Below are 144179 nucleotides of genomic sequence, written 5' to 3'. Positions count from 1 at the left end.
CACTCCTCTTGCTAATGGTTATTTTACACAGCATACCTCTGTTTTTGAACTCCTTGTTGGCTCCATGCATTTGGACCAGTGCTCTGTACTGTTGATGCAGGGATTATCGTCCGATTTGGTTTTAGGCCTTCCCTGGTTGCAGTTGCATAATCCCACGTTTGACTGGAATACTGGGGATCTTACCAAATGGGGTAATGAGTGCTTGACGTCATGTTTTTCTGTTAATTCTATTTCTCCCCCTGGGACACGCTACCTGAGTTTGTTCAGGACTTCGCTGATGTTTTCTCTAAGGAGGCCTCCGAAGTGTTACCTCCTCATAGAGAATACGATTGCGCTATCGATTTGGTACCAGGAGCTAAGCTCCCTAAGGGTAGGATATTTAATCTCTCTTGTCCCGAACGTGAAGCCATGAGAGAGTATATCCAGGAATGCCTGGCCAAGGGTTACATTCGCCCCTCTACTTCTCCGGTAGGTGCTGGAAGAAGGATGGTGGTCTTAGGCCATGCATTGACTACCGTAACTTGAATAAGGTCACTGTAAGGAACCAGTATCCCCTTCCTTTGATTCCTGATCTCTTTAATCAGGTTCATTGGGCCCAATGGTTCTATAAGTTTGATCTACGGGGGGCGTATAACCTTATCCGCATCAAAGAGGGGGATGAGTGGAAGACTGCGTTTAACACGCCCGAAGGTCATTTCGAATACCTCGTCATGCCCTTTGGGTTGTGTAATGCTCCCGCGGTCTTCCAGAATTTCATAAATGAGATTTTAAGAGATTACCTGGGGGTATTTCTTGTAGTGTACCTTGATGATATACTTGTGTTTTCCAAGGACTGGTCCTCCCATATTGAGCATGTCAGGAAGGTGCTCCAGGTCCTTTGGGAAAACAAACTGTTTGCGAAGACCGAAAAATGTGTGTTTGGGGTGCAGGAGATACCATTTTTGGGTCAAATCCTCACTCCTCTTGAATTCCGCATGGACCCCGCCAAGGTCCAGGCTGTGGCGGAATAGGTCCAACCTGCCTCCCTGAAGGCGTTACAGTGCTTCTTGGGGTTCGCTAATTATTACAGGAGATTTATTGCTAACTTCTCGGTCATCGCTAAGCCTCTTACGGACCTCACTCGCAAGGGTGCTGATCTCCTCCGCTGGCCTCCTGAGGCTGTCCAGGCTTTTGAGGTCCTTAAGAAGTGCTTTATCTCGGCCCCGGCGTTGGTTCAGCCCAACCAAATGGAGCCATTTATCGTGGAGGTTGACGCGTCCGAGGTGGGAGTGGGGGCTGTCTTGTCCCAGGGTACCAGGTCCCTCACCCATCTCCGTCCCTGTGTCTACTTCTCCAGGAAGTTTTCGCCCACTGAGAGTAACTATGATATTGGCAACCGCAAACTCTTAGCCATTAAATGGGCATTTGAAGAGTGGCGCCACTTCCTGGAGGGGGCTAGGCACCATGTAACGGTCCTTACCGACCACAAGAATCTGGTTTTCCTAGAATCTGCCCGGAGGCTAAACCCGAGACAAGCTCGATGGGCGTTATTTTTTACCAGATTCAATTTTTTGGTTACCTATAGGGCTGGGTCTAAAAATATTAAGGCTGATGCACTGTCGTGTAGCTTCATGGCCAGCCCTCCTTCGGAGGAAGATCCTGCTTGTATTTTGCCTCCAGGTATAATCATTTCCTCTATTGATTCTGATTAAGTCTCCGAAATTGCGGCTGATCAAGGTTCAGCCCCCGGGAACCTTCCTGAGAACAAGCTGTTTGTTCCCCTGCAATTCCGGCTAAGGGTACTTAGGGAAAATCATGACTCCGCACTATCTGGTCATCCAGGCATCCTGGGTACCAAGCACCTCATTGCCAGAAACTATTGGTGGCCTGGGTTGCCTAAAGACGTTAAGGCCTACGTAGCCGCTTGTGAGGTTTGTGCTAGGTCCAAGACTCCCAGGTCCCGACCAGCGGGCTTACTACGTTCTTTGCCCATTCCCCAGAGACCTTGGACCCATATCTCCATGGATTTTATTACCGATTTGCCTCCATCTCAAGGCAAGTCAGTGGTGTGGGTTGTAGTAGACCGCTTCAGTAAGATGTGCCACTTTGTGCCCCTTAAGAAACTACCCAATGCTAAGATGTTAGCTACCTTGTTTGTCAAACACATCCTGCGTCTCCATGGGGTCCCTGACAATATTTTTTCTGACAGAGGGGTACAATTTGTTTCATTGTTTTGGAGAGCCTTCTGTAAAAAGTTGGAGATTGATCTGTCCTTCTCCTCTGCCTTCCATCCTGAAACTAATGGCCAAACTGAGAGGACTAATCAGTCTCTAGAACAATATTTAAGGTGTTTTATCTCTGACTGTCAATATGATTGGGTCTCATTCATTCCCCTCGCCGAATTTTCCCTTAATAACCGGGTCAGTAACTCGACAGGGGTCTCCTCCTTTTTCTGTAATTTTGGGTTTAATCCACGGTTCTCCTCCGTTTCACCTGGTAGTTCCAACAATCCAGTCTGGGCCCAGGTTCAGAAGAACCTAGAGGCGTCCCAGAGCATACAAAAAACTCAGGCAGATAGAAGACGTTCTGCTAACCCCTTGTTTATGGTCGGGGATCTGGTGTGGCTATCGTCAAAAAATGTGCGCCTTAAAGTCCTGTCTAGAGATGAGCGAACTTTTCAAAAGTTCGGTTCGGCTAGTTCGCCGAATTTCACAAAAAAGTTTGATTCGGACCGAACCTGTCACTTCCGTGCGCCGAGCATGCTACTGTCCAGGGTGCTGATAGAGTTAATGGGCTGCACTAACTCTTTCAGCAACCTTGACAGTACATGCTCGGAGCGCGGAAAATACAATTTAAATGTAATAAAAAAATAAAAATTATACGTTCGTACTTACTTTCCTCCTGTCCGGCCTCCAGCGATGACGTTTCGCCGCTGCAGCCAATCACAGGCTGTAGTGGCGGTCACGCACGTCAGGATGTCGCTTCATCCCACGTGACCGCCTCTGCAGCCAATCACAGGCTGCAGCGGCGACATGGATGAAACGTCATCGCTGGAGGCCGGACAGGAGGAAAGTAAGTATGAACGTATTATTTTTTTTTTTTGCCATGTATGTATGTTGTCATGTATGTATGTATGTATGTATGTATGTATGTATGTATGTATGTATGTATGTATGTTTGCATGTATGTATGTATGTTGTCATGTACGTATGTATATATGTGCATGTATGTTGGCATGTATGTATATATGTGCATGTGTGTATGTATATTTGCATGTATATATTTGCATGTATGTATGTATGTTTGCATGTATGTATGTTTGCATGAATGTATGTTTGCATGTATGTATGTTTGCATGTATGTATGTTGTCATGTATGTATGTTGTCATGTATGTATGTATGTATGTATATATGTGCATGTATGTTTGCATGTATGTATATATGTGCATGTTTGTATGTATATTTGCATGTATATATTTGCATGTATGTATGTATGTTGGCATGTATGTATATATGTGCATGTATATTTGCATGTATATATTTGCATGTATGTATGTATGTTTGCATGAATGTATGTATGTATGTTTGCATTTTATGTATGTTTGCATGTATGTATGTATGTTGTTATGTATGTATGTATATATGTGCATGTATGTTTGCATGTATGTATGTATGTATGTTGTCTTGTATGTATGTATATATGTGCATGTTTGTATGTATATTTGCATGTATATATTTGCATGTATGTATGTTTGCATTTATGTATGTTTGCATGAATGTATATTTGCATGAATGTATATTTGCATGTATGTATGTATGTATGTATGTATGTTGTCATGTATGTATGTTGTCATGTATGTATATATGTGCATGTATGTTGGCATGTATGTATATATGTGCATGTTTGTATGTATATTTGCATGTATATATTTGCATGTATGTTTGCATGTTTTTATTTTTGCATGTATGTTTGCATGTATGTTTATATATATGTGCATGTATGTAATTATGTTTGCATGTATTTATGTTTGCATGTATATTTGTGCATGCTTGTATATATGTATGTATCTTTGCATGTATGTATGTATGTTTTCATGTGTGTGTGTGTGTGTGTGTGTATGCATGTATGTATGTATATATGTGTGTATGTTTGCATGTATATATGTGCATGCTTGTATATATGTATGTTTGTATATATGTATGTATGTTTGCATGTATGTTTGTATATATGTCTGTATGGCCATGTATGATACTGTCTGCTGGCGCCCTGTATCTAAGTCAACTCGCGGCAGGCTTCTATACATGGTATAACAGTCAGTATCACACATTAAACTGAATCTAAGCCTACAACATGTTTTATTTCATTTTTTTTTTTTTTTTACAGGTTTGGTGTTTGGACTACGTCGGTTTCGAGGACTACTTCGATGACGGGTTTTTTTTCTACAATAAAATGGTTAATGAGGGTTGTGTTGGGGGTGCTTTATTTCAATAAAATATTTTATCTATATCTTTGTCTTTTTCTTTTCAAATTTTATTACTACCACTTTAGTAATGGCCGCTGTCTGAGTGACAACATCCATTACTAAGGCGAGGCTTAGTGTTAGCCGGTGCAGAGGCTAACACTAACCACCATTATTACCCCGGTACCCACCACCACCAGGGGTGCCGGGAAGAGCCAGGTACGATCCAGTACCCGACCATCTGTTGTGATGGTCGGGCTCTGGGGCGGCCGCAGGCTGGTATTATGAGGCTGGGAAGGGCCAAAACCAGTGGACCTTCCCACCCTTGTAATGCTAGGCTGCTGCTGCTGTGTTGTATCTGGCTGGTTATAAAAGTGGGGGGGACCCCACGTCATTTTTTTTAATTATTATTATTATTATTTTTTTAAAAAGACATGGGGTTCCACCCAATTTATCATAACCAGCCACGTACAACACAGTTTTATTAGCCTGGGAATGGACAAAACCAGTGGCCCTTCCCACCCATGTAATGCCAGACTGCTGCGGCCTTGTATATGGCTGGTTATTAAAAATGTGGGGGACCCGTCTATTGTTAAATTTGTTAAATTCAAAAAAAAAAACGACGTGGGGTCCCCCCCACTTTTATAACCAGCCCGATACAACACAGCAGCAGCAGCCTAGCATTACAAGGGTGGGAAGGTCCACTGTTTTTGGCCCTTCCCAGCCTCATAATAGCAGCCTACGGCCGCCCCAGTACCCGACCATCACAACAGATGGTCGGGTACTGGATCGTACCAAGCTCTTCCCGGCACCACTGGTGGTGGTGGGTACCGGGGTAATAATGGGTGGTTAGTGCTAGCCACTGCACCGGCTAACACTAAGTACCGCCTTAATAATGGACGCTGTCAATCAGCCAACTGCCATTATCTAGGCACTAATAAAGTTTAAAAAAAAACACAAAGACAATTATTTTTTATTGAAATAAGAAATCCCCAACAAAACCCTCGTTAACCATTTTATTAAAATTTGAAAAAACGTAGTCCAACGAATCGAAGGCGTAGTCCAATCGGTACATCAAAATCTGCAACAACATAAAAAAACAGTTATCAATGTGAACAATAACAATACTTCTACTCACCTACACACATATATACACACGCACACACACACACAAACAACCATACACAAACACACAAACACACATATAAACAAACACAACCATATACACAAACACACACATACAAAAACACACACACACACACAAACATCTACACACAAACATATATACAAATACACCCATATATACACACACATATACACAAACACATATACACAAACACACCCATATATACACAAACACACACATAAACACACACCCATATACACACATATACACAAACACACATATACAAAAACACACACACAAACATATACACATACACCCATATATACACACACATATACACAAACACATATACACAAACACACCCATATATACACAAACACACATATAAAAACAAAAACAGACAAAGACACATACCCAAACCCACACACACTGTTTCTTTTAAATGCTGCTGGGGAACCCGCTCGATCCACTATATAAGGCTGCGCTATAGTGCAGCATTTAAAAGAAACAGGATCCTGACCTGTCCATAGAGTTTAAGGCAGCACAGAGTATTTCAGGAGATGAGCGCGCAGATTCAGTGCTGCTGTGAACTCTGCTCTTACCATTACGTAGCTCTCAGTCTGTTACCTCTCCTCCACTCCTGTCCTCAAGAACACCTTCACATGATTGGCAAGTCACCACGTAATGGTAAGAGCAGAGTTCACAGCAGCACAGAGTATTTCAGGAGATGAGCGTGCGGCTCTTGTGCGGGGTGGTGACTTGCCAATCATGTGAAGGTGTTATTGAGGACAGGAGTGGAGGAGAGGTAACAGACTGAGCTACGTAATGGTAAGAGCTGAGTTCACAACAGCACAGAATCTGCATGCTCCTCTCCTGAAATATTCTGTGCTGCTGTGAACTCTGCTCTTACCATTACGTGCACCCGTCATTACGGCAGCGTTGCTAGGCGACGTCAGTAAATAGTCACTCTTCAGGGTACTGAAAGAGTTAACTGATCGGCAGTAACTGTTTCAGCACCCTGGACAGTGACTACCGATCACAATATAGAGTACCTGTAAAAAAAAAAAAGACGTTCATACTTACCGGGAACTCCCTGCTTCCTCCAGTCCGGTCTCCTGGCCGTTGCCTTGGTGACGCGTCCCTCGCGACATCCGGCCCGACATTCCTTGATGACGATGCAGCCCATGTGAGCGCTGCAGCCAATCTCGGGCTGCAGAGGCCTCTGCAGCCAATCACAGGCTGCAGAGGCCTCTGCAGCCAATCACAGGCTGCCGCGTCAGAAGAGAAGGTCGGACTGGAGGAAGAAGAGGGACTCGTCCACAAGACAACGACCAGGTACGTATGAAATGCTTTTTATTTTATTTTTAATCAGCAGCCTCTTTTCTCTATCAGTGATTGATAGAGATAAGTGGCTGCCGATTTGTATAATATTTTTGACCGGGTTTGGTCAAAACGGGTTCGGCCGAACCCGGTGAAGTTCGGATTCGCTGCGAACCGAACTTTTCCGGAAGTTCGGACCGAAACCGGGTTCGGTTGTCCCGGTTCGCTCATCTCTAGTCCTGTCCAAAAAGTTTGCTCCCCGGTTTATAGGGCCGTACAAGGTCATTTAAGTCCTCAATCCTGTCTCCTTCCGACTGGAGTTGCCCCCATCTTTTCGAGTACACGACGTGTTTCATGCCTCCCTCCTTAAACGCTGCTCCCCGTCCTTGGCTCCATCGAGGAAACCTCCGGTCCCTGTTCTCACCCCTGAGGGGGTAGAATTCGAGGTGGCCAAGATTGTGGACAGCAAGATGGTCCAAGGCTCCCTCCAGTACCTGGTCCATTGGAGAGGGTACGGGCCTGAGGAGAGGACTTGGGTACACGCCCGGGATGTTCACGCTGGGGTATTGGTCAGGAGGTTCCACCTTCGTTTCCCCAATAAACCAGGTCCACCTAGAAAGGGTCCGGTGGCCCCTCATAAAAGGGGGGGGGTACTGTAAAGGATCTGCCAGGCACAGCTTCTGTATCTACGCCCATAGGTAATCAGTCTGCACCTGCTTCTATGTCTGTGAGACTGACTCCATCTTCCACCACTCAGGATGGCAGGCTTAGGAGTGGGAGAGCCTATCGCAGCCTGGCCAGACGGAGCTAGCTCCTGCCCTCGGTCTATTTATACCTGCCTTTCCTGTTCCTCCTTGCTTGTGATTCTTCTCTGTTTGTTTCCTGGCCCTGCTGCAGCTTCTTGAACTATTTGTCCCTGCTTCATATTGACCCTGGCTTACTGACTACTCTCCTGCTCTGCGTTTTGTACCTCGTACTCTCCTGGTTTGACTCGGCTTGTTCACTACTCTCCTGCTCTGCGTTTGGTACCTCGTACTCTCCTGGTTTGACTCGGCTCGTTCACTACTCTCGTTGCTCACGGTGTTGCCGTGGGCAACTGCCCCATTTCCCTAGCTTTTGTGTACTCTTGTCTGTTTGTCTGTCGTGCACTTATTGAGCGTAGGGACCATCGCCCAGTTGTGCCCCGTAGCCTAGGGCGGGTCGTTGCAAGTAGGCAGGGACTGAGTGGCGGGTAGATTAGGGCTCACTTGTCTGTTTCCCTACCCCCATCATTACACCTATGTTTATGAGTACGTTTACAGCAGGCCTGCGAGCTGACATGTACAAATCGCCTGACTTGTTTATATTTCTCAATAAAAATATATTGAATATAAATTTGACTATTGCGATCTCCCTATCCTGGTTCTCCACTGTACCAGATCCTGATAAACCCACAACTCATCTGACAACTCTCAAATCTGTCCCACGATACCACACACCAGTTCCTGCCTGACCTCTGTTTAAATCCACTGGTCTGTTTGACTACACTCCAATATCCCCATCTCTCTCTATCCTACCGGGTAATTTCTTGTGACTTTTCCCTGTTGTCTGTGCCCATATCAACCATACCTCTATAAATATTCCCATTGTGTTCGGTTACACTCTCACTACACGTTATCCAGGAAATCAAGCACAGGACCAGCAAGGACCACCTAAGTACTAAGGCCTTCCGAGTACCTTGACCCTATCCAAAATCATGGAAATCGTGCTATAGGTGAGTTTTGCCGTCTGGTTAATTATTTTCCAGGATATCGCAGTGACCAGACCATTACAATGCCATGTAATACCTATTTTTTCTAAATGCTCAAAGAGCATTTCCACCCAAAATTTAAAAATAGCAATATTAGCAACTGCTAGTAAAACTCTAACTTTGTTAGGCTCCATGCACACGACCATTTATTTCTATGGCCGATGGACACCTTCCTGTACATTTACGGTAAGGTGTCCGTGCCATAGAAAGGCTCCGTAAAAGATAAGACTTGTCCTATGTTTTGCTTTTTACAGACCGTGCTTCCATAATTTATATGGGAGCACGGCCCGCAAATGTGGGTGGCTGTCCGCGTTATTACGGGCTCGGTCGTGTGCATGGGGCCTTATTCATCAAATATGCTGATGAAATAACAGGGGTTCGTCAGTTCCAGAGAAGTTAATTCGAAATTACATCCAACATGGCTACACTTTGTCACTTGCATAAATGGCCACTGCAACAAAACAGAACTGGACAATATCTTTATAAGTATCAACATAATTACCAAACTTTATATATAAACATTTTTAACTTTTTGCTGGAAATCCTCTTTAAGGAGTTTTTCCTGAAACAACGCCGTGCCTGTCCATGGATGTCTGGTATTGCAGTCCAGCTCCGTTCACTTAATAGGGATGAGCTGCAATACCAGACAACCCATAGTCAGATGTGGTGCTATTTCTAAAAAAAAAGCTGAGTTTTTTTTCTAATCCTAGAAAACTGCTTTCATTCCAATCTTTCACTTCCCCTTAAACATACCCACAGGTAGCTGAGATTTAGAATGTTGGTTATTCACTCAACTCACACAATGAAGTTGCGTCTATCCCTGGGTTGAAATCCCCAGAGTACTCTCTTATTAGTGTCAGCTACAAGAACACATTCAGATAATCCATACCTCCCAACCATCCCGGATTCCGCGGGACAGTCACGGATTTCGGGGCAGGGTCCCTCTGTCCCGGGCGGCTGGTAGTATGTCCCGGACTCCCGGTGTCAACTGTATGAACTCAATGCTGAAGCAGGGAATCGTCGGCTCCCTGCTTCAGCATTAATACAGAGGACTCCCCGGGCACATCACTCCTTTAAGCGTTGAGCCCAGGAATCCCTTGACATTACTGTCCATATATGGGCACTGGCACTTTATATGTGGGCACTGACACCAGGGGCAGCTAATGGGGCGTTATACTGTATGGGGCAGCTATGGAGGCATTATACTGTATCGGGGCAGCTATGGGGGCATTATACTGTATGGGGGAAGCTATAGGTGCATTACACTGTATGGGCAGCTGTGGAGGCATTATAGTGTATGGGGGAAGCTATGGGGCATTATACTGTATGGCGGAATCTGTTTGGGCATTATACTTCATGGAGGCATTTGTCCGGGCATTATACTGCATGGGGCAGCTGTGTGGGGATTATACTGCATGTGGTCACCTGTATGGGCATTATACTGTATGGGTGCATCTATGTTGGCATTATACTTTATGGTGGCAGCAATAAGGGCATTACATTGTATGGGGCATTATATTGTATGTAAGGGCATTATACTGTATGAGGGCAGCTATGGGGCATTATACTGTGTGGGGCAGCTATTTGGCATTATACTGTGTGGGAGGCACTATGGGAGCATGAAACTGTGTGGGCTGAACCAGTTGTGTATGGGCGTGGATTGGGCGGGATTAGAGGCATGTTATCCACCAAAAATGTATTCAAAGCTTTCAATAATTAGTCAAGACATCAAAAACATCAGAAAAGACCTGAAAGACTGAAATAGCGGCCACGTATTTCAAATTTCAAAAATACCAATCTTTATTGTCCCATTACGGGAATACCCCCCTATTTACCCACAATACATACAATGGTTAAAAAAACATATATTTAAAAGACAACCTCGGACAAGAGACTCCACCATACCATGAAAAAGTATATAATCGTCAGTAAATAAGACCAATAATACAGTAGAAGTATCTGCAGGAGACCAAGTATCTAGAATATGGTCTCTCAAATTGTACCATAGGATCATCAGAAATTATATATCATGATAAAGACAAAAACAATATTAAGACGTTTTACCTATGGTGGACATACTGATGGATGACAGTCTCCGATCCAAGGAAACACACCGACGCGCGTTTCGCTACCTTCGTCAGGAGAGGAATATGCTAGTCCCTATGCACATTTAAATACTATACCTGAAGATGTGATGTCCAATGGCGCATATCCCGCCACGCCCATCTCCACACGTCAGACCTTTCGCGTCACGTTGCTTGCGTGTCAAGACTCACTATGAGTCTTCATTTGACAACTTCCGGTCTGAAGTTGGAGGGTCACATGAACGATATGCGCACTCATCACAACCACGGTAATTTGATATAGCATCAAATATCCATTGTTTATTCTGAAAATACAGCAATCGGAGACTCATCTATCGTATTTTACAAAAGAAAATAGTATCATAGTAAGCAATCAATTTAATTACATACCGTATTATGGATCAAATCTATAAATACATCAACACAAACGCATACTAGTAAATAAGATATCCACACATTTTATATTCCCATAAGATATATATAAATAAATAAATATTAATGTGAAGTGTAACTCGTATAAAAAAAATTAATATATATATATACATACATACATACATATATTTTATTAAAAGAAATTAGAGGCATGGCTTGAAACAAAAAAACTTGCCATCGGTTGTCCCTTTTTGCGTTAGTTGAAAGTTGGGAGGTATGGATAATCAGATATTTGGGTGGTACAGTTGTGTACCTTACTCACGGCATGTGGCTGAGGTTGTAACTGTAGGTAATCGCAGAAGTGCCAGAGAGTTAGAGACAGAGATGTTGTGAAGAAAAGGCCATAAACAGAAACTAGAAAGTTAACAGATCAAACTAACCAGCGACAAAAAACAGAATTGGAACCAAGGAAACATCAAAATGCAGGATGGTGAGAGAAAATTCCTCCTGCAAAAACTGCTCCAGTAGGTTTTTGCACAGTGGTTTGACAAAAACTCATCAAAACACTCGTCAAGGTTTTTTTTTCCTCTTTCTGACTGATTGAAATGGGGTTTTGGAGGCAGAAACCGCCTCAAGATGGGTCATGACGCTTCTTTTTACCGTGATGCATTTTTTTTTACTCGCGGTAAAAAAACTCGTCCAACTCCCATTGAAATCAATGGGAGGCATTTTCGGGAGGTTTTTGAGGAGTTTTTTGGCGCGGTTTCCGCGTCAAAAAACTCGTCAAAATACTCTGTGTGAACAGGGCCTTAAGGTACACTCAGGCTACGTTCAGATGAGCAAGTACGATATGCGTACGAAAAACCCATGTAAACTGGTACCAGGACAGAAAGGACCCGTCCTCATGACACAACAACTGTCCCCTCAGTACCGGCGAAACCTCTCTGTACCCCACAAAGCACGCGACCGGGCACATCCTGGCCACCCCCAACACCACTCGCTTACCACAACCCCCCTGATCCATCTTAGAACGCCGGATCCAGAATTCCACACTCCGATCCGTCAACACATCTTCCATCCTCAACCCCCCAGGCCTCCTTGTGCTGGGCGCCACCAGCTCCCCGACCCTCAGGGCCCTAAAAAACGCCCACGAGAACGCCAATCTATACAGAGTCACCTCGAAACTAGAAAAACAAATGTCACCCAACACACCCCACAACTGTTCCAACAACATAAAAGACACTGGGCGCCGACGGTCCAGCAGCATCCTCCCCTTCCTATACCCCCTAAGGGCCTGTCCGACCAAAAAACACTTTGTAACGTCCCTGTACCCCCGGAGCTTAAAACCAAAAGCCAGGGCTACCACAAAATGATTAACCTTGGATACTGACCAGCCCGCAATAGAGACCTGTCCCAGAAAAACCAACAACGCCACAACCCGATCGTCATCCGTCCTTACCCCATCCAGAACTGCCAGCCAACATTCCCACTCCCGCCACGCAGAATCATAAGCAGCCCAAGTAAACAGAGCAATCGAGGCCCGAATCCATCCTCCTGCGGCTCGTAACCCAGCCCCCACAGCCACTCCGGTCAAGATATCCCGTCCGCCTCCGCGTCCGGAGCCACCATCTGGAAATGGTCCCACTGCAAGCGAGGAAGAGAATCTGCGATGTCATTCTTTATCCCCGGCACATGAACCGCCACGACCCAAACGTTCAACGACAAGCAACGTAAAACCAAGTGTCTCAACAGCCGAACGACCGGGGGGGATGAAGTCGACACATTATTAATAGCCCCCACCACCCCCAAGTTGTCACAATGGAACCGGACCTTGGTGTTCCGAAACCTCTCACATCCAAATTTCCACCGCCACTACTATGGGAAACAGCTCAAGGAAGGCAAGGTTCTTCACCAAACCCAACTCTGCCCACTTCTCCGGCCACCGAGCAGCGCACCGCTGTCCCTTACAGTAAGCCCCAAATCCCACGCCCCCCGCAGCATCTGTAAACAATTCCCAATCCACGCTGTCAACCACCGGGGACATGATCAAGGACTTCCCATTATAATAATGCAAAAACTCAAACCAAACTGCCAAATCCGCCCTCAGCTCTCTAGTCAGACGAATAAAATAATGCGGGGCCGACACCCCAGCCGTCGCTCCTGACAGCCGCCTGCTAAAAATCCGGCCCATGGCATAATCCTACAAGCAAAATTGAGCTTACCCAACAAGGACTGCAATGCGCGCAAAGAGATCTTACGCAAGTGCCTAGCCCGATCCACCTCCGCCCGCAAAGCCACCAATTTATCCTCCGGGAGCCGACACTCCATCCTCACAGAATCAATGGTGATTCCCAAAAAGACCAGACAAGAGCTAGGCCCCTCCGTTTTGTCCTGGGCCAGAGGCACCCCGAACCACTTTTGCCACCCATTCCATCGTGCTCAACAAAGTAGAACAAACCGAAGCACCGGCCGGACGAACACACAGGAAATCGTCCAAGTAATGTATCACCGACGAGACCCCCGCCCCATCGCTAACCACCCACTCGAGGAAGGAACTAAAAGCCTCAAAATAGGCACAGGAAATCGAACACCCCATAGGGAGGCAGCGATCCACAAAATAAGCCCCGTCCCAATAACACCCTAACAGCCGTATGCTCTCAGGATGCACGGGGAGGAGGCAAAAAGCCGACAATATCCGTTTTCGCCATTAAAGCCCCCACCCCATAACGGCGCACCCACGCAACCGCCGCATCAAACGATGTGTAAACCACCGAGCAAAGTTCCGGAGAAATCCCATCATTAACCGATCGCCCCCGCGGGTAAGATAAATGATGTATGAGCCTAAACTTATTCGGCTCCTTCTTGGGCACCACCCCCAGCGGTGACACCACTAGATCTGTTAATGGGCAACACTCAAACGGACCTGCCATACGCCCCAACTCCACCTCCTTCCGCAACTTATCCCCAACTACCCCCGGATACTGCAATGCTGAACGCAAATTACGCAAGGTAAACGGCACCTTGTGTGCAGGGGCAGGGATATGGAAACCAACCCGAAAACCATCCAATAACAAACTTGCCCTGGACCTATCAGGGAATCTATTTAGAAAGGGCTCCATTTCTTCCCACCTCACTGGCGTCCGGTCCTTGACTAGCGCCCCCGGTCCCCTGTCCTTTGCCTTTACGAAAACATTTAACCGCTCCGTGAGAGATCCCCCCGCAGGAGGAGCAGCTATGTTTAAACTTGCAACCCAGTCCGAACTTACACTGGCCCTCATTAAACTGCCAGCAGAACCCGGATTTTCCTCATGCCACCTCTCAACCCCCCCTGAAGGCAAAGACTGACCCGGCCCCACCCCCAGGAAAGGACTGGCCAAAGCGCACCGGAGCCATGACCCGCAACCATAACCCAATATACCTTTGTTATCCCATCTAATGTCAGGCCGCACTGCCTTCCGCTGTGGGAACTGCTCATCATAGCGCAGCCACGTCTGCCCGCCGTAAACTCGATGAGCCTCCCCGATAGCATCCATCTAACAGAAGAGGCCGAAACAAAGTTCCGGCGTCTTCTGTCCAATTACGCTTGCCAAAATCGCAAACGCCTGCAACCAATTGACAAAAGTTTGAGGAATCAACCGATACCGACTTTTTCCTCCTTCTCTTTTTTGCTTTCCAACCATTTCCCTTTATCTAAATTAAACTTCTCCAACGGCAACAACGAAAAAATGTCAACATATTCGTCCCTCCATATTTTCTCCCTTACTTCAGGTTTCAGATGCGCCCCCAATGGGCCCTCAAAACAAACATAGACCTCGCCCTTCGCTTTATCATTTAACCGCACCTCATCCACCGTCCCATCCTTTTCCGTCTGCACCGACACTGCCACACCCGATTCCCTAGACACCCCCCCAGCTCCACATGGCGTGCTATCCACCACTGCAGGCCCCACCGACGACCCCACCCACGCTGAAACCGGGGACGGGGACCCCAACGCCCCCCCTCCGCATCGCGCCAAAAGTTCACACAACACAACAATTCCCTATTCTCGCCCCCCTCACTAACCCGCACTCGCTGGACTCCCCCAGCTACACACCGGAAACCCCGTAGGCGCAAGTGAACCCCCACCACCCACCCCTGGGGACCGAAATATAGCAGGCAACGAAAAAGTAGGAGACATCAACTCACCGGGCTGCGCAGGTGCTGTGTCCCCACCAGCCGGCGCGAAGGATACATCCAGACGTCCCTCTTGGTCACCGAACTCCCAGTCGTCAACTTCAACCTGACCAGCCGGCCCAGGACAAGCGCCGCACGCCTGACATCCACGACCCTCCAAGGGAGCGCTCTGGACCAGCGCCGATGAACTGGGCCTCTCCGCCCATCTGTCGGGGGCCTCGTGCGGCCTGCAGGTAGCCGCCCACCATGTCACGACCAACCGTGGTACACGCCTGGAACCCGTGACATCATCCTGGGGACAGGTGGGCCGCCCGACTGGATAATCGCCTGCACGGCCCACCGCAAGTCCTGGATCCCGTCGTCTGGAGGCAGAGTGCGGTCCCAGCTGCAAGGGCGCCTGCCCCCCCACCTCCGCTGAGCCAGGCCGGCTTCCAGGATTCCTCTCAGACCGGGCCGTCCTGCTCCCAGCAGCCGAGCGAGGGGGGCTCCTTACCCTGCGCCTGGCTCGCGGCATTATTTCCGGGCTCAACCTCTCCGGAGGCCTCGTGCGACGCGACCGCCGCCGGGCAGGAGATGACGGCACCGCCTGCGCCCCGGATCCAAGCACCGATACTTCCTCCGCTCCAGCCCCTGAAACAGAGGGCTCCACTCGCTCCTCCGCTCACCGCCGAGCTCAAAGCCACCGCCAGCGGGCCGGAAAGCCCCAGCCAAGCCATGCCTCGTTTTGCCACTACCTTCCGGAGCTGAGTGAGCAGTGCATCCATGCTTTAAAGCAATAATGGACAAGCTTTCCTGTGCTGCTAGGTGTAATGGCGTCGTCGTTCCTGTCTGCCACATTTAAAGAGGCTCTGTCACTAGATTTTGCAACCCCTATCTGCTATTGCAGCAGATAGGCGCTGCAATGTAGATTAAAGTAACGTTTTTATTTTTTAAAAACGAGCACTTTTGGCCAAGTTATGACCATTTTTGTAGTTATGCAAATGAGGCTTGCAAAAGTCCAAGTGGGTGTGTTTAAAAGTCCAAGTGGGCGTGTATTATGTGCGTACATCGGGCGTTTTTAATACTTTTACTAGCTGGGCGCTCTGACGAGAAGTATCATCCACTTCTCTTCAGAACTCCCAGCTTCTGCCAGATCACGCTGTGACGTCACTCACAGGTCCTGCATCATGTCAGACGAGCGAGGACACATCGGCACCAGAGGCTTCAGTTGATTCTGCAGCAGCATCGGCGTTAGCAGGTAAGTCGATGTAGCTACTTACCTGCAAACGCTGATGCTGCAGAATCAACTGTAGCCTCTGGTGCCGATGTGTCCGACACGATGCAGGACCTGTGAGTGACGTCACAGATCTGCACTGCCAGAAGCTGGGCGTTGTGAAGAGAAGTGGATGATACTTCTCATCAGAACGCCCAGCTAGTAAAAGTATTAAAAACGCCCCTATGTACGCACATAATACACGCCCACTTGGACTTTTACTTTTAAACACACCCACTTGGACTTTTGCAAGCCTCATTTGCATAACTACAAAAATGGTCATAACTTGGCCAAAAATGCTTGTTTTTTAAAAATAAAAACGTTACTGTAATCTACATTGCAGCGCCTATCTGCTGCAATAGCAGATAGGGGTTGCAAAATCTGGTGACAGAGCCTCTTTAAGTAACCTAGCCTCGCCCCACTAACCTCCGCCCCCTAACCACCCCTCCTAACTCCTTAACTCCTTCCCTGCTTACATCCCTGATCATGGTGGCCACCCCCTAGGGCATTCTGCCGGGTCCAGCCTGTACTGGATGGTGAGAGTTAAGGTACACTCTCAGGCTATATTCAGATGAGCAAGTACGATATGCGTGCGTAAAAAACGCTGCGTTTTTCTTACATTTCATGTGCGTGTGTGTTGCATATTGGCATTAGTCTGCTTTGCGTGTGGCATGTGTTTTTATATGTCCGTGCAAGCACTTTTTTTCTATATCTCTGCTTTTCTATGTAACTGATGCATGAAACACGGACAGCACAAGGATGTCGTCGTGTGCTGTCCGTGGTTTTCACGCACCCATAGACTTCAATGGTCGTCTAGGTGCGCAAAAACGCACCAATTATAGGACATGCAGTGAGTTTCACGCAACAGACACTCGCTGCGTGAAAACTCACGCATGTCTGAATAGCGCCATTGAAATGACTGGGTCTGTGTGCTGTGAGTTATTTCAACGCACAGTACACGGACGAGTATTATGTTCGTCTAAATGAACCCTAAGGCCTTATTCACACGAGCGTGTCCATTTTGCGTGCGTAAAAAATGCTAAGTTTTGCACGCGTTGCAGTTCCGTGTAACATCCGTGTACAGTGTGTCTCCTTTTTTTTACGCGTGTATGTCATCCGTATGTCTCGCGTTTTTTACGTCAGCAAAAAAAACTGAAGGAGGTGTTTTTCTTTTTCTCATAATTTCTTTAGCAACTCTTGCGTGAATCACGGACAGCACACGGATGATGTCTTCATGACTTCAATGTGTGCGTGATGCGCAAAAAACGCACAAGTATAGGACATGCAGTGAGTTTCACGCAGTGGACACAAGCTGCATGAAAAACACTGAATGTCTGAATGGCCCCATTGAATTTCATTGGTCCGTGTGACGTCCGTTGTTTCAACGTGCGTAACACGGACGTGAAATACGCTCATGTGAATAAGGCCTAAGGGTAGGAACACACTGGGCGTAAACACTGCAGAATTCCTGCAACGGATTTCATTCCGGAAAATCCGCAGCGTAGTACAGTAGCAGCAGTGTGAATGAGATTTGAACAAATCTCATCCACACGCAGCGGAAAAAATCAGCCGAAACAATTTTCATAAGCTGACCTATGGAATAGTTTCTCTTCTGTTGCGGCTTTTCCCCATTGAATTTAATGAGGTAAAACCCACAACAAAGAGGCATGTGCTGCGACTTTTGCAGAGGAAAAGCTGCGATTCTGCCGCAAAAATCGCAAAAGAAAAAACAAAACGTTTTTTAGTTAAAATGAATAAAAAGACTTATATTTACATTGGCGTTGTCCTAGCGACACGATCCTCTGATCTGGGCGCAGCCTGGCCTCCTGGGATGACGTTTCATACCATGTGACTGCTGCAGCCAATCAAAGGCTGCAGAGGTCACATGGACTACAGCGTCATCCCAGGAGGCCGGGCTGCGCTCAAATCAGAGGGACGCGTCGCCGAGACAATGCGTAGGTGGTTAGTCTAACTTTTTTTTTTTTTTTTTGGCAGATGACATACCGCCCCGAAAACACAATTTGATTCGGTTTTTCAGATGGAATTCCCTTCGGCTTTCAGGACGGATACATTTTTTTCTTTTTCTGTGTTGCAATTTTTGCGGTGGAATCACTTCGATTCCGCAGCAAAAGTCACAAGCTTTCTGTTCCGGGTTTTGCATCCCCATTAAATTCAATAGGGAAAACCCACAACAGAAAAGCAACAAAAATGCAGCATAAATTGACATGCTTCGTATTTAAAGTTTTTTTTGCAAAATTTCATCCACTTTGATGCTACTGTAAATGCTGCGGATTTTCCACACAGAATTCAATTGTGGAAATTCTGCAGTGTTTACGTTACGTGGGAACCCGGCCTAAGGTCGGATTAACATGAGCGTGTGCGTTTTATGCGCACAAAAAACGCTGCATTTTGCGTGCGCAAAAGGTCCGTGTGTCATCAGCATATGGTGCGTGGCTGCGTGATTTTCGCGCAGCCGGCTTCATTATGACACTCTTGTTTTATGTTTACAAACAGAAAAGCACGTCTGTTTTCATTCATTCATTTTACTACTGTAGCGCGAATCATGCGCAGCACCCGGAAGTGCTTCCGTGTGCCGAGCACGATTTGCACGCACCCATTGACTTCAATGGGTGCGTGCAGCGCGAAACACGGCCAAATATAGGACATGTCGTGAGTTTTACGCAGCGCTCATACACTGCGTGAAATTCACTGACAGTCTGAACGGCCCCATTCAGTAACGATCCGTGCGACGCGCGTGAATTCCACGTGCGTAGCACGGACGTATTATACGTTCGTGTGTTTCCAGGGGTCGGATATTCTGCGCAAACGACGCAGCATACCTGAACTAGTACCCGCAGCGAATCGTGGCCAAAAAAACCGCACCAAATTATGGTGCCATTTTTTGGGCGAAATCTCCGCTGCGGAAACCAGAACTTAACCCGTTAGTGACCGCCAATACGCCTTTTACGGTGGCCACTAACGGGCTTTATTCTGATACATACGCCTTTTCACGGCGCTGCATCAGGATAAATAAGCGGCGCTGTGAAAAGGAACAACTCCATGCTCTCATCTACCTCCGGTATCTGAGGGCTTGGAGCAGCGCAGCTCGAGCGGGCGGATCGAAATCCACCCGTTTAACCCCTTCAATGCGGCGTTCAATAGCGAGCGCCGAATCTAAGTGGTTTTGGTCTCACCCCACCGGCACCCAGCATGCGATCGCAGGGTGTCGGTGCTTTCTATGACAGCCAGGGGTCCCCAGGTCTGCCTCTAGTTAATTCCTGCTAGGCCATGACAGAGGCATGACCTAGCAGGTACCTGTCAGTTTTAGGGTATGTTCACACGGCTTCGCAACCTACGTCTGAAAATACAGAGCTGTTTTCAGGCGAAAACAGCTCCTGATTTTCAGACGTTTTTGAAGCAACTCGCGTTTTTCACGGCGTATTTTGCAGACGTTATTGGAGCAGTTTTTCAAAGGAGTCAATGAAAAACGGCTATAAAAACTTCCCAAGAAATGACCTGCACTTCTTTTTCACGGGCGTCTTTTTGCGCGCCGTATTTTGACAGCGACACGTAAAATAACACCTCGTGAAAATAGAACACTGTAAAACCCATTGAAAGCAATGGGCAGATGTTTGTAGGCGCAATGGAGCTGTTTTTTCAGGCGTAATTTGAGGCGTAAACCGCCGGAGTTACGTCTGAAAACACTGCGTGTGAACATACCCTTACACTGACAGGCAATAATACGCCGCAATACAAAAGTATTGCAGTATATTATAAAAGAGATCAAAAAGTGATCACATAGTAAAGTCCCCTAGTGGGACTAATAAAAAAAAAGTTAAAAAAGTTTAATAAATAAATAAATAAAGAACCCAAAGAAAAAAAAATTAAAAACCCACTTTTTCCCTCACAAAAGTAGTAAAACATAAAAAATCTATATAAATTTGGTATCGGCACAATTGTAACGTCCCGCTGAATAAAGTTATTATGTTATTTATACCACACGGTAAACGGCGTAAATTTAGGATGCAAAAAAATAGTGGCGAAATCTGTATTTTTTTTTCTATTGCCCCCAAAAAAAGTTAATGAAAGTTAATCAATAAATTATATGTACCCCAAAATGGTGCTATATCCCGTAAAAAACGAGTCCTTATACAGCTATGTTGACGCAAAAGTAAAAAAATTATAGCTCTTGGAATGCGACGATGGAAAAACGTAACAAATGGCTTGGTCATTAAGGTTTAAAATAGGCTGGTCATTAAGGGGTTAAAGAAAAAAGTCTATACTTTCCCCGGGCCGTTGTGTCCCTCCTTTGTCCGTGTAGTCTGGCTTCCTTGGATGACGCTGCAGCCTGACAGATTTATTTAAGTTTTTTTAGATTTTGCTTCAGAGTTTCTTTTGCACAAAATCTGCAGGATTTCCCGTGTGTGGGAACATACCTTAACGCCTCTTGCCACTCAGGCCGTTTTTTATCCGAGCGCCATCCGATAGTCTTCATGGACCCATTCACTTTAGCGGGTGAATCGGGTCCGTGAAAAATGGTCCTATCTTTCCTCGGATCACTGACGGGACTCGGACGGCGCACTCGGTCATGTGCATGAGGCGTAATACAGGTTGTTACTCAAGAAAAGTATATTGGACAGATATATAATAATGTCCACTAATATATGGAACCTCTCACGAAAATATTTTCAAAAATGATGAAAAGTCTATGAAAGACTCTTTATAGTGGGACGTTGAATGTGTGCAAAAATGTTTGCAACTGTCAGGTGGTATCCACTACAATCAGCCAGTCAGTTTTGCCACATTAATTCTTTTTAGGTGCGCTGACTTTCATAACTTAAATGTACTGAGTTCTTAGAACAATAAGCTATAGGCATGATAAAGTTGCAGCAGAATAATATTTATCTTGAATGATGGAATAAGGTTTTTGTAAATGTTATCACCAAAGAAATATATTGTGTCGCCTCAAACTTTACCTATATATATTTAATTACTGGCTATTAGTCCTTTCCAAAGACATAGACTGTTAGGCTGGATTCACACGAGCATGTTCGGTCCGTCATGGATAGAACGTATTTCGGCCGCAAGTCCCAGACCGAACATACTGCAGGGAGCCGGGGTCCTAGTATCATAGTTATGTACGACGCTAGGAGTCCCTGCCTCGCTGCGGGACAACTGTCCCGTACTGTAATCATGTTTTCAGTACGGGACAGTAGTTCCACGGAGAGGCAGGGACTCCTAGCATCGTACATAACTATGATGCTAGGAGCCCGGCTCCCTGCAGTGTGTTCGGTCCGGGACTTGTGGCCGAAATACGTGCCGTCCTTAAGGGACCGAACATGCTCGTGTGAATCCAGCCTTAGGCACATTCAGAGCAAAATCTTGGCAAGGCAGGGAGGATCTAGAAAATCGAAAGAAACAGAGATTCTCAGGTAACAGAATAAAAAAAGATTAATCTTACAAATAAAATACCAAATGTGAGAAGATCGAACTGTAAGAAAGTTCTCTGATTGAAAAATAAACATATGCATAGAACGACTGTAATGTTTTCTGCCTTAAGAAAACACAACCTTAAGAGGAGAAGTATGTATTGCTACCAGTGGCGGATTAAGTAGACCATAGGCCCTGGGCTGTTCCCCAAACTTGGGTCCCCTTCTACATCGATGCCCTGCGACGCCGTGTCTATAGTCTACGCCAGCGGCGTAACTAGGAAACACTGGGCCCTATAGAAAAGTTTTGACTGGGCCCCCCTTTCCTGGGTGCCACACACAGCCAGCCCTTGTAGATAGTGCCCCCCCTGTAAATAGTGCCATACAGCCCCCCTGTAGACAGTGCTATACAGCCCTCCTGTAGACAGTGCTATACAGCCAACCTGTAGACAGTACTATACAAACCCCACTGTGAACAGTACTATACAGCTCCCCCCTGTAGAGAGTGCTATACAGCCTCCCCTGTAGACAATGGTTTTAAGCCACACCTCTAATCCTACCCAATCGCCGCCCATACACACCCGTTTCAGCCCACACAGTATCATGCTCCCATAGTGCCCCCCACAGAGTATCATGCACCCATAGTGCCCCCACACAGTATAATGCACCCATAGCTACCACCATGCAGTATAATGCCCCATACAGTATAATGCCCACACAGATGCCCCATACAGTATAATGCCCACACAGATGCCCTATACAGTATAATGGCCACACATTTCTCTCATACAGTATAATGCCCACACATTTCTCCCATACAGTATAATGCCCACACATTTCTCCCATACAGTATAATGCCCACACAGCTGCCCAATACAGTATAATGCCCCCACAGATGCCCCCATACAGTATAATACCCACACAGATGCCCCATACAGTATAATGCCCACACAAATGCCCCATACAGTATAATGCCCACACAGATGCCCCCATACAGTATAACGCCCACACAGATGCCCCCATGCTGTACAATGCCCAAACAAATTCCCCCATAGCTGCCCCACACAGTATAATGCCCCATAGATTCCACTATACAGTATAATGGCCCCATACAGTATAATGTCCACACAGATGCCACATACAATATAATGCCCCCACAGATGCCCCCATACAGTATAATGCCCACACAGTGTAATGCCCACACTGATGCCCCATGCAGTATAATGCCCCCACAGATGTCCCCATAAAGCATAATGCCCATACAGATGCCCCCATACAGTATAATGCCCACAGATGCCCCATACAGTACAATGCCCACACAGATGCCCCCATACAGTATAATGCCCACACAGATGCCCCTATGCTGTACAATGCCCAAACAAATTCCGCAAAGTGTCGGAAGTTGTCAAACTACTGCGGACATTGTTTGTGTGTATGGATACACACAGCGATGGGCGGCAGTGACGCAGATGATGTGATGTAGGGTGTGAATGCAATGCGACATTGGATATCGCTCCACAGTACTTTGTATTTAAAGCTAGAACTAGCATCAGTACATTCACTTCCTGATGAAGGTTGAGAAACGAGCGTCGAGGTATTCTCTTCAAGTGCATGGTCCTACTGCCACCATGTCGTCCATTGGTAATCGATTTATAATATTGTATAATACTGACTGGACCTATTTGGGCTCATAGCATACTATTGTGTACTTTCATCTGGGGGTTGGATTCTAGATTCCCGACCCTGACCATGACATTATTGATATAATAGTGGATCACTATTCGATCAGGTCTGTGATCACTTTTACACCTGGCTGTTTTTAAATAAGTGTTTTTTAGACATTGTTTGTATGGATTTGTAGGGGGAGGGTTCGGTCCAAGATTATTGCATTTTGATTTCCTTGTGTGTTAGATTTTATATTATATGATTTTTTTCTGAGACATTCTATTGGTTATCTGTATATAATTATTATGTCTTGCTAAATGGATATATGCTCAGGAGTTATATATAGGTTATAATTAATGATGCCGTGTCTATAGTCCACACCACTTTTCTGTGAGAGCATTGACAAATGGGTGCTACCATTCCTTATATCAAAGGGCTGTGTCCCTACATACTGACAGACTGCAACCATCGCTGACAGTATCACACTGTAGACATCCTCCTGACAATGGGAATAGTAACACTCATTTGTCTTTTAGTCCTGGGCTACTCAGAGACTTTTTGTGGAATACAAGCATTTCCGATAACAGATATGTCAGGAGAGGTGGCAGATACTCTATAAATTCAATGACTCACAGGTGATGTCTTCTTAGATTCTAGTCGTCCTCTTTCTCTTTTCTTCTCCATCTGACACAGACCGTTATGGCGACTTCTCCTGATGACTGCAGAGTTTCCTGCTAAGACCTCTTTGCCCCTCACTTCTGCAGCCATTTCCAGCCTCTATAGCAGCACAAATATTCAGGCACCAAACCCCCTAAATTGGTTCATACCCAAGACCGATCCCTAAATTATTTCAGACCCCAGAGCAGATCCCTAAATTATCCCACACCAGATCCCTAAATTATTCCAGACCACAGACCAGATCCCTAAATTATTCTAGACACCAGTCCAGATCCCTAAATTATTCCAGACCCCAGACCAAATCCCTAAATTATTCCTGTCCGCATGCCAGACCCCTAAACAAATTCAGACCTCATACCCATACATTAACTCAGACGAATAAATTCAGACCCCAGACCAGGCTCTATAATACATACAGACTCCAGACCAGACCCCCCTAAATAAAGATCCCCGACCAGTCCCTGAAATACAGACCTTTAAACCTGACCCCCTTAACTAATACACATCCCAGACCTGTCCCCCTAAATACAGACCCTAACCTAATACATACCCCAGGCCTGACCGCCTTTATTAATACAGACCCCAGACTAGACCCCCTAAACTAATACAGACACCAGACCAGAACCCCTAAATACAGAACTCAGGCCAGACCCCTGAACTAATACAGACTGCAGATCAGACCCCCTAAACTAATAAAGACCCCCAGACCAGACCCCTAAACAAATACAGACGCTAGACCCTCTAGATCCAGACCACAGACCAGACCCTTAAACTAATACAAACCCCAGACCAGACTCCTCAACTAATACAGACCCCAGACCCCTAAATTAACCAGACCCCTAAACGAAGACAGACCCCAGACCAGACCCTTAAACTAATAAACCCTTAAACTAATACAGAACCCAGACCAAGCACCTAACACAGACTGCAGGCTAGAACCCGGAAAAACTAATAAAGACCCCAGACCAGACCCCTAAATTAATACAGACCCCCAGACCAGACGCCCTAAACTAATACAGACCCCAGACCAGACTCCTAAACTAATACTGACCCAGAACCCCTAAACTAATACATACCCCAGACTAGACACCCTAAACTAATACATACCCCAGACCTGACCCCTAAACTAATACAGACCCCAGACTGGACCCCTAAACTAATACAGACCCCAAACCAGACCCTCTAAATCCAGACCAAAAACTTACACAGCAGCTCACACTCTTTTCTATGGAGTCTTGCTGCTCTAGTCTCTTGATTCAGGAGCTGCCCACATGGTCATCTGATCCTATGTCTACTGGTCTTTTTGCAGGTCGAACACAAAGCAGTTCTGCCACGGTTTTTGCCACGATTCATGGCAAAAAAACGCGACAAAACTGTAATGTGCTTTTACTCTTTGGACAGCCATGTGCCCCTCGTGAGCTTTGGGCTCCGGGCGGCCGCCCTAAATGCCCCTATGGTGATGTTCTTGGGTTTTCCTGTGGGTATTCATTTCTCAAGCTGGCCATACATGATAATGTCGTTCAAACCCGTGTATGGGCTCAGCCCAACAGAAAACTAAACTGGATTTTAACTTGTCCGATTTTTTGTTCCTTGGGGACAAGGCAGCTACCAAAGTAGTCTGGCAGCGGCTTATTTCCCTGTCCCCATCGACATAAAGAGGCACTTTTGGTCAAGCGGATTTACATATTTAATGGGGGAGTGGATTGGGAGAGATAGCAGTCCGATTAATGTGTTCGGCCAACAGCTATCTAATGTGCCTTGTCAGCCAAAGTTTATGTGTGCCTGACAGACATGGAGAGTGGAAGAGGGAAAAGGGAAGTGTCCATTTATATTTGTATGTAGATTGTGCCACACCCCTTGTAGCTAGTGCCACCCCCTGTAAATAGTGCCACTCTCCCCACTGTAGATAGTGCCACCGCCTGTAGATAGTGACACACCCCCTAAAGATAGTGCTACGCACGCCCCCTGTAGATAGTGTCACGCACCCCCTGTAGACAGTGCTACACTCCCCTGTAGATAGTGCCACACCCCCTGTAGATAGTGCTACAAGCAACCCCTGTAGATAGTTCCACCACCTGTAGACCGTGCCACATACCTCCCTGCACAAAATGCCACCCCCTGTAGGTAGCAACACACACCTACCTGTACGCTACCCTCCCTGTAGATAAGGCCACCCCTCTTCCTGTAGATAGTGCCACACCCCCTGTACATAGTGCCACCCCCTCTAGATAGTGTCATACCCCCTTTGTAGATAGTGCCCATACTTCCATAGACATAGTGCTCCACAAGCAAATTAAAAAACTTGTACTTTCCTAGCCTCGTTCCCGCGACGAACGGAGCTGCACAGTCTGCTGCCTAAGGGATGCTGAGATGAGATGAGACTCTTGCGTAGGCTGGCGTGATGCTGTGATGTCATGGCGCCGGCCTGTGCAGGAATTCTGTCCCAGTGTCTTATAGGCTGCAGGCCTGTAACCTACTGAATGATGGAGCAGGGAACTGATAGCTCCGCTATAGCATTCAATTGTATATGCATCCTAAAGATGCAGATACAATTGAATGTGGCAGTCGCATGAGGATCCGTCCGGCGACAACACTGGTTCCGACACCTACTGTCCACAGTCCGGGTTGGTACCGCAGATTGTTAGTTGAGCATCCCTGCTATGAAGTATTATTTACTCATCAATGAATGGGAGTGTTAAAAACAAAAGGTAGCAAGGCAGCCAAGAGAAATGAAAGTGTACCTGTTTTTCAAAAAAAAAGCAAAACAAAAAACAACACTTTCTAATGTTTCATAGAGACATGTCGGAAGTTTTGATTGGTGGGAGTCTAGTTGCTGAGACCCCCATCGATTGCAAGAACAAATAGGAAGTAGCTGTGTCCCTTCTGCCTACCATCCTGTACATGGCTAATACATCTGGAGCCGATGTGCCTAGAGCTCTGCTGAGTCCTTTTGCCCTGCCATTGAACCTATCAAGGGAGTCTCGGCACCCAAAAGCCGACTAATCAAACCTTATTACAAATCTCTATGATATGACAGAAATATTTTAAAATGGCAGGTGCGCTTTAAAGGCTATGTACACCTTTGAAGAGATTTTTTTACAAATGAATCAAAGTTTTATTGAATTTTAAACAAGTTTTGAATTGGGTCTTTTCAAAAAAAGTTTTTACTTTTTGAGATACAGCTTTTATGTATTCTGGATACATAGAAGCTGTATCTTGCGGTCAAAGCTGAATATGTCAGATCAGCGGGACTGACAGCTTCGGTGAGCGCTGGTCTTGCGTGTCTCTGACATGCAGGATCCAGCTATTATCGATCATTCTAAGTTCTTGCAGTCACAGCCTAATCCGTCAGATAAGCGGATTTGACGGCTTCGGTGAGCAATAGTCAGGATCCAGATATTATCAGTCACATCTAAGTTCATGAACTTAGATGTGATCGACAATCAGGGCCGGTGTCAGCACCCGGGCAAGTGCCGGGGCCCACTACCCTTGAACTTAGTGTCGTGGCCCACTCCAGGAGTGGAATCCCCAGCCAGGGCGTTGTCGACGCTCTTACCGGGAATTCCGCTCCTAGAGGGAGCCCCTGTCTAGGAATGGAATCCCCCCAGAGTGCTTCCGACGCTCTGGCCTAGGGATTCTGCTCCTGGAAAAGGTCAATCCATATTTGGACAGTAACGTCAGGAACTCCTCCTGGAGCGGAATCCCTGGCCAGAGCGTTGCCATCCATATATAGACAGTGACGTCAGGGGCTCCACCTGGAGCGGAATCTCTGGCCAGAGCATTGACGACCCTGTGGCCTGGGATTTCGCTCCTGGAGAAGCCCCTGACGTCACTACCCATATATAGACAGTGACTCCTCCAGGAGAGGAATCCCCAGCCAGAGCGTCGGCAACACTCTGCTGGGGATTCCACTCCTAGATGGAGCCCCAATGGCGCTACCTACAGAGAGGGGGGCTGTGGGGCATTACCTACGAGGCGGCTGAGGCTGTGCGACACTATCTAAGAGGGGGGCTATGTGGCAAAACCTACAGGGTGCACTGTGGCACTATCTACAGAGGGCACTAAATATATGGGGGCACAAACTGCCTTATTCCTGCGTCCGTAAGTTTCCCCGCAAAGGGGCCCACTAAGTCTGCATCGCCCAAGGGCCCACATAAACCTGGAGCCGGCCCTGTCGACAATAGCTGGATCCTACGTGTCAGAAACACGCAATATACAGCTTTTATGTATACAGGAAACATAGAAGCTGTATCTCAAAAGTAATTTTTTTTTTTAATAAAGCCTAATTCAAAACTTGTTTAAAATACAATAAAAGATTAACTTATAAAAAAAAAAAAAAATCTCTTCAAAGGTTTACACAGCCTTTACGTTTCCAGCGTCCTTCCTGTTAGCCCAATAGAAAGCTACAGAAAACCGTTCATAAATTGAACTGTGCGGCGGTTCTTTAATCCGCAGCATGTCAAATTATGCTGTGGAATCGCTGCTTTTCTGTTGTGGGTAAAACCTGCCAAAAAGAGCCATGTGTTGCGATTTTTGCGGCAGAAAAGGTGCGATTCCGTCGCAAAAATTACGAATCAGAAAAAAAAAGTTTATATTTTCCCCGTTCTTCGTAGTCATGGCAACACATCCCACTGCTGGCCGTGCAGCCCAGCCTCCTGGGATGACGTCTCATCCCATGTGACCGCAGCAGCCAATCACAGACTGAAACGTCACCCCAGGAAGCGGGGCAGCACAGACAACAGAGGGACACGTCTCTTTGTTGCGGTTTTTACCTCCCCATCGATTTCATAAGGGAAAAACCACAACAGAAGAGCTGAGATTTTTTTTAAACGCTGTTTTCCACAGCGGACATTCCGCCCAAAAAGCTGCACCACAATTTGGTGCGGTTTTTAAGCCAGAATTCCCTGTGGATTCCAGGGAGGATACGCTGTGTACTTTTACACAGTGTATCCGCCCTCTGTGAACATGGTCTTCCTGTCGTCTATAGCCTTCACATGGGATTAAAGGGTTTTCCCATAATCATTATTTATCACCTATCCACAGGATAGATAATAAATATCTGATCACTGGGACCCCCACAATCATGAGAACGGGCTTGCCTTGCCGTTCCTGGGAGCCCCATATGAATGGAGCCGTAGTGCGCATGCTTGGCCATCTCCTCATTTATTTCCGTGGGGCTGCCGAAGATAGCGCTTGGCAGCCCCATAAAAATGAATGGAGCAGTAGTCGAGCATGCGCACTACGGCTCCAATCATATGGGGCTCCCAAGAACAGCAAGATGATCGGTGGGGGTCGCAGCGGTTGGACCCCCACCGATCAGATCTTTATCACTTATCCTGTGGATAGGTGATAAATACTGATTATGGGAAAACCCCTTTAATGCCATATTGTTGTAAAACAGGCCACATGATGAAAGTCCACGTGATGACAGAGGAGCTGTGAGGAACTTATATTATCTGAACTAGCCTCCTATATTATTGTTAGGGTATGTTCACACGCCCTATTTACGAATGTAATTCAGGCGTTTTTCGCCCGGAATTATGACCGAAAAATCGGCTCCAAAGCGTCGGCAAACATCTGGCCATTGAATTCAATGGGTCTTACGATGTTCTGTGCAGACTGGCTTTTTTTTACGCGTCGCTGTCAAAAGACGGCGCGTAAAAAGACGGCCGCCTCAAAGAAGTGCATGTCACTTCGTGGGACGTAATTGGAGCCGTTTTTCAATGACTCCATTGAAAAACAGCTCCAATTACGTCCGTATTGGACGCCGCGAAAAACGCAAGTACGAGCAATTACACCTGAAAAACAGCTCCGTAATTACAGACGTAATTGACGTTGCCGTGTGAACATGCCCTTACACTCCAACAGCTAATGCGAGTAATTCTGTTCACAACAATATATTAAGGAATTGCTGCTCATGCAATTGCCTGTTGTCTTATGCAAACTAAATCCAAGCCAGAGTTTCATTTAACCCCTTCCCGCACCTTGGCGTAACTGTACGTCCAGGTGATCAGTAACTTCGCGCACCTGGGCATGCAGTTACGTCCGTGCTTTAACAGTTAACCGTCGCGCGGCGCTACACCGCAGCGGCGGTTAACTGTGCAGGGTGTCAGCCCTGCTCTCCCCGTTGCCGATCAGCGGCCTGTCGCCGCTGAAATCGGCAATTAACCCCTTCGATGCGGTGGTCGATTGCGATCACCACATCGAAGAGGTTTACAGCGGATCGGCAGCCCCCCACATGTATTTGCGGGGGCTGGCGATCCTTATCATGGCAACCAGAGGCCAGACAATGACCTCCGGGTTGCCATGTACGGAAGCCTCGGAGGATCAGCCTCCGGCCGGTCCTCCGATGCTTCCTGTCAGTGTGACTGTCACGTCACAATGACAGTTAGAACACATTACACTACGGGTGTAGTGTAATGTGTTCCAGCAGCGATCAGAGCTGCAAGTCTAAGTGTCCCCTAGTGGGACAAGTAAAAAAAGATAATAAAAATGTTTTTAAAAAGTGTCAAAATAAAAGTTATAAGTGATATAAACAAAGAATGCTTTTTTTCCTATAATAAGTCTTTTATTATAGGAAAAAAATTAACACGTTAAAAAAAGTACACATATTTGGCATCGCCGCGTTCGTAACGACCCCAACTATAAAACTGTAATATTATTTTTCCCGCACGGTGAACACCGCGAAAAAAATAAACGAAAAACTGTGCCCGAATCACAATTTTTTGGTTACCAACCCTCCCAAAATATATAATAAAAAGTGATCAAAAAGTCGCATGTACGCCAAAATGGTACCAATACAAACTACATCCTGTCCCGCAAAAAACAAGCCCTTACAGCGCTTTTTTGACTGAAAAATAAAAACGTTATGGCTCTCAGAATATGGTGACACAAAAATGTATTTATTTTATAAATAAGTGATTTTATTGCACAAACGCTGCAAAACATAAAAAAATTATATACATATGGTATCGCTGTAATCGTATCGACCCGCAGAATAAAGTAAAATGGTCATTTATAGCCCAGGGTGAAGGCCATAAAAAAACGAATAAAAAACTTTGTCAGAATTGATGGTTTTTGGTCACCTTGCTTGCCAAAAAATGGAATAAAACGTGATCCAAAAAATTTCTGGTACCCCAAAATGCTACCAATGAAAACTACAGATTGTCCCGCAAAGAATAAGCCCTCACACAGCTCCGGTGGAGAAAAAATAAAACCGTTCTGGCTCTCAGAATATGGCGATGCAAAATGTGCAGAGTGTTCCAAAAGCAGATAAGATCGGGCACCATTTATCAGTGCGACATCGGCCACATATCTGCGGATTATTTATTTACTGCATTATTATACCCTCTTATTATACCCTGATGTACCCCGCACAGATAACATATGCCCCCACATTATAAACTGAAACACCAGCAAAACCCCAAACAGAACAACTACCAAGCTACATCTGCGCCCCAAAAGCCAAATGGCGTCCCTCCCTTCTGAGCCTTGCAGCGTGCCCAAACACCAGTTTACGTCCACAGATATGGCATCGCCATACCCGGGAGAACCCGGTTAATATTTTATGAGGTATTTGTCTTCAGTGGCACAAACTGGGCATAACATATAGTGCACTAAAATGGCATATCAGTGGAAAATTGTAATTTTCACTCCGCACCATGCGCTGCGCATTAACCCCTGCGCGCACCATGACATAGCATGTCGTAGTGTGGGGGTGATGTATGGAGCGTCTCACGTGAAAAATAAAGAATTTAAAACTGCAAAATCGCTGTTTTTTTGGTCACCTTCGCTCTACCTAAAAATGTAATAAAAAGTGCTCAAAAAGTTGTATGTACCACAAAATGGTACCAATAAAAACGAACGCTCGTCCCTCAATAAATAAGCCCTCATACCGCTCTATTGACTGAAAAATAAAAAAGTTGTGGCTCTTGGAACGCGGGGAGGAAAAAACTAAAAAGGAAAAGAAAAAAAATGGATTAGTCCAGAAAGGGTTAATTACTTTCTAATGAAAAACCATTTATGACCACACGTGGGGTACAGCCGTACTCGGGAGAAATTGCTTTACAAATGTTGGGCAGCTTTTTCCCCCTTTATCCTTTGTGAAATTGAAAAAAATGAAACATTTTAGTGGAAGAAATGTTGATATTCATTTTCATGGCCTAATTCTAATAAATCCTGCAATAGACTTGTGGGGTCTAAATGCCCACTATATCCCTAGATAGATTCTTTAAGTGGTGTAATATCCACTTTTGGGGGGTTTCCACTGTTTTGGCCTCTCAGGGGCTTTGCAAATGCGACATGGCACCCAAAAACCTTCTAAGCCTTGCTGTGGGTCCAAACAGTAGTTTATTACCACATATGGCATATTTCCGTAATCAGGAGAAATTGTTTTACAAATGTTGGGGTGCTTTTTCTCCTTTATTCCTTGTAAAAATTAAAAAGATTTTTACCTTTACAGAATAATTCCAATGAATTCAGCAAAACAACCGTGGGGTCAAAATGCTAACTTTACCCCTAGAAAAATTCCTTGAGGGATGTAGTTTCCAAAATGGGGTCACTTTCCGGGGGTTTCCACTATTTTGTTCCCTCCAGTGCAATTCAAACGCGACATGGCACTGAAAACTATGCCAGCAAAATCAGAATTTCAAAATCCAAATGGTGCTCCTTCCCTTCTGAGTCCTGCTGTGGGTCCAAACTGCAGTTTATTACCACATATGGGGTATTGCTATAATCAGGAGAAATTTCTTTACATATGTTGGGGTGTTTTTTCTCTTTTATTCCTTGAAAAAATTAAAAATGTCTACGTTTTTCCAGAAAAAAAGTAGATTTTCATCTTCACAAACTAATTCAAATAAATTTAGCAAAAAAACTGTGGGTTCAAAATGCTAATTACACCCCTAGATAAATTCCCTGAGGGGTGTAGTTTCCAAAATGAGGTCACTTTTGGGGGTCTTTATTGTTTTGGCCCCACAAGACCTCTTCCAACCTGACATGGTACCTAAAATATATGCTAAAAAAAAGGAGGCCCCAAAATCCACTAGGTGCTCCCTTGCTTCGGAGGCCTGTGTTTCAGTCCATTACCGCACTAGGGCCACATGTGGGGTATTTCTAAAAACTGCAGAATCTGGGCAATAAATAATAAGTTACATTTCTCGGGTAAAACTTCCTGTGGTACAGAAGAAAATGTATTACAAATGAATTTTGTAAAAAAAAAAAATGAAATTTGTAACCTTCACCTCTACTTTGCTTTAATTCCTGTGAAACGCCTAAAGGGTTAATACACTTTCTGAATGCTGTTTTGAATACTTTGAGGGATGCAGTTTTCAAAATGGGGTGATTTATGTGGACTTTCTAATATATAAGGCCCTCAAAGCCACTTCAGAACTGAATTGGTCCTTGTAAAAATCGCCTTTTGAAATTTTCTTGAAAATATGAGAAATTGCTGCTAAAGTTCTAAGCCTTGTAACGTCCAAGAAAAATAAAAGAATGTTCAAAAAACGATGCCAACATAAAGTAGACATATGGGTGATGTTAACTAGTAACTATTTTGTGTGGTATTACTATCTGTTTTACAAGCAGATACATTTAAATTGAGAAAAATGATAATTTTTGCAAATTTTCTCCAAATCATGGTGTTTTTTACAAATAAATATTGAATTTATCAACCAAATTTTTTCACTAACATAAAGTACAATATGTCACGAGAAAACAATCTCAGAATCGCTTGGATAGGTAAAAGCATTCCGGAGTTATTACCACATAAAGTGACACATGTCAGATTTGAAAAATCGGCTTCGTCCTGAAGGCCAAAACAGGCTCAGTCCTGAAGGGGTTAAAAGGCTCCCTGCATTTCTGCTCTACTAGTCATTTGTATTGTGGAGAAGGCGATAACATTGAGATGCTGGCCCGTGTTACATTCATGTCCTCTTGAGACTGGGTTTGAATACAGTTCTGGTCTCAGATCTATTTGCTGATGGTATCTGAGGCCCCACGCACACGACCCCAGAATTCGTCCGTAATTACGTACCCATTCATTTCTATGGCTGATGGAAGGTGCAAAAGATAGAACATGTCCTATTTTTAGCTTTTACGGACCGTGCTCCCATACTTTATTTCGGAGCTTGGCCCACAAATGCGGGTGGTTGTCCCGGCCGGTCGTAATCATGGACAGTGATTACGGGCACGGTCGAGTGCAGGGGGCCTGACACTGTAGACATGCTGTTCATTATACTGATACCCTTGTAAAATACCTAAATACAAACTGATAGAGCAGAATAAATAACCCGCCGAAGCCTGAACTTCCTGAATAATGGGCCGCTCAGAAAGAGCGAGGTGATAAACCTGGATAAGACAATGTTTTACATGTCACATCTTCTGATGGTTTTTATTCTTGACATACAATAAATATACCAGATGTTTTCCGTTAAAGGGGTTGTCCGGGCATGGGGCGATCTTTCATACTGATGACCTATCCACAGTTAATCAGTACATGGTCGGTGGAGATCTTGCACCGATCAGCTGTTTCGGCTGTCTGTCTATTGCAGTGGCCGGTGTCAGAAGCAGATGGCTTGAATAGGAGCAGCGCTGCAGTACGGCTGCTATTCTGTGACCGGAGCCGCCTGCTTCTATCACTGAATACTGCATAACATCCGGTGACCGGAGGCAGCAAGAACCGCTGATCGTTGCAGGGTTCCAGGTGTCGGACAGCCCCTTGCCTGGACAACTGCTTTAAATGTTCAAGGGAAGAAGACATTTCTGTTACAGTGACGTGTCGCTCGCAGGGAAGGGTTTCCAGTTGCATAGAAACCCCCTGGCACGTCCGGTCCTTTTTTGTCGCAATCACCCAGCAGGAGCGCGGCGGCGAGCAGTGAGTGCGGGGAGCATATTTTCAGATTTCGCTGTGCTTTTGCCATATACCGGAATATCAGGCATCCTTTTAGTCCACGGTGTCCTCAAGGCCCGCCCGATTTATTCGTTTTTCCACCTCAATGGCTGACCCATTTACCCCTTATTTAGCCTCAATGCCCGTGGGCCATGCCGATCAGACAGTGCCTGCCCCAATGATATATACACGGATCATAGAGGTTATATACAGGGTTGATGGGGTACTATACAGGGATGATGGGGGTTATATACAGGGATGATGGGAGGCTGGTATATACACGGATGATACCCCATCATCCCTGTATATAACCCCATCATTCCTGTATATAACTACCATCATCCCAGTATATAACTACCATCATCCCAGTATATAAGCCCCATCATGCCTGTATATTAGCCCCATCAACCCTATATACAGGGATGATGGGAGTTATATACAGGAATGATGGTTGGTAAAAACAGGGATGATGGGGGTAATATGAAGGGATCCTCATCATCCCTGTATGTAACCCCCATCATCCCTGTATAAACCAGACAGCTATCAATAATCTCTATATATAACCCACGTCATTCCTGTATATTACCCCAATAACCCTGTATATAATCCCCATCATCCGTTTATATTACATTGGAGCAGGCATTGAGGCTAAACGCCGGCACAAGGCAGAAGTCGGCGGAGTCTGAAACTATGCGAGAGGGGAACAGAGAGGCAGTGAGGAGCGTCCCCGCTGTCATGGCAACGACGCCGAGAAAGACGACAGCGGCGCTCCACACGTGGGAGACTATGCGAGCGAGCGGGGAACAGAGAGGCAGTGAGGAGCGTCCCTGCTGTCATGGCAACAACGCCGAGAATGACGACAGCGGCGCTCCACACGTGGGAGACTATGCGAGCGAGCGGGGAACAGAGAGGCAGTGAGGAGCGTCCCCGCTGTCATGGCAACAACGCCGAGAATGACGACAGCGGCGCTCCACACGTGGGAGACTATGCGAGCGAGCGGGGAACAGAGAGGCAGTGAGGAGCGTCCCCGCTGTCATGGCAACAACGCCGAGAATGACGACAGCGGCGCTCTACACGTGGGAGACTGTGCGAGCGAGCGGGGAACAGAGAGGCAGTGAGGAGCGTCCCCGCTGTCATGGCAACAACGCCGAGAATGACGACAGCGGCGCTCCACACGTGGGAGACTATGCGAGCGAGCGGGGAACAGAGAGGCAGTGAGGAGCGTCCCCGCTGTCATGGCAACAACGCCGAGAATGACGACAGCGGCGTTCCACACGGGGGGCGGGGGAGGAGGAGTGAACACGCACAGAACGGCGCTTGACAGCGTCACTACGTTAAAGAGGACGCAGGGGAGGCGGGGAAAATTAGGGATAGTGACGGGGTTGTTTTATATCGGCGCCATTATCTGTGAAGGCGCTCAGGAGAGAGCAGCAGACATTTTATTACTCATACGTGGGATACACGAGGACAGTTGTAGGGACAGGTTCCTGTGCGGGGCCGCTCTTTTTAGGGCGAATACCCTGCTTTCTTTCAGGGACAGTCTAGGGAGATAATTTTTTTACATCAATGTTCAGTACTGGTCCCACAAAAAGAACGCTATCATTAACCCCTTCCAGCCACAGCCCTTTTTCGTTTTCTCTAAAGTGCGCACCATTTTCTGCAGTAAAAATCGCAGGAAATGGTGCGTTTTTTCCGCAGCGGAATGTCCGCTAGTTTCAACGGAAATTCTTTCTGCAGCAATTCTGTTACGTGTGGACAAGCCCAAAGGCCTATCAAAGAAATGCCTGAAATAATTTCCTTTGCAAGGTTTTGACCAGTGACTCTGCTGCATTCTACAAACCTCAGAAACTGCCCTCATGTGCTCTGTTCACACCTCGGTTGTGCTGTTCCAATGTTCTGCTCAGTCAGAGTGCAACCCCTTCCCGCCGCAGCCATTTTTCAGGTTTTCATTTTAGTTTTTTCCTCCCCACTTTCCAAAAGCCACAACCGTCGATACAGTCCTATGAGGGCTTGATTTTTGCAGGACGAGTTGTAGTTTTTTGTAGCACCATTTATTTTTCCGTATAATGTACTAGGAGATGGGAAAACAATTATTTGTGGGGTAGAAAATGAAACAAAAATAGCGATTCCTCCATGGTTTTTTGCGCGTCGTTTTTATGGAATTCCCTGTGCAATTAGAACAACATGTTAACTTTATTCTGCGGGTCAATACGATTACGGCGATACCAAATATATATCGTTTTTTCTATATTTTACTACTTTTACAAGTAAAAACCGAAGTGTAAAAAAGAGAATTTATTTTGTGTCGCCAAATTCTGAGAGCCGTAACTTTTTTATTTTCCTGTCGATTTAGGCCTCATGCACACGACCGTAGTGTTTTTCTGGTCCGCAAATTCCAGGACCGTGTTCCGTGAAATGTCATCCGCAGTTCATCCGTATGTAATCCGCAAAATGCGGATGAAAAAAAAAAAGCCTAGGTAAAACAGGATGACGACAAAACTCATTCCCGGTTGTCGCCTAGCAACACTTCCGCAAATCCGCAAACTGCGGATGACACACGGAGGTGTATCCGCAATTTCCACGGGCCCATTGACTTCTATTGGCATGTCCGCATCGAATTTGCGGCCCGTAATAAGACATGTCCTGAGTTTCTGCGGCACGGATTTGCGGAGATCCGTGAAAACACGGATAGTGTGTATGGGCCCATAGAAATGAATGGGTCCGCAATTAACCCGTGGAATTGCGGACGCAAAAACACGGTCGTGTGCATGGGGCCTAAGCGGTATGAGGGCTTATTTTTTGCGGGATAAGCTGTAGTTTTCAATAATACCATTTTAGGGCACATGCGACGTTTTGATCATTTTTTATTTCATTTTGTGTAGGAGATGAGGTGACCAAGAAATAGAGATTCTGTTTACAAATTTTTTTTATGTGCGGGTTAAATAATGATATATTGTAATAGTTCAGACTTTTACGGACGCGGCGATACCATTATTTTACATAAAAAAACTGTCACTAATTTTAACTTTTTTTTATTAGTCCCCCTACTAATGTATTGCAGTATATCGTGATTCTGACGGAGGCAGCGCTTAATAGGAATACAAAGATGGCGGACACTTAGTTATTGTAAAAGTAGTAAAATATAGGAAAAACGATCTATTTGGTATCGCTGTAATCGTATTGAGCCGCAGAATAAAGTTAACATGTTGCAGTGAATTCCATAAAAATGAAGCACAAAAAACAATGGTTTTTTTCATTTTCTACCCCACAAATTATTATTTTTTCCCGTTTCCTAGTACATTATATGGCACAATAAATGGTGCTACGAAAAACTGCAACTCGTCCTGCAAAAATCAAGCCCTCATAGGACTATATCGACGGAAAAATAGAGCTGTTATAGCTTTAGGAAGGTGGGGAGGAAAAAACGAAAATGAAAACCTGAAAAATGGCAGCGGCGGGAAGGGGTCGCACTCTGACTGAGCAGAACATTGGAACAGCACAACCGAGGTGTGAACAGAGCACATATGAGGGCAGTTTCTGAGGTTTGTAGAATGCAGCGGAGTCACTGGTCAAAACCTTGCAAAGGAAATTATTTCAGGCATTTCTTTGATAGGCCTTTGGGCTTGTCCACACGTAACAGAATTGCTTTTCCTTTGAAACTAGCGGACATTCCGCTGCGGAAAAAACGCACCATTTCCTGCGGTTTTCACTGCAGAAAATGGTGCGCACTTTGCTGAGTTTTTCACAATGCAAACCATCTCTGAAAAACGCAGCAATTCAGTCCACTTTCTGCAGCAGGAATTCACGTGCTGCGTTCCGAAAAAAACACTCCAGGTCAATTTCTGCTCAGAATTTCTACGCAGCGTGTGGATGAGATTGTTAAATTCCACCCACTTTGCTGCTACTGTATTCTGCTGAATATTTTCCGTCCGCAATTCCGCTACGTGTGGAAAGGCTCAAGGTTTGGAAAGCAATTTAGGTCAGTGATACGGTGGAGCAGGATCAATGGCAGGGAAGGTGAAACGGTGCTACAGCTGCTATTTCAGGAATACCCTAAAGTGGTGTATAAGCATCGCTACTCCCATTACGCAGCTTCCCAGATTCTCACTGTAAAAAGTACAATTGCTGCTGTTTACAAAGTATTTACATTTTTTCACTCCCACTCAAAATGACAGACCGCTCTTGAGGGAAAAATCACAGTTGAGTGTCCTGAAGCTCAAAGAAAAAGACTCAAGTCCTTTGTGCAGGACCTGTTGACTAGACATTTCTTGACTTGTATCCTTCAGTAATCAAATGTTTTATTCACATTTAAGATCAATCATCTGAAAATCTGACATTCTGGAACAGAGAGTGTAGTTGATGCCAAAGCTCTTTGTCTTTGCTTGACTACTTTTGACTACATCATTACTTTGGTAGTGGTACAACAGTCAGTCCTTTCTGAAAGGCCTTATTGTTCTATTAGGGTATGTTCACACACAAACGCAAAAACGTCTGAAAATACGGAGCTGTTGTCAAGGGAAAACCTCCTGATTTTCAGAAGTTTTTTAAGCCACTCGTGATTTTTGCTGCGTTTTTTACAGCTGTTTTTGGAGCTGTTTTCAATAGAGACTATGAAAAACGGCTCCAAAAAACGTCCCAAGAAGTTACCTGCACTTCTTTTTCGCGGCCGTTTTTTTACGTGGCCGTTTTTCAAAACGGCCGCGTAAAAAAACGGCCCTTTTGGCACAACGCCGTTTTTCCCGTTGCAATCAATGGGCAGATGTTTGGAGGCGTTCTGCTTCCGATTTTTCGGCTTTTTTTGGGCGTTTATGGGCCGTGTGAACATACCCTCACAAGCTCAAGCAATTGACATTGTGCAGGCCTGTTCTGCTATTGAGGATGAAAAAATATCAGATGTTGAAAATCAGCATACATTGATTTTTAATAATGCTACTGATGTAGCATTGAAGTTTGATGTTATACCTAGCATCCCACGGAGCAGTGGTCGGGAGACCACTAGAACCAATTTTTCAGCTGAATCTCCAGAAAATGTATTACAGGCGTGTTGTTACTGTACCTTTTGTTTGATCACCTGATTTCAGAGCTTGACATTCGTTTCCAAAATCATAAAAAAAATAAATATGATGACACTCGCTATAATTTCATTTGTACGTGTTACAGACAGCGATAATCGAATCCAAATTCTAAATGATTTCACTGAAATGGATGAGGACGATCTGCCTTCACCCAGAACGTCTCATGCGGAGATAATTATGTGGGAAAATCATTGGAAGTCTCAGGACAGAACACCTCTACCCTCAATACCTCCTGAAGCTTTATCCCATGCTATTAATCTAGCATATCCTACTATTAAAGGGAATGTGTTGCCAGCAAAACATGTTTTTTTTTTTTTTTTAATTAAACAGTTAGTGTATAGGTGATTAAACATTGTTCTAATTTTTTATTTTTTTTTCACGAGTCAGGAAATATTATAAATTGGATTCAATTTATAATATTTCCCAGCACTGGTCACTAGATGGAGCCATTCCCAAAATTGCTGCATTGCATGTGGTAAAGCAACCACATTGCTTTATGCTGCAAAATTGGAGTTAAAATCCCTCGCTCTAGTGAGCTCTCAGAATCCCCCCCTCCTTTATCCTGGCTAATGCCGGGATAAACTAGGGGTTTGAACAGTCTAACCTCCTACACTGTGTGTCGCCATTTTTTGAGCTAACATACAGTGTAGAACAGACATGGGCAAACTACGGCCCGCGGGCCACATACGGCCCGTTAGGCTTTTTAATCCGGCCCGCCGAACTTGTCCAAATTATAGTAAAAACCTCCTTTTTTTCCCCTTTCCCTGCAATGCCCACGTTTTCCCAATAGATGGCGCACTCAAAACACATTGACCGTTGTTAATGTGGCGCGTATTTCTCTTTATTTCACTTTAATTTTCACTTCGTTTCACGTCACCATTAAGCCCTTCTGTGAAAATGAGCGGACCAAAGAGAAGGAAAGTGGACAGCAAATTTATTAACTGATAAGGGCTATTTTTCACATTTGAAAGACAGTTAATAAATTGGGTTGTAGTGTTCTTACTGTGCTATGAGGTTTGCACACACTACATTTAATGCTTTAGTATATCCGGCCCAAACACTCCCTCCAAATGCTCCTGGCCCGGCCCCTCTGTCAAATTTTAGAACCCATTGTGGCCCGCGAGTCAAAAAGTTTGCCCACCCCTGGTGTAGAAGGTTAACATACAGTAGTAAACACACACTGAAACACGAACATACATAGAAATCACTTACCTACTCCAGTCGCCGCCGCTCCCTCCGGTCCATCCGCTCCGTCTGCTGCCGCTGCTCCATGTGCACAAGTCCGGAAGCCGCGACCGGAAGTAGTAATCTTACTGTCCGGCCGCGACTTCCGGTCCACAGGAAAATGGCGCCGGACGGCGCGCATTTCAAATTGAACTGTGTGGAATAGTGGATGGAACGGGCCCCGTTCGCAGTCCCTATGGGACTGGAGCTGCCGTATTCCATGTCTGTATGTGTCGTTAATCGACACATACAGAAATGGACAAAAAAATGGCAGCCCCCATAGGGAAGAAAAAGTGTAAAAATAAAAAAAAGTAACACACAAACACACAAATTAATCCAAACGTTTTTAATAAAGCACTAACATCTTTAACATATTAAAAAAAAAATTGTGGTGACACTGTTCCTTTAACACCCTGCTGAAGATATTTGTGTCCTTCCTGTTACAACCTGTGAGGCTGAGCCCAGCTTTACTTCTCTAATATTCCTAAAAACACATTTGCACAGCACCATAGAGCAAAATTGCCTGAATGGTTTGGCCTCATTTCATATACATAATAAAACCCCTCCTGATGTGGATAAAAGTGTTAGCAGAGGTCACTGGACGAGTTCATTGGACTCCATAAGCATAGAATGAAATTGGGTCACATTGAATCTTAACCGATTCCCGACCGCCGGCTCTATATAAACGGTGTGTTCGGGGTCTTTAAAACCTGCGCCGTAGTGTATTTACAACGCGGGTTTTAGCTGACTGCCCAAGCGATGCAGTAGCTGAGTGTCGGGTGCCCGGCAGTCAGTCACTGCCGGAGACCCTGAGGAGAAGATAGAAGCGCCGTGTACAGAATAGAGGCAGCGACTGTGCAGACACAGTAATAGTGGAAAAACAAGGTATAAAAGAAGAAAAAATAAAGTCCCCCAAAGGTCTTTTCTAACCTTTTGAGGGACAGACCATAATAATAAAAAAAGAAAAGTAAAATAATGTGCAAAAAAACGTAATACTAAAAAACATAAAATACGCACCCAAAAAAACGCTCCTCCCTCGGCCAATCATTGTCGTAATGCTAGCCATGACCCAATTACCCTAAAATAGACATTTAATAAATACAAATTTATGGTAGACAATGACGATCACAAATAAAAGGGTCTATTTTAGGGTAAAACCATATTATTACCCAAAACAATTAGCCGAATTATAAAAAGGCATAATTTTTTACTATTTTCAAACTTTAAGCCTAGAAATTCTGAAATAGCTAAAAGGATGTGTATAAAAACTATACAAAAAGATACCTGCATTATCTCCGAAAAAAACATTGCAAAAAACACGTTGCTAGCCGAAAAAAATAAAAAAAGTTATAGCCGTTTAACTAATGTGTTCTAACAATGGCTAAACAGTGTCTGGTCCTGAAGGCTCAAAACAGCCCGGTCCTGAACTGGTTACAGGGAGAATTTACGTGACAACCCCTTTCTGAAATTCCGTGTTTGAATATGATTTAATGCATTTAGAGGGAATAATTGATAAAAGATAATTGATTAAAAAAATAATATATCTATCTATCTATATATATATACACACACACATACATACATATGAGGTGCATCCCAAAAGTAATGAGAATGATTTTTTACGCTCTCCCCGCGAGGGCGTCGTGAGCAAAGTGGGGATGATGGTTGTTGCTGGAGTATCTCAAGTATACGTCCGGACTATCCTCAGTTGAGCCCGAGCCTTGTCCGATGAGCAGGAGAATCGTCAGTGTGACAATCGTCAACATTGGATCGTTTGACAACTAAGCTCGATTTGTTGCGTTGAGTGATAACGGGAGATGAAACATGGGTTTTTGAGATGGATCCTGAAACAAAAAGGGAGAGTTCTGAATGGCACACTCCCAATTCACCGTGACCGAAGCCTGCATGATCAAATTGAGAGTCATATCAATTCTCATAGATTTTTTTTGACTGTCAAGGAGTAGTTTACAAAAAATTAGTACCACCAGGACAAGCAGTCAATCAGACTTTACCTACAGGTCCTGGAACGTTTGAGGAGAAGGGTTTTGCGAGTTCGCCCTGACATTGCCAAAACGTGGATCCTCCACCATGACAATGTGCAAAAAACCATCCCTACCCTTCCTCACCCACCCTAGAGCCCTGACTTGGCACCGTGTGACTTTTTTTGTTCCCAAAAATCGAACATTATTCTGCCGCTGATGAGGGCTCTGAACAACCTCTCAAGTGTCACTGGAATCGTTGTGTTCAGTCCCAGGGGATTTATTTTGAAGGTGATCGAGCCTAATTGTATGTTTTTTGAATAAAAGGATTTTTTTGGGAAATCATTCTTATTACATCAAACTGTTTTTTTTATTACTATACATGCTAACAATCCTCTCTTTGTCACAAGTCAAACATCTTCTACAATGAGGGTTCAGGACTTTAGAACAAAGAGCAGCGGCAAAACTTCCTGACTTAGAACAAAGAGCAGCGGCAAAACTTCCTGATTAAATGTAACAGATGAGCTTTTTACATAGACAGAGCAAGTATTTTTGTCATGACTGTGGGGCATGTGGACCCACTTGGCCGCTACGCAGTGGTGAAGTAGCAGCTGGCCAAACGAGTCATTTAAAATCTTTAGGACTAGAGTACCTGGAGTGGTAGACACATGGTGTAGATGACACTTGGCATAGATGACGTGTAGATGCCGGGGGCCCGCAGGCCGGCACGTGCTCTGATGGTGAACAAACACAATTACAGGATACGGGAACAAAGGGTACAGGATAGAACTAAGGGGCCATTTACTAAACTAACATGGGTAAACACAACAACGCTCCAGCACAAGAAGGAGAGCAGGACAGATTTAATTAGGACGGGGGCACAGGGTTAGGGAAGGTTATAGTGGTGCTCGCTGGCCCTTTAAGTGGTCACCAGGGCGCAAGCACACTATGAGAGCAAGCAGCGGGCGGGAGCAGTACATGCCGGTGTCCTCGGGGAGGAGGAGTGGAAAGCCGGAACAGAGGTAATAGATGCTGGTGGCTGCGAAAGGAGGCCGGATATCGGCGATTGGCGGCCGCCAGCGTTACAACTATATTCCCTTTCTTCTCAAGGCATGAAAGTTACTAAGCTGTGCATAAAGCATTGATGACAGACAAAATTGGGTTAATCAACAATCTGTTTCTCATACAAATAGGAGGTCCGTAGGGGTAGCCACAGTGATGTGTTAATCATGAAATAAGATGTATAAAGAAATAAAATTCATGTTTTATTTGGATGAACGGAATCAATTTTAAAATTCATTATAATTTAGATGAGGTCTACAAATCCCAATCAAATACTCAGATCCCTCCAGAAGTAACAAATAAATACCAGTTCCCTACTGGTATTTCCTGCTTCACTGTCTGAGACATGAATGGAGGTTTTTTATAATTCTACAAAAGAGAGGAGGGGCCCCATAGCAAAGATCAATACGGTTCCCCCATTATGGTTCTGAAAAGAAAAGGGCCTGGTGTTTGTTTCCCTCTCCACACACTTTACTCAACACTTGGGCCCATTCCCTACGACCATGTGGTCCTGCACATGTTTTTGCCATCCAGTAGCAAAGGGGATGAGACTAATAAAAACTAGGCCCTCCCCTCCCTCCAGGGGCCCTATAGAAGTCACATGGCCTGTCTTTCTCATATGTATGCCTTTGCTCCGCAACTTTTCTAGTTTAATAACAAAAGTTAAAATAAGAAATAATGATAAGTCATGTGGATCAATGAATGTAATGATTGCTTCTACTTATAACGTTTATCCACGCTATCTTCTCTGAAATAAAAGTTGCATTTGGCATAGTTAAAATTATGAGGAAATTTTGATGGCCCTTTTCATAATATTTCTTATAAATGCTTAAATTTACCCCACTTTTTAATAAAGCACCGCAAGGACACTAAGTTTGGTGTCCGGATGTCGGAAACGCACCGATCATATACTGATGACCTATCCGGTGGATAGGTCATCAGTTTTCAGAAAGTGGACAACCCCTTTAAGCATATATATATAATCTTTTTTTTTTTAAATCCCAAAATTTTATAAAATATATCAAAATAAACCTAAATAAAATTACTTATTGAAAGTAGATGGAAGGGCCTGATCTTGTAACTCTGCAGCAGAGCTGATACTGAGTTAGTTGCTCATCTTTTACCACCAGCCTAAAACCTTCCAGGTTGTTGCCTCTTCCTTTTTGCCTTCAATATGTAAAGTATAAATCTCCTTCTAATTTGACCTGTGAAGTTAAAAAGATGAAATTATATTTCTGAAGCATTTTTGTTTTATAAGGATCACTTTATTAAGACCTCATATTAAAACAATGGTACAAGTACAAAAATATATTAACCTGAGTGGTATGTAGAATAGACAATACATCAGTACCAAATACATTAGGTCAATTATGAACAAAGAACACACAGATACATTTTCCCACATAACGGGTAAATCAGTTGAGAAAAAGAAAAACCCCAAAACAAAACAGAGAAACAAAACTAAAACACTAATTAACAGCCTTTCTTTATAAGCAGTAGATATAGAATACATTCTGAATAGGATCAGTCAAAGGGAAATTTCCAGCGGAGGAACGGGGGAGCAAACAGAGATGTCAGAAATCTCATGCCCAATTAGCCCAGTCCATGTCAGGTCTATAAACTAGTATGAGAATTGGCTATCCATGAGCTCCATATTTGACAAATTTATCAGGACATGCACGCGCTTCATAGGTGAGCTTAAAATGTGGCGTGTAGAGTTTACTAACGTAAGCCATGCTGATAATGTAGGAACCTTAGGATGTTTCCAATTCAGGAGTTTTTAGTTTTTTTTGCATTAAACAAGAGGAGCATCATAAGAGACCTAACTGTCACAGTGGGTACAAGTTCTTCCACCAGCAATAAAAGACACACCCGTGGTTCAAGTATATAAGGGAGTCCGACTTAAAGTTTAAGAAATTACAATACTTTAATCCAGAAATTATTAATAATTGGACACTCCCAAAACATATGCAAGAATGAGCTGGCAACGTGGACAGACAGGAGCAGGTATGCGTCCCATCCTAAACAATTTGGAAGGTGTGTAATAGATTTGGTGAACATTTTTTAATTGAATTATAGACAATATCTTGCAGATATTAAGGTGCCTGTTAGAGCGGATAGCATTTCCTTATGACCGTTAGTAGATACAGAGGGGAGAGTCTGAGACCATGGGTCCAGGGCTCCATCAAGTTTATTGGAAGATACCTTCAACAACTGTCTATGAAGAACAGATAATGGTTTAGCCAACGTCTCCTGTGTCACACAATCCTCCACCGGTGATGTACATAATCTAACGTTATATCCAGCAAATTGTGACCAAAGAGCGTGTTTAAGTTGGAAATACCGGAACCTGAGATGGGTTGGGAACTGGTGCTTAGTCTTAAGTTGTATAAAAGTAGCTACCTTATCTTCCACCACCACATCCTCCAAAGTCAATATACCCAGATTTGCCCACTAACCAGGATTAGGAAGTGTTCGTAGCTGTGGTAGAATCGGGTTATACCAGAGCGGTGTTCTAGACGACCAGGACTGGAGTTGTAAATGAATGCCCGGGGGGGCCTTTCTATAGATAGAATTTTCCAGGGCTTTATAGGAAACAAGAAGGGAGGCTTCCAGTTCAGTACAGGGATTAAAGGGAATGTGACGCTAGAAAAAAATGTATTTTTTTTTTTAGTTAAACAATTAGTGTATAGGTGATTAAACATTGTTCTCATTTTTTAAATTTTTTTCACGAGTCAGGAAATATTATAAATTAGATTCTAATTTATAATATTTCCCAGTGCTGGTCACTAGATGGAGCAATTCCCAAAATTGCAGCATTGCATGTGGTAAAGCAACCACATTGCTTTATGCTGCAAAATTTGGGAAAACACACTAGCTCTAGTGAGCTCTCAGAATCCCCCCCTCCTTTATCCTGGCTAGTGCCGGGAGAAACGAGGGGATTGAACGGTCAAACCTCCTACACTGTGTGTCGCCATTTTTTGAGCTAACACACAGTGTAGTAGGTTTACATACACTAGTAAACACACAGTAAAACACTTACACTCCGCTCTGTCTGCTACCGCCGCTCCAAGTGCACAAGTCCGGAAGCCGCGACCGGAAGTAGTAATCTTACTGTCTGGCCGCGACTTCCGGTCTACAGGAAAATGGCGCCGGACGGCGCACAGTTCAACTTGGACTGTATGGGAGCGGCGCATGCGCCGTTCCCACACAGACGGCGTACAGCATAGTGGATGGAACGGGCCCCGTTCGCATTCACTATGGGACTGTAGCTGCCGTATTCCATGTCTATATGTGTCGTTAATCGACACATACAGAAATGGAAAAAAAAATGGCAGCCCCCATAGGGAAGAAAAAGTTCAAAAATAAAAAAAAAGTAAAACACAAACACACAAATAAATATAAAAGTTTTTCATAAAACACTAAAATCAAACTGATGTAAAAATATTTTTTTTCGTGACACTGTTCCTTTAAGATGTTAATGGGTAAACCATTACTAAACATATACCAGTTGGCTAGCAAGGAAGTTAAGATAGAGATTCAGGAGGGCCAGACCACCCTGCTCAGTAGCTAGTTGGAGTGTATCCAAAGCAATTCTAGGAGTACCACCCGCCCAAATAAAAGATCTGAGATCCTTATCAATATCGGACTACAATGATAAAGGCAGCCATACTGGAGAATTGTGGAAGAGATATAAAAATCTAGGTAGGGCCTTCATGTTTAACAGATTAATCGTGACTGTGAGAGGGAGGTGTTCCCATCTATCAAAGTCCACCCTAAGTTGCTTCACCAGTGGAGTAACATTGTCCGGTATAAAATTATCAATATTAGAGCTGATCACTATAACCAGAGTAATTTTGTCTGCCCACTGTATCAGGGAAGGAAGTACGACACTATTAGCCGCATCATCTATCGCCATTACCAAAGATTTCGACCAATTGACATGGAGCCCAGAGAAGGAGGAAAATAAATTGAACAATGACAATAGTACCTGCAGAGATAGACCCGGATCGTTGAGGAATAAGTGTGTATCATCTGCATAGAGGGAGACACGCTCCTCCCTCTCCCCCATCCTAAAACCCTTTATAGCAGGATAGGCTCTTATATCAAGAGCTAGTGGCACAATGGCCAGTGCAAAAAGGGAAGGAGATATATAAGGCTGACATCCGGAACTTCATTTCCTTCTCCTCCTTGCGACTCGGGATGTGGGACAATATAAAAAGGTGGACAGGATAGAGCCTAGATTATACCCCCTGAGGAAGCTGATACAGCGAAACGCGCGTTGGGGTGGTTATTTTGTCTGCACGTGGATCACGAACTTCACTTTTTCAACCATGGGTGAGTGGACTCTTCCCTGGCTGCATCTGGTGATCCCAGATGAATAGCCTTGCACACTCTGCACATCCTGCTTATAGATCGCAGTTATACTTGATGGTACTCCTCTCTGTTCTTGGGGACTTGTGTACAGTACATTCGGACAATATTGAGAATTGATGTCTTTTCCTCCTGAGAAACTTTTTGATTTCTCTGATGCTGTTTCAACTGTAGGATGTGTATTTGAGTAAGGGGCTTCCTGACTTGGATTCCCCCCCCCTCCTTTTTGGAGTGATACAGTTACAGCAGTGTGAGATTTAAAATTAGCAGCTGGCAGATGCTTTTGCATTTACCTACTAGTTACCATCACTTTACATACCTGTATCCTTCTGTGCTATCTATTGTTATGCTCATGTCCCCATGGTCGTATATATTACCTGTTATTATATATTACTTGCTAGTGACCCACATGCAACTTCTTCTTTTTTAGAAACCTCGCCATGTTTTTTATTAAGTGTTCGATATGTAAATTATATGTAATAAAACTTATTTTTTGTACTTTACATATAGCGTTAAAGACTCTTTTTTCTCAATTTATGCTATGAATCAGCGAGTCTGCTATTTTGCGACATTTTGGGGGTGCCTTACACCAATGTTGGCTGCACCTAACCAGTTACCCGTCCCTGTGAGACATTTGTTTATAATTGTATTTTCTGTGTTCTTCACAGCCTCTGGCTCCAGGCCTAACATGGACTTCCGTCTGCGAGACCAGTCTTGGATCTCGCAATTAAACGAAGTTTTCAAAGAAGATTTTAATACGCTTTTAGATAGTGGTGGGAGAGATAAGAGGGAACTTACCAACAAATTAAAAGAATTGCTCAAACAAAGGACCAGGATCTGGTGGAATAAGGCCTTTCTTGACAGATACCTAAGCAAGGGCCTTATTCCGAGAGGTCTCAGAATACAAGTGTTTCCATCTTTTCCCACAGATGAAGGAAATTTTAAGGATAAATGGGAATCACTATCCACAACAAGTTCACGTGGGTTTATGGATCTTCTGATCCAATCAAACACAACAACCCTGGTGGGGATTGAAAAAGAAATTGAAGAAATACAGACTTCCCTTAAAAAAGACCTTTCTAGTGAAGCACTAGATCAACTTAACTTAGATCTAGACAAAGATTTCCAGAAATGGGAACAAGAGATTTGTTCAATTAAAACCAAGAAGTTCCAGAGGGACATCACTGATTTTCAACAGGGTAGAGTATACAAATGGCGACGAGGAAATCCTCGCACCGTGCCCCGTTCTAGATCAGGGTCAATGTCCTCTCAGACCTCGGATGAACAAACAGGAAATAGGTGGACTGGGGAGTCAGCATTGAATAGGCAAGACCCCATTTTCCCGAGAAGGAATAGAGAGAGACAGGCTGCCAAACGCAAGACCCCTTCCCCTTATGAACGGGGAAAAAAGTCCAAAAACCTGGAGGTAATTAATCTATCTAAGTATACCCTCTCTGACACACAATGTGATATCCTTAATAAAGGACTATCTTTTTCACCAAGCAATTCGTTTGATTATTTCACAGCTCTTCACTTATTCTCGCGGAAGCTGGTCCTAAGAAAACTATATAGCAGGGGAGATATAGATATGGGTCAGAATACCACGTTGGAGAAGGAAACCCTACTAGCCCTTGAGGAATTATTACAAGAACAAACCTCCCCGCAGCAAGGTGGGTTCCCAACGTCCATAGTTCCTAGGTCAACGAAGTTCCCCCCCATGTCCCTTTGTCCTCAAGTGGAAATTTTCACTAAATTAGTGATGGAAGATTTCCAACAAATATCTATCAACAAACGATATGATAATTTAACAGCGACTCAAAGATCCGCACTTAAACAACTACAATCTTATAAAGACATGGTTTATAAACCAGCGGACAAGGGGGGGGAACATTGTTATTTGGCCTACGAACCTCTATGAAAGAGAGGCGTTCCGCCAACTAAAAGACCGAAAGACATATGAGAAACTCACATACAATCCTATCGGCACTTTCTCTTGTGAACTGAGAAGAATTCTGGATAGAGCCTTGGAGAAGGGGATAATCCCAAAAAAAGTATTTGATGGCCTTATGGTTCAATACCCTAGAATTCCGACTCTCTACCTATTGCCAAAGGTGCATAAAAACCCATTGGAACCACCGGGGAGGCCCATTGTCTCAGGGATTGGAGGCTTATGTGACCCAACCTGTAAATTTATTGATTTTTACTTGAAACCTCTGGTTGAAACTTTACCCTCGTATATAAAAGATACAACTGATATGCTCACGGAGTCATTATACACAAGTATCAGACACCATGATGGGGTGAATGCGGTCCGCTTCTTCTTGAGGATGAGCAACTGGGACAGCGAGACACAAAATTTGATTATTGAATTGTTAGAGTACATCCTTACTCACAATCTGTTTGTTTTTAAGGATACCTTCTATGTGCAAAAGCAAGGCACTGCGATGGGCGCGGCATGCGTTCCGTCATATGCGAACCTGTTCCTCGGATTTTGGGAGAGACAGGTTCTGCAGGGTGGCGGCACCCATGCCGCCGACCATGTGCAGTGCTGGCTACGTTACATAGATGATGTACTTATCATCTGGCAGGGTACAGAGAAAGCATTGATCAACTTTATGCTAATGCTGAATGTTAACACATTCAACATTAAATTAACATATACCCTGGATAGTCATAGGGTAGATTTTTTGGATGTGACCATTGAGACAGCTATGGGGGGATCTTCGCAGACAGATGTATATAGGAAGGAGACATCAGTTAACTCCCTCCTACACGCTACGTCAGCGCACCCATATTCTACTACAACGGCTGTCCCAGTTGGTCAGTTCTTGAGAATGAAGCGGATCTGCTCCTCGGAGGAAAAATTTGAGAAACAATCACAAGACCTCAAAGAAAGATTCCAAGCCAGGGGATATAGTCAAAGGAGTATAAAACAGGGATACAACCGGGCCAAAAAAACAGAACGAAAGAACCTTTTACACCCGATAGGTAGAAAAAAGAAAGATCAGACGGATAACAACATTAGATTTATTTCCACTTTTAACAACCAGTGGCAAACAATGAGATCAATCTTAGAGAAACATTGGCCGATCTTACATACAGATCCTGTTTTTTCTAAAGCCCTACAAACTAATCCTCAGATGACGGCCAGGAGAAATAAAAATTTGAAAGATATACTAGTTAAAAGCCATTATGTACCTCTACAACTTAACCCTTTCTCCTCACGAGGTCCAATTCAGGGATGCTACCCCTGCGGTGAGTGTGTGGCAGGTGCCAACATAATAAGGACAACCTCGTTTACCTCTGTAAAAAACGGACGCCAGTTTAATATCCTACACTACATATCATGCAGTACGACCCATGTTGTGTATTACGCAACATGTGGATGTTCAAAAGTATATGTTGGCCTTACCTCCAGACAACTTAGGATTCGCGTCCGTGAGCATGTGAGGGACATCCGGGCTGCAGAAAGAATTAACGATTTGTCATTACTAAAAACGATACCCAAGCACTTCAAATTACATCATAGATGTGACCCTAAAACTTTTTTAGTGCGAGGCATAGACATGGTACATTGTGGTGTCAGAGGGGGTAATGCGATTAAAATTCTAGCACAAAAAGAGTGCCGATGGATTATTACCCTTGGTACTCTGACCCCTTTTGGTCTAAATGAAAATTTGAGCTTTTCTCCCTTCCTATAGATCATATCCTTCCACTGCAATCTCTTGCGGTTTTTAGGCGATTTTATATTATATTTTAATATACATCTGTCCTACCTGTAAAATGTTACTAACTTTTTGTTCCCACGTCTACGTTTAGATCTGGTCGTATTTTGTGTATGAGGACTGTTCTCTGTTGGACGACCGTGACTGTACTAAGAACAAACGGCAACACGATCATTCGATTGACTAACAGCAGACATCCGAATGTGAAATGAATATTGTGTACTAATACTACCCATTATGGTGCAAAGTAAGACGGTGGGATGATGTCCCTCTCTTCCTCTGTGTTTGAGACCCCGAAAAACTGCCTCTCTATATCTATACTCATATTTGTAAGCACATGTTTTTTGTAGTGTTCTGTATGTATTTTGTGTGTATTTTACTTACTGCACTCATCAGTATTTTCATTGTACTGTCATATTAATTATCACTATTAGCTAATTTTTAAAAGTATGTAAATTTCATCTATTGGTGTGCACTTTGTACCTTTCCCCCAACCCCCTCCCCCAACCCCCCCTCCTGTACCTTTCCCCCAATCCCCTTCACCCTTATGTCCGAGCTGTTTGGTCCCGGTCCTAACGAATTTATTATCTTATCACTACCTTATATATATATATTTTTTTTTTTATATACTCACATATTATTATGTCTCACATATATTTATGGAAACATGTATTTGTACTAACTCCCCTCCTTTTGTATTTTATGTTCAAGGTTTTTTAAGAGTAAACTTAAATATTTGAGGCAGACACTATTGCTGGTATAGGAATTATCCTTTGAATGTGCTGTTTAGAAGTACCTGGGGTCTTTCTGAGAGGAGCACCATCTAATTAAAGATAAAACTTTGTGATAAAACACAGACCGCATCTCGGGTTGCGCATGAGCAGAGATGTCGGACGCGTGTCTCGGCCCCCTCTCGTCTATACGCCCGCTGTGCGCTTGCGCGATCTCCATTGAGACGCGTCTTTGGAGACGCGCGTGCGCAGTTTGGGCGTGACGACCGGTGACCGAGATCCCGCGATTTCCGACGCAATCTCGCGCATGCGCCATGGGCCACTGATGAGGGCTGACATCCGGAACTTCATTTCCTTCTCCTCCTTGCGACTCGGGATGTGGGACAATATAAAAAGGTGGACAGGATAGAGCCTAGATTATACCCCCTGAGGAAGCTGATACAGCGAAACGCGCGTTGGGGTGGTTATTTTGTCTGCACGTGGATCACGAACTTCACTTTTTCAACCATGGGTGAGTGGACTCTTCCCTGGCTGCATCTGGTGATCCCAGATGAATAGCCTTGCACACTCTGCACATCCTGCTTATAGATCGCAGTTATACTTGATGGTACTCCTTTCTGTTCTTGGGGACTTGTGTACAGTACATTCGGACAATATTGAGAATTGATGTCTTTTCCTCCTGAGCAGCTTTTTGATTTCTCTGATGCTGTTTCAACTGTAGGATGTGTATTTGAGTAAGGGGCTTCCTGACTTGGATTCCCCCCCCCTCCTTTTTGGAGTGATACAGTTACAGCAGTGTGAGATTTAAAATTAGCAGCTGGCAGATGCTTTTGCATTTACCTACTAGTTACCATCACTTTACATACCTGTATCCTTCTATGCTATCTATTGTTATGCTCATGTCCCCATGGTCGTATATATTACCTGTTATTATATATTACTTGCTAGTGACCCACATGCAACTTCTTCTTCTTTTTTAGAAACCTCGCCATGTTTTTTATTAAGTGTTCGATATGTAAATTATATGTAATAAAACTTATTTTTTGTACTTTACATATAGCGTTAAAGACTCTTTTTTCTCAATTTATTCTAGGGAAGGAGATAGCGGGCAGCCTTGCCGAGTTCCTCAGGCTAGCGTAAATGAAGGGGAAATGTGACATTTAGTTTTAATACTTGCTGTAGGTTGGGAGTATAGCAACTGTACCCACCGGATAAATCTGGGGCCAAATCCAAATTTGCCTAGCACAGACCAAAGATAGGACCACTCCACTTAGTCAAAAGCTTTTTCAAGATCCAAGGAGTCAATAACTTGGGTACTGCCTGACTCCATATTAGATGTTATATTAGTGAAGAGTCTCCAAAGATTAACATCAGTGGCCTTCCCTGGCATAAAGCCAGATTGGTCCGGATGAATAACATGATATATAATCTTCTGCATATGCATCGCCAACATTTTGGCTAATACTTTAATATCACTATTAAGGAGTGAGATATGAGCCACAATCTCGAGGATCCTTATGGGGCTTGGGCATCAGCACTATGAGAGCCTAACTCACAGAAGGGGGGAGAGTAGTACCACCACTAATGGATTGAAAAAGAGAAAACAGATGAGGGGCAATCAGGTCAACATGCAATTTATAACCATTCTATTTGGCAGCCGGCCAGACCCGGGGTTTTCCTGTTTGGGAAGGAACTAATAGCCTCTGTAACTTCCTCTATGGTCAGATCAGCTTGCAAAAAATCTACATCTTCACTGTCTAGGGTGGGGAATACAATGTTATCAAGGTATGTTTCCAGCTCAGAGGGGTCACTTAAAACCTTGGATGAGTACAAATTACAGTAGAACTTAGCACAAATTTCATTAATAGCTAAGGGGTCACTGACAGGCATCCCAGTAGACGAGATGATTTCTAATATAGGATTCAGTGTGGTGTCCTCTTAAGCGAAGTGAGCCAACAAGAGACCATTCTTATCCCCTTGCTCAAAGACCCTCTTTTGGGAATACAAGGTTTTCTTCCTGGTAAACTCAGTAAGTAGAAGGGTATATTCACGTTGCTCCGCCGTAAATATATTAAAGGCCGAGGCGTCTCTAGAACTAAGATATTCCTCCGCCACCACAGCCAGTTCAGCCTCCAACCTTATACGTTGTTTAGCTAGACCTTGTCTATGTGAAGATATTACTTGCACAACTACCCCCTGATATACGCTTTGAAGGTATCCCACAACAGATTGCTATCAGTAGACCCCAGGTTAGTATTCCAGAAACCAGTAGTTCCTTGTTCTACAGAAGTCGCAACTTCTGTACAGGAGAGCTATAAGGGACTCAGTCTCCATATTTGCAATTTCGGGCAATCCCAAAATTAACATAAGGGAAGAGTGGTCTGAGATACGGTGTTTTGCGTCTAACACATATACCAGAAAGACATTCTTACCAAATGCCAGGTCAATTCCAGAAAAGGACCTATGAGCGGGGGAATGACATGAATAGGCTAAAGAATGAGGGTTACGAGTCCGCCAGATATCCCGCAGACGATAAGCTGCAGCCCAATTAGTCAAAAGGGAACTAGATCCCTGGACTCATCCCTGTTTATGCAATACAGAACACAGCAAAACTTGAAATCCCTGAGGATTAAGAGAGGAGCTGCGCCTAACTCAGCCACCAGCAACATTATGTCAGTGAGCAATTGAATTATAGACATTAATGATAAAGAACGTAAAGTGAATCTGACATAGTAACACAATTAATTTTCCCCCAGGATCCGTCTTAAGAGATGTAACCTCACATTGTAAAGACTTGTGGAACAGCATCAAGACCCCACAGGAGTAACTTTGGTAAGAGGCATGATAGCCATACCTAACCATTGGCCCTGTAAGAGCTCGTATTCTGGAAACAATTAAATTAGTCTCTTGTAAAAGTATAATTTGCGGGTTATACGTAGAGAGAAAATTAAAGACTAAGGACCTCTCAAATTTGTCATTAAGTCCCTGCACATTCCAGGAGATAGTTTTAAAGTTTCGTATAGTCTCAATAAGAGATATTAAATACAGAATACATCCGGAGGACATCCTTATAGAAGATTTGAACACAGAGGTCGTTCTCCCTTTGGGAACTATCAACTCCAGCACTTCCAGAGACTAGATCCCCAGTCCACACGGTCAGACATATAGAAATTAGCAGATATCTACAAAAGGCATAAACAATTAAACCCAACCCCACCCTACCCATCCACCCGAACTCGCGACAGTTTTCAATCCCAAATGCAGCATATAGCAAACAACAAAAACAGAATTTTAGGGTATGCTTAAATGGTTAGTGAAAAGGGGGCATCCCCTTTTTCCCTGGAATGCAATAAGGATACTCAAGTAGAAATAAGAGGCTCAATATAGCGACAACAAGGAATGCGGCCAGGAACACACCTCAGCCAAGATGTGACTCCTAATATCGTTCACTGTTTAGAACATATTCGAGGAAAATTCAAGTCCCCACCGAAGGGCAAAGCCAGGAACATGTCCCATGACAAGTAGTCAGTGCCCTTGGATAGAGTCACCTACCATAACTGGAGACATCAGTAAGGAAAGTCAAAATCCGTAAAGAAGTGCAAAGCATGTGCCATGGTGTAGAGTGACTCCTGTCGGCTATAATCCCTTACAGCATAGGAAGACATGATACCTCAGGAGTAGAAAACTCAGTCCATGACGTTCCAACCAGGCAAAGACTTCATCCGACTTGTCGAGGATTATAGTAGAGCCGTTGTGCACCAATCTGAGTCTTGCAGGGTATAACATAGAATAAATGATTTGTGTCTCTCTCAGACATTTCAAGGCCTCCGTAAATCGCTGCCTCTGTTTTTTCACCTCCAATGAATAGTCGTGAAATACTCTCACATCTTGGTTAGTATGTTTTAGAGGCCCCTGTTTCCTTGCTAGCTCCAGCAATTTTTTTCTCGGTCTTAGAAGTTTAGAAACTTGGCAATAAAAGCGCGTGGCGGTGCCCCAGGTAGTGAAGCTCTAGTCGGGATCCGATGTGCACGTTCCACACAGAACGTAGGAGAAAAAGCAGTATCTCCAAATGATAACTTAAGACAATTTTCTAAGCATGCAGCAGGGTCAGGTTTTTCCACACCTTCAGGCAGGCTGATAAAGCGGACATTACATCTTCGCAAGCGGTTCTCCATGTCATACAGTTTTGCCATCCATGTGGATCGTTGTATCTCCAAAGTCGACCCTTGTTCTCAGGGGAGTCACCACGTCTTCCAAGTCAGAAATACGCCTCTCAGACTCAGTAGCTCTTTCACGTAACATGTGCACATCAGCTCTGAAAAGGCCAACGTCTGCTTGTAGGGCATCAATTTTCTCAGTGAGAACTATACGAGACTCCGTAATAGCCTTTAAGACGTCTAACATGCACAGTTCAGGAGGTGAGTCAGCAAGAGTAGAAGGAGAGGCGGAGGCCTCAGAAGGCCGCAAAGCACAGGGCCCAGCAGCAGTACCAGCGGATTTATCCATTTTGTCTGTAATTTTAGACTGCTTGGAGGGAGCCATGATAGGAGAACCCCAGATAGAAGAATGGTGTAAGAACAGAAAGTTACCCCAGATCAGTGCACCGTCAAATATATCTGTCAGAGGATTATAGAGATGGGGAAGAGGGAAGATCCTCCATGTGTCTCACATTATCCAGCTCACATCCATGTTATGTAGGGAGGTTACAACATACCCACAATGTCAGCGGCAACAAGCTGCTAAAGACACACCACTCCCATGTGGAAGATGGCGGTCGCGTCTTCAGGAGCCGCTTCGCAGATTATATCCACTTCTCTTTGTCCCTCCTGTGTAGCAGGGTGTCAAGGCAGACAGTGCAGGACTAGAAGAAGGTCCCTGGCCGCAAGACAGTGGCGTTCTGTAGCTCCGGTCCGAACGGAAGTGGCTGGCTTCCTGTCAAAATTTAGGCCGGGGATCCAACCCCACCACTAGGCCAAAATCTTTTCTGTAATGGAAACAGCTGTGGTACAGTAGGATATCCCTCAAAACGTCAGGGAGTCGCAGAAGAGAGGATGGAGCAGGATGGGTAATTCTGCCGACGGAGGTCCTGAGAACACGTCTGCTGCCGTCGGAGTCCAGGCCACGCCCCCCTGAGGGACATTTATTATTTTATAATATAGAACACCTATATTAAGAAAATGTTGAAAAATTAGCATTTTATGAATTTAAATGTATCTGCTTGTAAGACGGATAGAAATACCACACAAAATAGTGACTAGTTCACACTTCCCATACGTGTACTTTATGTCGGCATCATTTTTTGAACATTCTTTTATTTTTATAAATAAATAAAGAAGCAAAAAGCACGGCGCCACATAGTGCAGGTCAGTCGGACTAAAAGGGAATGGAGAACGTAGTTAGTATGCTCACCACGTGGAGGTTGGTAAAGGCAATAGGTAAATCCACTAATGCTGCTGCCAGGATCTAAAGCCGGTGAAACCGAATGGTCACTGCTAATTGAAGCACATGAAGGTAGTGAAAAAAAGGAGAAGGAGGATCCTATAGGGCGCTGCTGCGTGGCTGTAGTAGAGAGTCCATGATAATAGGAAATATATAACAATTTTTTATTGAACATTTAATGGCTACGCATTTCAACACTGAACTAGTGTCTTCCTCAGGCCGTTAAAAGCATATACAGAGGGGTTACTTATATACCTATAGATATTAGACAAACAGGAAGGAAATAAGGGTCAGAGGTGGGAGAGGTCAAGAAGTTAATTAGAATGTCATGAATAACAGCTGTATCAAAAGGCTATCTTAGAAGAAATCGTTAACACATAAATTAATACCTGCACAGGGGAATGGAAAAAACGGGAACCACACCCGTATTGATTTCATAGAAAAAATGAATGAATAAATGAATACATAAATACTGAGTCCATCAAACACAACACTAGAATAGTGTATAAACAAATATACATATAAAAATATCATTAAAAACAAGGAATACATTACATTAAATTTATAATAAATTGTCAAAAAATAAATATATATATATATATATGCATGTATATTAATACAGTAAATGTTTTTTTGTCCCTGATATTAAAACATTATTGTTAGATGATATAAAAAGTAAAAGAAATAGAATGTATAAAAATATATAAATATATATTAAAACCATCAGATGTATAAAACGGGTGTACAAAAGCGCAAAGTGTCACTGGTAGCCAAATCAGCTTGACATACGATTTTACAATCGGAAAAAAACACAATAATGGTTATCTATTACTATGTGGCAAACGAAAAAGTAGAAACTATAGATATGAAAAGAATTTAATATGTGTATATAAAAGAAAAATTGATATTTAAAGAAAAACTAAAAATTAAAAAGCCGCAGTGGTTTGATAATGAAGACAGTTCACATTACTAACCCTATTGATAGCATGCAAACCGACCTTCAGTGTAAATCATTGGTCATTAAATGTTTGAAATACTGACAAATCAACGCTGGTACTGACCCATATGGTTCCACAGATGTAGTGACTCCCAGGTGTGGAGAGACCCCAACGCGCGTTTCGCGTAGATGGCTTTCTCAAGGGGCATTTGTCTGCAACCTTAAATACCTGTAATACGACTTAGCGTATCTATCGATACACCTAGTGTTTGCACTTAAGATAGGCTCAGTTTAAATACTCTATGTCGACTTAGATAACAGGCTTGATTTTACGGAGACTCTTTCTGTTTACCACTGTGTTCACTCCTCATTGCCTGCTATTAGACATATTGCTTTTGGTTATATGTAGCAATACTGTGCATGTTTGCAGCCAATCTTCTCTTTGTATCTATTATACCGCAACTACTCAGAATTACTGATAGAATTGTCTGTAGTGTTATTTGTCTTACTATTGTGACCTGAGTTCCCCTCCTATACTATTGGAGATATACAGTTTTCTCTGATTTGTAGTCTAATTTTAATCATGTTATTTGTACTGTCCAATAAAATTTGTATTTTTCTATGCCATTGGCAATTTATATTATTTAATAGTTTCTGACTCCGTTTTCTCTTGTGTTCTATAAAATGAAATATGTCAGATTTGAAAAATGGGCTCTGAGCCTTAAGGCCAAAACAAGGCTGCGTCCTTAAGGGGTTAAAAAGCACTTCCTGGTTTGTGCCTGTTCCTACAAGTTTTCTTACTGATTTACATGTCATTTACAACTGTTGCGTGACCAATGTATGTAACACGGATGTGCGTCCGTGTGGCGTGCTTGATTTTCACGCACCTATTGATTCCAATGGGTGCGTGATGCGCAATAAACGGCCAAGTATAGGACATATCTTGAGTTTTACGCAGCGGACGTACGCTGCGTGAAAATCACGGACTGTCTGAACGGCCCCATTCACTAACATAGGTCCATGCGACGCGCGTAATCCACGTTCGTGTGAATAAGGCCTAATGTAGATTTTGCTGGATTGGTTTCTGGGCACAATGTCGCATTTGCAGAGCTTCTGAGGTACCAGTACAGGGGAAACACCTTAAAAGCCCCATTTTGGAAACTAGACCCTTGAGGAATTCATTGCAGTTTTCATGGGGTGAATGCGACTATTTGATACGTTTTTATTCCATTTTTAAAGAGGCGTGGTGACTAAAAAACACCAATTCTACAATTGTTTTTTATTTCTTTTTTTTTTTGTTTTTACAGCGTTCACCGTGCGCTATAAATTACATATTCACTTTTTTCTGCGGGTTGATACGATTACGGCGAGACCATAGGTATATCGTTTTCTGATTTTTTAATACTTTTTTAAAAAATAATTTACTTTGTGTTGCCTTATTCTAAGAGCCATAACTTTTTTATGTTTCCATCAGGAAAGCGGTGTGAGGGCTTCTTCTTTGAGTAACAAACCAGTTTCGATCAGTACACATCTTGGGTACATGCAACTTTTTAATCTTTTTTTATTCAATTTTTTGCGAGGTGAAGTGACCAAATATTTTTAATTCTTGTATGGTTTATTATTATTTTCTTTTACGGTGTTCACCAGGAGGGATAAATAATGAAATATTTTTGTTGGTCAGGCCGTTACGGACGCGGCGATACCAATTGGGTATAGTTTTTTTTTTTTAATAATAAAGGACTGATAAGGGAAAAAAATTGATTTTTACTTTTATTTCGTTTATAAGTTTTTTAGTTTATAACTTTTTTATTTTTACACTGCTTTTTTTGTACTTTTTTTTTGTCCCACTAGGGGACTTGAAGGCAGGAGGCCCTGATCGCAATTCTTATACGCTGCACTACATGTATTAGAGCTGTCAGTTACGCACTGACAGCAAACATAGTGGGTCCTGACATTGTCAGGACCTACTTGGTTTCCTTAGTTGGCATAGCCGGAGGCCATTATTATTGCCATAGCAACCATCGGCACCCGCGATCAAGTCGCGTGACGTCAATGGTGTTTTAAACCCTAAGCCGTGATCACTACTGGTCTAAGGGGTTAATCGGCGGGGACATAGCGATCGGTCCCTGGTGAAGGAGCAGCGGCAACTGCAATACGAGACAGCAGATATCACAGCTCCTGTGTGCACCAGGCAGGGCAGGAATGGCTTTTCCTCCCGTGACGTCCTGTTCCGTGACTGAGAGCGAACGATGCGCTCATCATGACGGAATAGTACGTCATGGAGCGGGAAGGGGTTAAACAGCTGTGCAGTGAGCTCCCATAGAGGCACCTGTAGGCGGTTAGAATGTTTTCATGTAACTGGCTATGTGAAATGTAGAAGGTGAATTGAAGATCTGTATAAAAAAAAATATTCCGACCAGATATGGTACATAGCTTTAGGGGGTTCATGGACTCATCTGGGCCCTGTTGCCTTAGGGTGCCCAAAGGCCCCTTTGTCACATAAGAGGACGCCAGTATTATAAATGATGCCTGTTACAGATTTTGCATTGGGGCCCAGGGGCTTCAAATTTCGGCTTTAGTTCTAACCCCTAAATATGTTATAACATTAATGTAACGAGAATACTGTATTTTATTTTTTTTGGTACACATAGATTTGTATGTACCATATAAATCAAAGAAAATAGAAGAACTTCTGACTTTATTTTCAGGTGGGGGTGTGCATGCTCCAGCACAACACTTGTGAGTTTAGGGATGAAGTTGTTTTGACATTTAGATATTTGAATGAGAATAAAATGATCAGGGAGATAAATCACATACCTTGTATCCAGAGATACTACATCATCAAGATCAAACTGTGAAAGAAATAATAATGACATTGATTTCCATTTGCCGACTGCTGACTACAAGAAACCCTCCAATCCTGCATCTGTAGATTATCGCTCTCCTATTGGATCATTGTCCGTAGATGGGTTTTGGGTGACATTTCCCTAACATTTGAACATTGACATTAATGACATATCTAGCGGATAGCTCATAAATGTCCCTCATGTGAAAACATGTCATTATGCTTAATCCACTCTATTTAGGGTTCCTTCAGATCTGCGTTGGAGTCCCGTTCTTACATTCCATGGGAGTTTTCCGTCAGAACAGGATCCTGAGCAGACACAAAGTGACACCGTCGGAAAACAGAGGTTTCCGTCTCCATCACTATTGAATTAAATGGCGACGGAGCCAATGCATGTGGTTTACGTTTGCCTCTTTTGTGCACTACATCAGTCATTCGGTGCACAAAAGAGTCAAATGTAAACCACGGGCACCGGCTCCGTCACATTTAAATCAATGTTGATGGAGACGGAAATCTCTGTTTTTGAACTCGTTTTATTGAAAACATATAGTACAAATGCAACAAGTAGAAATATCGAGGCACTCACCTGATATTCAACAAACTTCTTTATTTCTGGATCTCGGTCAGGATGTGGATATTATTACCAATAATATCTTTCCGTAGATGCAAAAATTTGAAGGACATATTAGTTAGAGGTCGTTTTTCCCAAAAAGAGAAGGGAAATGATAATTGGTTATCAGCCATAGGACCGAAAAGTAATCATAAATGTGGACCGTGCATTTATTGCAACTCCATCATTCACACTAGGAACCTTAATTTAGGGGCTGTGCGTTTGAAATTAATGAGCTGATAACATGCAGAACTCAATATGTTGTATATGCTATTGTCTGTAACTGTGGCAGATTTTATGTAGGTAAAACTATCCGACCTATGTATATTAGATTTCGTGAACACATTAGATCACTAGTCACAAGTGAGGGTTGTCCTAGATTGATACAGCATATGCAGGAAGAACATAAAGGTAATGCTAGATGCATGCGTTTTGTGGGCATCGTTCACATTAAACCGTTAGTGTCTGGAGGAGACAGGCACCGAGTTTTATTGCAAAAAGAGGCAGAAATCATCTCACAGACAGGGGCACTAGGACCTCTCGGCCTTAATGACCGGAACGACCTTAGTGCCTTTATAACATAAAAGAACCTTGTTGTTTTTAAACATAATGAACAAATAGTAACACATTGTTATTTTATTTTGATCAAATACGATATACTGTTTCACAATATTATATATTGTGTATTTCCCTGTCTTTTAGTATTTTGTTGCATAACATTTTGTACTGACATGTGGATAAAAAGGCAGGTAGAGGAAGTGACGCCAAGGCCTTGAGAAAGCGTGTACGCACGTGAAACGGCCGTAGGCTAATTCCACATCCTGACCGAGATCCAGAAATAAAGAAGTTTGTTGAATATCCGGTGAGTGCCTCGATATTTCTACTTGTTTCATTCAAGCTATATTTGTGCTGTACTGATCGATGAGCACCTCCGGGCAACTTGGCTGCTACAATCAGCAAAGATAAGAAGACCATTTTATATGCTCCGTTTATACAGGTGATTCTGGTTCAGCAGTGCCAGCCGTTTTTTCCTTCTATCCAATCAATATAGTACAAATGTCTTTACACCATACATTGTATGCAAAAAGGAATGCAGAGATGTGCACATTACAACGCGTCTCAATTTAACATATCAAGAAAAATACATACACATTAACATACAAACAATATACATCTCCCGTATCACATACTGAGCCAGGCACAGTACCGGAGGCTATGATGATTCATTACCCTTTAATTTAACTAAGTGTCAGCGATCTACGGATGTCATGATATCTGTGTGGGGTATATTGAGTCACTGCTGATTCACACCATGCTTCCCATATTTTATAGAATTTATCAAGGCATCCTCTTTGTTTATACATTATCCGTTCGTAAGGGATGATCGAATTCAAAAGTGATTTCCACTTATTCACCTTGGGAGGACGTGGGTCCATCCATCTAAGAGCAATAGCCTTCCTTGCCATAAACAGTATTTCCCTAAGAAATATTTTCATGTAATGCGGCCAACATTCGTCTTGGAGAACACCGAACAAGCAAATCTGTGGAGTTGCCGGGACAGGAATATTCAGAATTCCAGCTGCTACCCCAATTACCTCATCCCAGAAAGAGGAAATAAATGGACACGCCCATATCATGTGCCAGAAGTCGGCCCTGGGAAACCGACATCTGTGACATTCCATACTCGGATATCTACCCATTTTTTGTAGCCTAACAGGAGTAAGGTAGCTCTGATGTATCATGGATAGTTGTATCATCCTGTTATTGGCCGCTGGGGACACATAGAGTGGGGAAGAGAGAATCTCCTCCCATTCCTCCTCAGTGAGGTTGGGTATCTGTGTTCTCCATTTGTCCTTTACCTGTAGTGGTATGCTAACTTTGGCCATTATGAGAGACGTGTAGATGGCTGATATTAACCCTCTGGGTTCTTGGGATCGAAATACTCCTATCAATGGAAATTGTGAGAATGCCGTATCTGGGGCAGGGAACTGGGCCCTGAGAGCATGGCGCAATTGCAAGTACCTGTAGAAGGCAGTCCTGGGCAGTGTAAATTCCGACTGCAGCTGTGTAAAGGATTTAAGGCTTTTTCCCTCATATATATCCCCTATATTGTGTATCCCATGCTGAATCCAGAATATTGGAGCCAGGTCCTCTGATACCTGTGTGAGGAGTGAGTTTGACCATAATGGCATGTCTGTCTGCACGTCAGTGTACCCGTAAATGCCCTTTGCAGCTGACCATACCTGGGAAGCCACCCTATAAACAGGTAGTACATTCTTGAGTGCATTCATGGGACCTTCCAATACTGGCCAAAGGGTAGGTATACCGCCAGGTGCTGTTCCCTATTTGTCAGCGTCGTGTCATTTACCCATGCTTTTAAATATCGTAATTGCCCCGCTAGATAGTACAGAAAGAGATCCGGCAAGGCAGCTCCCCCCTGTGTTTTGGGTCGTTGCAAAGTAGTGAGGCTGAGTTTTGACCTATTTGCACCCCAGATGAATGTTGGGAATAAGGCATGTATCTGCTTAAAGAAGGTTTTGTACACCGATGTCGCTGCGTGTTCTAGGATATATAGGCATTTGGGGAGAATGACCATTTTAATTAAGTTAATCCTACCAGTTACAGCCATGGGGAGAGTACTCCAGATCCTGAACTTGCCCCTTACATAATCCAGCAGTGGTAAGATATTAGTATCATGATCATTTCTATGGTCCCGATTTATAATGATACCAAGGTATTTAAATGAAGAGACTACTCGTAGACCCTGTATGGAGTCTGGCCATCCCATTACCTGCAGGGGCATAAAAAACGACTTGGTCCAATTAATGTGAAGTGCCGAGAACTTCCCAAATGATTCTAAAGCAGTGATCGCAACGGGTAGCGTCTCCCTGAGTTGGGACATAAGAAGGACCATATCGTCTGCATACAAGCCAATTCTTTCCTCCTTTCCCCCCAGCCCTATCCCTTTGTACTCAGGGTGCTTTCGAATTCGTAGGGCTAGTGGTTCAATAGCGAGGGCAAACAGTAAAGGAGAGAGGGGACAGCCCTGCCTAGTGCCCCTCTGTAAACGAAAATGCGGGGATAACACCCCATTCACCAGAATTTGTGCCCGTGGTTCCTTATATAGAAGAGAGATCCACCTAAGGAATTGAGGCCCAAATCCAAATCTGTCCAGAGTCTCCAACAAGTATGCCCATTCAATGGAATCAAAGGCTTTGGCGGCATCTAACGAAGCCATTGCCCAGTCTGCCTTCATAGCTTCTCCTATCTGTGCAAGTATCTGTACCCTATGGATGTTGTCGGATGTAGATTTCCCTGGCATAAAGCCAGATTGGTCCTCGTGAATTACTTGGGAGATGACTTTATTAAGCCTATTTGCTAAGATTTTGGTAAGTATCTTGTAATCGCTGTTTAATAGAGATATCGGACGATAGGAGCCACAATCCATCGGATCCTTATCAGGTTTTAACAGGACTATTATAGTTGCGTCATACATGCTATCACGCAGCCGCCCCCTATCTAGTGTATAGGAGAACATAGCGCGTAGGGAAGGGATGAGATGTTCCGAGTATTTGTGTTACACCTCTATAGGAATCCCATCTGGGCCCGACGCCTTCCCTTTTGACATGGCCTCCCGTATCTCCTCCTCCGTCACGTCGGCCTCTAATGCGATTCTGCCTTCTGTGCTCAGTGTAGGGAACGTTATACCATCCATATAGGTTTTAAACTCTGACACATCGTATCTAGAATGGGAGGTGTATAACTCTTTGTAGAATTGTACAAATGTCTCGGCTATACCTAGGGAGTCCGTCAAGCTCTCCCCGATCCCCCCTGTATCTTGAGGATGGCTGGACTTTTAGAGTTCTGGTGGATTAAGTGTGCCAGTAGCTTACTAGACTGGTTGCCCAATTCAAAATACGATTGCTTGGTAAAAAATATTTTCCTGTTTGCCTTTTCCTGAAGCAGCATAAGGTATTTCCGCCCTGTTTGCAGCCAGAGATCCCTGTTCGTGTCTGTAGGGTCATCTATGAATTTACCCTCTAAAATTTTGCATTGCTGCTCTAGCTCTAATTCAATCCTGGTAGAATCTTTTTTAATATATGAAATCGTGGACCTAAGACACCCTCTAAGGTAAGCTTTCAAGGTGTCCCATGCAATACTGGAATTCTCAAATGTACTATGGTCCATGTTAAACACCTCCAATTGATCTGGGATTCTATCTTGAGGGCCTATCAGGGTCAGCCAAAAGGGGTGTATTTTCCACGTCCCAGGCCTAGTAGGGCCGGGGAGGCTAAGGCTGGCCACCATAGGGGAATGATCCGACGCTGCTCTGGACCTATAGGAGATAGAGTCAACCATGGGCACAACAAGAGCATTACCCACCGTATAATCAATGCGTGATAGGGAGTGTCTGCCTAGTGAGTGACATGAATACACTTTAGCTGTCGGATGTTTATATCGGTAAAGATCCATCCACCCCATCTCATCCAACCATAAATCTAATACAGACGTGTCGGGTGCCGCCCTATCCCCCTCAGAGGAAGTGTTAAGTCTGTCAAGGCTGCAGTTCACTACCATATTGAAATCCCCCATTCCCAGTACTTTAGCGGTCGGATAAGTTGCGGCAAAGGCAGCAGCCATATGTAAAATTCGCATAGATGCGGGCGGGGGGATGTACATGCCCAGTATTACATAGGGAACATTTTCTATGAGGGCATACACAAACACATATCTGCCTTCACTATCAACTTTGGTATGGATGGCCTCCCACCTCACGGATTTGTGCACCAGGATTGAAACACCTCTTGAGTATGAAGTATGACAAGAGTGGCTAGACCACTGAACCCAAGGTCGGGTCACTGTTCTCGTTTTGGCGAGTATTAAGTGAGTCTCCTGGAGGCACAATATATGAGGGTTAACTCTACGGATGTGGCTATACAGTATAACTCGCTTCTGCGGATTACCCATACCCCTCACGTTCCAGGACATTACAGTTAAAGAAGACATCTATACATTGTGATCTCCATTTGCAGGAGTAAGCCATATTCCCTGATATACAGTAACATTCTCGTTTGTTGCAGAGGTGAGTATAAATGAATCAATACATCTCTTACACGGTTGCATCTGTACCTTAGTAGTATTAAATCTATCCGCATCCGCGGCACATTCCAACTTATAACCAAGATAAACCAGTTGTAAACATTATAACAATACCGACAATGCATGAAGATGCATATTACATTGCCGTTGCATGCCCAGAAACGTGGCATTTAAGTAATCGGGGGTAATCCCCGCGCCAAACAGCAACTGTTCAAGCTTCTATCTTTAAGGATACGTGCGGTAGTCTCCTCAGGAGTGTCGCCTCACATATTTAGCTGACGTAGAAAGGCACCTTGGCCAACCGATCTCCATCCGGCCCCATCCGCATCACCGTCAGGATTAGACATACCGAGAGTCCTTGCGAACTGTCCCACGGTTCCGGTGATACAGATTGGGTCAATAGCATCAGTCCGCCTTGTATGAGTAGCCGACTGCGTTGATCAATAATATTAATTTCGGCGTGCCGGTCGTTTACTTCCACAATACGTAGTCGGGCTGGATATGACATGGAGTAGGGGATGCCCAGATCTCTCAGGCGCCTCTTGACGGCCAAAAATGTCGCCCTCCACTTTTGCAGGTCAGCAGAGAAATCAGGAAATATAGACACCTTTGCCCCATTATAGGTGATCTCCGGTAATCGACGTGTCAGGCGTAGAATCATGTCCCGGTCATTGCAGTTGAGCAGGCGTGCCAGCAGCGGTCTAGGGGGTGCTCCTGGGGGTGGTGGGCTCTTTCAACCGCCAAGACCTGCGAAAATGGCGCATCTGGGAGCAGGTCTTTAAGCCATTGCAATACAAATTCACCCGAATTTTGACCTTCTATTCGTTCAGGCATGCCAATTATCCTGATGTTGTTGCGCCTTAGCCTGTTTTCCATGTCGTCGGATTTTTGTCTCCACAATTCTGCTGCCGATTCTAGATCAGCGATTGCCCCAGGCAAGGATGCCATTCTATCTTCCAGCCCAGATACCCTTTCTTCCGCATGCGTTATGCGCTCCCTCATGGCTTGCATGTCTTGCCTCATTAGCCCTATGTCAATCTTTACCTCTTCCAGCTTTCCGGTGAGTGAGGTTTTACAGGCCGCGATAGCTGTCAGCAGCTGGGTCGTCATCTCAGACAGTGTGGGCTCTGGTGCTTCCTCTGTAGTTGCGTCCTGACTGCCTGAGGTTGCTCCTCCACCTCCTCCCTTAGAGCGCTGGGGAAGAGGAGTGCGGCCGCCATCTTGCCCTTCACCTCTTGCAAAGCCTTGCAACTTTTCCGCGTCCGACTGACCTCTGGTTGGACTCATTTTTGCTCCGGTAGTCGCCTTCATCCGCCTGAATCGTTTGGAAGGTATGTTTATAGCTTTTAGAAGCTGTAGGATTACTTGCAGGATAACTTTGGCGCGGGTTCGCGGCGGAGCTCTCAGATCATGCGACCGCTCCTGCTGCGCACTAAGCCACGCCCTGGAAACCTCTGTTTTTGGACGGTGTCACTTTGTGCCTACTTAGGGTCCTGTTCTAACGGAAAACTCCCATGGAATGTAAGAACGGGACCACAACGCAGATCTGAAGGAAACCTAAATAGAGTGGATTAAGCATAATGACATGTTTTCACATGAGGGACATTTATGAGCTATCCGCTAGATATGTCATTAATGTCAAGATAGATGCGGGTCCCAGGTATTGGACCCACACCTTACATTTATGACATATTCCGTAGATGTATCATTAATGTGTCTCGTGTGAAAACATTAACAAAATTAACGTTAAACTAAATAGACACACACAATGTAATGAAATAATTAACAAATACTTTATTACAAAACAAATCAAATAAAAAAAAGCCGGATCCCTTATTACCCACCCCCCATAATTTACCCCAATTGTAAACTTGTCCGCAAAACATAAACATGGACACCACCACCCAGAGATAAGCTATAAATTATAATAACGAGGTGGTGTGGAGGGGTTTGAGCAAGTAGGATGTGGCCCAGTGCTGCGAGGGTGGTATGTCTGAAATGTTGGGTAACATTGTCCTTCAGCAGTGGGCAGGGGAGGAGCGGGGTAAGTGGAAGTTAGAGAAGTCTGCCGCCACGGCGTGACAAAAGGCAATGAAGTGGTCTTGCCTATCTGTTGGCATCTGGCGGCAGGAAGATGCCAACGTGTACCCAAAGTAATCGAACTTGTCATCGCTGTCCACCCACTGGATAAGGCACATGGCCTCGGACTCCACATTCAATTGCCTGTCCCTTACCCGGGGGGTCCTTCTACGCCCCCGCGTGGAAGAGGTGCTGGTAGGGGGGCGGGATCACTGACCTGGGTGGCCACAGGGGGGGTCTCACGATGAGACACTGTCAAGGGTGAGTAGATAGGTGTCTCCTCCCCCAGCGGCATGTCTGTGGCCACCAAGTGTCACGCCAGATGATCTCCCCCCTCCGCTTCATGCTGGGTGGAAGTTGACGGAGTGGGTTCCCTCTCCATCTGCTGCTGCTCATCTTGGGTGGCAGGGGCCTGTGGCTCGTGAAAATTGCCTTCAGTTCTGTTGAAAAAAACAAAAACATTAGGTACCTAGGAAAATAGTTTTGGGAAATTAAAACATAGGCATCAATACTTACGGCCGTTGTCCCCTGCTAGGCAAGATGAACAGCAGCTGAGGGACCTTTGGTTTTTTCAATGGAGATGTCCCACTCCTCTCTGCCTTCCGCACCTCCTTCATAAAGCGGTCCCGCACGCTCTTCCAACGTTTTTTCACATTTTCCTCTGCAAAGAAAAGAAAACATTTAAAAATACTTGACAAAAAAACATAGCATGTGGGAAAAAATGCAATTCTAAAAAAAAAAACATACTCACCGTTACGACTTTTTTGCGCAGGTGAAAGACTACTCCAGTCCGGGTACAGTGCCTTACAAATCGCAATCCATGCATCCTCACGGACATTACGGTCACTGTACCCGTCCGCATCTTTGTCCCATAGGCAGGGACGTGACTGGACCTGTAATAACATATAATTGAAACGTCAGTTTATTTACTAAATTAACACAAGTGCAAACACAAGTTATCATCCCCAACTGCGTTTGTTCAGATAAAAGTTATTAATATTTGAATAATCTTCAGCGTACAGTAGAAGCAGAGTGGATGAGATTAAAAATCTGATCCACACGCTGCCTAAAATACAATAATAACGTATGTTCACACAGGACAAACACGCTTGCGATAAGGGCCAGATTAGGTGACGGAAATCTACAGCTAGGTGTCCAAAACCATTCAGTGAAATCGTGAGGAAACCTGCAGCGTAACTTTCCCTTGGCCTTTCCGGCGAGGGGAGACGGAGACCTACGCTGGAACCCCGGAACGGAAAGCCAACGCTGATGTGAACAGGCCCTTAACCCAGTTTATCCACCGTATCCGCACAGGTAAGTGCCTGTTCACACCTGCGTTGGCTTTGCCCCAAGTAAAGCTCCGACGGAACCCCTCAACGGAAAGCCAACGCTGATGTGAACAGGCCCGAATTCAGAATAATTACATTTCTGCTGGCATTGCCTAGTGCGGACAAGGCAGATATGCTGTGTACATGATACTATGCGTATCCGCCCTGTGTGAACATGGGCTAAACTAAATATGAAACAAATGTAAAAGGAAAAATGGCAAAAAACATACATTACACTTGGTTAAAATCTCACCCTGGGCTCCATTCATGAATGGACCACCCATGAACGGAGTCCAAACTGAAAGTAACGTAAGCTAGAGGTTTGTGTTTGCATCACCATTGATTTCAATTGTGACGGATCGTGTCAAAATGGTTTTCGTTTGTCTGCGTTCTGCAGGAGAGTGCGCTATTGATTTTAAAAAAGGAAACCTGGTGAAATGGTAACAGGCGTAGGGCATTAGCATTGTTTCCCTCACCATTGAAATGAATGGTGATGCAAAGGGAATCTGTGTTTTCTGTTTGACTTTCCATTGCGGGGTTCCACAACGGAAACCTCCGACAGGACCCCTGAACGGAAAGCCAACGCTAATGTGAAACAGCGCAACACTTGCACAACACAGCCAAACTAAAAACATTAGCGACAAATCCATCATCATTGAAATCAATGGTGATGCAAACGTAAACTGTGCTTTACGTTTGCCTTTCCGTTGAGGGGGTCACACCAACTAAAAGCACTGACTGAACCCCACAACAGAAACAGCGCTAATATGCACAGGCACACATGAAAAACATTGAATACTCATTTCATGAATCAGTATCCCGACGTTCAAGTCCATTCTATGGTACGCCACTTGAGACATTTTGGTACCTGAAATTTAAAAAAAAAATGTTTTAAAAAATAACTAAAAAAAATAATTAATAAAAAAAAAAAGTTCACATCTGCCCACATGTATGGCATGTATGGCAGATGTGAGCAGTAATGTACTTGCTTTTTCACTATTGCGATGGCGGTTTTCACACAACTGGTGATCCTATCCTCATGGGAGTTCTTGCACGATGTTGATTTCTTGAAAATTGCTGCCTCCAGCTTGCATCAGATGCCAGCCCCTTTTTTGGGCTGGGCTTGTGTTTTTTGGCGCGGTTTCCGCGTCAAAAACATGTAAAAAAAACTGTGTGAACATAGCCTTATAGTGTTTCCTCAGTGAAGCCTGTTGTCCTAAAAGCTGTGTATGGCAGACATGACAGGAAAGTATTAGAGACCTCGGTATACTGCTACAAAGTCTTCTGTCAGATAGATGAATTCCACATAGAAAGACCTGCACATCCAGCAATTATAGTGTCAACAAGAGGAGCACATCTTTCCATTTTTGTAGCCATACAAGTAAATTGCTCTGCCATGCAAGGGGTAAATATCTTGTGGAGAATCTATAGCGTTTTTCCTTCCCTTTTCCCTTCCCTTGGTTGAACTTGATGGACATGTGTCTTTTTTCAGCCGTACTAACTATGTAACTATGTAACTATGTTTCCTCAGAATCTGACACACCAGTCTGGGATAACTATTTACAATTGCCACAAGTATTAGCAGTAAATCAAAACAATATTGAAATTCCAGAGTTTTCTTTAAATTATGGGTTTTATGTTTTTAACGTCTCCATTGACATTGCTACTGCTGATGATGATGAAGAGTCCTCACGTGCCAATACAGATTCTGTTGTTGTGGAGGTAAGGGAGAGTGACTTGATAGCTGTCATTTCAGGGGGCTCTTATAGGACTGTTGGTTTCAGTGAAAAGTGGGCTCTTGACGGGCATTCTTCATATGACACAGATTCACTAGATCCATTTGAAGGGCTGACATTTTCATGGTATTGCTCAAAAACTGCATCTGATTACCAGACTATGACTCTAAGTACCGGAGAAAGCTGTCAGTCAGAACAAATAAGCTTATTATGGGTGAACCCAAGTGCTGTCAGCCAGTCTGTGGAGCCTGAAACCTTACAAGGCAACAGACATTACCATTTTAGACTGTCTGTTAGTAAAGCAAACAGGACAGCCTATATTGATCAGACCGTTTTCATTGCTCCCGGGTCTCCACCTGCTGTCAGTGTTACATGTATAGAGAATTGCCGTAGAATTTTACTTCCAATAGAACGATTTTCTTTGTCAGGAAAATGTACTGATTGTAGTAAAACAAGCCGGCCCCAGTATGAATGGTCTATACGTCAGAGTTCAACAGAATTGAGCTTTGACTGGAAGGCAAAGACCACTACTGGAAGGTCTATTGCCTACATGTCCTTCATGGCTTCAGCATTTATAGATGTTGCAGATATGTGGTATAGTCTTGATCTAACAGTTACGACTTGGACTGGTGCACCATCGGTTTATAAATACACATTTTATGTTAATTCTCCTCCAAAAGCTGGCAGCTGTAATATTGAGCCGTCTATTGGCATCGCTTTGCAGACTAAATTCATTGTTAGTTGTAAAGGATTCTCGGACAAAAATTTACCGTTACGTTATAAAGTTCTAACAGCTTTAGATAAAGTAAGTTACATAAGTTCATTGCAGCAAAACTCATTAGGTGTAATTATTTATGATGGCTATAACAGTTCCACGTCACCATTGTTGCTGCCAATCGGAGCCCCTGATAATTCCTATGTTTTGACCGTATATGTTCAAGTGTCCGATGCTCTTTCTTCATACACACAAATAGCCCTAAGTGTAACTGTGGTCAATTCATATGAGGATCAGCCAGAAGAATCATCCATTGAAGAGCTTATTTCCCATGCCCATGACCTCACAATGAGATTTTTTTCTAGACACTGGAGACTTTTTAAAAACAGGACATTTTATATACATGATAGCCTCTGTTTTTAACAGTTTTAAGACCGACACCTTTGTACAAGCTTTGATGGACAAGAGAACTGAATTGAGAGAAAGTCTTCTGAACATGTCATCTAGTATAATGATCACAAACATCATGGCTGTCAACCAAATAATCACAAGTATCAGCCAACTTACAGAAGAGGCCAAAGAAGTGAATACAAAATCTCAACACATTGCATTGACAAAGTTAAGAGAAGTTAGTGTCGCCTTAACCAAGTATAGGAAAGGAATCATTGGTTCCGTAGAGAGTGAGAAGTTAAGCTCTGGTATACTAGAATCCCTGTCCAATGTTCTGAATGCCTCATTAATAAAGATGGACAGATTTGCAGCTGAAATACCTCTTCCATCTGTGTTCGTGCTTAAAGGGAATGTGTTGCCAGCAAAACATGTTTTTTTTTTTTTAGTTAAACAATTAGTGTGCAGGTGATTAAACATTGTTCTAATTTTTTTTATTTTTTTCACGAGTCAGGAAATATTATAAATTGGACTCAATTTATAATATTTCCCAGCACTGGTCACTAGATGGAGCAATTCCCAAAATTGCAGCATTGCATGTGGTAAAGCAACAACATTGCTTTATGCTGCAAAATTGGGAAAAAATCCCTCGCTCTAGTGAGCTCTCAGAATCCCCCCCTCCTTTGTCCTGGCTAGTGCCGGGAGAAACGAGGGGTTTGAACGGTCTAACCTCCTACACTGTGTGTCGCCATTTTTTGAGCTAACACACAGTGTAGTAGGTTTACATACAGTAGTAAACACACACTGAAACACGAACATACATAGAAATAACTTACCTGCTCCAGTCGCCGCCGCTCCCTCGGGTCCGTCCGCTCCGTCTGCTGCCGCTGCTCCATGTGCACAAGTCCGGAAGCCGCGACCGGAAGTAGTAATCTTACTGTCCGCGCATTTCAAATTGGACTGTGTGGTAGCGGCGCATGCGCCGTTCCCACACACACGGCGTACACCAAAGTGAATGGAACGGGCCCCGTTCGCATTCCCTATGGGACTGGAGCTGCCGTATTCCATGTCTGTATGTGTTGTTAATCGACACATACAGAAATGGAAAAAAAAATGGCAGCCCCCATAGGGAAGAAAAAGTGTAAAAATAGAAAAAAGTAACACACAAACACACAAATAAATATAAACGTTTTTAATAAAACCCTAACATAAAACTGATATAAAAAAAAACCGTTTGGTGACACTGTTCCTTTAAGAACACTTAATCTGTACTGGAGACTGTGACAGATGCTGTATCATTTGGGAAAGTTCCTGGAGAAACGGAAACTTCCATGGTAACCAATAATTTTAGGATCACATTAAAAAGAGAAGAAAAATGGGATCTTTCTGGCTCACATAGCAAAGCAGAAAAAAAGTTCCCATCTTGTTCCCCAAAATTACATGATATGAATCCACTGTACCTGTTGATGCTATTGTAACATATGTGTTTTATGAATTCCTGGAGGATCCTCTTCCGTGGTTAAAAAATGGAAGAGATATTGATACTTTAATAACTGGGTTTTATATGGTAGCTCCAGATGATACAGGAAGGTTAATGAATTTACATCCTACTCAAGTTGATGTTATTATGAAAAGAAATAATATACCTCCCGTTTTTGATATTTGGTCCCCCGTTCTCCTTATCGCTGGGCGTCCCAGCGATCACACATGCATCCCCTATCCTGTGGATAGGGGATGCATGTCTTTTGTAGGAACAACCCCTTCAGTGGCCTGGCGCTGTAGCAGCCATAGCGGCTGCTAGCGGAGCCTCCGGCCATGAGGGGGCCGTGCCGGCAGGTGGCAGGGACCCCTCATGCTGCTGGCCCCGTAGCAGCCGCTATGGCTGCTATAGCGGTAGTTATGACACTGCTCACAGGTTCCTGCTGGTTGATGTGATGGACTATATTGTCCCACTGAAGGAAGGTTTTGTCACATTCTTCTTTTGGGGAATGAACGTGAAATAAATGTTCTCCTTCTTCAGTTTCCACAGACACAATTTGATATAATTGGTGGAGCTGTTTTGTGGCCATCTTGATTTTGTACACCGGCCACATCCTGCAGGAAATGAAGAAGACAGAGAATAATATTTCGCGGAGAATCATTGTTGTAACAATTTCTCTATATTATAAGTTATAATTCTTACTACATTATATTATTATAGTTCATATTATTATTATCAGCCTTTATTTAGACAGCACCACATATTACTCAGCTCATAATGGGGGGAGGGGGCTGTTATAACACAAAGTATATTGAGATTTAAAGTAGATAAGACTTGTGGCAATATATCATATGATGCATTAGTGCAAAATCAGTGAGGTTTTCTATGGTAATGTGATCAGTTTAGTGGACATATGGAAGGATATATAATTCCCATGACCCCTTACCTTCTAGACATGAATTCATGTAGGAGAATATTGTAATCTATCCATAGGAGGTCCTGCTGCCTTGTTATTACAGCCAGCACTGTTATTAGAGGCGCTCTCCTAAACTCAATAATTTTCTCCCTCTTTCGTCCGATCTCTTTTTTAATCAGCTGCGTAAGTAAATGGAGACAACCGAGAAGCAATGAAGCACGGGGGATAACACACCCCAATGAATGATATTCAAAATATAATAGTCACGTATTGTAAAAGAATATATAGATCTTTATTAATAAATAACAATACATGGTATCACATAAAATACAATAAACATACAAACAAACATATGGAGAGCAGCAGCACGGTAGGCTGATAAGTATACCAAAGGGTTAAGCAAACCTGACCCAGCTCAGAGTCTACCATCCAAAGTCAAATCCCAAAATAGAAGATAAATAATAGATATGTGTTGTAGGAATGAATATATCAAGAGATGCTATGGAGACTGCATAGTATGTAGGGAACAATAATCTGCTATATAGCTCTGGAGATATGTAACGAAAAATGTGAGGAGAACCAAGCATGAAAATGGCAGTAACAGCAACATCAAATGATATCCTAATATTAAAAAAGAAGAACACACATACCTAGGGACATGATGGGAGAGAGCTGAGATGGAGCACAGGAGCAAAAACGCCTCGACGCGCGTTTCGCCACGGACTGGCTTAGGAGGCTAACGATATTAAAATAAGGGGGACTATATAAAGGGTAGCTGGCACTAATAATGATACACACCTGTGGATGCTGCGCAGATCGACGCTCACACCGCATGTTGCGAGGCACCTCATCACCAAGAGCGCCAGAGTGTTCGCATGGTGATGACGCATTACGTCAAATGACGCAAGGCGCACATCACCAAGGTGATGCGAACAAACAAAGTTGGCACCATGGAATGAGATACTCACAGCGCATGCGTGGAGTAGCGTACATACATACAAACACTAGGTGAAATCAGAGGGCAGGGAGGATATATGCCGAGCAGCTCAAATTGATAAAGAGCTCAAATGGGGACGATTTGATCAAACTATAATACAGATGACAGATATCGATGTTCAATTTATGCAAAATATATTAAAAATAATAAAATAAAAAAAATAAATATATAAAAATGATAGACATGAGTGATCTATATGCGACTCAAATTAAATATAATAGCAAAAAAACAATAATGATATGTGTTATATACATGAAAGATATAAATATATAAACAATATATTCCTTCCTTGTCTTTTTACAGTGTCAACATTTATTAATTAATAATGCCTACGATTTCATTATAAATGATACCTATATACACTCTATCTGATAATAATAAATAATGGTGGAAAAAACACGTGAAAAGTAAAAATACGTAAAATGAATGTGAAAATATAAAAATGTAAGAATTTATTATATGAATTTTTTGTAAAACAAAAAATTGAATACAATAGGAGGTGTTTGCATAAATAAGTAGGTGAGTGAAAATAAATATGTATATACTATACAACCAAAAAACACAGTTAGTGTTTGAAGAAATATATATCTATATGTACAATTTAAATAGATGGTGCAAAGAAAGTATATTGTGAAAGGGATGTGGACAGAGAATACACAATGATATCACAATAGGCATTAACATTCAGATAACATGCATGTAAAGACATCTAAATGACAAATATATACGAAGGATAGTAGTGACATAAAATAATATAGATCAAATAAAAATATAAATAATGAATAAAAGTGAATAATAAATAGTGAAAAAATCATTAATGTGTAAAAAATGAGGATAAACAATATATATAAATAAAAAATAAAATATAAAATATAGAGTATAAAATAAAAAATAAAAATAAATAATAAAAAATAAAAAATAGAAATAATGAAAACTAATAGTAATTAATAAATAAGTATAACAGTGGAAATAAAAAATATGTAAACAAAGTACAAAAATTATGAAAATAGAAAATATATTTCTCTTTCCCCTTCCTTTATTGAGATAATGCATAGGAATATGAGAATAAAAAGAGAAAGAGAGTATGCAACTAAACAGTATATGTATAGACAACTGAGTAGATTGAAGCTATATATTCAAACTTGATTGAAGAGATCATCCCCCGATGCTCAAAAATTCATAATATATAATATATTCATGAACTGGATATTCGGCCCAAAGGAACATCACAGTAGAATAGGCCAGCAAAACTATGGACATTGAACATAAAAAACAAAAATTAGAACAATTAAACAGACAAAGTCCCCCCAAAGAACATTATTGATGAAAAATAAATAATGAAGAAAAATTAAAATTAGCGCAAAAGGTGACAGTTACAGAAAGGGTTTGAAGCTAGTGGCCTCATTCAGGCCAAAAGGTGTGGTGGTGTTTAAAAGTGTGATCCACTTCATTTCTTTTTTCAAGAGGGCCTTACGGATGTCACCACCCCTACATCCCAAATGGACCCTGTCAATACCCCGAACTCTTAGGCCTCTGGGGTCGCAGGCATGGAATTCTCGAAAATGACGAGGAACAGGTTGGAGTTGGTCAAACTCCTGGGCATTCCGAGCCGACTGAATCTTACTTGCATGTTCAAGTACACGTATCTTCAATGGTCTACTAGTCATTCCGATATAGATCAAGTCACAAGGGCATGTGGCAAAATATATCACAGCTTCCGTTTTACAAGTGATGTTAAAAACTATCTTGTATTCCTTATCCCTTTTTGAATTAAAGAAGGAAGGTACTCGCAGAATATATTTACAAGCTGCACAACTACCACAGTTGAAAGAGCCCCATGGAGGGCCACGACTACCAAAGGGATTGCTTGGGGTCTTGGAGATATAATGGCTAGCTGTCAAAAGATCGCGTAGATTCTTAGATCTCCTCCACGTAATGGAGGGATTTTTGGGTAAGCAAATAGACAGATCCTGATCCGTAAGAAGTACATTCCAATGTTTCTGTACGATGTTACGGATTTCGAACCATTGGGAATTAAAGGTGGTAATAAATCTTACGTTCTGATCCGAAAATTGTTTCGATTTGGGTTTACTTACCAAGAGTGCCTCTCTTGATGCTTGCTTGGCTCTCAAATAGCCACGTCTAATATCTTTATGATTATAGCCACGGTCACGAAAGCGTTTTGACATATCGGAGGCTTGATGTTCAAAATTGCTGATGTTAGAACAGATACGTCGAGCCCTTAAAAACTGTCCCGTCGGAATTGTTTTCTTGACTAATGGATAATGAAAAGAGGAGAGAGTTTGTCGAGGTCGCCTTTCTGAAAATGTCTGTAGCGATAGCATTACTACACTCTCTGGAAATCAAAATGTCAAGAAATTCTACACATGATTTACTGAATTTCCATGTCAGTTTGATGTTCAGATCATTGACATTTAAAGCAGATAAGAAAGTCTCCAGATCTTGCAAAGAACCCTGCCAAATAAACAATATATCGTCTATGTATCGAGACCATAGGAGTACGGCGTCATGACCAGGGGTATTCAAAACTATATCTCTCTCCCACAGCCCCAGGAACAGATTAGCATAGGAAGGGGCACAGGAGGCCCCCATAGCCGTGCCCTGGAGCTGTAGGAAGAGGCGGCCCTTAAAGGTAAAGAAATTATGAGTGAGAGAAAACTCGAGCAGAGTTACAATCAACTCGATGAAATCAGGATCATAATTGGTCATCTCCAAAAAATACTTAGACGCACGTATCCCATGGTCATGACGAATAGACGTATAAAGAGATTCGACGTCACAAGTGACTAGGAACATATTATCTTCCAAATATACGCCATCTAATCGTCTCAGGACATCAGTGGTATCCTTGACGAATGATGGCAGGGTCTCTACACACTTCTGGAGAAAGAAATCAATGAATCTACATACATTCTCACAAAGGCCACCGATGCCCGAGACGATAGGACGACCGGGGGGATTTGTGGAATTCTTGTGGACTTTAGGTAGCAGATAGAAAGTTGGTATGATCGGAAAGTCCACTACCAGTCCCTCTCTCAATTTGGAGCTGATTGTCTGCTCTTCCACAGCCCTTTGCAATAACCCATCAAGTTCTCTTTTAAATGACATAGTGGGATCACATGGTAAGCGGCGATAACAATGTGATATGTTTAGCTGTCGAAACGCTTCACCCTCATACATCAATGCCGGCCAGATCACAACATTCCCCCCCTTATCAGCAGGTTTGATAACAATCTCCTTGAAGTCACGAAGTTGTTTAATAGCCTGTCTTTGATTGAAATTAAGGTTATACGTCAGACCAATATCAGTAATGGATTCCAAATCTCTTTTAACCCCTTAATGACCGGGCCATTTTGCACGTTAATGACCAAGGATTATTTTTTGTTTTTTCACGGTCGCATTCCAAGAGTCGTAACTCTTTTTTTATTCCGTCGACATAGCCGTATTAGGGCTTGTTTTTTGCGGGACGAGTTGTATTTTGTAATTGTACCATTTTTAGATGCTTATAACATATTGATTAACTTTTATTAACTTTATTTTAGGAGAGAATTGAAAATAAGCAGCTATTCCAGCATTGATTTTCACGTTATAAGTTTACGGCGTTTACTATGCAGCGTAAATAACATGTTAACTTTATTCTGTGGGTCGGCACGATTACAGGGATACCAAATATGTAAAGGTTTTATATGTTTTTCCTACGTTTGCACAATAAAAACCCTTTTAGAAAAAAATTACTTGTTTTTGCATCGCCGCATTCCAAGAGCCGTAACGTTTTTATTTTTCCGTCGATGTGGCCGTATGTGGGCTTGATTTTTGCGGGCCAATGTGTAGTTTTTATTAGTACTATTTTGGGGTACATAGGACTTATAGATTAACTTTTATTTTATTTTTTATGGGGGGAATGGGAGAAAAGAGAGAATTTTGACGTTGTTTTTTGCGTTTTCTTTGGACGCCGTTCATCCGGCGGTTTAATTAATATGTTCATTTTATTGGTCAAGTTGTTACGAACGCGGGGATACAATATATGTGTATGTGTGATTTGTTTTGACCGTTTTACTAAATAAAACCACTTTTTGGGCCAAAAAAGTAGTTTTATTTGATTTTCACTGTAATTATTTTTATTTTTTTTTCACAAACTTTATTTAACTGTTTTACATTTTTTTTTTTTAGTCCCACCAGGGGACTTCACTGTGCGATCTGCTGATCGCATATATAATGCTTTGGTATACTTAGTATACCGAAGCATTATTGCCTGTCAGTGTAAAACTGACAGGCAACCTGTTAGGTCATGCCTCCGGCATCGCCTAACAGGCAGATGCTGAAGGCAGACCTGGGGGTCTTTGTTAGACCCCCGGCTGTCATGGAAACCCGACGGCGACCCGCGATTTGTTTGCGGGGGCGCCGATCGGGTGACAGAGGGAGCTCCCCCCTCTGTCAAACACATTAAATGCCGCTGTCACTATTGACAGCGGCATTTAATGGGTTAAACTGCCGGAATCGGCGCGCGCTTCGATTCCGGCAGTTGCAGCAGGAGCCAGGCTGTGTATAACAGCCGTGCTCCTGCCGCTGATCGCGTGGGTACAGTGTCAGTACCCGCGCCATCACAGGACGGATATATCCGTCCTCCTGCGCGAACTAGCAGCTGCTGAGGACAGATATATCCGTCCTTCGGCGTTAAGGAGTTAACTAGCTTGTAAAAAATATCGATTGGAGGACACAAAGAAAAAGGAGGGAAATGTTGTGACCGCCGGCACAAATGCATGGGTAGTTTAGGATCAGTATCAACATCCTGTTCATCAAGGAGGAAATGGAAGAGATATTGATACTTTAATAACTGGGTTTTATATGGTAGCTCCAGATGATACGGGAAGGTTAATGAATTTACATCCTACTCAAATTGATGTTATTATGAAAATAAATAATATACCTCCCGTTTTTGATATTTGGTCCCCCGTTCTCCTTATCGCTGGGCGTCCCAGCGATCACACATGCATCCCCTATCCTGTGGATAGGGGATGCATGTCTTTTGTAGGAACAACCCCTTCAGTGGCCTGGCGCTGTAGCAGCCATAGCGGCTGCTAGCGGAGCCTCCGGCCATGAGGGGGCCGTGCCGGCAGGTGGCAGGGACCCCTCATGCTGCTGGCCCCGTAGCAGCCGCTATGGCTGCTATAGCGGTAGTTATGACACTGCTCACAGGTTCCTGCTGGTTGATGTGATGGACTATATTGTCCCACTGAAGGAAGGTTTTGTCACATTCTTCTTTTGGGGAATGAACGTGAAATAAATGTTCTCCTTCTTCAGTTTCCACAGACACAATTTGATATAATTGGTGGAGCTGTTTTGTGGCCATCTTGATTTTGTACACCGGCCACATCCTGCAGGAAATGAAGAAGACAGAGAATAATATTTCGCGGAGAATCATTGTTGTAACAATTTCTCTATATTATAAGTTATAATTCTTACTACATTATATTATTATAGTTCATATTATTATTATCAGCCTTTATTTAGACAGCACCACATATTACTCAGCTCATAATGGGGGGAGGGGGCTGTTATAACACAAAGTATATTGAGATTTAAAGTAGATAAGACTTGTGGCAATATATCATATGATGCATTAGTGCAAAATCAGTGAGGTTTTCTATGGTAATGTGATCAGTTTAGTGGACATATGGAAGGATATATAATTCCCATGACCCCTTACCTTCTAGACATGAATTCATGTAGGAGAATATTGTAATCTATCCATAGGAGGTCCTGCTGCCTTGTTATTACAGCCAGCACTGTTATTAGAGGCGCTCTCCTAAACTCAATAATTTTCTCCCTCTTTCGTCCGATCTCTTTTTTAATCAGCTGCGTAAGTAAATGGAGACAACCGAGAAGCAATGAAGCACGGGGGATAACACACCCCAATGAATGATATTCAAAATATAATAGTCACGTATTGTAAAAGAATATATAGATCTTTATTAATAAATAACAATACATGGTATCACATAAAATACAATAAACATACAAACAAACATATGGAGAGCAGCAGCACGGTAGGCTGATAAGTATACCAAAGGGTTAAGCAAACCTGACCCAGCTCAGAGTCTACCATCCAAAGTCAAATCCCAAAATAGAAGATAAATAATAGATATGTGTTGTAGGAATGAATATATCAAGAGATGCTATGGAGACTGCATAGTATGTAGGGAACAATAATCTGCTATATAGCTCTGGAGATATGTAACGAAAAATGTGAGGAGAACCAAGCATGAAAATGGCAGTAACAGCAACATCAAATGATATCCTAATATTAAAAAAGAAGAACACACATACCTAGGGACATGATGGGAGAGAGCTGAGATGGAGCACAGGAGCAAAAACGCCTCGACGCGCGTTTCGCCACGGACTGGCTTAGGAGGCTAACGATATTAAAATAAGGGGGACTATATAAAGGGTAGCTGGCACTAATAATGATACACACCTGTGGATGCTGCGCAGATCGACGCTCACACTGCATGTTGCGAGGCACCTCATCACCAAGAGCGCCAGAGTGTTCGCATGGTGATGACGCATTACGTCAAATGACGCAAGGCGCACATCACCAAGGTGATGCGAACAAACAAAGTTGGCACCATGGAATGAGATACTCACAGCGCATGCGTGGAGTAGCGTACATACATACAAACACTAGGTGAAATCAGAGGGCAGGGAGGATATATGCCGAGCAGCTCAAATTGATAAAGAGCTCAAATGGGGACGATTTGATCAAACTATAATACAGATGACAGATATCGATGTTCAATTTATGCAAAATATATTAAAAATAATAAAATAAAAAAAATAAATATATAAAAATGATAGACATGAGTGATCTATATGCGACTCAAATTAAATATAATAGCAAAAAAACAATAATGATATGTGTTATATACATGAAAGATATAAATATATAAACAATATATTCCTTCCTTGTCTTTTTACAGTGTCAACATTTATTAATTAATAATGCCTACGATTTCATTATAAATGATACCTATATACACTCTATCTGATAATAATAAATAATGGTGGAAAAAACACGTGAAAAGTAAAAATACGTAAAATGAATGTGAAAATATAAAAATGTAAGAATTTATTATATGAATTTTTTGTAAAACAAAAAATTGAATACAATAGGAGGTGTTTGCATAAATAAGTAGGTGAGTGAAAATAAATATGTATATACTATACAACCAAAAAACACAGTTAGTGTTTGAAGAAATATATATCTATATGTACAATTTAAATAGATGGTGCAAAGAAAGTATATTGTGAAAGGGATGTGGACAGAGAATACACAATGATATCACAATAGGCATTAACATTCAGATAACATGCATGTAAAGACATCTAAATGACAAATATATACGAAGGATAGTAGTGACATAAAATAATATAGATCAAATAAAAATATAAATAATGATTAAAAGTGAATAATAAATAGTGAAAAAATCATTAATGTGTAAAAAATGAGGATAAACAATATATATAAATAAAAAATAAAATATAAAATATAGAGTATAAAATAAAAAATAAAAATAAATAATAAAAAATAAAAAATAGAAATAATGAAAACTAATAGTAATTAATAAATAAGTATAACAGTGGAAATAAAAAATATGTAAACAAAGTACAAAAATTATGAAAATAGAAAATATATTTCTCTTTCCCCTTCCTTTATTGAGATAATGCATAGGAATATGAGAATAAAAAGAGAAAGAGAGTATGCAACTAAACAGTATATGTATAGACAACTGAGTAGATTGAAGCTATATATTCAAACTTGATTGAAGAGATCATCCCCCGATGCTCAAAAATTCATAATATATAATATATTCATGAACTGGATATTCGGCCCAAAGGAACATCACAGTAGAATAGGCCAGCAAAACTATGGACATTGAACATAAAAAACAAAAATTAGAACAATTAAACAGACAAAGTCCCCCCAAAGAACATTATTGATGAAAAATAAATAATGAAGAAAAATTAAAATTAGCGCAAAAGGTGACAGTTACAGAAAGGGTTTGAAGCTAGTGGCCTCATTCAGGCCAAAAGGTGTGGTGGTGTTTAAAAGTGTGATCCACTTCATTTCTTTTTTCAAGAGGGCCTTACGGATGTCACCACCCCTACATCCCAAATGGACCCTGTCAATACCCCGAACTCTTAGGCCTCTGGGGTCGCAGGCATGGAATTCTCGAAAATGACGAGGAACAGGTTGGAGTTGGTCAAACTCCTGGGCATTCCGAGCCGACTGAATCTTACTTGCATGTTCAAGTACACGTATCTTCAATGGTCTACTAGTCATTCCGATATAGATCAAGTCACAAGGGCATGTGGCAAAATATATCACAGCTTCCGTTTTACAAGTGATGTTAAAAACTATCTTGTATTCCTTATCCCTTTTTGAATTAAAGAAGGAAGGTACTCGCAGAATATATTTACAAGCTGCACAACTACCACAGTTGAAAGAGCCCCATGGAGGGCCACGACTACCAAAGGGATTGCTTGGGGTCTTGGAGATATAATGGCTAGCTGTCAAAAGATCGCGTAGATTCTTAGATCTCCTCCACGTAATGGAGGGATTTTTGGGTAAGCAAATAGACAGATCCTGATCCGTAAGAAGTACATTCCAATGTTTCTGTACGATGTTACGGATTTCGAACCATTGGGAATTAAAGGTGGTAATAAATCTTACGTTCTGATCCGAAAATTGTTTCGATTTGGGTTTACTTACCAAGAGTGCCTCTCTTGATGCTTGCTTGGCTCTCAAATAGCCACGTCTAATATCTTTATGATTATAGCCACGGTCACGAAAGCGTTTTGACATATCGGAGGCTTGATGTTCAAAATTGCTGATGTTAGAACAGATACGTCGAGCCCTTAAAAACTGTCCCGTCGGAATTGTTTTCTTGACTAATGGATAATGAAAAGAGGAGAGAGTTTGTCGAGGTCGCCTTTCTGAAAATGTCTGTAGCGATAGCATTACTACACTCTCTGGAAATCAAAATGTCAAGAAATTCTACACATGATTTACTGAATTTCCATGTCAGTTTGATGTTCAGATCATTGACATTTAAAGCAGATAAGAAAGTCTCCAGATCTTGCAAAGAACCCTGCCAAATAAACAATATATCGTCTATGTATCGAGACCATAGGAGTACGGCGTCATGACCAGGGGTATTCAAAACTATATCTCTCTCCCACAGCCCCAGGAACAGATTAGCATAGGAAGGGGCACAGGAGGCCCCCATAGCCGTGCCCTGGAGCTGTAGGAAGAGGCGGCCCTTAAAGGTAAAGAAATTATGAGTGAGAGAAAACTCGAGCAGAGTTACAATCAACTCGATGAAATCAGGATCATAATTGGTCATATCCAAAAAATACTTAGACGCACGTATCCCATGGTCATGACGAATAGACATATAAAGAGATTCGACGTCACAAGTGACTAGGAACATATTATCTTCCAAATATACGCCATCTAATCGTCTCAGGACATCAGTGGTATCCTTGACGAATGATGGCAGGGTCTCTACACACTTCTGGAGAAAGAAATCAATGAATCTACATACATTCTCACAAAGGCCACCGATGCCCGAGACGATAGGACGACCGGGGGGATTTGTGGAATTCTTGTGGACTTTAGGTAGCAGATAGAAAGTTGGTATGATCGGAAAGTCCACTACCAGTCCCTCTCTCAATTTGGAGCTGATTGTCTGCTCTTCCACAGCCCTTTGCAATAACCCATCAAGTTCTCTTTTAAATGACATAGTGGGATCACATGGTAAGCGGCGATAACAATGTGATATGTTTAGCTGTCGAAACGCTTCACCCTCATACATCAATGCCGGCCAGATCACAACATTCCCCCCCTTATCAGCAGGTTTGATAACAATCTCCTTGAAGTCACGAAGTTGTTTAATAGCCTGTCTTTGATTGAAATTAAGGTTATACGTCAGACCAATATCAGTAATGGATTCCAAATCTCTTTTAACCCCTTAATGACCGGGCCATTTTGCACGTTAATGACCAAGGATTATTTTTTGTTTTTTCACGGTCGCATTCCAAGAGTCGTAACTCTTTTTTTATTCCGTCGACATAGCCGTATTAGGGCTTGTTTTTTGCGGGACGAGTTGTATTTTGTAATTGTACCATTTTTAGATGCTTATAACATATTGATTAACTTTTATTAACTTTATTTTAGGAGAGAATTGAAAATAAGCAGCTATTCCAGCATTGATTTTCACGTTATAAGTTTACGGCGTTTACTATGCAGCGTAAATAACATGTTAACTTTATTCTGTGGGTCGGCACGATTACAGGGATACCAAATATGTAAAGGTTTTATATGTTTTTCCTACGTTTGCACAATAAAAACCCTTTTAGAAAAAAATTACTTGTTTTTGCATCGCCGCATTCCAAGAGCCGTAACGTTTTTATTTTTCCGTCGATGTGGCCGTATGTGGGCTTGATTTTTGCGGGCCAATGTGTAGTTTTTATTAGTACTATTTTGGGGTACATAGGACTTATAGATTAACTTTTATTTTATTTTTTATGGGGGGAATGGGAGAAAAGAGAGAATTTTGACGTTGTTTTTTGCGTTTTCTTTGGACGCCGTTCATCCGGCGGTTTAATTAATATGTTCATTTTATTGGTCAAGTTGTTACGAACGCGGGGATACAATATATGTGTATGTGTGATTTGTTTTGACCGTTTTACTAAATAAAACCACTTTTTGGGCCAAAAAAGTAGTTTTATTTGATTTTCACTGTAATTATTTTTATTTTTTTTTCACAAACTTTATTTAACTGTTTTACATTTTTTTTTTTTAGTCCCACCAGGGGACTTCACTGTGCGATCTGCTGATCGCATATATAATGCTTTGGTATACTTAGTATACCGAAGCATTATTGCCTGTCAGTGTAAAACTGACAGGCAACCTGTTAGGTCATGCCTCCGGCATCGCCTAACAGGCAGATGCTGAAGGCAGACCTGGGGGTCTTTGTTAGACCCCCGGCTGTCATGGAAACCCGACGGCGACCCGCGATTTGTTTGCGGGGGCGCCGATCGGGTGACAGAGGGAGCTCCCCCCTCTGTCAAACACATTAAATGCCGCTGTCACTATTGACAGCGGCATTTAATGGGTTAAACTGCCGGAATCGGCGCGCGCTTCGATTCCGGCAGTTGCAGCAGGAGCCAGGCTGTGTATAACAGCCGTGCTCCTGCCGCTGATCGCGTGGGTACAGTGTCAGTACCCGCGCCATCACAGGACGGATATATCCGTCCTCCTGCGCGAACTAGCAGCTGCTGAGGACAGATATATCCGTCCTTCGGCGTTAAGGAGTTAACTAGCTTGTAAAAAATATCGATTGGAGGACACAAAGAAAAAGGAGGGAAATGTTGTGACCGCCGGCACAAATGCATGGGTAGTTTAGGATCAGTATCAACATCCTGTTCATCAAGGAGGAAATGGAAGAGATATTGATACTTTAATAACTGGGTTTTATATGGTAGCTCCAGATGATACGGGAAGGTTAATGAATTTACATCCTACTCAAATTGATGTTATTATGAAAATAAATAATATACCTCCCGTTTTTGATATTTGGTCCCCCGTTCTCCTTATCGCTGGGCGTCCCAGCGATCACACATGCATCCCCTATCCTGTGGATAGGGGATGCATGTCTTTTGTAGGAACAACCCCTTCAGTGGCCTGGCGCTGTAGCAGCCATAGCGGCTGCTAGCGGAGCCTCCGGCCATGAGGGGGCCGTGCCGGCAGGTGGCAGGGACCCCTCATGCTGCGGGCCCCGTAGCAGCCGCTATGGCTGCTATAGCGGTAGTTATGACACTGCTCACAGGTTCCTGCTGGTTGATGTGATGGACTATATTGTCCCACTGAAGGAAGGTTTTGTCACATTCTTCTTTTGGGGAATGAACGTGAAATAAATGTTCTCCTTCAGTTTCCACAGACACAATTTGATATAATTGGTGGAGCTGTTTTGTGGCCATCTTGATTTTGTACACCGGCCACATCCTGCAGGAAATGAAGAAGACAGAGAATAATATTTCGCGGAGAATCATTGTTGTAACAATTTCTCTATATTATAAGTTATAATTCTTACTACATTATATTATTATAGTTCATATTATTATTATCAGCCTTTATTTAGACAGCACCACATATTACTCAGCTCATAATGGGGGGAGGGGGCTGTTATAACACAAAGTATATTGAGATTTAAAGTAGATAAGACTTGTGGCAATATATCATATGATGCATTAGTGCAAAATCAGTGAGGTTTTCTATGGTAATGTGATCAGTTTAGTGGACATATGGAAGGATATATAATTCCCATGACCCCTTACCTTCTAGACATGAATTCATGTAGGAGAATATTGTAATCTATCCATAGGAGGTCCTGCTGCCTTGTTATTACAGCCAGCACTGTCATTAGAGGCGCTCTCCTAAACTCAATAATTTTCTCCCTCTTTCGTCCGATCTCTTTTTTAATCAGCTGCGTAAGTAAATGGAGACAGAATTACACACTGGGAGTATACACTGGTTTTATATACAGTGAAGGAAATAAGTATTTGATCCCTTGCTGATTTTGTAAGTTTGCCCACTGTCAAAGACATGAACAGTCTAGAATTTTTAGGCTAGATTAATCTTACCAGTGAGAGATAGATTATATAAAAAAAAAAAACTGAAAATCACATTGTCAAAATTATATATATTTATTTGCATTGTGCACAGAGAAATAAGTATTTGATCCCTTTGGCAAACAAGACTTAATACTTGGTGGCAAAACCCTTGATGGCAAGCACAGCAGTCAGACGTTTTTTTGTAGTTGTTGATGAGGTTTGCACACATGTTAGATGGAATTTTGGCCCACTCCTCTTTGCAGATCATCTGTAAATCATTAAGATTTCGAGGCTGTCGCTTGGCTACTCGGATCTTCAGCTCCTTCCATAAGTTTTCGATGAGATTAAGGTCTGGAGACTGGCTAGGCCACTCCATGACCTTAATGTGCTTCTTTTTGAGCCACTCCTTTGTTGCCTTGGCTGTATGTTTCGGGTCATTGTCGTCCTGGAAGACCCAGCCACGAGCCATTTTTAATGTCCTGGTAGAGGGAAGGAGGTTGTCACTCAGGATTTGACGGTACATGGCTCCATCCATTCTCCCATTGATGCGGTGAAGTAGTCCTGTGCCCTTAGCAGAGAAACACACCCAAACCATAATGTTTCCACCTCCATTCTTAACAGTGGGGACTGTGTTCTTTGGGTCATAGGCAGCATTTCTCTTCCTCCAAACACGGCGAGTTGAGTTAATGCCAAAGAGCTCAATTTTAGTCTCATCTGACCACAGCACTTTCTCCCAATCACTCTCAGAATCATCCAGATGTTTATTTGCAAACTTCAGACAGGCCTGTACATGTGCCTTCTTGAGCAGGGGGACCTTGCGGGCACTGCAGGATTTTAATCCATTACGGCGTAATGTGTTACCAATGGTTTTCTTGGTGACTGTGGTCCCAGCTGCCTTGAGATCATTAACAAGTTCCCCCCGTGTAGTTTTCGGCTGAGCTCTCACCTTCCTCAGGATCAAGGATACCCCACGAGGTGAGATTTTGCATGGAGCCCCAGATCGATGTCGATTGACAGTCATTTTGTATGTCTTCCATTTTCTTACTATTGCACCAACAGTTGTCTCCTTCTCACCCAGCGTCTTACTTATGGTTTTGTAGCCCATTCCAGCCTTGTGCAGGTCTATAATCTTGTCCCTGACATCCTTAGAAAGCTCTTTGGTCTTGCCCATGTTGTAGAGGTTAGAGTCAGACTGATTAATTGAGTCTGTGGACAGGAGTCTTTTATACAGGTGACCATGTAAGACAGCTGTCTTTAATGCAGGCACCAAGTTGATTTTTAGCGTGTAACTGGTCTGGAGGAGGCTGAACTCTTAATGGTTGGTAGGGGATCAAATACTTATTTCTCTGTGCACAATGCAAATAAATATATATCATTTTGACAATGTGATTTTGTGTTTGTTTTTTTTAATATAACCTATCTCTCACTGGTAAAATTAACCTAGCCTAAAAATTCTAGACTGTTCATGTCTTTGACAGTGGGCAAACTTACAAAATCAGCAAGGGATCAAATACTTATTTCCTTCACTGTATAGCCTTCCCTATCCTAACCTCTGTCTACAGCTACTAGTCACCACTGCTGTATACAGAGGACAGTGCTGTACAATGTACTGGACAGATCTACAACTTCTCTCACAGCAGAGCTTCATTCTCAGCCCAACCAGGAGATCAGACAGAACATATGGAAGATGTATGACCAATATTACTCTGAATATATTCACTGATAACATTCATAAAGCATCTATGAAAATAACACTCGTCCATATACAATCATCTCTTCATATACAACCTGCTGGTCAGATACATAGAACTGATGGAAATTCTCAGAGAAGATTCCATGGAAGATCTGGGATGTTTTCAGGAAGAGAAATTCCCCACATAATTCTAGGGATATCGGTGATCACTGTTTTCATAAGATGGTCACTGAACTGTCTTCATTCCCTTCGGAGGTGTTCACCAGATTCCTCATCGGCGGCCCTGAAAGTTGAATAAATAATTAGTAAAATGAGAACATTGAATGACTGGATCATTATTGTACATGCAGCATTAGCAGTGACTGTAAAGAGAAGCAGAAAAGAGAAAGCTGAATGTATTCTGTATACTGCATCTACTATACATGGAAAAAATACAATAGATAAACAATGTCTCCTCTGACAGATCCCATTTATTCCATCAGGATGAAAACAAACGGTAAATACATTAGTTGGAATCAGTGCGCACATATACAGTATGGATGTTTTATAGGATCCAGGAACTTGGCAGACAGAACTATAAAGAACTATTAAGTATAATGTCGTCTCTGTTTTTGCTAGAAGCAACCATTTAGGACCATCATAACAACTTAACCCGTTAGTGACCGCCCCATAGTGTTTTATTCCGATGCAATAGACTTTTTACGTCGCTGCATCGGAATAAGTAAACAGCAGGGAGCTGTCAAATCTCATCAAACTGAAAGTAACGTAAGCTAGAGGTTTGTGTTTGCATCACCATTGATTTCAATTGTGACGGATCGTGTCAAAATTGTTTTCGTTTGTCTCCGTTCTGCAGGAGAGTGCGCTATTGATTTAAAAAAAGGAAACCTGGCGGAATGGTAACAGGCGTAGGGCATTAGCATTGTTTCCCTCACCATTGAAATGAATGGTGATGCAAAGGGAATCTGTGTTTTCTGTTTGACTTTCCATTGCGGGGTTCCACAACGGAAACCTCCGACGGGACCCCTGAACGGAAAGCCAACGCTGATGTGAAACAGCGCAACACTTGCACAACACAGCCAAACTAAAAACATTAGCGACAAATCCATCATCATTGAAATCAATGGTGATGCAAACGTAAACTGTGTTTTATGTTTTCCTTTCCGTTGAGGGGGTCACACCAACTGAAAGTACTGACTGAACCCCACAACAGAAACACAGCGTTAATGTACACAGGCACACATGAAAAAACATGGAATACTCACTTCATGAATCAGTTTCCCGACGTTCAAGTCCATTTTATGGTGCGCCACATTTTGGTACCTGAAATGTAAATTAAAAAAATTTCTGAAATGAAGTGCAGCAACAAAAAAAAATACAAAAATTTCACATCTGCCCACATGTATGGCAGATGTGAGCAGTAATGTACTTAATTTTTCACTATTGCGATGGTGAAATCAATGGGATGCATTTTCGGGCCGTCTTTGACAAGTTTTTTGGCGCGGTTTCCACGTCAAAAAAACTCTGTGTGAACATAGCCTTATAGCGTTTCCTCAGAATCTGACACACCAGTCTGGGATAACTATTTACAATTGCCACAAGTATCAGCAGTAAATCAAAACAATATTGAAATTCCAGGGTTCTCTTTTAATTATGGATTTTATGTTTTTAACGTCTCCATTGACATTGCTGATGATGATGAAGAGTCCTCACGTGCCAATTCGGATTCTGTTGTTGTGGAGGTAAGGGAGAGTGACTTGATAGCTGGCATTTCAGGGGGCTCTTATAGGACTGTTGGTTTCAGTGAAAAGTGGGCTCTTGACGGGTATTCTTCATATGACCCAGATTCACTAGATCCATTTGAAGGGCTGACTTTTTCATGGTATTGCTCAAAAACTGCATCTGATTAACAGACTATGACTCTAAGTACAGGAGAAAGCTGTCAGTCAGAACAAATAAGCTTATTATGGGTGAACCCAAGTGCTGATTCACTGTATTTCTTCGATATATATTAACTTGTGCTCCCACAAAGTATAGGAAATTGTAATTCACTGAAGTGATATATGAGTAAAACGTATAAATTTAATTTCATAACTCTCTAAAAACAGGGGTATAGTCACCACTGTGAAAAGCCCCACCGTGTGCATTAAAAACTTATTAAACACATACTCCAAGTCCTGGTTCGTTTGTGAACCCTCTCTGACTGGGTATACTTGAAAGATACAAATATGGGATCAACGTTTCAACATTGGTGTAACAGTGGATTAGACCCTAAAACACCGGAGCCTGCAGTTTACCGCTCCTAAATCTCCTGGTGCTAAGGTACACAACAGTGCCACTGTTCCCTACGCTATGATCCCTCACTAACCTGACCCTACGCGTTTCTATACATATCATCAGGGGTCTGTAACTTGGTCATTCTGGCTAGGATGCCAGCGATATTGATTCATTTAGCAGATATTCTGCTGTACAACACGGAAGCGTGCACGCATAGATGTCAGCGGCACGCTTCACTTCGGGACTCAGAGTTGATATAACTAATACTCCTCCCCCTGGCCTCGGCAGCGCACTTCAGAACAGCCAATCACACTAGCCCACCTCATTCGTGACGCCCGACCATGTGACTCCCGGCCGTCAGCTGACATACCCGGAAGTAACATCGACCACATCAAACGAACGCGCAGGCGCAGTCGGAGGCTGTAGGCGCATCTCCTTACTGCACATAAGCCCATTCTCATCGAGGATGGAGTATGATAATAGCTAATAGGGTAGATATTGCGGATCAGATCAAAACCGCAACTCGGCTGCCATAGATAAAGCACCTTCTCTGTAAATACACTTGGTATGGATAAAAAAGCAATATTTATATTTTCCACACTATAGAATTTTAAAAAACTTCTCTTGAAAGGAATGGCTATACCTGTTAATAATGAATGGTGTACTGCAAGTAACTGTATTGTGACCAGAATTAACAGCCATACACATGATTTAACAACCATCATTAAATGTATATTCAGATGAAACAGGTATAGTTTGTTTGCTCATTTAGACCTTCAGGCTGTACACAAGCCAGTCTATAAATCCACTGGGTCTCTTTACGCAGAATAAGATTGTCCCAGTCCCCTCCCCGTTTTGGAGGACGTACCAGTTCAATCGCCTGAAATTTTAGGCATTCTGCTCTGCCCTGATGTTTTGCATGTACATGTTTGGATATGGGAGTATCTCTTTAATTTGTAACATCTCCAACATGTTCTCTAATCCGGCGCCGAAACTGCCGCACCGTTTTGCCCACATAATTCAGTGGGCATGGACATGTTATCAAATAAACCACCCCTGCCGTTTTGCAATTGACAAAGTCTCGAATATCATACTCGACCTTGGTGGTAACACTTTTGAATTTTCTCCCATTCTGAATAAAGTCACAAGCTTTACAACTGCCACATCTATGTGTGCCTGGTATCTGCCTATCCAGCCAGGTTCCTTTTTGTGTTATAGGGTCAAAGCAGCTGTGCATCTCCCTATCCCTGATGTTTTTGCCTCTACGGAACGTGACTGAAGGCCATTGTGTAATCTGATCCACCAAGTCCACATCTGCACCTAAGATACGCCAGTATCTTTTTAATATTTGCATGATCTCAGATAGTTTGGAGTCATAAGTACCTATAAGTCTCGTAACCCTTTCCTCTTTACGTTGTCTAGGGACTAAAATACTCTGCCTGTCTGCATCCCTCGCTCCCTCATAGGCCTTTCTAATTACCCCCTTCGGGAAGCCTCTCTCCTTCAATCTATTTGTGAGATCCTGTGCCTGTATCTCAAAATCATCCATCGAACTACAGTTCCGGCGTACTCTCATAAATTGGCCTCTGGGGATACCTCGTTTGAGGGGATAAGGGTGACTATTCCATTGTAAAAAGCTGTTAGTTGCTGTCTCCTTACGGTGTACTTTAGTACGTATTGTGCCTTCCTTAGTTTTCATAATCTTTAGATCTAAAAAAGATAATTCCTGATCACTGATTTCACATGTAAACATCAGCCCTAGATTGTTTTCATTAAGGGCTGCCACAAAGGCATTGAATTCCTCCACTGTGGAATTCCAGAGCAACAACACGTCATCAATGTCTCTAATCCAGATACCTATTGATGAAGTCCACTTAGCAAATTTGTCCCCAAACACTACTGTCTCTTCCCACCAGCCAAGATATAAATTTGCATAGGTGGGAGCAGTAGGACTCCCCATTGCTGTGCCACGTTGCTGGTGGAAGATGCGGTCCTCAAAGATGAATACATTCCTTTCTAACACAAAATGTAACAATTGCAACACAAGCTGGTTGTGAGCCACATATTGAGTGCCTCGAGATTTTAAAAAATATTCCACTGCCTCGCAGCCAAGTCCATGTGGAATAGAGGAGTACAGTGCCTCCACGTCCAGGCTAGCCAAAAATGTATTTTGTTCCAGCGTAATACCATCAATTTGTTTTAAAACATCCATAGTATCACGTACATATGATGTAAGACCTAGCACAAACGGACGCAACATCTCATCTATATACGTACTCACATTTTGGGTTAGATTATTGATACCTGATACAATAGGTCTGCCACGTACGGGGGGTACCCTTTGTGAATTTTGGGCAGGCTATAAAAGCATGCCATGATGGGAAATTGTGGAAACAAAAAGTTAAATTCACTAGCACTAATCAGGGAACTACTCTTTGCATCACGTAGGATGCCTAAAAGCTCCTTTTTGAACAGTGCTGTGGGGTTCTCTTTTAAAATGGTGTAACAGTCAGAGCAAGATGTCCTCACACATCTTCTTATAGTCTTCTCTACTCATAACCACAATGTTCCCTCCCTTATCGGATGCTTTCAGAATGATGTTTTGTCTTTTTTCCAAAGTGGTAAGAGATACACGTTCAGACCAAGACAGATTGTTGTCTATTCCACTCACATCCGGACCCAGAGCCTTAATCTCATCTCCCACAAATTCAACAAATAGATCTACATTAGTAAAATCTCCCAGTGGCGGTAGTTTCCTACTTTTAGTTTTTAAATTGGTAAATGGACCTAGTCCTGAAGCTCTACTTGATTCCTCAAGCAACCCTTCCAAGGCTTCTAGGCCTTCCAAATCAGATTCCTCTAAACCCATTTCCAGACATTTCTTTCTATTGTGATGCTTGAAAAACTTTATCCATTTCAATTTACGAGCAAACAAATTCAAATCCTTCACCCAGGTAAATGAATCAAATTTCACTGTGGGGACAAATGAAAGCCCCTTCTCCAGAAGCATGATCTCAGATGGACTTAGATTGTATTCAGATAAATTAATAATTTGTAACCTATCTGTTCCTCTACCCTTTATAAATCCTTTTGCCCCCTCAGCATGTAGCGGGAAATGGGGGGATTGTTGGATAAAAAATTACTGCCACTGTTGGAAAAAGCTCTTGCCCGGCCTCTATTCCTACCTCTGGCACCCCCCCTATATTTTTGTCTACCGCCACTAGTCCCAAAGAATGGGCCCACTTTTTCAGAGTCTGTAATTTCACTCTCAGATGTGGAAGGGTCAGATTCTCTTAAACCCCTACTTTGCTGCTGCTGCTGTTGTTGTTGTTGATTAACAAAATCATAAGCTTTTTTCTCCCTAAACTCCTGCAGATCTCTTTGGAACTGGAAGTGCTTACGCTCTTTTAGATGATTAGTAAACCTCTCTAAAGATTGTTGCAAGATTTTGTCTTTTTTGTCAAAGCCTGGGGTATCTACCAGAGTCTTAACTGTCTCAATCTCCTTTTTTAATTCAACACTGATATATTCAAACTGGATTTTCTCTTCCTCTACCAAAATTTGCATTAGTCTCAGTGAACTCCCTGTGATCTCCTGCTCCCACCTCTCTCTTATATTAGGTGTCTTTAATCTAGAGGCTGGAGCAATTGGGACTCTCAGGCCTCTCGGTACTATTTTATTCTTGAGATAGTTCTCCAGACTCTGAATTTCCCACCAACTCCTTGTATAATCCTTGTGCAATCTAGTGAGGTTTTTAAAGGTGGATTTAAGGGACGCACCCTGTGTCGTATACACGAGTTCACACTCAGAAAATACGCTTTTGGCCTCACTCATCCATCCTTCTGTACTCAGATCAGAGAGTGCAAAGGCTGCCATACCCAGATATGATATATCATGAACTGTACTAATTCGTAATAATTCACTGTATTTCTTCGATATATATTAACTTGTGCTCCCACAAAGTATAGTAAATTGTAATTCACTGAAGTGATATATGAGTAAAACGTATAAATTTTATTTCATAACTCTCTAAAAACAGGGGTATAGTCACCACTGTGAAAAGCCCCACCGTGTGCATTAAAAACGTATTAAACACATACTCCAAATCCTGGTTCGTTTGTGAACCCTCTCTGACTGGGTATACTTGAAAGATTGAAAGATGCAAATAAGGAGATGCGCCTACAGCCTCCCACTGCGCCTGCGCGTTCGTTTGATGTGGTCGATGTTACTTCCGGGTACGTGAGCTGACGGCCGGGAGTCACATGGTCGGGCGTCACGAATGAGGTGGGCTAGTGTGTTTGGCTGTTCTGAAGTGTGCTGCCGAGGCCAGGGGGAGGAGTATTAGTTATATCAACTCTGAGTCCCGAAGTGAAGCGTGCCGCTGACATCTATGCGTGCACGCTTCCGTGTTGTACAGCAGAATATCTGCTAAATGAATCAATATCGCTGGCATCCTAGCCAGAATGACCAAGTTACAGACCCCTGATGATATGTATAGAAACGCGTAGGGAACAGTGGCACTGTTGTGTACCTTAGCACCAGGAGATTTAGGAGCGGTAACTGCAGGCTCCGGTGTGTTTTAGGGTCTAATCCACTGTTACACCAATGTTGAAACGTTGATCCCATATTTGTATCTTTCAAGTATACCCAGTCAGAGAGGGTTCACAAACGAACCAGGATTTGAAGTATGTGTTTAATAAGTTTTTAATGCACAAGGTTGGGCTTTTCACAGTGGTGACTATACCCCTGTTTTTAGAGAGTTATGAAATAAAATGTATACGTTTTACTCATATATCACTTCAGTGAACCCAAGTGCTGTCAGCCAGTCTGTGGAGCCTGAAACCTTACAAGGCAACAGACATTACCATTTTAGACTGTCTGTTAGTAAAGCAAATAGGACAGCCTATATTGATCAGACTGTTTTCATTGCTCCCGGGTCTCCACCTGCTGTCAGTGTTAAATGTATAGAGAATTGCCGTAGAATTTTACTTCCAACAGAACGATTTTCTTTCTCAGGAAAATGTAGTGATTGTAGTAAAACAAGCCGGCCCCAGTATGAATGGTCTATACGTCAGAGTTCAACAGAATTGAGCTTTGACTGAAAGGCAAAGACCACTACTGGAAGGTCTATTGCCTACATGTCCTTCATGGCTTCAGCATTTATAGATGTTGCAGATATGTGGTATAATCTTGATCTAACAGTTACGACTTGGACTGGTGCACCATCGGTTTATAAATACACATTTTATGTTAATTCTCCTCCAAAAGGTGGCAGCTGTAATATTGAGCCGTCTATTGGCATCGCTTTGCAGACTAAATTCAGTGTTAGTTGTAAAGGATTCTCAGACAAAAATTTACCATTATGTTATAAAGTTCTAACAGCTTTAGATAAAGTAAGTTACATAAGTTCATTGCAGCAAAACTCATTAGGTGAAATAATTTATGATGCCTATAAGGGTATGTTCACACACACTAATTACGGACGTAATTCGGGCGTTTTTGCCCCCAATTACGTCCGAAAAATGCGCCTCAATAGCGTTGACAAACATCTGCCCATTGAAAGCAATGGACTGACGTTTGTCTGTTCACACGAGGTGTATATTTACGCGCCACTGTCAAAAGACGGCGCGTAAATAGATGCCCGCGTCAAAGAAGTGACCTGTCACTTCTTGGGGCGTAATTAGAGCCGTTATTCATTGACTCCAATAAAAAGCAGCGCAAATTACGTCCGTAATGGACGCAGCGTTCAAGCGCCTGCACATGCCGTTATGGCTGAAATTACGGGGATGTTTTCTACTGAAAACATCCCCGTAATTTCAGCCGTTACGGACGCCCTCGTGTGAACATACCCTAACAGTTCCACGTCACCATTGTTGCTGCCAATCGGAGCCACTGATAATTCCGATATTTTGACCGTATATGTTCAAGTGTCCGATGCTCTTTCTTCATACACACAAATAGCCCAAAGTGTAACTGTGGTCAATTCATATGAGGATCAGCCAGAAGATTCATCCATTGAAGAGCTTATTTCCCATGCCCATGACCCCACAATGAGATTTTTTCTAGACACTGGAGACTTTTTAAAAACAGGACATTTTATATACATGATAGCCTCTGTTTTAAACAGTTTTAAGACCGACACCTTTGTACGAGCTTTGATGGACAAGAGAACTGAATTGAGAGAAAGTCTTCTGAACATGTCATCTAGTATAATGATCACAAACATCATGGCTGTCAACCAAATAATCACAAGTATCAGCCAACTTACAGAAGAGGCCAAAGAAGTGAATACAAAATCTCAACACATTGCATTAACAAAGTTAAGAGAAGTTAGTGTCGCCTTAACCAAATATAGGAAAGGAATCATTGGTTCCGTAGAGAGTGAGAAGTTAAGCTCTGGTATACTAGAATCCCTGTCCAATGTTCTGAATGCCTCATTAATAAATATGGACAGATTTGCTGCTGAAATACCTCTTCCATCTGTGGACGTGCTTAAGAACACTTTATCTGTACTGGAGACTGTGACAGATGTTGTATCATTTGGGAAAGTTCCTGGAGAAACGGAAACTTCCATGGTAACCAATAATTTTAGGATCACATTAAAAAGAGAAGAAAAATGGGATCTTTCTGGCTCACATAGAAAAACAGAGAATACGTTCCCATCTTTTTTCCTAAAATTACATGATAATGAATCGACTGTACCTGTTGATGCTATTGTAACATATGCGTTTTATGAATTCCTGGAGGATCCTCTGCCGTGGTTAAAAAATGGAAGAGATATTGATACGGTGATAACTGGGTTTTATATGGTAGCTCCAGATGATACAGGAAGGTTAATGAATTTACATCCTACTCAAGTTGATGTTATTATGAAAAGAAAGAATATACCTCCCGTTTTTGATATTTGGGTTTCACCAGATGTTCAGAAAACAACAAGTGGAATATTTTGTTTTGAAGTTGACCAAACATCGGAGGCAGAGTGGTTTGTGCAGTTTTTTTATGCAGAAAACATCATCTTTGATATTTCACTTCACATTGGGGATAATATCACAAATAACCCTCTTGCATTTTTCCATATTCCTAATTCAGAAGAGCAAGCAAAAACAAGCGAAGACGAAAACATAAAGACTTGGAATTCCAAAATGATTCGCATTCCATTGGAATCTTTCCCTGAGATCTCGCTCATACACAATATTACAATTGAACTGACCACTACATTTGTTGTTTGGCACAAAACAAAATTATTGCGCGCATCTATCTTTAATATTACTTGCTTAGACTTTGAAGACATGGGAAATAATTGGAATGAAGGGAACTGTAAAGTAGGTCATTTTTCAAATAATACAGTGATACATTGCATTTGTGAGGGTTTGACAAAAGCACAAAGACGAAATGTGCCCTTTCTGAAAAAAAGACACACATTTCTATCAGCCAGAGCATTCGTTCTGCCTAATCCAATAGATTTAACGAAAGTTACTGTCCGATCTTTACAGTCAAACTTAGTGACATTGCTTTCTGTTCTTGTCATTTGCGTTACTTATCTGGGATTGTCTATGTGGGCGAGAAAAAAAGATATAAGTGACCAGACAAACCGAGATGCAATAATGTTACCAGCCAATAGGCCAGACCATGAACATCGTTATAGTGTTACTATTTATACTGGCAGTGGCTTTGGATCTGGTACCACAGCAGAAGTGTATTTGGAAATTATGGGCACAGAGAGAAACCACCGTGTATTGTGTTTAACATTCCCTGGCCGTCAGTTATTCAGACAAGGAGGGATAGATACATTTATTTTTACTACTAGCTACCCCTTAGGAGACATATCTAAAATCCGAATATGGCATAATAATATAATATAGTAAAAATTAAAAAAATTTATAGTGACCAAAAATGTTTTTTTGTGTGTCAAACCTGGCTTGACACTGAAAGATATTATGGATTAATACATAGATCATTCTCTCCTATGAATACTCAACAGCCGCTAGAAAAGTCTGAATATTTCTATATTATATTCTCTTGCCGGCTCAGAGAAGAACATTTGTGTTTTTCCGTTTTCTTCACTAATTTGCCATTAACTTTGACCAGATTTCAGAGACTTTCGTGTAGTTTTGTGATTCTCATGTGCAGTCTGCTCATCAACATCATTTTTTTCAACGCAGAAAAAAGTGAAATCGGTGAACCCGAGATCCAGATTATTAGATCTTTTATGGTTGGACTTCAAAGCTCCACAGTTATGGTTTTCATAGAATGGCTAGTAGATAAATTAATAAAATCTTCAGTAAGTGACGCAGCAGAACAGGAAAATAGTTCAGTCAACATAGGAATGGAATCTCGTGTCTCCCCCATGGAATGTTTACCCACCAGGCAACGCATGTCACATAACAACTGTGTGCTCCCGGAAGACATAGCGAATCAAATAGATGTATTAGAGGATAGTGATACATGTACTGAAGAACACCCTGAGACACAGCAAGAAAATGTCATGCTAAAAACATGTTATAATGTGTGTAACCATCTGAAAGTAGCTTCATGTTTTCTTGTGGCTTGGGGGTCTAAGTATGTTGTGTGGGGATTACTTTTTAGCATGACCATTATATCAGCAGTACTCATTATATTGTATGGTTTGTCATATGGGTTTAATTTGTCAATGATGTGGCTGACAGCGTCTGTAACATGTTTTTTCCAGAATGTTTTTCTCCAAATTGCCAAAACTGTATTCTTCAGTTTAATTTCCTGCATTAGGCCAAAATATTGCAAAGACATCCCTTGGCCATGTAGATATATGTCAAAGAATAGTGTACTAGAAATTCAGAGGTGTTACAGTTAAGAAAAATGTTTAGCACTTGGAAACATTTATCAGATAAAAAAACAAAACGCTAATAATTCAGAAAAATGCTCTAAATAAAAAAAGTTAGTTCATCACAGTCTGTGAATGGATTATTTTTACGTTTAATCGGCTGGAAACAAAATGTATTTCTACCCAAGTATAAAAACATTGGCATGGGGTGGGTGTAGCCTGTATAACACCAGATTAGTTATCTCAGTGCTTTGGAACATGTGCTTTAATTCCAGAAGGTTTCGGCTAAAGGTGACTTTACACCTTAAAGGGGTATTCCCAGAATCTTCAATTATCACCAATCCACAGCATTGGGGATAATTGTCTGATCGCTGAGCGCCCCAGCCCTGGGACAACCATTGATCTTAAGAACGGGAGTCCCGAACCCCCAGATCTTCCTCAATGCTCGACTGTAGGCATTGAATGGAACGGCTGTCCAGCGTGCGCTCTGCGGCTCTATTCAAAGTCCATGGGAATGACATAGACAGCCGGGTAAAGCCCTTGGCTGTTTCCATCAGTCTTATAGGCAGTGAATGGAGCGGTGGATGTACGCAGCGCGACACAGCGATCTTTGGATGTGCGACCTGTATCGCGTGTAGCTCCAGCCTAATCGCCAAAGCTGACAGTATATAATGATTAAATGATGGGCATAAAAGACCACACATGGAGATACAAGCTTTAGGCTGCGTTCACACGTAGCATCCACAGCGCAGCTGATTGGCGGATGGCGAGCTTTTCGACAAGTTGTTATTTTGGTTTCAGAACTTTGTATGTGCAATTCAGCGTTCACTCAAAAGTTTAAAATATTTCACTCATGTAAGTTTAATAGGTTGTGGATTGTGGATGGTGTCGTGGTTTGGCAGCAAAACAGCAATTTTACCTGAAAAACCGCGCTGCCATTAACAGTCATTAAAAAAAAGTGCCATTTTTGTGGTATAATCGCATGTGGGCGCAGTTTATTGGTCAAATCACCGTGCTGTGGCCGCTATGTGTGAACTCAGCCTAAGGAGCTTATCTGAGTGAAATAACTTTACCCATTTAACCATTGAGTGAACACTGAATCGCACATACAAAATCCTAAAGCGAAAAAAAACCTTGCTGAAAAACATGCTGGCCTGCCCCACTTTTTCAATGGAATTGATTGTTTTAATTGATTTTTCTATATTAACCCCTTCCCAACATTTGTTGTATGGATACGTCATGGAAAGGCAGCGCTTCCCCCATTTTACCGTACTCATACGACAAATGGATGGCACCGGCTCAGAAGCTGAGTCGGTGCCATCATCGCCAAATGTCTGCGGTGCGTTACAGTTGACATCCGGCTGTAATGGCGGGGACCTAAAACCGAAAAACGGGCGAAAGGTTGGAAGCAGAACACCTCCAAACATCTGCCCATTGATTTTAATGGGAAAAACAGCGTTCTGTTACAACGGGCCGTTTTGAAAAACGGCCGCGTAAAATAACAGCCGCGAAAAAGAAGTGCAGGTCACTTTTTGGGACGTATTTGAAGCCGTTTTTCATAGACTATTGAAAACAGCTCCAAAAAAAGGCCGTAAAAATCGCAGTGAAAATCGTTTAAAAAACGTCTGAAAATCAGGAACTGTTTTCCCTTAAAAACAGCTCCATATTTTCAGACGTTTTTGAGTTTGCGTGTGAACATACCCTAAAGGGACAGTGTCATAATTTTTTTTATTATTATTAATTTATGTATTTTTATTTAATAAAATATTATATTGACTATTTTTTCACACCCAATTTTTTTTATTAACACATAGACAGATGGAATACGGCAGCTACAGTGCATACGGCTCTCGTTCATTGTATCCTCTGCTTCTGCTATGTCACTCTGTACTGCGCAGGCACATTTCAGAGTGACCCAGCATAGAAGCTGGTTTGTAGGGGGAAAGCCGGCGCCATTAGGAAGACCAGCAGCACTGCAGGTAAGTTGTTTGTCCATGTCTGTCTCTCTCTCGCGGCGCCCCCGCAACAACCCCCCTCGTGCCCCCCCCCGCACACCTGCTGTAACTGTGTGTGTGTAGCAGAGCTGTGTGTGTGTGCGTGTGTGTGTGTGTGTGTGTAGCAGAGCTGTGTGTGTGTGTGTGTAGCAGAGCTGTGTGTGTGTGTGTGTGTAGCAAATGCTGTGTGTATGATCAGCTGTTTTGAAGAATCAGCGACGAGCACCCCCCCACCACACACAAACACAAATCCCCCCAAACATGCAGCTGTGCCACACACAACCCCCCCCCCACTGATCTTTTTTATGCAAAATTAGTTTTAAAAACGCTTGCATAAAGAAGTAACGCTCGTTTTCCCATTGATGTAAATGGGAAGCTCAATCAAGCATTTGACGCCTTTTTTGCTTGTTTGTTTACGCATTTTGTGTGTGCTTTTTGGTGAATAATTAGGACTCCCATTGACTATGGGAACATTTGGCGTGTTTTACTTGCAAAGCAATTGACACGACACTTCTTTATTTACACAACATGTTTTTTTAAAAACGCGTGTGTAAAAACGCGCCTTGTATGTACTAACAGCGCACTTTACCAATTATCTAAATGAAAAGCGCAATCTAGCATTTTTTGATGCGGTCTTTGGTACGTAAAATACGCCAAAAAATCATGTCAAATACACGCAGTGTGAACCTGTCCATTGAAAAGTCATTCACTTCACTTTCATCATTCTTAAGGTATGTGCACGTGTAGTGTTTTCAGACGCTTTTCGGGCCGTAAACGTCTCGAAAAACGGCTGAAAAATCAGAAGCTGAATCCCCACAAATATCTGCCCATTGATTTCAATGGGAAATACGGCGTTGTGTTCCAACGGGGCATTTTTTTACACCTTATTTTCAAAAAACGGCACGTAAAAAGACTCCCCACGAAAAAGAAGTACATGTCACTTGGTGAGCTGTTTTTGAAGCCATTTTTCATTGACTCTATTCAAAAACGGCTGTAAAAAGCGCTGCGAAAAACGCGAGTTTGATTAATAAACGCCTGAAAATCAAGAGTTTTTTTTCCCTTGAAAACAGCTCCATATTTTTAGACGTTTTTTTATTAAGCGTGTGAATATACCCTTAGCCTTTTGGTGTGTCCTATAACGTCTACCAGCTGCATTGTACAATCACTCCCAAAATGGGAGCCGGACAATGCTTAGCAATTTGAAGACACCTTTTCCTGGCTTGTAGCCAAAAATAGTGAGGGGGGGTGACATTCCCTTACACATTTACAGCAGCTGTGAGTCAGCTTGCTTTACCTTATTCACCTTGCTGTAATTCTGGGAAGTACTCCCTCTGGTGGCCAGACATCCACCTGTAATGGCAGGAACTGGAGCAAGCTCCGATCCCTGCCATTAACCGCTCAGATGCAGCGATCGCTGCATCCTTGTGGTTGGCGGCAGATCGGCAGCCCTGCCCTGCAATCGCAAGGCCGCCGACTGCTGATATGGCAACAGGAAGCCTAACGATGGTCTCCTGCTCTGCCATTATGTAAGCCGAAAAGATGCTGCCAGTGTCCTCTGTAGATGCTGCCACAGTTCCCATCCCCCATTCAGCAGTATGAACTTGTATATTTTGGTTGGTGTGCCAAGATGAAGAGTAGTGCTTGGAAATATGAATTTTCCGGCAGGCAAGGTGTGGCAGCGACTGTTATACCAAGCAATTACCACACAGAGATTGAAGACTCCGCTTACCCGGCAGGTCTACGTGACTACTGTTCTACCTACTACAACTACAAGGTCCAAGTTAGATATAGCAAAGTGGGAAAATATGTGGCTTCTCTTACTCTCCAAAATAGCATGATGCCCGAGCTGGTTGTGTCTTTAGAAGTTGAACGTGCTCTGCTGTATGTACTGAGGGCCACCTCTCCCCTACTTCCCCCTAACACTGAGGTAAAACTTTCTTGCTGTTTTGTAGGGAAGATTGGTTGGATCCAGCGCTGGCAGAAGTAAAACGGAACCTTTTTCCAAGTTTTATTTGTTCTTGATTAAAAGAAGGTATTCATTAGCGTGTGTGGTATATCTTGCAATGATAGGTTTGAAGGTAGGTAGCCTACGCGTTTCGGATAGAATGAAACAACTGACTGTGTATGCTTGATTTAAATGTATTTGACCACAGGTGTGTGTTTTTAATTGCGTTCCAGGGATACATGATGCTGGAGCGCAACTACGGGCCCGCCTCTGTTTTACCCGATCTTTGGATTCATTGATTAAATAACTTGAAGATGGTAAGTATCTTTTGATTATTAGTTTATATATATGCGAATCGCTTTTGAACTATATATGTTCGTATTATTTGTTATTGTTCATTGATACACGGATGGGTGAAAATGCAGTGGGTTGTTTATACATTTGTTTGGACATTTTTGGATTATGTTTATAACGCATTGGGTCAGGTTGTGTGTGTATGATGGTTGAATGGGAAATGTTGAAAAAGAAGAACGAGGGAAATTTCAATCAAGGAAGTTGTGAGTCTGAGTTGATGAAAATTCATGACAAGTCTGCTAAAAAGCTTATGTATCTGGGTAGATATATAATGCTGATTAAAAACGTATTAAATGAAGATTTAGAGGTAGTGATTTGTTCATACTTAGTAAGTATGGAGATATATGTTGGTTATCTACTGTATATATTTATCAATTTCGACATATGGTTTTTTCATTATGATATGTTCGAATAGCTATAACATGCTTTCGTGAAAATTGTATTATTTATTGTGATGGTCATGAAAGTATCTGTATAACATGGATGATGTATCATGTCAGATTTTTTTCCATTGATTGAAAACTCACTATTCTATGGTCAATAGTAGTGCATGATCTCTCTTTTTAGGTTAAGACCTTCTGGTACTCTTGTTTTGAGACGGAAAATCCAATATGCTTCTCTTTGGATATTTCCTCCTCTTTTGGATTTACGGATTTTTTCAATTGCGTAGCATCGGAATGAATTTATTGTTCTTTTATGAAAAAATATGAAATGTCTTGCCGCATTTGAAATGTTTTGGATGTTAGAATTTCTTATATAGCTTAGGTGTTCAAGTATGCGGATTTTTAATCTGCGGCTTGTACAGCCTATGTATTTTAAATTACATTCCGTACATTCAATTATATATACTACTAGTTCTGAATTGCAATTGATATAGCTTTGTATGGAAAAAGTCTCAGAATTGTTGGAGTTTGAGAAGGTTATTGTAACATGAGTGTATGAGCATATTTTGCATGGATGTTGTCCACATTTGTATGATCCTTTGTTTTCCAACCATGTAGTTGTAGGTTCTGTGGGTTGGAAAGCCGATGGTGATAGAACACTTCCTATCGATGGAGCTTTTCGGGCTACTATCCTGCAACCGTCTTTCAAAATTGATCTTAAGTTGTCGTCTTCCATTAATATAGGTAGGTAATTGTTGACAATTTGTTTAATTTGTTGAAATTGGTTGCTTGGTTGAAGCACTAAAGTAGGCTTGTTTGGTTCCATTTTAACGTGCTTTTTAGTTTGATTTAGTAGGTGGCTTCTATCGATTTTAGATGTAATAGTATCTGCTCTTTTGAGAGACCACTTTGGATATCCTCTGTCTTGTAACCTATTTTCAATTTGGCTTTTTTCTTTCATGTATTGAGTGTGAGAAGTGCAGTTTCTCTTTGCACGAATCATTTCTCCTACCGGAATGGATTTTATCGTTTGTTTTAAATGGTTGCTGTCAGCATGCAGTATTGTGTTACCACTAGTTGTTTTGCGGTGGGTTTGTATTTGTATAATACTGTCTGTCTCTCCTGTCAAATCCAGATCTAGGAAAGTGATTTTGTTTTGATCATGCTGATGGGTAAAACGGAGATTGTAGTTATTGTTATTTATGAATTCGATGAATGACGGGATTGTTTTTACATCGTCTTTCCATATTAGTAGAAGGTCGTCGATATATCTACCGTACCATTCTATTTGTTTTTCATGTGGATTGTTTGAAAATATATGGAATTCCTCCCACCAGGACATTACTAAATTTGCAATGGATGGAGAAAACTTTTCCCCCATTGAAACGCCTGATAATTGTAGGTAGAATTTATCATCGAATTGGAAATAATTATGTGACATGAGAAACATGAGTATTTCTAGAATGTAATTTTGAAAATCTTCGGTATGGGTACTGTGTGCTATTAGATGGTATTTCAGTGCATCGTGTGCAACTTGGTGAGGAATGGCAGTATATAGTGAGATTACATCACATGTTAACCATGTTAGGTTTTTATTCCAATTTTTTTGTTGGAAGGCTGAAAGTACATCTCTGGTGTCTTTTAAGAAACCCGGTGATTGTTGTGCAAGTGGTTGCAATAGGCAATCTAACCACTCTGATAGTCTTTCAAGGATTGATCCTATTCCCGAGACTATGGGTCTCATGGGTGGGGGGAGAATGTTTTTATGGATTTTTGGTAAGGCATGTATTATAGGTATAGTAGGATATTCTAGATAAATATACTCCATTTGTTTTTGGGTAAGAAATCCGTTATTTACACCCTCTTTTAGCAGATTTTTCATTTTAAATTGTATTTTTTCAGTTGGATTTTTTTCCAGTAATTTGTATGTTTTTTGATCTGCTAATAGGTCTAGTATTGCTTTTTTGTAGTTGTTTTTATCCATTATTACTATTCCTCCTCCTTTGTCAGAATTTTTTATGATAATTTCTTTATTATCTTTCAAAGATTTAATTGCCTTTTTGAGGCGTATGGGAAGATTAGATTCATGCTTAGTTTCTTGGGTACTTTCTGATAATATTTGTAATTCTTTTTCTATTGTCAGTTGAAAATGGTCCATTGATTCAGTTCTGGATGTGATGGGGTAGAATTTTGGATTACTGATTGTGAAATTGGTTGCCATATTTGTACACATTTCAACTGTTTCTGTGTTTAGGCTTTCCAAGCACATCATCGTTTGTAATTCTTGGAAGGAAAATTCTTTTCTGTTATCTCTTTCCTTCAATTTGATGGATTCTGTTTGTTCTTCTTTATTATTTTTGAAATTCTCAGTTGCTGTTAGTTCGTTAATTGGTGTTTCCGCTGGAAGGAAATGTCTTTTAATGTAAGGTTTCTTACGAATTTGTTGATATCGAGTATGGTATGGAAAGGGTCGAAATTGTTGCTGGGAGCAAAGTTTAGACCTAATGTTAACACTTCAATTTGTGCTTCCGTGAGTGGGATGGAGGATAAGTTTACGACATTTAAGTTTGATGCAGGGGTTTCCGTGAACGGAGGCGACGGCTCAGATCCTGGTCTGTGTTTTCTGCCGCCCCTCCTCCTGCGTTTTTTGAACTTCTAGATGTTTTGTCGTATCTGTAATTGTTGTGATATTGGTGTCTGGGGTTTTCCTCCTCCGAAAAGCCATCCGTAGAATCTACTTCGGTTGAGCTGAAGCTCACTTTGTTATGTGAGTCTTTTCTTCTTTTATATCGGTTTTGATGTTTAAGTATAGGTCTGATGTTTCTGGTATATTCATTGTGATTCCAATTGTAGACTGTGTTCTCATTATAATCCCTTGTGTCTCTTTGAAATGTATTTTTCTTGATCTCAGCTATCGATTTATTGAGTTTGTCAATGAATGAAGAAATACGTGTATCGAATGTATCAAATTCTGGTGAGCTGGGTAAAGCATCTAGTTTGATTTTTGTTTCAGCTATGTTTAGTTCTATTTCTGTTAATTTAGATTTTTCTTCTTTTGTTATTAGCTGCATTAATTTGATTGAACATTCTGATAGTATTTGGTTCCAGGTGTCATTGAACTCTGTTGAATAGTTGAATGTCGGTGTTTTTCTTATTCTTAGGCCTCTGGGTATCATGTTCTTTGATATGTAGTTATTCAAGGTTGTCATGTCCCACCATATTTTTGCTTCTTTTGTCATAAGTTTTTCATATTCTTGAAAAGTATCTTTCATTGTATGATTGTACTTTGTGGACGTATATGTGTTGTCAAACACTTTTGCTGCCATTTCCATCCTCGAAGATGAGGGGTTTTGTTCCATGTTTGTAAGTGTGAATGGTTTCGTTCAATGGTGCGGTTTTTTCTTTAATGTGATAAATATGAGTTGTTCTGTGATAACGATTTCACTTGCCTCTTGATAAAAACAATGCAAAACAATGCAAAATAGTAAGCAAACTAGATGCCAGAATATAGTCGTGTGATGGTGACTTTAAAAAAACTTGATAGTAGTTATATTCGTTGTTCTTTCATTTGAATATTGTGTTGTTTCTATTCATTGCATATAATTGTTAGGTATATAAAAATGCTTTTGAAATTCCAAAATTGACTTTATACGATGAGCACGTAAGAAGATTGCCGACATGTAGAAACAAGTAAAAATAGGGAGGATTTCTCCAGCTCACCTTGTGGAAGTTGCGTGTTTTGTGAATGGTAATCCTGGCGCTCGGATCCTCGTGGTGGCACACGGGAAAAACTTGCTGTTTTGTAGGGAAGATTGGTTGGATCCAGCGCTGGCAGAAGTAAAACGGAACCTTTTTCCAAGTTTTATTTGTTCTTGATTAAAAGAAGGTATTCATTAGCGTGTGTGGTATATCTTGCAATGATAGGTTTGAAGGTAGGTAGCCTACGCGTTTCGGATGGTGTCTCCGTCCTTATTCATGGCTTAGAATGAAACAACTGACTGTGTATGCTTGATTTAAATGTATTTGACCACAGGTGTGTGTTTTTAATTGCGTTCCAGGGATACATGATGCTGGAGCGCAACTACGGGCCCGCCTCTGTTTTACCCGATCTTTGGATTCATTGATTAAATAACTTGAAGATGGTAAGTATCTTTTGATTATTAGTTTATATATATGCGAATCGCTTTTGAACTATATATGTTCGTATTATTTGTTATTGTTCATTGATACACGGATGGGTGAAAATGCAGTGGGTTGTTTATACATTTGTTTGGACATTTTTGGATTATGTTTATAACGCATTGGGTCAGGTTGTGTGTGTATGATGGTTGAATGGGAAATGTTGAAAAAGAAGAACGAGGGAAATTTCAATCAAGGAAGTTGTGAGTCTGAGTTGATGAAAATTCATGACAAGTCTGCTAAAAAGCTTATGTATCTGGGTAGATATATAATGCTGATTAAAAACGTATTAAATGAAGATTTAGAGGTAGTGATTTGTTCATACTTAGTAAGTATGGAGATATATGTTGGTTATCTACTGTATATATTTATCAATTTCGACATATGGTTTTTTCATTATGATATGTTCGAATAGCTATAACATGCTTTCGTGAAAATTGTATTATTTATTGTGATGGTCATGAAAGTATCTGTATAACATGGATGATGTATCATGTCAGATTTTTTTCCATTGATTGAAAACTCACTATTCTATGGTCAATAGTAGTGCATGATCTCTCTTTTTAGGTTAAGACCTTCTGGTACTCTTGTTTTGAGACGGAAAATCCAATATGCTTCTCTTTGGATATTTCCTCCTCTTTTGGATTTACGGATTTTTTCAATTGCGTAGCATCGGAATGAATTTATTGTTCTTTTATGAAAAAATATGAAATGTCTTGCCGCATTTGAAATGTTTTGGATGTTAGAATTTCTTATATAGCTTAGGTGTTCAAGTATGCGGATTTTTAATCTGCGGCTTGTACAGCCTATGTATTTTAAATTACATTCCGTACATTCAATTATATATACTACTAGTTCTGAATTGCAATTGATATAGCTTTGTATGGAAAAAGTCTCAGAATTGTTGGAGTTTGAGAAGGTTTTTGTAACATGAGTGTATGAGCATATTTTGCATGGATGTTGTCCACATTTGTATGATCCTTTGTTTTCCAACCATGTAGTTGTAGGTTCTGTGGGTTGGAAAGCCGATGGCGATAGAACACTTCCTATCGATGGAGCTTTTCGGGCTACTATCCTGCAACCGTCTTTCAAAATTGATCTTAAGTTGTCGTCTTCCATTAATATAGGTAGGTAATTGTTGACAATTTGTTTAATTTGTTGAAATTGGTTGCTTTGTTGAAGCACTAAAGTAGGCTTGTTTGGTTCCATTTTAACGTGCTTTTTAGTTTGATTTAGTAGGTGGCTTCTATCGATTTTAGATGTAATAGTATCTGCTCTTTTGAGAGACCACTTTGGATATCCTCTGTCTTGTAACCTATTTTCAATTTGGCTTTTTTCTTTCATGTATTGAGTGTGAGAAGTGCAGTTTCTCTTTGCACGAATCATTTCTCCTACCGGAATGGATTTTATCGTTTGTTTTAAATGGTTGCTGTCAGCATGCAGTATTGTGTTACCACTAGTTGTTTTGCGGTGGGTTTGTATTTGTATAATACTGTCTGTCTCTCCTGTCAAATCCAGATCTAGGAAAGTGATTTTGTTTTGATCATGCTGATGGGTAAAACGGAGATTGTAGTTATTGTTATTTATGAATTCGATGAATGACGGGATTGTTTTTACATCGTCTTGCCATATTAGTAGAAGGTCGTCGATATATCTACCGTACCATTCTATTTGTTTTTCATGTGGATTGTTTGAAAATATATGGAATTCCTCCCACCAGGACATTACTAAATTTGCAATGGATGGAGAAAACTTTTCCCCCATTGAAACGCCTGATAATTGTAGGTAGAATTTATCATCGAATTGGAAATAATTATGTGACATGAGAAACATGAGTATTTCTAGAATGTAATTTTGAAAATCTTCGGTATGGGTACCGTGTGCTATTAGATGGTATTTCAGTGCATCATGTGCAACTTGGTGAGGAATGGCAGTGTATAGTGAGACTACATCACATGTTAACCATGTTAGGTTTTTATTCCAATTTTTTTGTTGGAAGGCTGAAAGTACATCTCTGGTGTCTTTTAAGAAACCCGGTGATTGTTGTGCAAGTGGTTGCAATAGGCAATCTAACCACTCTGATAGTCTTTCAAGGATTGATCCTAGTCCCGAGACTATGGGTCTCATGGGTGGGGGGAGAATGTTTTTATGGATTTTTGGTAAGGCATGTATTATAGGTATAGTAGGATATTCTAGATAAATATACTCCATTTGTTTTTGGGTAAGAAATCCGTTATTTACACCCTCTTTTAGCAGATTTTTCATTTTAAATTGTATTTTTTCAGTTGGATTTTTTTCCAGTAATTTGTATGTTTTTTGATCTGCTAATAGGTCTAGTATTGCTTTTTTGTAGTTGCTTTTATCCATTATTACTATTCCTCCTCCTTTGTCAGAATTTTTTATGATAATTTCTTTATTATCTTTCAAAGATTTAATTGCCTTTTTGAGGCGTATGGGAAGATTAGATTCATGCTTAGTTTCTTGGGTACTTTCTGATAATATTTGTAATTCTTTTTCTATTGTCAGTTGAAAGTGGTCCATTGATTCAGTTCTGGATGTGATGGGGTAGAATTTTGGATTACTGATTGTGAAATTGGTTGCCATGTTTGTACACATTTCAACTGTTTCTGTGTTTAGGCTTTCCAAGCACATCATCGTTTGTAATTCTTGGAAGGAAAATTCTTTTCTGTTATCTCTTTCCTTCAATTTGATGCATTCTGTTTGTTCTTCTTTATTATTTATGAAATTCTCAGTTGCTGTTAGTTCGTTAATTGGTGTTTCCGCTGGAAGGAAATGTCTTTTAATGGTAAGGTTTCTTACGAATTTGTTGATATCGAGTATGGTATGGAAAGGGTCGAAATTGTTGCTGGGAGCAAAGTTTAGACCTAATGTTAACACTTCAATTTGTGCTTCCGTGAGTGGGATGGAGGATAAGTTTACGACATTTAAGTTTGATGCAGGGGTTTCCGTGAACGGAGGCGACGGCTCAGATCCTGGTCTGTGTTTTCTGCCGCCCCTCCTCCTGCGTTTTTTGAACTTCTAGATGTTTTGTCGTATCTGTAATTGTTGTGATATTGGTGTCTGGGGTTTTCCTCCTCCGAAAAGCCATCCGTAGAATCTAGTTCGGTTGAGCTGAAGCTCACTTTGTTATGTGAGTCTTTTCTTCTTTTATATCGGTTTTGATGTTTAAGTATAGGTCTGATGTTTCTGGTATATTCATTGTGATTCCAATTGTAGACTGTGTTCTCATTATAATCCCTTGTGTCTCTTTGAAATTTATTTTTCTTGATCTCAGCTATCGATTTATTGAGTTTGTCAATGAATGAAGAAATACGTGTATCGAATGTATCAAATTCTGGTGAGCTGGGTAAAGCATCTAGTTTGATTTTTGTTTCAGCTATGTTTAGTTCTATTTCTGTTAATTTAGATTTTTCTTCTTTTGTTATTAGCTGCATTAATTTGATTGAACATTCTGATAGTATTTGGTTCCAGGTGTCATTGAACTCTGTTGAATAGTTGAATGTCGGTGTTTTTCTTATTCTTAGGCCTCTGGGTATCATGTTCTTTGATATGTAGTTATTCAAGGTTGTCATGTCCCACCATATTTTTGCTTCTTTTGTCATAAGTTTTTCATATTCTTGAAAAGTATCTTTCATTGTATGATTGTACTTTGTGGACGTATATGTGTTGTCAAACACTTTTGCTGCCATTTCCATCCTCGAAGATGAGGGGTTTTGTTCCATGTTTGTAAGTGTGAATGGTTTCGTTCAATGGTGCGGTTTTTTCTTTAATGTGATAAATATGAGTTGTTCTGTGATAACGATTTCACTTGCCTCTTGATAAAAACAATGCAAAACAATGCAAAATAGTAAGCAAACTAGATGCCGGAATATAGTCGTGTGATGGTGACTTTGAAAAAACTTGATAGTAGTTATATTCGTTGTTCTTTCATTTGAATATTGTGTTGTTTCTATTCATTGCATATAATTGTTAGGTATATAAGAATGCTTTTGAAATTCCAAAATTGACTTTATACGATGAGCACGTAAGAAGATTGCCGACATGTAGAAACAAGTAAAAATAGGGAGGATTTCTCCAGCTCACCTTGTGGAAGTTGCGTGTTTTGTGAATGGTAATCCTGGCGCTCGGATCCTCGTGGTGGCACACGGGAAAAACTTGCTGTTTTGTAGGGAAGATTGGTTGGATCCAGCGCTGGCAGAAGTAAAACGGAACCTTTTTCCAAGTTTTATTTGTTCTTGATTAAAAGAAGGTATTCATTAGCGTGTGTGGTATATCTTGCAATGATAGGTTTGAAGGTAGGTAGCCTACGCGTTTCGGATGGTGTCTCCGTCCTTATTCATGGCTTAGAATGAAACAACTGACTGTGTATGCTTGATTTAAATGTATTTGACCACAGGTGTGTGTTTTTAATTGCGTTCCAGGGATACATGATGCTGGAGCGCAACTACGGGCCCGCCTCTGTTTTACCCGATCTTTGGATTCATTGATTAAATAACTTGAAGATGGTAAGTATCTTTTGATTATTAGTTTATATATATGCGAATCGCTTTTGAACTATATATGTTCGTATTATTTGTTATTGTTCATTGATACACGGATGGGTGAAAATGCAGTGGTTTGTTTATACATTTTTTTGGACGTTTTTGGATTATGTTTATAACGCATTGGGTCAGGTTGTGTGTGTATGATGGTTGAATGGGAAATGTTGAAAAAGAAGAACGAGGGAAATTTCAATCAAGGAAGTTGTGAGTCTGAGTTGATGAAAATTCATGACAAGTCTGCTAAAAAGCTTATGTATCTGGGTAGATATATAATGCTGATTAAAAACGTATTAAATGAAGATTTAGAGGTAGTGATTTGTTCATACTTAGTAAGTATGGAGATATATGTTGGTTATCTACTGTATATATTTATCAATTTCGACATATGGTTTTTTCATTATGATATGTTCGAATAGCTATAACATGCTTTCGTGAAAATTGTATTATTTATTGTGATGGTCATGAAAGTAAGTATCTGTATAACATGGATGATGTATCATGTCAGATTTTTTTCCATTGATTGAAAACTCACTATTCTATGGTCAATAGTAGTGCATGATCTCTCTTTTTAGGTTAAGACCTTCTGGTACTCTTGTTTTGAGACGGAAAATCCAATATGCTTCTCTTTGGAGCATTTTTTCTTTCATATTTCCTCCTCTTTTGGATTTACGGATTTTTTCAATTGCGTAGCATCAGAATGAATTTATTGTTCTTTGCATGCAGCTGTGCCACACACAACCCCCCCCCCCCACTGATCTTTTTTATGCAAAATTATTTTTAAAAACGCTTGCATAAAGAAGTAACGCTTGTTTTCCCATTGATGTAAATGGGAAGCTCAATCAAGCATTTGACGCCTTTTTTACTTGTTTGTTTACGCATTTTGTGTGTGCTTTTTGGTGAATAATTAGGACTCCCATTGACTATGGGAACATTTGGCGTGTTTTACTTGCAAAGCAATTGACACGACACTTCTTTATTTACACAACACGTTTTTTTAAAAACGCGTGTGTAAAAAAGCGCCTTGTATGTACTAACAGCGCACTTTACCAATTATGTAAATGAAAAGCGCAATCTAGCATTTTTTGATGCGGTCTTTGGTACGTAAAATACGCCAAAAAATCATGTCAAATACACGCCGTGTGAACCTGTCCATTGAAAAGTCATTCACTTCACTTTCATCATTCTTAAGGTATGTGCAAGTGTAGTGTTTTCAGACGCTTTTCGGGCCGTAAACGTCTCGAAAAACGGCTGAAAAATCAGAAGCTGAACGCCCACAAACATCTGCCCATTGATTTCAATGGGAAATACGGCGTTGTGTTCCAACGGGGCATTTTTTTACACCTTATTTTCAAAAAACGGCATGTAAAAAGACTCCCCACGAAAAAGAAGTACATGTCACTTGGTGAGCTGTTTTTGAAGCCATTTTTCATTGACTCTATTTAAAAACGGCTGTAAAAAGCGCTGCGAAAAACGCGAGTTTGATTAATAAACGCCTGAAAATCAAGAGTTTTTTTTCCCTTGAAAACAGCTCCATATTTTTAGACGTTTTTTTATTAAGCGTGTGAATATACCCTTAGCCTTTTGGTGTGTCCTATAGCGTCTACCAGCTGCATTGTACAATCACTCCCAAAATGGGAGCCGGACAATGCTTAGCAATTTGAAGACACCTTTTCCTGGCTTGTAGCCAAAAATAGGGAGGGGGGTGACATTCCCTTACACATTTACAGCAGCTGTGAGTCAGCTTGCTTTACCTTATTCACCTTGCTGTAATTCTGGGAAGTACTCCCTCTGGTGGCCAGACATCCACCTGTAATGGCAGGAACCGGAGCAAGCTCCGATCCCTGCCATTAACCGCTCAGATGCAGCGATCGCTGCATCCTTGTGGTTGGCGGCAGATCGGCAGCCCTGCCCTGCAATCGCAAGGCCGCCGATTGCTGATATGGCAACAGGAAGCCTAACGATGGTCTCCTGCTCTGCCATTATGTAAGCCGAAAAGATGCTGCCAGTGTCCTCTGTAGATGCTGCCACAGTTCCCATCCCCCATTCAGCAGTATGAACTTGTATATTTTGGTTGGTGTGCCAAGATGAAGAGTAGTGCTTGGAAATATGAATTTTCCGGCAGGCAAGGTGAGGCAGCGACTGTTATACCAAGCAATTACCACACAGAGATTGAAGACTCCGCTTACCCGGCAGGTCTATGTGACTACTGTTCTACCTACTACAACTACAAGGTCCATGTTAGATATAGCAAAGTGGGAAAATATGTGGCTTCTCTTACTCTCCAAAATAGCATGATGCCCGAGCTGGTTGTGTCTTTAGAAGTTGAACGTGCTCTGCTGTATGTACTGAGGGCCACCTCTCCCCTACTTCCCCCTAACACTGAGGTAAAACTTTCTTGGATGTTTGAGCAATTGACAAATAAAGTATCTGCCTTTCAGCTCACAGATGAAAATAGAATAGGGAATTGGGATGTGGCCTTCACCAAATCTGCAATTAACACCGTGTTTTGTTCATCACCTTTCAGTACTAGTGGACATGGATTTGCAGTCGCACATTTCTTAACCAATGGGAGCAAAATAGGAAAAGTCAATGGGGATTTTTTGTACACCAAAGATGCTGTTGCCTTGACCGTCAACCTTAAATCTTCATTCTCTGTAAAACGAAACCCTAGTATTAAAAAAAGCAACACCTACTACTTTAGTCAAACAAGTGGCCTGTACTTTTCATCTGTGAATAAAGAGGACATGAATGGCAGCGACCACTTTATATTCCTTCAACAGGAAAGTTTTGTATATTTGTTCCAGCTTAAGTTTGTGGATACAGAAAAATTCTCTCTCACAGTAGCCGTGTATTTAAACAGAAAAAGCCTTTTGTATAAGTCTTTAAATGATACGGGTCTGGAGGTTCACCTGTTCAGTAGTAGATCTTCATCACTGTATACATCCATATACATAGTTTGGTTTATACCATTTCAACATCCATCTTTACAGTGTGAATGGACCTTTATACTAGAACTATATGGGTCTAAAAAAAGCTACCTGTTCAGCAATACAACATACACCTATACAGATAAGGTTTCCAATGCAGCATCATTCATACCAGGCATTGTCCTACCATTCAACCCCAGGTATTATGCAGGCTTTGTAGCCAAGGTGAACTTTACTAGAAGTGGAGTGAAGCCTGTTGTCCTAAAAGCTGTGTATGGCAGACATGACAGGAAAGTATTAGAGACCTCGGTATACTGCTACAAAGTCTTCTGTCAGATAGATGAATTCCACATAGAAAGACCTGCACATCCAGCAATTATAGTGTCAACAAGAGGAGCACATCTTTCCATTTTTGTAGCCATACAAGTAAATTGCTCTACCATGCAAGGGGTAAATATCTTGTGGAGAATCTATAGCGTTTCCTCAGAATCTGACACACCAGTCTGGGATAACTATTTACAATTGCCACAAGTATTAGCAGTAAATCAAAACAATATTGAAATTCCAGAGTTTTCTTTAAATTATGGGTTTTATGTTTTTAATGTCTCCATTGACATTGCTACTGCTGATGATGATGAAGAGTCCTCACATGCCAATACAGATTCTGTTGTTGTGGAGGTAAGGGAGAGTGACTTGATAGCTGTCATTTCAGGGGGCTCTTATAGGACTGTTGGTTTCAGTGAAAAGTGGGCTCTTGACGGGCATTCTTCATATGACCCAGATTCACTAGATCCATTTGAAGGGCTGACATTTTCATGGTATTGCTCAAAAACTGCATCTGATTACCAGGCTATGACTCTAAGTACAGGAGAAAGCTGTCAGTCAGAACAAATAAGCTTATTATGGGTGAACCCAAGTGCTGTCAGCCAGTCTGTGGAGCCTGAAACCTTACAAGGCAACAGACATTACCATTTTAGACTGTCTGTTAGTAAAGCAAACAGGACAGCCTATATTGATCAGACCGTTTTCATTGCTCCCGGGTCTCCACCTGCTGTCAGTGTTACATGTATAGAGAATTGCCGTAGAATTTTACTTCCAATAGAACGATTTTCTTTGTCAGGAAAATGTACTGATTGTAGTAAAACAAGCCGGCCCCAGTATGAATGGTCTATACGTCAGAGTTCAACAGAATTGAGCTTTGACTGGAAGGCAAAGACCACTACTGGAAGGTCTATTGCCTACATGTCCTTCATGGCTTCAGCATTTATAGATGTTGCAGATATGTGGTATAATCTTGATCTAACAGTTACGACTTGGACTGGTGCACCATCGGTTTATAAATACACATTTTATGTTAATTCTCCTCCAAAAGCTGGCAGCTGTAATATTGAGCCGTCTATTGGCATCGCTTTGCAGACTAAATTCATTGTTAGTTGTAAAGGATTCTCAGACAAAAATTTACCGTTCCTTTATAAAGTTCTAAGGCCTCATGCACACGACCGTATCCGCAAATACTGACCGCAAATACGGTTCCGTATTGCTTTATAATCATCAGCAAACCATCAGCAACGTACACATTTCTGCTGAATTGTATCCGCAAATACGGTCCGTAGTGCATCCGTATTACATCCGTATATACGGATCCGCAAAATAAAGAGGGAGGGTGCAAATTATGTCACTAACAAGTTACAACCCCTTAAAACGGTCACATGATCTCTCTGGTCCCTTTTTCTCTGGTATTTGTGCTTTGAGAGAGCCGTGTTGGATTTCTCGGCTGCTATAGCTTTGATTTCTGGCATTTTATTTAGTTGAAAGGATGCCCTACACACTTGCGGATCATGCTCTTCTGGACTGGCTCATCTATCGACGTTTCGGACAGCAAGCTATGCTGGATGAAGAACCGTCGCGGAAGAGGAGGATGTACTGGGTTCACCCCATGGTCTCCCAAAGGCCCAGGAAGGGGCATTTCCACACTCTGTATGATGACCTGCGGCAGCACCCGGAGAAGTTTCACAACTTCTGCCACATGTCAATCTCCAGCTTTGACTGTCTGACCTCGGTCCTGGAATCACCTTACAGGACACCAACATGCGACAGTGCCTCTCTCCAGAGGAACGGCTCATCGTCACCCTCCGGTAAGAACACATGATGTCCACTGTGCCCATTCCTGCCATGCCCTGCTACAGCTAACAGTACTTGTCCCCTGTGCCCATTCCTGCTACAGCTAACAGTACTTGTCCCCTGTGCCCATTCCTGCCATGCCCTGCTACAGCTAACAGTACTTGTCCCCTGTGCCCATTCCTGCCATGCCCTGCTACAGCTTGTATAACAGTACTTGTCCCCTGTGCCCATTCCCGCCATGCACCGCTAGCTGTTATAACTGTAGTTGTCCCATGTCCTGAATAACCGTAGTTGTCCCCTGTGTGTACTGATGTCCTGTCATCCTGTACCAGCAGTACTATATATTTATTTTTTTTCTTCACAGATTCCTGGCAACTCATTTGCATCACTGCATTTTGAGTTTTTGCTGGGTTGCTCCACCATTTCGCAGATCATCCGTCTGACCTGCGAAGTCATCTGGCAGCGTCTGAGAGCGGCGGTGATGCCACAGCACAAGGTAGAAGATTGGCTACGGATTGCTGAGGGCTTCTACCAATCTGCACAGTTTCCCAACTGTGTCGGCACGCTGGATGGGAAACACATTCGTGTGAAGAAGCTGCCTCACTCAGGTTCCCTATATTTTAATTACAAACAATATTTCTCGGTGGTGCTGTTGGCCTTAGCTGACAGCGACTACCGATTTGTAATTGTAGATATAGGGGCCTATGGGAGCTCTTCGGATGCTGGCATCTTTAGGGCTTCCAAAATGGGTGAACGGCTTCAGTCTAACCAGCTCGCCCTTCCAGAACCGAGACAACTGCCTGGATCTACTGGACCTCCAGCGCCATTCGTCATCGTGGCAGATGAAGGATTTGGACTTTCCCCTCATGTGTTGCGCCCATTCCCGCGACGTGGTTTGGATAAAAGGAGGCATGTTTTTAATTACCGGCTCACACGGGCCAGACGGTATGTCGAGTGTGCCTTCGGGATTCTCAGCAGCAAATGGCGGGTATTCCAGAGCCCTCTTCAAATGGATCCACAGAACGTGATGCTTGTTATCCAAGCGAGTGTCATTCTACATAATTTCTGTCGGCTTCATGAGTCTATGCAAGATATTGACCTGGAGCAGTTTCCTACCACTTCTACCATCCCAGTGGACTACTCCACGCATGGAAGACCCGGGACAGCTGGAATGTTGACTCGGGATTTCTATGCAGACTACTTTGTGTCCTCGGCCGGGACGGTACCTTGGCAGATGGATGCAATCCACGGCAGTAGATAGTTGTAATTGGACAGTTGTCTTTCGATTGTTTGTTCTGGACTGTTGCTTTTAGCTAGTTAGTTGTTCCCGGTTTTAGTTATTAGTTAGGGACTCGCAATAGAATGAGGACCCTTGACGTGGGTTGCGAGCTTATGCATTTCTGACAAAAAACAAAAATTATAAAAATGTTTCGAAATGTGATAAAATTTATAAAAAAAAATCAAAATGTATTTTGTGCAGAAATACAAACAAATACCTCATTATATATACACACACATTGAAAGATAGTTTAGAAAATTAAATAAAATTTCATTCACAATGAAACCTTACATAAAAGAAAAAGGTCAAAACTACCAGAGATCAAAAATAAAGTGTTAAAAAAAAATAAAAAAAATCAGTGGTGTGTGGTGTACTTCAATTCTGCATACATCCTACATATATCACACAAGCCAATATATCATGCATACAACACCAAACACTCCAAAACATCAGATGTACACCAAAATTAAACTACAAAAAGGCAAAGTTAACTGGTTATACATTTTTATTAACTTATTTTTTTAATTTTTTATAATCTTTTTGTAAATGTAAAAATTAATTACAACGCTATATATTAAAGAACACAAAATAAAATTATAGTTCTGAAAATTGTGGTGACAAAGCACCATGAATTGTGCTTCCAGACTGATCCCCCACCTGCCCTTGTGAGGAGTGTGGATAGTGGTACTTGCTTGTTGAATAGGGGCTTGGGGTCTGGTACATACCCCTATCCTGGGAGAAAAGAGGCTGTGATGGGTTGTAATCCCTATATTGAGGAGGCCTCGGTGGTGGTGGTAGAGTTGGCAGGGGGGCTGTTTGCACACCCAGCCTGCTCCGATGGAACTCTATGGAATTATAGAGTTCCATCGGAGAAGCACTGGAGGCAAACACTTCTATCAACCCCTGAATGGCTGACTCGCATTTGAAGAGGCGTTCCCGTGGCACCTGCTTCAAGTGCGTTACCACCGCTATGGCAAATGTATCCTCCATGGTCTCCGCTTGACGCCTGTTCAAATGGGCCAGCACCTGGGCTTCAATCATGGCCCCAGTGTCCTGTGCATGACCACGCTTGCGCCCTCTTGATCTTGATGGTTGAGGTTCCGAAGGAGGGTCAACGGGGCCTTCTGGGTCTTGTGCTACAGCATCTGGCGTAGCTTGGGAGGGTTCCGCATGTGTAGACTCTGTTTGTGTCTCATCAGAGTCCTCTTGGAGATTGTCTCTAGTTCTAGAATAGAAAACATAAAATTAATACATAATAAATAATTAAAGAATGAATCGCCTGATATACACCTATATTGATTTGCACATACACACCTAGCCCATACTTCCATGTGTTGCACAATTCTAGCAATCTAGTAGTGTTTTTATAGCTCATGGATGTACATTGGGCTCTGCTATGTTGCATAGATAACTGCAACTTTACATACTTCCATGTCTTGCAAAATTCATGCAATGTTGAGCAGGTATCAGTGCAACATAGCAGATCCCGATGTGCACCCATGAGCCAGAAGTACACAACTAGGTTGCATGCTTCCATGGCTTGCAAAATTTATGCAAAAGTTGAGCAGGTATCAGTGAAACATAGCAGAGCCCAATGTGCACCCATGAGCCACAAGAACACAACTAGGTTGCATGCTTCCATGGCTTGCAAAATTCATGCAAAAGTTGAGCAGGTATCAGTGCAACATAGCAGAGCCCGATGTGCACCCATGAGCCACAAGAACACAGCTAGGTTGCATGCTTCCATGGCTTGCAAAATTCATGCAAAGTTGAGCAGGTATCAGTGCAACATAGCAGAGCCCGATGTGCACCCATGAGCCAGAGGAACACAACTAGGTTGCATGCTTCCAAGTGTTGCACAATTGTAACAATCTAGTAGGGTTTTTATAGCTCATGGGTGCACATTGGGCTCTTCTATGTTGCATAGATAACTGTGCAACTTTACATACTACCATGTCTTGCAAAATCAATGCAATGTTGAGCAGGTATCCGTGCAACATAGCAGAGCCCGATGGGCACCCATGAGCCAGAAGAACACGATAGGTAGGAGATTATTCAACAATTATTACAAATGTGTATTTATACTTACGGCCCAATATGCATGACGTCCTTTAAGAAGCGCAGTTGCTCAGTATAGAGATATGGCTTTTTTTTCAAAGAACCATCCCCACTGCGGCCCTTTGACATCAGCTCCCTTCTGAACTGATCTCTAGACGTATTCCACCTAGATTTTAGATCTTGACCTGTTAAAAAATAAATAAGATTACAATTAAAAGTTAATTAGGGGAGTGAGGGTTGTTTAAGTTTGGGTGGGGTGTATACTTACATAACTTTTTCTGCTCTTTTTTTGAGGCAGTATCCCACTCCTACGGGTGAAGCTCCTTCACCACTTCAATCCAGGCCTTGTCCTTCAAAAGAGTGTCTTTATAATCATCCAGGCGCCTGTCCCAAATTACTGGGCGATGCTGGATGGCCAAAATGAGTTCTTCCACCTGTGGTTTGGTGAGAGACATCTTGGTTGAAGTGCTGTGGTTTGGCATCTGACCTGGTTGATGGGACGTCCCCTTTGTGTTGCTTAGCAACTTTTCTGCATTTGCTGATGGCTATCCGTATTTGCTGATGTACCTCAGTAGCCATCCGCAATTCTGGCTTCCCCCATAGACTTCTATGGAGGAGTCCGTGCCGCAATTGCGGACCAAGAACGGACATGCTCCATAATTCCCGGGCTACTTTTGCGGAACGAACACTCATCCGTAGCGATACGGAAAGGTGTCCACGTTCAATGGAAGTGAATGGGTGCGTTTTTGCGGACCGCAATTGCGGTCCGCAAAAACGGAGGCTTTTTACGGTCGTGTGCATGGGGCCTAACAGCTTTAGATAAAGTAAGTTACATAAGTTCATTGCAGCAAAACTCATTAGGTGTAATTATTTATGATGGCTATAACAGTTCCACGTCACCAATGTTGCTGCCAATCGGAGCCCCTGATAATTCCTATATTTTGACCGTATATGTTCAAGTGTCCGATGCTCTTTCTTCATACACACAAATAGCCCTAAGTGTAACTGTGGTCAATTCATATGAGGAAGAAGAATCATCCATTGAAGAGCTTATTTCCCATGCCCATGACCCCACAATGAGATTTTTTCTTGACACTGGAGACTTTTTAAAAACAGGGCATTTTATATACATGATAGCCTCTGTTTTAAACAGTTTTAAGACCGACACCTTCGTGCAAGCTTTGATGGATAAGAGAAGTGAATTGAGAGAAAGTCTTGTGAACATGTCATCTAGTATAATGATCACAAACATCATGGCTGTCAACCAAATAATCACAAGTATCAGCCAACTTACAGAAGAGGCCAAAGAAGTGAATACAAAATCTCAACACATTGCATTGACAAAGTTAAGAGAAGTTAGTGTCGCCTTAACCAAGTATAGGAAAGGAATCATTGGTTCCGTAGAGAGCGAGAAGTTAGGGTATGTGCACACACACTAATTACGTCCGTAATTGACGGACGTATTTCGGGCGCAAGTCCCGGACCGAACACAGTGCAGGGAGCCGGGCTCCAAGCATCATACGTATGTACGATGCTAGGAGTCCCTGCCTCGCTACAGGATAACTGTCCCGTACTGAAAACATGATTACAGTACGGGACAGTTGTCCGGCAGCGAGGCAGGGACTCCTAGCGTCGTACATAACTATGATGCTAGGAGCCCGGCTCCCTGCACTGAGTTCGGTCCGGAACTTGCGGCCGAAATACGTCCGTATATTACGGACGTAATTAGTGCGTGTGCACATACCCTTAAAGAGGCTCTGTCACCAGATTTTGCAACCCCTATCTGCTATTGCAGCAGATAGGCGCTGCAATGTAGATTACAGTAACGTTTTTATTTTTTTTAAAACGACCATTTTTGTATTTATGCAAATGAGGCTTGCAAAAGTCCAAGTGGGCGTGTTTAAAGTAAAAGTCCAAGTGGGCGTGTATTATGTGTGTTACATCTGGGCGTGTTTACTACTTTTACTAGCTGGGCGTTCTGACGAGAAGTATCATCCACTTCTCTACACAACGCCCAGCTTCTGGCAGTGCAGACACACAGCGTGTTCTCGAGAGATCACGCTGTGTCGTCACTCACTTCCTGCCCCAGGTCCTGCATCGTGTCGGACGAGCGAGGACACATCGGCACCAGAGGCTACATTTGATTCTGCAGCAGCATCGGCGTTTGCAGGTAAGTCGATGTAGCTACGAAGTATACCAGAGCATTATAGCAGCGATCGGAACATCGCACATTAAAGTCCCCGAGTGGGACTAATAAAATCAGTCATCAAAGTGAAATAAATATTATTAATAAAAAGTACAGTAAAAAAATAAATAAAACCATTTTTTCCATAAAAAGTGGTTTTATTTAGTAAAAGTGTAAAAAAAAAAAAAAAGTACACATATGTGGTATCGCCGCGACCGTAATAACTCCATTAATAAAGTTAATATGTAATTTAAACCGCAAAGTGAACACCGTAAAAAAAAAACGCAAAAAACCATGGCGAAATTGCAATTTTTTTCCATTGCCCCCCAAAAAAGTCATAATAAAAATGAATCAATAAGTCCCACGCACCCCAAAACAGTACCATTCAAAACTACGTCTTGTCCCGCAGAAAACAAGCCCAAAAAATCACTACATTGATGGAAAAATAAAAAAATTACGGCTCTTGGAAAGCGACGATGCAAAAACAAATAATTTTAGTTCAAAAGTGTTTTTATTGTGCAAAAGTCGTAAAACATAAAAAAAACCTCTACATATGTGGTATCGCAAATCACAAATAACCCTGTTGCATTTTTCCGTATTCCTAAATCAGAAGAGCAAGAAAAAACAAGCGAAGACGAAAACATAAAGACTTGGAATTCCAAAATGATTCGCATTCCATTGGAATCTTTCCCTGAGATCTCGCTCATACACAATATTACATTTGAACTGACCATTAGATTTGTGGTTTGGCGCAAAACAAAATTATTGCGCGCATCGATCTTTAATATTGCTTGCTTAGACTATGAAGACATAGGAAATAATTGGAATGAAGGGAACTGTAAAGTAGGTCATTTTTCAAACAATACAGTGATACATTGCATTTGTGAGGGTTTGACAAAAGCACAAAGACGAAATGTGCCCTTTCTGAAAAAAAGACACACATTTCTATCAGCCAGAGTATTCGTTCTGCCTAATCCAATAGATTTAAAGAAAGTTACTGTCCGATCTTTACAGTCAAACTTAGTGACATTGCTTTCTGTTCTTGTCATTTGCGTTACATATCTGGGATTGTCTATGTGGGCGAGAAAAAAAGATATAAGTGACCAGACAAACCGAGATGCAATAAGGTTACCAGCCAATAGGCCAGACCATGAACATCGTTATAGTGTTACTATTTATACTGGCAGTGGCTTTGGATCTGGTACCACAGCAAAAGTGTATTTGGAAATTATGGGCACAGAGAGAAACCACCGTGTATTGTGTTTAACATTCCCTGGCCGTCAGTTATTCAGACGAGGAGGGATAGATACATTTATGTTTACTACTAGCTACCCCTTAGGAGACATATCTAAAATCCGAATATGGCATAATAATATAATATAGTAAAAATTTAAAAAATGTATAGTGACCAAAAATGTTTTTTTGTGTGTCAAACCTGGCTTGACACTGAAAGATATTATGGATTAATAGATAGATCATTCTCTCCTATGAATACTCAACAGCCGCTAGAAAAGTCTGAATATTTCTATATTATATTATCTTGCCGGCTCAGAGAAGAACATTTGCGTTTTTCCGTTTTCTTCACTAATTTGCCATTAACTTTGACCAGATTTCAGAGACTTTCGTGTAGTTTTGTGATTCTCATGTGCAGTCTGCTCATCAACATCATTTTTTTCAACGCAGAAAAAAGTGAAATCGATGAACCCGAGATCCAGATTATTAGATCTTTTATGGTTGGACTGCAAAGCTCCGCAGTTATGGTTTTCATAGAGTGGCTAGTGCATAAATTAATAAAATCTTCAGTAAGTGACGCAGCAGAACAGGATTCTTCTGGAGATGGAACAACGGAAAACAGTTCAGTCAACATAGGAATGGAATCTCGTGTCTCCCCCATGGAATGTTTACCCACCAGGCAACGCATGTCACATAACAACTGTGTGCTCCAGGAAGACATAGCGAATCAAAAAAATGTATTAGAGCAGGGGTCTCAAACTCGGCCTGGTAAGTGGGCCGCATATAGAAAAAATGTGAAGTTGACGGGCCGCATTACTTTCAAATTTGATTCAATACAAAATTATTGTTAATCAATTAGTTATTTGAACTACTATAACACTATATTACTATAATAATAATACTACATTACTATAACAATACTACATTACTATAATAATACTACATTACTATAACACTACATTACTATAATAATACCGCTAGGTTTAAAATTTGAGCTTATTTCAACAATCCAGCTTACCAGTTTAAGTGTCGCTAAATGCAGTCCGGCGGCTCAGTTAGCACACATGTCAAGATTGGGCAGCCCCTTTTTAGGTAGTGCCGCAGTGCCCTCTGTGGATGCTGCCGCAGTGCCCTCTGTGGATGCTGCCGCAGTGCCCTCTGTGGATGCTGCCGCAGTGCCCTCTGTGGATGCTGCCGCAGTGCCCTCTGTGGATGCTGCCGCAGTGCCCTCTGTGGATGCTGCCGCAGTGCCCTCTGTGGATGCTGCCGCAGTGCCCTCTGTGGATGCTGCCGCAGTGCCCTCTGTGGATGCTGCCGCAGTGCCCTCTGTGGATGCTGCCGCAGTGCCCTCTGTGGATGCTGCCGCAGTGCCCTCTGTGGATAATGCAACACACCCCTAGATAAGGCCACAGTGCCCTCTGTAGATAAGGCCACAGTGCCCTCTGTAGATAAGGCCACAGTGCCCTCTGTAGATAAGGCCACAGTGCCCTCTGTAGATAAGGCCACAGTGCCCTCTGTAGATAAGTCCACAGTGCCCTCTGTAGATAAGTCCACAGTGCCCTCTGTAGATAATGCAACACATCCCTAGATAATGCCAGTGTCCTCTTCAGATACTGTCACACACCCACTTGTAGATAACGCCACAGTGCCCTCTGTAGAGGCTGCCACAGTGCCCTCTGTAGAGGCTGCCACAGTGCCCTCTGTAGAGGCTGCCAAAGTGCCCTCTGTAGAGGCTGCCAAAGTGCCCTCTGTAGAGGCTGCCAAAGTGCCCTCTGTAGAGGCTGCCAAAGTGCCCTCTGTAGAGGCTGCCCCAGTGCCCTCTGTAGAGGCCGCCCCAGTGCCCTCTGTAGAGGCCGCCCCAGTGCCCTCTGTAGAGGCTGCCCCAGTGATGTCAGGGGCTTGCCCAGAGCTGGAGTCCCAGGCAGAGCGCTAGTAGGCTCTTCCTGGGACTCCAGCTGTGCTCCTGACATCACTGGGACTCCTGCTCTGGGGAAGCCCCAGACATCATTGTCGATGTATGGACAGCGATGTCAGAGACTTTCCCGGAGCAGAGCCAATAATAGCGCTCTGCCCGGGACTCCGCCCTGGGGAAGACCCTGACACACTGTCCATATATGGGCAGCGATGTCAGGGAATTCCACAGAGTCCCGGAGCAGAGCCGACACCAGCGCTCTGCTCGGGACTCCGGCTCTGGGGAAGCCCCAGACATCGCTGTTCATATGTGGACAGCGATGTCAGGGAATTCCACAGAGTCCAGGAGCAGAGCCGACACCAGCGCTCTGCTCCGCTCTGGGCAAGACCCTGACACACTGTCCATATATGGGCAGCGATGTCAGGGAATTCCACAGAGTCCCGAAGCAGAGCCTGTACTAGCGCTCTGCCCGGGACTCCGGCTCTGGGGAAGACCCAGACATCGCTGTTCATATGTGGACAGCGATGTCAGGGAATTCCAGAGTCTCGGAGCAGTGCCGATACTAGCGGCTCTGTGTCCCGCGGGCCGCAGATGACAGCCCCAGCGGCCCGCGGGCCGCGTGCTTGAGACCCCTGTATTAGAGGATAGTGATACATGTACTGAAGAACACCCTGAGACACAGCAAGAAAATGTCATTCTGAAAACATGTTATAATTTGTGTAACCATCTGAAAGTAGCTTCATGTTTTCTTGTGGCTTGGGGGTCTAAGTATGTTGTGTGGGGATTACTTTTTAGCATGACCATTATATCAGCAGTACTCATTATATTGTATGGTTTGTCATATGGGTTTAATTTGTCAATGATGTGGCTGACAGCGTCTGTAACATGTTTTTTCCAGAATGTTTTTCTCCAAATTGCCAAAACTGTATTCTTTCGTTTAATTTCCTGCATTAGGCCAAAATATTGCAAAGACATCCCTTGGCCATGTAGATATCTGTCAAAGAATAGTGTACTAGAAATTCAGAGGTGTTACAGTTAAGAAAAATGTTTAGCACTTGGAAACATTTATCAGATAAAAAAACAAAACGCTAATAATTTTGAATAATACTATAAATAAAAGAATTTAGTTTGTCACAGTCTGTGAATGGATTATTTTTACGTTTAATTGGCTTAATGGAAACAATGTATTTCTGCCCAAGTATAAAAACATTGGCATGGGGTGGCTGTAGCCTGTATAACACCAGATTAGTTATCTCAGTGCTTCGGAACATGTGCTTTAATTACAGAAGGTTTCGGCTAAAGGTGACTTTACACCTTAAATGGATATTCCCAGAATCTACAATTATCACCGATCATCAGCATTGGGGATAATTGTCTGATCGCTGCGTGCCCCAGCCCTGGGACCCCCAATGATCTTAAGAACGGGAGTCCCAAACCCCCAGATCTTCCTCAATGCTCGACTGTAGGCATTGAATGGAACGGCTGTCCAGCGTGCGCTCTGCGGCTCTATTCAAAGTCCATGGGAATGACAGAGACAGCCGGGTAAAGCCCTTGGCTGTTTCCATCAGTCTCATAGACAGTGAATGGAGCGGTGGATGTACGCAGCGCGACACAGCGATCTTTGGATGTGCGACCTGTATCGCGTGTAGCCCCAGCCTAATCGCCAAAGCTGACAGCATATAATGATTAAATGATGGGCATAAAAGACCACACATGGAGATACAAGCTTAAGGTTGCGTTCACACGTAGCATCCACAGCGCAGCTGATTGGCGGATGGCGAGCTTTTCGACAAGTTATTATTTTGTTTTCAGGACTTTGTATGTGCAATTCAGCGTTCACTCAAAAGTTTAAAATATTTCACTCATGTAAGTTTAATAGGCTGTGGATTGTGGATGGTGTCGTGGTTTGGCAGCAAAACAGCAATTTTACCTGAAAAACCGCGCTGCCATTAACAGTCATTAAAAAAAAGTGCCATTTTTGTGGTATAATCGCATGTGGGCGCAATTTATTGGTCACATCACCCTGCTGTGGCTGCTATATGTGAACTCAGCCTAAGGAGCTTATCTGAGCGAAATAACTTTACCCATTTAACCATTGAGTGAACACTGAATCGCACATACAAAATCCTAAAGCGAAAAAAACCTTGCTGAAAAACATGCTGGCCTGCCCCACTTTTTAAATGGAATTGATTGTTTGTTTTAATTGATATAATTTTTCTACATTAACCCCTTCCCAACATTTGTTGTATGGATACGTCATGGAAAGCCAGCGCTTCCCGCATTTTACCGTATTCATACGACAAATGGATGGCACCGGCTCAGAAGCCGAGTCGGTGCCATCATCGCCAAATGTCTGCGGTGCGTTACAGTTGACATCCGGCTGTAATGGCGGGGACCTAAAACCGAAAAACGGGCGAAAGGTTGGAAGCAGAAAACCTCCAAACATCTGCCCATTGATTTTAATGGGAAAAACAGCGTTCTGTTACGACGGGCCGTTTTGAAAAACGGCCGCGTAAAATAACAGCCGCGAAAAAGAAGTGCAGGTCACTTTTTGGGACGTATTTGAAGCTGTTTTTCATAGACTCTATTGAAAACAGCTCCAAAAACGGCCGTAAAAAACGCAGTGAAAATAGTTTAAAAAAACTTCTGAAAATCAGGAGCTGTTTTCCCTTGAAAACAGCTCCATATTTTCAGACGTTTTTGAGTTTGAGTGTGAACATACCCTAAAGGGACAGTGTCATAATTTTTTTTATTATTAATTTATGTGTTTTTATTTAATAAAATATTATATTGACTATTTTTTCACACACAATTTTTTTTATTAACACATACACAGATGGAATATGGCAGCTACAGTGCATATGGCTCTCGTTCATTGTATCCTCTGCTTCTGCTATGTCACTCTGTACTGCGCAGGCACATTTCAGAGTGACCCAGCATAGAAGCTGGTTTGTAGGGGGAAAGCCGGCGCCATTAGGAAGACCAGCAGCACTGCAGGTAAGGTGTTTGTCCATGTATGTCTCTCTCTCGCGGCGCCCCTGCCACAACCCCCCTCGTGCCCCCACCCCGCACACCTGCTGTAACTGTGTGTGTGTGTGTGTGTGTGTGTGTGTGTGTGTGTGTAGCAGAGCTGTATGTGTGTGTGTGTAGCAAATGCTGTGTGTGTATGATCAGTTGTTTTGAAGAATCAGCGACGAGCACCCCCCCACCACACACAAACACAAATCCCCCCAAACATGCAGCTGTGCCACACACACACCCCCCCCCCCCCCCCACTGATCTATTTTATGCAAAATTATTTTTAAAAACGCTTGCATAAAGTAGTAACGCTCGTTTTCCCATTGATGTAAATGGGAAGCTCAATCAAGCATTTGACGCCTTTTTTGCGTGTTTGTTTATGCATTTTGTGTGTGCTTTTTGGTGAATAATTAGGACTCCCATTGACTATGGGAACATTTGGCGTGTTTTACTTGCAAAGCAATTGACACGACACTTCTTTATTTACACAACACGTATTTTTTAAACGCGTGTGTAAAAAAGCGCCTTGTATGTACTAACAGCGCACTTTACCAATTATGTAAATGAAAAGCGCAATCAAGCGTTTTTTGATGCGGTCTTTGGTATGTAAAATACGCCAAAAAATCACGTCAAATACACGCCGTGTGAACCTGTCCATTGAAAAGTCATTCACTTCACTTTCATCATTCTTAAGGTATGTGCACGCGTAGTGTTTTCAGACGCTTTTCGGGCCGTAAATGTCTCGAAAAAGGGCTGAAAAATCAGAAGCTGAACGCCCACAAACATATGCCCATTGATTTCAATGGGAAATACGGCGTTGTGTTCCAACGGGGCATTTTTTTACGCCTTATTTTCAAAAAACGGCACGTAAAAAGACTCCCCACGAAAAAGAAGTACATGTCACTTCTTGAGCTGTTTTTGAAGCCATTTTTCATTGACTATACAAAAACAGCTCCAAAAACGGCTGTAAAAAGCGCTGCGAAAAACGCGAGTTTGATTAATAAACGCCTGAAAATCAAGAGCTATTTTTCCCTTGAAAACAGCTCCATATTTTTAGACGTTTTTTTTATTAAGCGTGTGAATATACCCTTAGCCTTTTGGTGTGTCCTATAGCGTCTACCAGCTGCATTGTACAATCACTCCCAAAATGGGAGCCGGACAATGCTTAGCAATTTGAAGACACCTTTTCCTGGCTTGTAGCCAAAAATAGGGAGGGGGGTGACATTCCCTTACACATTTACAGCAGCTGTGAGTCAGCTTGCTTTACCTTATTCACCTTGCTGTAATTCTGGGAAGTACTCCCTCTGGTGGCCAGACATCCACCTGTAATGGCCGGAACCGGAGCAAGCTCCGATCCCTACCATTAACCGCTCAGATGCAACGATCGCTGCATCCTTGTGGTTGGCGGCAGATCGGCAGCCCTGCCCTGCAGGGCCGCCGACTGCTGATATGGCAACAGGAAGCCTAACGATGGTCTCCTGCTCTGCCATTATGTAAGCCAATTAGATGCTGCCAGTGTCCTCTGTAGATGCTGCCACAGTTCCCATCCCCCATTCAGCAGTATGAACTTGTATATTTTGGTTGGTGTGCCAAGATGAAGAGTAGTGCTTGGAAATATGACTTTTCCGGCAGGCAAGTTGTGGCAGCGACTGTTATACCAAGCAATTACCACACAGAGATTGAAGACTCCACTTACCCGACACGTCTACGTGACTACTGTTCTACCTACTACAACTACAAGGTCCAAGTTAGATATAGCAAAGTGGGAAAATGTGGCTTCTCTTACTTTCCAAAATAGCATGACGCCCGAGCTGTCTTTTGAAGTTGAACGGGCTCTGCTGTATGTACTGAGGGCCACCTCTCCCCTACTTCCCCCTAACACTGAGGTAAAACTTTCTTGGATGTTTGAGCAATTGACAAATAAAGTGTCTGCCTTTCAGCTCACAGATGAAAATAGAATAGGAAATTGGGATGTGGCCTTCACCAAATATGCAATTAACACCGTGTTTTGTTCATCACCTTTCAGTACTAGTGGACATGGATTTGCAGTAGCGCATTTCTTAAAGGGACTCTGTCACCACATTATAAGTGCCCTGGCTCCTATATAAGGAGATGGGCGCTGTAATGTAGGTGACAGTAATGCTTTTTATTTAAAAAAACGATCTTTTTTCACAAAGTTAGCAGCGATTTAAGTTTATGCTAATGAGCTTTCTTAATGCCCAAGTGGGCGTACTTTTACTTTCGACCAAGTGGGCGTTGTACAGAGGAGTGCATGACGCTGACCAATCAGCGTCATACACTTCCCTCCATTCATTTACACTGCACTAGCGATATAGATATATCGCTATGTGCAGCCTCATACACAAACCCTAACATTACTACAGTGTCCTGATAATGAATACACATGACCATCCAGCCTGGACGTCATGTGTACTCAGAATCCTGACACTTCTGAATCTTTTTTGTGAGATTCCGGCAAGTGAAACCATATCTCGTTTAGTTCCGAGATCTCACGACGTCCAGGCTGGATTTCATGTGTATTCATTATCAGGACACTGTAGTAATGTTAGGGCTTGTGTATGAGGCTGCACATAGTGATATAACTATATCGCTAGTGCAGTGTAAATGAATGGAGAGGAGTGCATGATGCTGATTGGTCAGCGTCATGCACTCCTCTGTACAACGCCCACTTGGTCGAAAGTAAAAGTACGCCCACTTGGGCATTAAGAAAGCTCATTTGCATAAACTTAAATCGCTGCTAACTTTGTGAAAAAATATCATTTTTTTAAATAAAAAGCATTACTGTCACCTACATTACAGCGCCCATCTCCTTATGTAGGAGACAGGACACTTATAATGTGGTGACAGAGTCCCTTTAACCAATGGGAGCAAACTAGGAAAAGTCAATGGGGATTTTTTGTACACCAAAGGTGCTGTTGCCTTCACCATCAACCTTAAATCTTCTTTCTCTGTAAAACTAAACCCTAGTATTAAAAAAAGCAACACCTACTACTTTAGTCAAACAAGTGGCCTGCACTTCTCATCTGAGAATAAAGAGGACATGAATGGCAGCGACCACTTTATATTCCTTCAACAGGAAAGTTTTGTATATTTGTTCCAGCTTAAGTTTGTAGATACAGAAAAATTAAATTCTCTCTCACAGTAGCCGTGTATTTAAACAGAAAAAGCCTTTTGTATAAGTCTTTAAATGATACGGGTCTGGAGGTTCACCTGTTCAGTAGTGGATCTTCATTACTGTATACATCCATATACATAGTTTGGTTTATACCATTTCAACATCCATCTTTACAGTGTGAATGGACCTTTATACTAGAACTATATGGGTCTAAAAAAAGCTACCTGTTCAGAAATACAACATACACCTATACAGATAAGGTTTCCAATGCAGCATCATTCATACCAGGCATTGTCCTACCATTCAACCCCAGGTATTATGCAGGCTTTGTAGCCAAGGTGAACTTTACTAGAAGTGGAGTGAAGCCTGTTGTCCTAAAAGCTGTGTATGGCAGACATGACAGGAAAGTATTAGAGACCTCGGTATACTGCTACAAAGTCTTCTGTCAGATAGATGAATTCCACATAGAAAGACCTGCACATCCAGCAATTATAGTGTCAACAAGAGGAGCACGTCTTTCCATTTTTGTAGCCATACAAGTAAATTGCTCTGCCATGCACGGGGTAAATATCTTGTGGAGAATCTATAGCGTTTCCTCAGAATGTGACACACCAGTCTGGGATAACTATTTACAATTGCCACAAGTATTAGCAGTAAATCAAAACAATATTGAAATTCCAGAGTTTTCTTTAAATTATGGGTTTTATGTTTTTAACGTCTCCATTGGCATTGCTACTGCTGATGATGATGAAGATTAAGAATTTGTAGTCGGCACACCTTGCTTGTGTAACAAAAATATATCTTTATTGGATAGGATGCCAGAGGCTACATGTGCGACGTCGACGTTTCGTTCGATAAGACCTTCGTCGGGCACTAAAGAAATATGTACAAATGATTAGGTCATAGCATGGGTTAAGAGAACTGTTATTTCAATTTACATCATAAAATATGTCATATTAGTTCTACAAGCAAAAATAGAGCGTATAACTGGGTCAATTCAGACATATTATAACCTACAATTAGGACTATGAAATTGACGTGAGGGTTAAAAACACAAGGAGGAAACAAACACATAGATCCCAGGAACATACACCACATCAGGGATAGCGCCAGATGACCATGGAGAGATTACTTGTGTCTAGGAGAATCGTATATGTTCTCATAATATAGCCAGTATGGATAGTTATGTGAGCACATGGCACGGTAGAAGCCCATGATGATCTATGACGCTGATTAAGGCATAAAAACGGATGTGGTCGTCATTTTAGACGGAAAATATAGAGGTATTAGTCAGGCATATACAATATAGATGTGAACATATCAGAATGTATTACGGATCAAGCATGGACATAGACATGTAATGCAAAAACGACCAGAAGACAGAAGCAAATAGATGATACCAGTGGAATAACATAAGTATAAAGCAGGGGTGTAGGGCCCTACATAACCTCAGATGATGTGTGTCTTACCTGAGCCGTGCTGGGGACTGGATCGATGCAAAATATAATGCATATGTAGCGCTGCTATGATTAGTAATCGGCGGCTTACCGCTCTAGATGGGCGCTGGTATTCCCTGGTTACTTCCTGTTTTATATATGCAATGGTGGGTGTGTCTAGATGTGTGGAACGCATCAGCCAAGATGGCCGTGCGTTCCACCAACGTAATGGTAATGAGGCGTGGAACGCATGCGCATGCTCAGAGGGAATAGATATGTAGGGCAGAGGAAGATCGCTGTTACACTGTCATAGGGCGCTTGCTGGATACAGAAAACAATATAATGGACTGAATAGTCTATGGGTACACGGGTAGGAGGCTATGTATACTGGAGCGCTATTAATTTGAGAGATTTTAAATAGGCCAAAGTGTGCTATGGCGCCATCTTGTGTCTGAGCATGGTAGTGCAGCATAAGATAGTAATAAGTGAAAAAGAGGAAATTAAGAGGAAAATGGACTGGATAACTCTAGTATACCCTAGTATAAAAGGATACCGTGTCAATATGGATGATGTATAGTCAGGATCTCTTGTGGTATGGGCAGGCTCAGGGAAGATCATCGTGTCTGGGATAAAACAGATGCAAATAGTATTAATGTCAATAATAGCATAACAGTGTAGTACATTTACAATGCGTTAAAACCGTATGAATCCGGGGAGGTGACGTATTAGGATAGATAGATGAGATCACACTTAAGATATGGTAATCTGAGACATCTCGTCATCTAGTACTGTTATAGGAAGCTACTAATCTCGTACTCTCTATTCAGGCCCTTCGGTTCTAATGTCTGGAGTTTATGAATCCAGTATGCTTCTCTCCGTTTTAGTGTATTGATCCTGTCGCCCCCTCTTCTATGGGCCGGGACGTGTTCAATAACTTGAAACATGAGTTGAGAAATATTATGTTTATGGCGGGCAAAGTGTGCAGGGATAGGAAGTAATATTTTGCCGCATCTGATATTGGACTTATGTTGGCTGATTCTGTCTTTGATTCGCTGTGTGGTCTCACCTACATAGGCTAGTCCACAGGGACACTTAATCAAGTAGACCACGAAGTTGGTGTTGCAATCAAAGTATTCCTTGATTGGAATACTTAGTCCCGATGATGGATGGTGTATTTTATCGCCCTTAATGATGTGGGAACATTGGAGGCAGCTTCTGCAGGGGAAGGTGCCCCTCTTGGGTGTGTTCAAGAAAGTCTGCCTAGAAATTTTACTGGACGATCCAATATCAGCCCTAACAATCTTGTCTTTAAGATTTTTGGTTCTCTTTAAACAGGGTAAGAAGGGGGATTTGAACTCAGTAATTTGTGGGTAGGCTTCTTGTAGTAGGGGCCAGTGCTTCCTGATGACGTGATGGATCTTATAGGTATTACATAGTTACATAGTTAGTACGGCTGAAAAAATACACATGTCCATCAAGTTCAACCAAGGGACGGGAAAAGGGAAGGAAAAATTTCTACACGTAGGAGCTAATATTTTTTTGTTCTAGGAAATTATCTAACCCCTTTTTAAAGCCATCTACTGTCCCTGCTGTGACCAGCTCCTGCGGTAGGCTATTCCATAGATTCACAGTTCTCACGGTAAAGAAGCCTTGTCGCCTCTGCAGCTTGAACCTTTTTTTCTCCAGACGGAGGGAGTGCCCCCTTGTTTTTTGAGGGGGTTTTACAAGGAACAGGATTTCACCATATTTTTTGTATGTGCCATTAATATATTTATATAAGTTAATCATGTCCCCCCTTAGTCGTCTTTTTTCAAGGCTAAATAGGTTTAATTCTTTCAATCTTTCCTCATAACTTAAATTCTCCATGCCCCTAATTAGCTTCGTTGCAAGGGTGATAGACATGTACAAAGGGAATATGTTTAGGTTTGGCCAGGGTTTGGGGAACAGTTGGTATTTGAGCTGATTTTAAGACTCTACTAGGATAACCCCTTTCTAAAAACTTCTTAGTCATATTGTCGGTTCTCTCTCTCAGAAGTAGTGGATTATCCACAATCCGATTTACCCGTGTATACTGGGATTTAGGTAAAGAATTTCTGGTTGTTAATGGATGGCAGCTGGAGTAGTGTAGTAAACCATTCTTGTCTGTTTCTTTTGTAAAGAGGTCACTGCTGAGATTGCCAAATGGATCTTTCATAATGGTTGGATCAAGGAAGTTGATTTTGGATACATCATGGCTCAGAGTAAACTGTAGTTCTGGCCAGATGTTATTAAGATAGGTAGTAAAGTTGAGAAGGCTATCAATTGATGCTTCCCATAGGCAAAAGATGTCATCTATGTACCTCTTCCACATACGTGCGTGTTTTATGAAGGGGTTATTGGGATAGATGTGATGTTCTTCTAGATGGGCCATGTAGCAATTCGCATATGGGGGGGGGGCAACATTAGAGCCCATTGCCGTACCTTGTAGCTGTATGTAGTATTGGTCCTCAAAGAGGAAGAAATTGTCAGTGAGTACAAGATTGAGTAACTCGTCACAGAGGTTTATGACATCTGGATTAGTACTAGTGTCAGTTAAGATCCCGTGTACTGCTTGGGTACCCTTTGTATGTTGGATGGACGTATACAAGCTACAGACATCTAGTGTTACTAGAATGGTCTCCGTGGATACTGCCTTTAAATCTCTGATATGTGTAAGAAAATCTGTAGTGTCTAATAGATAAGATTTTGTTTTCCTAACTAATGGTGTAAGTATTTTTTCCAAAAATTTCGAGACGGGTGAGAGAATAGAGTCAGTAGATGCAACTATAGGTCTGCCGGGGGGTTTATCGAGTCTTTATTGAATTTTCGGGAGGACATAGAACACCGGTGTAATTGGATACCTATTTGTCAAGAATGATGCTGTCTCCTGATCTATGGTGCCATTGGTTACGTATTTATCTAGAATGTTAGTCGCCCTGGTCCTGATTCTACTAGTTGGGTCATGATCAATACGTCTGTAGACTGACGTGTCATTCAGCTGTCTAAGAACTTCTTCTATATATGTATCCCTATCCATAACAACTATAGCACCGCCTTTGTCAGCGGGTTTGATGATCAGGTCCCTATCGTTCGTTAGGGAGAGTAGGGCTTGCCTCTCAACATTGCTCATGTTGGTCTGGCATTTGAAAAGACCTTGGTCGAAGTCGTGGCGAAAGTTCTCCACGTCTCTCTGGACCAGTCCAATAAATGTTTCCAATGGGGGCGAAGTCTGTGGGGGAGCAAACAAACTTTTGTTCCTCAGACCCAGTTCCTTCGAGGTGATCGTAGAGGTCACACTCGACATAGCGGGACCTTCCGGTCCTCGTGTATCTCCTTTATTGGAAAAAAAGACCCGTAGACGCAAAGTTCTGTAGAAGCGGTTAAGATCCATATCCAGCTGGAATAGATCGTTACCGGTAAGTGGGGCAGAAGGAAAGGCCTTTCTGTAGCAAGAGGAGTTCGGCTGGACTTAGTAATTTTGAAGAGATATTGACTACCAATGGTTGTGGGGTGCTAGTCATACCTGCGACCTCGTCGTCATCAGTCGATTTGTGTCTTCTGCTGCCGCCTCTCCCCGTCCTCTTCTTGGGCGCCTGCCCCTGCGTTGGTCTAAGAAATGGAATCTGCCTTGGTTTGAGTAGCCAGGATAGTGGTAGTCCGATCCTTCTCCACCTGATCCGGATTGCGATGAGCCCGATGACTGGTATGGTGTTCTGCGTTGTGGTCGCATGGATGTGAATCCTTCGTGCCATCTGTATACTCTATTCCTCAGGTAATCCTCTTGGTCTCTTTGAAACTTACTTCTCTTGAGAGCTTCAACCTCGCTTCGATGAGTGTTGAGATTCGTTCTCAATTTGTTGTCGAACTCAGAGAACTCTGAACTAGAGAGGGTTGCTTTCAATTGTTGTTCGGAGGCTGCGATTTTCTCCTGAAGTTCTGTGATATTCTTCTGTAGGTATGATACAGTGAGTGTCGTAAGATCAAATGAACATTTATTGAGGATGTGTTCAAACTGCGTACAGTAATCAGGGTCTTCTTTGAAGATAGTAGGCTTGATTTGTACGCGTAATCCTCGAGGAATACGTTGGACTTTAATATATTCGACCAATGTGGCACTGTGTAGCTCCTGGTTGATGAGTTTCCTCTTATTCCTTTCGTGATCCCTGTTCCGGATTTCTGTTGGTGGAATCTGTAGAAAATCCCTGGATGTGGTGACTGTAGATAGGATACTATCTGTTTCCTCCTTGTTGTAGGAAAAGGTTGGATTGGACATATTCACCGTGCTCGTCTGAAGAGGAGGTACATATATGGTTGTGTTCAGATGGCACTGGTTTCTTTGGGTGCTCGAGGTAGGGTCCTAACCCGGGTATAGGTTACGAATTTGTAGTCGGCACACCTTGCTTGTGTTACAAAAATATATGTTTATTGCATAGGATGCCAGAGGCTACATGTGCGACGTCGACGTTTCGGTCGATAAGACCTTCGTCGGGCACTAAAGAAATATGTACAAATGATTAGGTCATAGCATGGGTTAAGAGAACTGTTATTTCAATTTACATCATAACATCATAAAATATGTCATATTAGTTCTACAAGCAAAAATAGAGCGTATAACTGGGTCAATTCAGACATATTATAACCTACAATTAGGACTATGAAATTGACGTGAGGGTTAAAAACACAAGGAGGAAACAAACACATAGATCCCAGGAACATACACCACATCAGGGATAGCGCCAGATGACCATGGAGAGATTACTTGTGTCTAGGAGAATCGTATATGTTCTCATAATATAGCCAGTATGGATAGTTATGTGAGCACATGGCACGGTAGAAGCCCATGATGATCTATGACGCTGATTAAGGCATAAAAACGGATGTGGTCGTCATTTTAGACGGAAAATATAGAGGTATTAGTCAGGCATATACAATATAGATGTGAACATATCAGAATGTATTACGGATCAAGCATGGACATAGACATGTAATGCAAAAACGACCAGAAGACAGAAGCAAATAGATGATACCAGTGGAATAACATAAGTATAAAGCAGGGGTCGCACATGTAGCCTCTGGCATCCTATCCAATAAAGATATATTTTTGTAACACAAGCAAGGTGTGCCGACTACAAATTCTTAACCTATACCCGGGTTGGGACCCTACCTCGAGCACCCAAATAAACCAGTGCCATCTGAACACAACCATAGATGATGATGAAGAGTCCTCACGTGCCAATACAGATTCTGTTGTTGTGGAGGTAAGGGAGAGTGACTTGATAGCTGTCATTTCAGGGGGCTCTTATAGGACTGTTGGCTTCAGTGAAAAGTGGGCTCTTGACGGGCATTCTTCATATGACCCAGATTCACTAGATCCATTTGAAAGGCTGACATTTTTATGGTATTGCTCAAAAACTGCATCTGATTACCAGACTATGACTCTAAGTACCGGAGAAAGCTGTCAGTCAGAACAAATAAGCTTATTATGGGTGAACCCAAGTGCTGTCAGCCAGTCTGTGGAGCCTGAAACCTTACAAGGCAATAGACATTACCATTTTAGACTGTCTGTTAGTAAAGCAAACAGGACAGCCTATATTGATCAGACCGTTTTCATTGCTCCCGGGTCTCCACCTGCTGTCAGTGTTAAATGTATAGAGAATTGCCGTAGAATTTTACTTCCAACAGAACGATTTTCTTTGTCAGGAAAATGAACTGATTGTAGTAAAACAAGCCGGCCCCAGTATGAATGGTCTATACGTCAGAGTTCAACAGAATTTAGCTTTGACTGGAAGGCAAAGACCACTACTGGAAGGTCTATTGCCTACATGTCCTTCATGGCTTCAGCATTTATAGATGTTGCAGATATGTGGTATAATCTTGATCTAACAGTTACGACTTGGACTGGTGCACCATCGGTTTATAAATACACATTTTATGTTAATTCTCCTCCAAAAGCTGGCAGCTGTAATATTGAGCCGTCTATTGGCATCGCTTTGCAGACTAAATTCATTGTGAGTTGTAAAGGATT

This window comes from Rhinoderma darwinii, chromosome 5 (genome assembly GCF_050947455.1).
Source record: "Rhinoderma darwinii isolate aRhiDar2 chromosome 5, aRhiDar2.hap1, whole genome shotgun sequence".
Classification (NCBI taxonomy): domain Eukaryota; kingdom Metazoa; phylum Chordata; class Amphibia; order Anura; family Rhinodermatidae; genus Rhinoderma; species Rhinoderma darwinii.
Note: the sequence above shows the minus strand (reverse complement) of the source record.